At 41.4% G+C, this 144179-nt stretch overlaps 3 protein-coding genes across 7 annotated transcripts in view; 2 read left to right on the top strand and 1 right to left on the bottom strand.

Moving 5' to 3' along the window:
- RAB31 (RAB31, member RAS oncogene family) overlaps positions 1–57618 on the top strand; it is a 67960-nt gene extending 10342 nt beyond the window's left edge. The window contains exons 1-7 of one of the 5 annotated variants that reach the window (XM_069004426.1): positions 2260–2327; positions 16682–16761; positions 18884–18965; positions 29114–29185; positions 31048–31154; positions 34745–34854; positions 39407–39597. In XM_069004426.1, coding sequence (XP_068860527.1) covers positions 18894–18965; positions 29114–29185; positions 31048–31154; positions 34745–34854; positions 39407–39516 — 471 coding nt within the window. In that variant the 5' untranslated portion in view covers positions 2260–2327; positions 16682–16761; positions 18884–18893 and the 3' untranslated portion in view covers positions 39517–39597. Of the gene's footprint in view, positions 1–2259; positions 2328–16681; positions 16762–18883; positions 18966–29113; positions 29186–31047; positions 31155–34744; positions 34855–35350; positions 36851–39406; positions 39602–47420 lie in introns of those variants that run through there. The other 4 variants (XM_069004424.1, XM_069004425.1, XM_069004427.1 and 1 more) reach the window with 4 other exon arrangements.
- A 9373-nt stretch (positions 57619–66991) lies between these two features.
- Positions 66992–93789, top strand: VAPA (VAMP associated protein A). Its single transcript, XM_069004422.1, has 6 exons — positions 66992–67240; positions 83562–83714; positions 87255–87358; positions 89405–89485; positions 91839–92015; positions 92980–93789. The coding sequence occupies exons 1-6, from the start codon at positions 67165–67167 to the stop codon at positions 93136–93138; spliced, it is 750 nt and encodes a 249-aa protein (XP_068860523.1). The 5' UTR covers positions 66992–67164; the 3' UTR covers positions 93139–93789.
- Positions 93790–105788: 11999 nt separating this feature from the next.
- Positions 105789–133715, bottom strand: APCDD1 (APC down-regulated 1). The gene is made up of 5 exons (XM_069004420.1): positions 133612–133715; positions 123940–124123; positions 121818–122349; positions 112087–112408; positions 105789–110047 (listed from the first exon to the last, which is right to left on the bottom strand). The coding sequence occupies exons 1-5, from the start codon at positions 133667–133669 to the stop codon at positions 109599–109601; spliced, it is 1545 nt and encodes a 514-aa protein (XP_068860521.1). The 5' UTR covers positions 133670–133715; the 3' UTR covers positions 105789–109598.
- Positions 133716–144179: the final 10464 nt, after the last annotated feature.

The following is a 144179-nucleotide window of genomic DNA, read 5'->3' as shown; positions in this document are numbered from 1 at the left end:
ATATCTTCCTCAATCCCTGTGCCTGTTGTTCTGCCATGTCTGAGATCTGTGGGAGCTTTGGAGTCAGCTTCATGTAGTCCCAAACACTCAGGCTGTGACACTGGAAATGTGTTTAGTATCCAGACAGTCTGTCCTGAGGGTGGCTCCTCAGTACCTTCTGTGTGGCTCAGTCTTTTCCTACTTTGGAGGAAAAGATGAAATGTACTCTTCTTCTACCCCTTTGTCCTCTGAGAAGGAGGACAATGTACTAAATTGCATGGTTTAGCATTCCATTTGAAATGCTCCTGGAATATTTTCAGTTGAGATTTGCAAAGTCCATACACTTTTGACCATTTCTGGTTTCCGAATTCTGAGTGATGGTGAAAAAAATCGGCCAGGTGAATAAAAGCTTCCTTCTTCAAGTCAGTTGTAAGTTAGATCCTGATTTCCTAGTTATTTTTGTGATGGAGAGAAGCAGGTGCCTTAACAATAAGAGCAACAAAACTTGGTTTTGCTTAAGGGCTTTTCCCTAAAAATTTGAATTTCATGGCACTAGTGCTACTGATACCTTGAGAGGCCTCCTAGAAACAGAGACTAGACAAGAATAAGGGAATAAAAGTGGGTGTTTATTTGAAAGACCTTCAAAGGTACTCCCTGTGGAGCCAGAGGCTTTTGCCAAGATGGACCCCAAGATGGATGATAGGTCATGAGTTCTTCACACTATTATAGGTGTGGCTCATTTGAATATCAGGGTTAATTCTCCAATTAAAGCTTCAGTTTAATGATGTAATTCCCCTCAGCTTGACTCCCTCTCAAAGGTTTTTGGTTTATATTTTTTGGGCCTAGGATGGCCTGGGTGTCCTTGAAGAGCAGGCCTGGAGAGGCTTTGTTATGTCTACCTAACACAAGAGAGCAGAAGTTAACAGGCTACAAGAAACTTCAGAGTTACACACTGAGCAGTACAGGATTTGAAAAATATAAAAGTTAAAACCTAAGGCATCACTACCAGCTTTTAGAAATTGCTGTGTTTCATTCCTGATGAAATCAATGGGAGGTGAACACATTCAAGAAGTCAACTGCTTAAGGGCTACAGCCTTGTGCTGATAATTTCTCCCATTTAGGAGCCTGTTTGGTGCAGATAGCTTTACGTTCAGTAACTTCACAGCAGCACACAGTAAATCCACAGGTAAAAAACTTAGCCCTGGGTTTTGTTATACCATGCTTGCTGTTACCTCTTCTGTCTACTTGCAAGACTGATAAGAGGGGAAAGGACCAGGTGGGTGTTTATATGATGCTGTTTAAAGTAAGTGGTGATGTTTGCTGTCTTGGGGAAAACTTTACATCCAGGCAAGAGTTGAAATGAATATGAAATCACTACTAATGGAGGTTAATTAAACCTAACAGTTGGATGAAACATTTCTTAACACAGATTTAGGTTTAGGCAAACTTCTTATTGTCCATTCCCAGTCCAGCACATAAATTTGGGAAATGGAAACCCCCAGTTTCAAGGATTTTAGACCTCTCCTTCATGTCACCTCTTAATGTCCACATGGATGCATAGTATCTATACGTAATTTGCAGTTAATTTTAAATAAAAAATAATGGCAAATTTCAGAAACTCTCAACTTATTCCCTTCCCCTCATACCCCCTGAAGGAGATGTGTTTCAGTGTGTCTGGAAGGCTGATGGAGGCGGTTTTCCAAAGGCTGGCAAATTCTAAGAGCAGCTTGCATGAAGAGGGTGCCATTAGCAGCTGGGCAGCCTTCAGGCTGCTGATGAAGGAGAGCAACTCACACCTTAGATTGTCACCAGAGGCTGCTGATTTTACAGGTTGTTGTATCAGCTAAAAGGAGCTGATAAGCAGAGGCAGAGTTTCTGGCAATAAATCCACGTATGAACTCTTTAGTTCAGTTGCTGTCCCACGCTTGAGGTGTTTCCTGACCCGCTCAAGGCTGATGGTGTCTGGCTGCCTTTGGCCAGTAGAGACCAGAGGAAGAGTTACTTGCTTCTAGTTGTTGGTAGGTGACATACCCAGCACCAGGGCTCTGCTAATTTGGAGCAAAGATCTGTGGCCATGAGGCTGGTTCCTGTTTGTTAGAGGAAATGTTAGTTTTTATAGCTGCCCCCTGAAACTGCCTTCTTCCTCTCTGTTGCTGCAAGGGACAAGGGATTGGGCTTTCTTGTCTCCACGACTGAAGTTTTCAGCTGGTGTTTCAGGTGGAACTCATAATTTATGTGGCTTTTTTCTTCCTCTCTGGTATGCAGGTGGGATAGTTACAAATTGGGAGGAGTATGTTAGAACATTGAATTGAGTAGGGCTTATTGAGCCTGAATGGACAAATCTGAAGGTAATTGAGCTCTTTTACAATTTTTTCAGGCAATTGCTGGACAGTTTTTATACTAGTGAAATAGTAAGCTGAACACAAGAGCCATTTCATCAAATGCTGTGGTTGATGGGCATATTGTTGCTTCTGTAAGAGCCACTGCTGTCATTTAATAAAAGAAAAAGACTGTTGGTACTTGGTAGGCAATCTGCAATATGAAATTACAGTGTTTGGACTGGATTAGCAGTTTCATTGGCTGGAAGATGTTGAGTATCTTCTGTGTTGGGACAGGAATATAAATTACTTTGTTTTCATGTTTACTAGGTGGCACTAACAAGCCTGTATTTCTAAATTATGGCCCCTAATGATAGGATTTGACAATTAAAGAGGTAGGGTGTTGGAGTATGAACAGAAACTTGTGCCAAATAGCAATTCAAGTCAAAGATTTTCTCCTCATCATACCAGTATTTTGAAATTTTCATCTGCTACAATGTGTGTGGGGAAGGTTCACTTAGGAAAAGAACTTGGTTTGGAAAGAGCTACACAGAATTGTTTATCCCATTTTTTGCTGACAAATTGTACTTGAAAACAACATTTGACAGGATGCTGTTGCCTAATGTGTTTACTTAACTATGAAAACCTCAGGTTATTTATGCATCTAGTCTGAAAACTAAATTTAGTTTCTCTGATCACTGCATTGCACAATAGTGATGAAGGATATTTAACCAAATTGTTACGCTGGTATGTGTGCATATGGCCAACAGAGATAAAATCCCTGCAATCAATACTCGTTATCACTGACAATTCGAGGTACAGTGACTTGTGTGTTACTTCCCTTACCTAATTTTTCAAGTTCAGAGACAATTATGAGGATTTCTAAGTTGATACTGTTCACACATTTTTTACTGTGTCTTTAAATAGGAATTTCTCTGCGGGAGGAGTAGTACATCGAGTGGATTTTTTTGTGACTGCAAGTGTATTTTGAGATAGAGTGGGTAGGAAAGGGATGACATCATGGAGATGTTAAAAAGTCTCCCAAATTTGTCTAGAAAATGAACTCTGACAATTGGAATTGCCAAAATCCAGTCATTACTATTAATAAAATTGCATAGGCATTAAAGCTGGATTTGCAGTTTTAATTTATTTTTACTTCAGCTTTATTTAGCTCCTCCCAGTCGAGGTTTGACTTGCTGGAGAGATCTGGGAAGTTGGCTTTTAGTTCCTACTTCATTGATGGGGAGACTGTGACCCATCTGTGACACCACCAGCAGGAATGTTCCTGTGGTAAACCAGGGCCCATTTTTCATCCTCACCTGAAAAAATGAAGTGGTGAACATTGCAGAGGTCATACTTAAGTGTGTGTGGTGGAGCTCAGATGGGAAATCAGCAAACTGGCAGCAGGGAGATGTCATTAGGGTGAGCTGGGGTGGTAGGAGAGCATGCCATGGAGTGTGGGTGTGCGGTCCCCGAGGGAAGCTGGGAATGCCCCATCCCTGGAAGCGTTCAGGACCAGGTTAGACAGGACTTTGAGAAACTTGATCTAGTGGAAGGTGTCCCTGTCCATGGCAAGGGGGATGGAACTAGATGATCTCTGAGGTTCCTTTCATCCCAAACCATTCTGTGATTCTGTAACACACTTTCTTACCACTTGTAGAGCACCTGTCGGGGTGGGCTTAGTGGATTTATCTGCTGGTCTGTGTTATACCGTGGTCAGGAGGATCCTATGATCCAGTGGTCAGTAAAAGGCAATTAGAGGTACAGTTCTTGTTTGGATGATAGTGACTCCATAAAGTCCCATAGCTATAGGTCTCCTAAAAATTAACCCAAAAATTTCCCCTCTGTGGCATACAACATTTTTGATAGTGTGCAGGTTTGAGTGGGGTTTTTTTTGTGGGTTTTGTGGGCTTTTTCATTTCTTTGTTCATTAATACAATAAATTAATTGTGCGATCGGGGCATTCCTTTGAAGCTGCCTTTGCCATACAGTACCCATTGCCACACTGGGCTCCGCAAGGTGGTACCAGCAGTGGGAGATACCTGGAATTCCAAGGGAAGGTGCTCAGGCACTCTTCTTTCTGTCTCAGTCTGTCTCACCTTTCTAGTTCTTGGAACTTCATTATGCTGTCCTCTTTCCCTCCTTACCCAGGCTTTTGACTCCCAACTCACGTGAGCAATTTACTCAGTGGCCCTTTCTCCTCTGCTCCCATCTTAGCATGGCCAAGTGGACCCGGTTCCCTCCTCCCGTAGTCCCAGGAGTCACCAGGTGGTGCTATTGCCCACTTAAATGCCCTGCCTCGCATTGCAGCACAGCCCGGCCCTTGCAGAAGGGTTTGATGGTGTTTGGTTTTGTGATGGAGCTTTCTTTGGTGGGCAGCTGTGTCAGGTAGTGCGAGGGGTCTTGTTTCTTGCCACGGGGTCAGTGTTGAGTCAGTTTTATTGACGCAGAGTTGTTTTCTGTGACTTAATAAGCCAGTGCCTTGTTTGACAATGAGGTCCCCCAAAGGCTGGGCTGCTTCTACACAGCTTGTGACCACACTGTTGTGCTCAAATGCTGCTTCACTGCAGTGTGAAGCATAAGCAAGTCTCATTAAGGATGCCCTCAGGCTTTGTACTGTTGGGTCGCCTGTTGAATCCCGTGCAATCCAGTGGATTTTTGCTCATTCATTGGCATGTGCTGCTAGTCCAAAGGAGATCTGTGTCTGTGACCCTTCAAAGGTGCTCCTCTTCTTTCTCCTTTCATCCTCTCGTCTTATTAGCCAGCCAGATTGATACCACCTTATTTGCAGCTGGTTTTTATAGAGATCATGCTCCTACTTGAAACTGTAGAGGCAGTTCAAAACACGGAGTCAAGCATCTTAAGTGAATAGCCAGTGCCCCCAAAAGCCACAATTTGAGATGAAGGAATGCAAATAAACTTCAGATTCCTTCTTCCTTTTCACCAGGCTAAGCAATTCTCTCTCTGCAGCCGCCCATACCACATGCTGTCAAGGGCATAAGAAATTGATTGAGATTCTGCTCTTTGATTTCAATTTAAAATCCTCCATTTCTCTTGGCAGTTCAGCTGCTGTTCTGAATTTGATAACTTGTGTGCAAAGAGGAAGGAAGGGCGTAAGAAAAGACACAGAGAGTTAGCTGGAAATTTGATGTGGGGAAGCAGTTTCTAAATAATATTAGCAACAATCAAATGCTGTTATCTTTGCTGTCCATGTTGCTCATGGTGGTGTAGCGCTGTGGTTAGCTTGCACTTTGTATGATAAGATGCAGTGATTAAGCATGAATACTGGAATTAGAATATGGATTTGGGTTTTGGGTTGGCTTTTGGTTGGTTGGTTGTTTTTTTTTTTTTTACCAGAGTAGGTGAGCTCTAAAAATTGCAAAGCAGAGGTAGGTTGGCTGCAGCATTAATTTTATTTCTGAAGAATAGTTCTGTTGTCCCTTTCCCTCCACAGCCCCTTGTCTCATAAATAAAGATCACTTTGTATTCCTGTGCCAGCTTCATAGACGAAGGAGTTGGCAGGTTGTGGAGGAGCAGCATGATTTGTAAGTCCTGGAAGAGTAAACGTGCAGCAGACACATGGAACACTTTGCTGGGGCAATGAATACCACTCCAGGCCAGGGCATGAACAGATCAAGAGCAGCCCTGCTGAGAAGGACCTGAGGATTCTGCTGGATGAGAGGCTGGGCATGAGCTGTCAATGTGCACTTGCAGCCCAGAAAGCCAAACGCATCCTGGGCCGTATCAAAACCAGCGTGGCCAGAAGGGCGAGGGATGGGATTCTGCCCCTCTGCTCTGCTCTGGCGAAGACCCCACCTGCAGTGCTGCACCCAGCTCTAGGGTCCCCAGCACAGGAAGGACACAGATCTGCTGGAGCGAGTCCAGAGGAGGTCACCAAGATGATTAGAGGGATGGAACACCTGTCATACAACAAAAGGCTGAGACAGCTGGAATTGTTCAGCCAAGAGAAGGCTTCAGGGTGACCTAATTGCAGCCTTCCAGTACCTGAAGGGAGCCTACAAGAAAGATGGAGAGGGCATTTTACAAGGGCATGTTGTGGCAGGACAAAGATGAATGGATTCAAACAAAAAGATACTAGGTTTGTATTAGATATCAGGAGGAAATTTTTCACTCTGAGGGTGGTGAGGCACTGGAACAGGTTGCCCAGAGCTGTGGATGCCCCACCCCTGGAAGTGTTCAAGGCCAGGCTGGATGGAGCTCTGAGCAACCTGGTCTGTTGAAAGATGTCCCTGCCCATGGTAGGTGGCTGGGAAGTAGATGATCTTTGTGGTCCCTTTCTATGATTCTGTGATTCTTCAGGCTGCAGCTACAATTCTCCATGCCATCAACCCAGCATAAAGAGTTTGGGATTGGAGCCCTAGTGGTGATAGCAGAATAATGCCAATTATCTTGGAAACACTCTAGGAAAGTCTTTGGTTTTATATAATATAACATGCATTAATTTATCAATGTCTCTGGCAAAGTGAATTTTTTGCTGGCATTAGCTACAATAAAGACATTAGCTGCTCTTCAGTCTCTCTTATCTCTGGCCAGGCACATCGCTTTGGTAGGATGATAAAGTGCTTTTGGCCATCAGTGCTTGCTTTTGTACTTTATAGTTTGGTGTTGCTTGGGATCTTTGGGTATGTCTTTGGCAACAGTAGTTAGTTGAAGAGATTGTAACTAATATTGCAGTCTGGGAGTGAGAGAGGGATGGAAATACTCTTTTTTGTCTATAAGAGAGAAAAGGATGTAGCAAAATATTTTAAAAAGTGTATTTGCAACTTGGGCATTAGGGGTTTTTGTTATCTCTGAAAGATAACTGGGCTGGGATCTGGTGGAGGGACCTGTGACTGTGAAGAAACTTGCTAACTCCAAAGAAGCCTACAAATCACCAGGACCAGTAGGACTGCATTCTCTGGCTCCAGGCATGGCAGATGCTGGAGCAGCTTTGCAGGCCTGAATTTAATTCTACAGGGGAATGTGTGCAGGATGTATGTGGAAGGAAACCACACACTGAATAATCACACTGCTAAGGGCACCAAACCTGGTAAGGCAGCAGGCATTTGGCTTTGGGGACTGGTTGGGAACCAAAGTGGCCAGGGCTGTAGACTCCCTTCAGCTTTGGAGTGAAGCAGGCGGTCGGTCACTGTATATGTTTTGCTAATGGATGTGGACTGAAGGAAAACAAACCAAGAGAAGGGATCAGATGATGTTTTTCATTCAGAGGTGTATTGGGTTTCCATGGCAAGGTTTTGGTGGTAGTGGGGGGCTGCAGGGGTGGCTCCTGTGAGAAGCTGCCAGAAGCTTTCCAGGTGTCCTACGGAGCCAATGCCAGCTGGCTCCAGGATAGACCTAATACTGGCCAAGGCCAAGTCCATCACTGATGGTGGTAGTGCCTCTGGGATAACATGGCTAAGAAACAGAGAAAACTACTGCACAAGAGCAGATTGCAGCCAGAGGGAAGAGTGAGAATGTGCCAGGGAAAGAGTCCTGCAGACTCCAGGATCAGTGGAGAAGGAGAGGGACAGGGTACTCCAGACACCAGTGCAAGGACTCCCCTGCAGCCTGGGTGCAGCCCCTGGAGAAGCAGCTGTGCCCCTGCAGCCCATGGAGGTCCATGTTGGAGCAGAGATCCTCCTGCTGCCTGTGGAGGGGACCATGCTGGAAAAGGTGGATGCCTGAGGGAAACTGTGGCCCCATGGGAAATCCATGCAGGAGCAGGCTCCTGCCAGGACCTGTGGACTCATGAAGAGAGGAGCCCACACTGGAACAGCTTTGCTGGCCTGACTTGTGGCTCCATGGGGGACCCACACTGGAGCTGTCTGTGCCTGAAGAACTGCACGCCATGGGAAGAGACCATGCTGGAACAGTTGTGAAGAACTGCACCCCACAGGAAGGACTCAGGTTGGAGCAGAGGAAGGATGTGAGGAGTCCTTCCCCTGAGGAGGAGTGAGAGGCAGAGACAATGCTCTGGTGGGGAGCAGGTAGAGAAATTTGGAGTAAAGTTAAGCTCAGGAAGAAGGGAGGGGTGGGGGAAGGTGTTTTAAGATTTAATTTTTATTTTTCGTTATCCTACTTTGATTTGATTGGCAATAAATTAAATTAATTTCCCCATTTCAAGTCTATTTTGCCCATGGCAGTAGTTGGTGAGTGATCTCTCCCTGTCCTTATTTCAACCCACAGGTTTTTTGTTATATTTTTTCTCCCCTGCCCAGCTGAGGAGGGGAGTGATAGGATGGCTTTGGTGGGCACCTGGTTTTCCAGGTAGCAGCAGCCCACCACAGGGAGCCAGATACATTAATCCCTGACTGGTAAATGTTTTCCTGTTTTAAAACAGCCAGCAGAAGTATACAGGAGGTATTGAAGACGCATCTAAATACCAAACAAATAAACTCAGCGCTCGACTATCTTAAAGCACTTAAATAGCTCTTTGTTACTGCACTGCCTGAATGCTTTACAATTATCACTGTTTTCCATCCCCATAATGCTGTTACAAGGTAAAATCAAATAACTATTTTCATATAACAGCTAGTGAGCTGAGAACAATCGAGCCAAGAATTCCTGTGCCAAATGCAGTTCTTGCAGCACTAGGAGGAAGGATTGCATTCTGATATAACAGGACTGACCTGATTGTGGGTAGAACAAGTGCTGCACTTTTATGTGTAGAGGGAATTAATATAATTCTAATGTGCTCCAGAGGAAAAAGTCTGATTCTGTAGCTAATTTGTGCTCTGCAACAGCAATGTTGGCCTGAAAGCAATTAGAAATGATGCGTAGGGTTTTTTCCTGTGTGGGAGTTAGCATAGGTCATCCTAACTTAGTGGGAGCAATATACCAACTGACTTAAAAGGTACCTTTGCTACCATGAGTTTAAATAAGGGAATGCAACAAAGGGAAGTGCAAACAGGGATGTTCTTGTAAAGCTCACACAGGGACCAAAAGAGCTGTGGTGGTTCCAACTGAAGTGAGACACTGCAGAATCCAGCCAGGATAAACCCACCAGAGGAGGCCAGTGGTGGCCATCCTCCCTCTCGAAATAGAGTTGCAGTGAGATCTGTGTGTTTGTGCTGGGACACTGTGTCGGCGACTGGGTTCCAATATTCAATACTAGTGGTGTTTATTTGTCAAGTACCCCTCACTCCAGAAAGTGCATGATAGCAAAATTACCCTTCTGGGGACCAACTCTGGTCCTAGTTCTTCCCTTTCAAAAATTTACTTTGCAGATGAGTATCCCCCAGAGCTTTGCAGAAATTCCTTGAAGGTCACTGGTGGTATAACGCCATAAAATTGGAATTTACAGAAATCATTAGTGACCTGAATGAGATGCCTGTATTTCGACTGCAGAAGTGAGGCTTCAGAGCAGCTGTACCTGCATCCCTTCGGTTCAGGCTGAAGCCTTGGGCAGTTTTGTGTTGGTGAAGCAGCTGAGAGCCAGTGTGTGAGTCTAAGAGCTGCTCTTGTATTTTCATCTGTGCAGTTATGCAGTGATAGCTTTGCTCACTTGATACATCTTGCAGATGGAAAAACTGAAGAAAGGCGAGAAGCTTTTTGCACTTCTTCCTAGACGCCGCTCCGCAGTGCATGGCTTCACTTTCCCTGGGACAAGCCTGACACTTGGCAGATGCAGTTCTGTCCCAGGGGTGTCTCTGAACCTTGGTCTCCTGCAAAGTATTTCTCCTTACAGCAGTGTTTTCAGACAACTGAAAGTGATACCCAAACACAGAGAGGGGTGAGGATGTGTTTAAGGTTAGCAAAAAGTTTATTGGGTAGAGTAATTCTTGGATTAAAATACTGCCCTTGGAAAGTGCAGTCAGGAATCTGTTGTGCATAACTCTTCCTTGTATGTTCGTACAGTTGATAAAAATCCAAAGGCAGTTTCAGATGTGTTTCAAGCTGCCTGTCACAGCCTTCCAGAGCAGCTGTAACTGGATTAGTAAGACATGGAAAGTATTGCAATGCTACCTGCATTTGATCATCTGAGTAATGATTAAAATGTTAAAGGCAGGCATAGAGGACTAAAGCAGGCTAGAAATTGCAAAGCTTTAATTTATTTTTCAGCTTGTTGCTTTTTTACCTCCACTGGAATTTAAAAGACAGCCGTAATCGCGTACTCAGCCTCACCATGTCACATGCCTTTGGGTTAAGAACTGGCAACCCTGAAAGCATTCAAGATGCAGGTTGGATATCTCAGTGCTGCATGCCAGACCTTTCCCGAGGAGTGACATTCCTCCTAGACACCAGGCTTGACCAGAGCTGTGCTTACATTACTGCTAAAGCCCAGCTATACTTTACAGTGCAGGCCTTGCAATTTGTTTGATGATAGCTAATGAAATGCAAACCATTTAGCACTTTCGAGATGCGATTACACTGCTGTGAATTTTCAGATTCCATCAAAGTCCTGCTGAGGGTAATGGGAATGGGCCAGGGTGATTCAACCGTAAATCAAAAACAAAAGCGTGGCCAATTCTGACAGTGGAAAGAAGAGCTGTTTAAATGTGCAGAAGGTGATCTGCCAAGTCAAAACCAGCTGCACTTTACAGAGCTACTGGAATGAATGGTCTCTCTGCATTTGTATTTTTTTTGTGACTCATTGATTATTTGTCTTTCTACCTCAGGTTAGCCTGGCCAGTTGCAAAGGTTTTCAGTGCCTTTTTTTTGGTATATAAAATATCAAATGCACTGATAATAAAGGACTGTTTTCTCATTTTTGGTAAGTTCATACCAAGTCAAGTGTTTTAAACTGTACATCTTTTAATTCTTCAACAGTGAAAGCTCTGCTCTGAGCAAGGCAAGGACCTCTCCTTCCTCTCTGTACGAGCACTGGCAGGAATCAAATGAGTAGAACAAAAAGTGGAATTTAACTTGGGAAATCTTGAGCATAAACTAGCTCCTCTGTTATTTCTCAGTTAGGAATGAATCAGCCAAGAGTGTCTGGTGGTGTGAATATGTAACAGGGAGCCAGGAATTGTTACTTCTCTTAACAACGAGGATCAGCCAGCATCCTCTCTGAGCAGATCATCTTCCAGGATAGTAGGACAGCTTTTTGACTGCACCCCAAAGTTCTGTATGTTTCATCAAGGGTGGTTAGTAGGTCAGCTTTTGGGGAGCCTGACACAAATGGGCTCTGAGGAGCAGATGCATTCCTGCTGTGAGATGCAGGGAAGTCCTGCTGAATTTGATGGAAGCCACATGAGCTGTGGAATCAGTTTCTGGCTTATGGGAAAGGATAAAGACTTGTCAGGTCCAAATGTTTCTCATATTATTACTGAAATAACATCTTCTTTGCCTGGGGATTTTTGAGCACTTAGTATTAATACCCTCCAGGTTGCTAGGGCTCATTCTTCTTCCGATCTGTAAGACTAACTCATGTTAAACCCTGTCAGATTTAATGAGACCTGTCTGTAGCTCATGTCTCAGTGACTCTTAGTTATTGTGAGAAATGTTTTGAAGGGACAGACATTTTTAATTTTTAAACATTTTTACAAATTCAGATTGTAAATTTGATTGAATCCTGGCTTTGTCCAAGCTGATGAGAAAGCTTCCTTCCGAAGGAGCTGTGTGTGGGATCCCTATTTATATAGAGGTCAGTTCTCCATTGCTTCTTAATGCAGATTTTGGTGGTGTATCTCAACCTTCCTTTAAAGCTGAAATGGGAAGTTAGTCATGAGATCTGTGGTGGTTACAAGCCAGATGTTATTTCTTTCTTTTTTTTTTTTCCTTACTTTGCAACTGGAAGGGACAGAAGGCAGTTTCTTCAGTATGTTCATTCTTAGGTGCCATTTCCTCATGTGAAGTGCTGCCTAGTGTTCTTGTTTTGTTTGTATTTTCAAAATCCTAGAGTCGTAAAAGGATTTTTATATGGTTTATCTAGTTTTACACATACTTGGGAAGCCCTGTGTGTTAACATAGCACAAAAAGACTCTGCATAGTCAAGACTAAAAAAGCTGTTGCAGCAGTGTGCGTAATTACAGGGCTGCTGTTTAGTCACCAGTCGTGATATGTGTGGATTTTTTTGTGAATTCAACATTTATTCCATTTTAGATGTAAAAAAAAAAAAAAAAGACATTAAGAGATTAATTTACTCAGCACAGTAGGGCTTGACCCTGAATGTATTAAAAGCTATTATAATATCAAGGCTTAAGACTAACAGCCTAATCAGGGATGTGTTTACAGGGTACTATGGATGCCTTCAATTTGGAAAAGTGCTTGGAGGACTAGGCCCTATGTGCAAAGATGTAAATGAGACCTCCAGATTTAAATTAAGGAACTAAATTTTTCTGCATTAGCTTTTTCTGCTGGGATAAATGTGTTTGGAACAATAGACAGAGGACTATACCAAATGCCTATTTGTAATGGGAAAATGGTTTTCTTTTTTAATATATTGCTCATATTGAACTCTTTTTTTCTGCTTTATTTTTTTATCTCCCTGTAAGCTGCTGCAAATCAGCCAGAAGAAATCAGCAGCTCAGTTGTTGTTTGCCTGCAAATGAGTTGCCAGCATCCTGTAATGCTGCTAGCTTGAAATAGAGTCTCATCTCCTTTACGGTAATGAGAGCTGAGGAGAGCCAAGTGGGGTGGTTCCCCGGGAGCAGGAGTGTGGGTGGAAACCCTGTTTTCTGTGGCATTCTGCTCTCCATTCTGGTGCTCTTAAATTCCTCACACCTAAGTCTGCTGGTAAGGGATTTTGAAAGAACAGAGAATGTATTTTCTGGGGTTAAAGGGTAAAAATCTGGAATTAGTCATGCTTGCATTGGTTCCTTCTCTTTATCAGAAACATCTGATACAGTTTCAGATTTTTAAATCCATTTTACTGACTAGGGGAGAGTCTGAAGTTGTAGCTGCTTACTCTGGAGAACTAATTAATAGTGCCTCACTTATTGTGAATTACATTTCTGCCTCTTTCCTTCCTCCCCACACCACCCACTTTGCTTATCTCGCTACAATGTGGTTTGTAACTGATATTTTGTAAGTGTGCTAGGAGGCTTATGAAGTGGAAAAGGAGAAAAGCGAAATATGTAGTTGGTTCCTTAAGTGACTTGTGAAAACCTTGATTCACAATAATTATTTTCTATTTATTCATTTCTTGCCCCTTCTTTCCTGGGTTGGTATGGTCTTTATCGTGATAAGTCAATGAGTATAGTGCTGAAGCCCTTGGGTTTCCTGTGAATGAGGATTTTTCTGAAGAATTGCAGGATCTGTTCCTTGAAGTGGCAACATAACTCCTGAGGGCATGTTCTCAGTTTCTGAAACTTGTTCAATCCACTTTGCCCAGTGCTGCCGTGACCTTTTGTATAAGCCAAGATGTTACACCTTCGTGTATGTTTGATGTTATATGTACACAACATCGCGTAAAACAAAACAGAAAAAGAGACTAGAGGGTGTAATAGCAGAACTTTGAGAACTGGAAAAATAAATTTCTGTATGCCTGAATGTTACCCAGCCATGTGGCTTGAAAAATCTTCTATAATCCTTTAAAAAAAAGAACAAAACAAGGCAGATCATCCCCATCAGATGTTAGAAAAATGGCTTTATGTAGAGCAAGACCATATAGTAAGGTACAAAGCAGATGATTGCAGGAAAGGTTTATACAGCTTTAGCAAGGAAGTTTAATTTCAATGCATTGCTGAGAAGCAAACACTTTTTCTACTTCTTTGAAGCAGCAACTCTGCTTTCCTTGTCTTCTGTGAGAGACTTGAAAGATAGTTCCCTGTTGTCAGTAAAAGTTAAGGTCTCATTAGCTGTTTTTAAGTTGTTGTATAATGTTTATACACTGTGATTTGCTTTGCTTTCAGGCAGGTGAATGTCTTGATTGATGGGTGTCAGTACAATTTTCAGTAACGTGGACTGAACACTGTCTAAGTAGTTTTAAATCCCATGCTGGAATGATAATCACTGCCTTAAGTAGGAAGCCTTTTCTATTTTACTTCCTTCCCCTCTATGCTCTAATTATACTCTGGTAGATGGTGGTTTGCATCCTCCAGGCAACAAAAGGGAAGCTGGGAGTGCTTGTTTCAACTGAACCCCCCTGGTGCAATAAATTGCCTGGCTCCTGGAAAGCACCAGCCACTGGCTGCAGCAGTGCTTGTCCTAAAAGCAGGTTGGCATGTGGTCCAAGCCCATTGGTTTCACTCCAGTTACTCGAGGAGTATATTTAACCCTCTCGGTAGTGCAAGCAACTGCAGGAGCAAAGTGTAAGAAAGCCTTTAAGCGTCTGGAGGGCTGTTGGTGTGCCTGGCATATGCTTAAGTTTAACTGTGCTCATTGTGAGATGTGAAAGGAATAGAAACTTTGAAAGGTCCTTTAATGCTGTCATGAAAGATTAGTAAGAGCCACGAACTGAAAGATGAAGGGGTTCCAGAGCTAGGCCTTAATCCATGCTTGTGGATGTCACGTCCCTGCCAGAGACCAGGCTCCTCTTGTAATTGCAGTTGCCATTCTGAGTGACCCATCAGGGGAGCTGGAGGAAGCAGATGAAACTAAAGCATCGTCAGGTCACCGGAACCAATGTCTAGTTTCGAACACGGCAGCAGAAATGCTGTCCCCACAAGAGGGACATGTAATTCCTTGCAACCAGTGGGTGGTAATTCTAGTTTCTCTACACCATTTAAAATCTGGGAAAATAATTAGATCCTCAATTTCAGGGCAGAGGAGTTTTTTAATTTTTTTTTTTTTTTACTGTGTTCTGCTATCCTGGTGTAGTAATTATAGAGCGATATCAGCTGGAATTGATAATGAAAGCAAAATTTGGGAATAGTAACAGGATGTGTTACTGCTATTGATCAAAGGCTACAGGGCTGTTTATAAACACTGCTCCTCTCTTTGATCTTTTTTTCCTATTGATTGAACAGAGTAGATAAACAACTGTCTGTGTAGCATGAGCATTTATTATGGCTTTTAAGCTGACTAAGGACAGCTTTGAATTAAATATGAGAGTTTAAATGATAGTTTTCTAATAGGTGCTGTCTGTAGACTTTGGCATGACAATGTAGTTTCATGTATGCATGGTGAAAGGAAATGTAAATATAAACATTCTTTTTCTTTCTTATTCAAAAAGAAGACAACGTATCGCAAAATTGATTATAGGAGAGGCAGAAGTGCTATTTTTGATGTGTAGTTATGTGGGGGCAAAAGCTGCTTTTTTTAAAATACATAGTTATGTGTGTTGTGCTGTTAACAAACTGCATTGTATTATCTTGGCATTTTTCAGGAGTGTTGTGTAAATTAGTCATCCTAAAATGTGGATACAAATGGAACTACAATCTGGTAGTTCTGCAATCACTTCAATGAAATTAATAGAAAACTTTCTATTGACTGTTTAATGAGTTAGATTGGACCCTGGGCTGTCATCGTTAATGTCTTGGAAAGGTCAGGATCGATTTCCTGGCATCCTTTTTGTCTCTAAGGAGGCTCTTTGCAATTCTGTGGAAGACTTAGCAATATTGTTATTCCTCTTCTTGATAATACTCTGTATAATTTGAGTTCTACCTACCATCCAAGGCTTTGGGCAAAAACAGACAGACCGAAAAATGCTGCATTTTAGGGAAGTTGTTTGTATCTTAAATGCCTAAAATAGTATTTCTGCGTGATTGCAAGTTTTCTCCTACCCCTTCAGGTTATTTTGAATTTTATTCCAGTGCTGTGCTGCTGTTATTTTTCCCTACTGATTTGGTGTATTAAAAGAAAAAAACCAACAAACTATTCCTGCAAATGGAACCAGCCTGCCATGTTGCAGTGTAGAAAGTAAGCTGTGTTGTGTTTAAAGTAATGCTCTTTCACTGCAGTCCTCTAACATGGTATGCACAGGGAGAGCCGCACATCTCTGGGGATCCAAATCTTTGGATTCCTACCTTTTCAAAACCACCCGAAGCCTCTGCAAAGTTTCCACCAAGTGGGCTTGTTCATCTTGCTATGAAAAGGTTATTTCCACTAAATCAGTGCTGTCAGAGTGCTAAAATGTTGGTGTTATTAGTCTGTTTTGGAAGCTTGCTTGGGCTGGCCTTGCAACAGGCCTGAATGAGGTTGTTTCTCTGGTTCTGTGGATAATGCGCCGTGTGTTGGAAAGCACGGGGTTTGCTTGTACAAGCAAATGGCCATGCTGGGTGGACTGCAGTCCTTGCAACAGGAATATAAAATCCACCCAATACAATAGAAGGCTTGGAGAGAAGGGAGTCCTGCGAAGAGGGCCAGGGATATTCACTCACGATGTTTGAAAAGGACGTGTCCTCACTTTTCTTCTGAAATGTGTGACGTGCCCCGCTTGCCACAAGACAGGAAGAAAGAGTCAAATATTAATTCTTGAAAATAATCAAGTGAAGTATTGACATCTAGGGTCTCCTAGATATGACTTCATGACTCACTGTCATGCTTTCTTTGATTTTCAGGATACTGGGGTTGGGAAATCGAGCATCGTTTGTCGGTTTGTCCAGGACCACTTTGATCATAATATTAGTCCTACTATTGGGTAAGTACCACACATAATATCACTTCAGTTTTCACTGGTCAGTGAGGTTTCAAATCAGATCCTTGAGTGATTTAAGTCCTAAGGTCCTACAGCCAAAACAGTCTAAAGTGGGAAGCTCTTGACAAGACAAAAACCAAAACTGCACAACCCAAGAAGCTGTGATCTGCACAATGATCAGGTCATCCCGAAGCTGAGTAATGGCAGGAAGACCATGGGAAGCCCTTAAAGTATCCTTGTTGAGTGCCCCGGTAGGCTGTGCTGGAATATGGACAGTGTCTGTTTCCACATATGGATGGGCTTTGGTCTAAGTTTAGGATGTGTCACACTGTCCTTTCTTAAAATAGGGACAATGCAATTTAAACTAAGTATGATTAATTTATACTGCTTCTTTAAAAACTACTAAGCTTCCATATATCAGACCATCAGAATCCCAGTAGTCCTGTAGTAGATTTTAATTCAGTTTTTTTTTTTCTTTTAGTATCCTGGGGACAAATCTTCCAAGTCCAGTGCGACCTGGAAAGTTTTTAAAGTTATGGATCTCTTATGGGAAAGGAAGCTACTATGGAATGTACAGAAAGGAGGAATTTGGGGGGAAAGGGCTGATCTGGTGTGTGTGTCGGAGCTGTTTGAAGTTGTCTGTGAAGGATTGGTATTGGTTGCTGTGTTGTTCAGAGGGTTGGATGGTACCTTCTGAAGCTCTGCCTTTCAGTGCATGGAGGAGTCTCAGCTGGAAGCTGCATGTAGAAGTTCCAGGACAGTTTTGGATTCCTGAATGTAATGGGTAGGGAAAAATGGACAAAGAGAAAGGAGGCATGTCATGAGTAAAATTACTGGCTGAAGAACACTTGTTTGCAGTGAAGGAATTGATGGCAACTTGAGTGGTTTTTTTTTTTTTACTTCTAAACTGTTAGCAGCCCTTTTCCCCAAGTAGTTGTTGTTGCTAAGTAAATGCCTTCAGCTCAATTTGGAAAACAATTTTCTTCTGTTATCATAATTATGAAAACCAAAGGGATTTTTTTTTCCATTAAGAGATTAAAATGTGAAGGCTAGCTTCACACAGGTGATATTGTTTGTCTACACAGATAAGGGGTTTTTTTTCTTCCAAATTATTCAACTACTTAAAATATATAATCCTTGCAATCAACAGTAACCACTGTGGATCTATAAAGTTCCCATTTTTGAAGCTGTGAAGTGTTGCTTATTGATTTGAGGAGAGTGGCAACTGAGAGAACACACCCTGAAAACAACCAAAGAAATGCTGCCTTTTTTTTTTTTTTTTCCTCCTTAGTATTTTCATAAGCAATGCAGCATTGTTAAATTCAAGCAATTTGCTGTGGCTGTATATGGGAACTCTGGTATATCATGCTCAGGAAGTGTTTTGTTCAGTCACATGTCATTTGGTGCTTTTGTAACAACAGTGCATTGTATCAAATGCATCTTTATGGGCCAGGAAAAATGTTACCACAACAAAAATGGTTCAGCAGTACCCAGATAGGATGGGAAAAATAGAAATCTGCCAGAGTTTGGCAGTCCTACCAGCTTTCAAATGAACTGTTGTAATATAGGAAAAGCCTGTAAATTTGTAACCTTTCCTAAAAGAAAAAACTTCGAAAACATAGACATCATGGAAAATAAAAGAAACTACAAAGACTTATTCATCCCAGTTGAAAGGGAAAACAACTTTCTTGCATTTGTTTACCATGTGCACTCCAGCAGGTGGCTTTTCTGTTCCCTGGTGATCCAGTCTCATATGTTAAAGTGAGAAGTGGCACATGATGCCTGTTGCCTGTCTGTTGCCTTTTTCTCGGGTTCATATCACAAAGAAGATGGAGCTAACAAGCAGCAGAAGCCACATGTAAATGGCAGGAGCGTTTGTGTTCCTAGATCCATGAACAAGTACCCTCTGAACTTCATAGGCTTTTCCCTTCTTTTAAAAAATACATCTATAGGTAGCATATGCCCTGTCTGAGAAAAGGGAGACTTCTACTTCTGCAGGCATTTTATCAAGGTTTTGGGGTTTTCCCCATATGCAGTCTAATCCAGCAGAACTCACTAAAGTCTACAGGTTACATATTCAGAGTGTCAGTTAAGTTACACATTTCTCTTTCTTCCTCCTTTTCAGAGCATCCTTCATGACTAAAACTGTGCCCTGTGGGAATGAGCTTCATAAATTTCTGATCTGGGACACAGCTGGTCAGGAACGGGTGAGTATCAGTTTGCAGAACACTTTTATTATCCTGGTCTCTCTGATGTACTTTTTCTAAACCTTTCATCTTCAGAAGACTTTGTAAGTATCAACCTCCTGAATCTTTGCCAGGCTCTGCAATGCAGGTGGTCGGCAGGCACCAACTGTGTAGGTTCCCTTTTCATGGATGGGGAGAATGCAGAGACAGGCTGACCATACCACTTACCTAAAAAAAACCTAAACCATGGTGTGAATTGTCTGCCACCTTCCCCAAGGCAGCTTGAGCAGTGCCCCAGCAACGTCCATTTCTCCCCTGGTTTCATCAGGTTTGTGTATGGCAGCTCTTATTGGCATTGGAAAGGCTTTGACTTCCCGCCCATGGGCTGAGGGTGGTCTGAACTTCGGTGGTGACTCTGGGGTTGTCTTGGATTGGGACATTGAATAGGGGCATGGCATTTGTCTCCTGTTATTATTTTGGAAATTACCACTGGCAACCTGAACCTCTTTGGATTTTTGTCTTGATTTTTTTTGAGTGTCTGAAGTGAATTGCTCAGATCAAGCAGCTTTTCCTTTGACTTTAAAAAAAAAAAAAAAAAAAAAAAGCCAGAATGGATTTTTGGGCATTAGTTCATCTTGACTGTATGTAAGTCTGGCTGATCATTTTTTTTCTTTTAACAGCCTCAGTGGCAGTAGTATGCAGTAATAGACTGTAGAGCTGTAGCTTTCTCGTAATATATGCCCATGTTTGCCTTGAAAAATTTGAGAGAAATGGAAAAACTTATGCGCACTCCTGAAACATCTTCAGACTTGTGAAATGGCACAGTGTCTCTTCACAGGGAAATGTAGCTGTGCTCACATTAGGTTGGGATAAAATGAGATGTTTGTACAAACTGGGATGTCAGTCCTGATGCATCCTACTGTATTCTTCATACCCTGTATGTGTACTGTGGGCAAAGAAGATTTTTGCTGTTAAGTGCAGGAAATGCTTGTGCTTTTATTTAGAATGCACAGCATGAGGTAAAGTGACCCTGATGAAATCTGTTGGCTCATAACAATTCAGTATGTTATTTATGATGGGAAAATGGACCTTGAAAAACATTATTTGGAGTATAGCCTAATTCCTTCCCTTGAATCTTGTTTGTTCCATTTCTGCACGGTCTGGAGCTGATAACTGACTAATTATTGCAAGAGGTAGCAAAAGTTCAGTTTTCTTTCCCATGGTTTCAGTTTCTTTGCTTATTCTCTCTGTTTTCCCTCTACTGCCCTGCTCTCTTTGCTTTTTCTTTTCCTTTTAGCACTTTAGACACAAAACTCAGTTAGTTAAATTTTGATAAAAGTATTAATCTCATTTCCTATATAGTCTAAGAACTCTCAAAGCCCTTTAAAAACAGGTGAATAGTAATATTTGCATTTACTGAATGCCTCATTTGAGGCAGGAAATCTGGGACTGAGGTCTGACTCTTGGACACAAAATCCATCCTTCCCGACTAGTCCATAATGTTTCCTCTCAAATTTTTTTTTAGGTCATCTTTTTTCAAACATCTGCTTTCTTTTTTTTTTTAGTGTGTGTGTCAAACAGTAGTGAGCAGTGAACACCACAAACTCTGTTAGATTGCTTAGAATCTATTACAGATAAGACATGTTACAGGTTTTCATTAATTAGTAATCATGAATTAGTCCAGGGACCATCTCTTTATTCTATGTTTGCACAGTGTATTCCCAGTCCTTCACTAGGACTAGCAAAATGGAGTGATACAGTAAACAAAGTTAATTGGTGTTGAGTTCTAGCTACAGAGACAGACAAGTTTCCCAAGGTGAGGTCCATACTGGTCCAGGTCGTTCTCTGTCCTAGAACATTCCCATTTTACAGCTAAACACATGATGCTTCTCAATATCTCACTTTAATCAGGGATTCTTGGTTGCTTTGTTTTGTGTTGCTCCTTCTGATCTGCTCTTCAAGAACAAATGTCTCCCCCCTGTTAAATTCTTTCTCATTATCCGCTGAACGACAATGATGACCCAACATTTCCAGCCTATCCCAACCTCTAGGCCTATTGCTGTTTTCACAGTGTGCTAATAAATGTCTTCTGAGTGTTGTTTCTGCTTTGAGAGTTGTCCTTCCCTTGTTCTTTGCAATTCTTGTTGAGGCTTTGTGTTCCACTGTTGAAGCCTGGCAGTTTTGTCAGTCTGTACTGATGAGAGCAGTGTTTAGGACTTCCTGCTCTTTCAACATTGCCCTCATTTGGCTTCGCTCTCCTAAATGCAAGGCCAGGCATAGGCTTGTGCTTATTCTGGAGTCAGGGTGCTCTGTGCTTCCCCAGCTGTGCCAGCTCTGTCTATGTGCTGATGTGGAGCCTTCACAGCAGGAGAGCCCTGGCTGAGATTTAACTGAAACCTCATTTATGCCATGAAAATGAAGCTCAAACTTTAACCGTGGTAGAGCAGGCAGACAGAAACAAAAGAAGTGGCACTTCCATGATCCTCGTTCATGAGTTTGTCCTTTTTAATGAGTCTTTGCTTCCCTGTTCATGATTTTCTCTGGGAAACTGCTAACTTGGAGTCAATGCTGCAGAGTGACAATAAGACAGCAGAAGGTGGGGATTGAAAGCATTTCTGTCATATCCCTGGTGGGGGTGAATGCTGAGTGTGCTTCTTAAGAGGAGACCCTGGAGAGGGGTATGTGGCTTGTGGTGAAAAATTCACATTGTACTTGATTATAAAAGGAGAGAGAGCTTCTTAATCCTTTTACCTTGTTTTTTTTTTTTTCTTTCCCTTTCTTTTTTGACTAGAAATAAACAAACTGGCAGCACACTTCATGAAATCCTCCTATCTTCTGTGCCTAAGTACTGGTCTCTGTGGACCTGGTTGCTCTGTGTTGGTGTACTATCCAACCAACTCTCTTTATTTTTTTCTTCACAGTCACTTTCCCTCCACACCAGTATTTCTCAAATGTCACTTTTTCCCCTCCTATCTCACGTTTTCCCCATTAGCTTTGAATTATTGCCACAGACTTTGGGACTTACAAGCTCAACAATGATGATATTGTTAGCAAAGATTCCCTCCCCTAACAAGAGTCTCCTTGCAAGTTAGTTAATGATATTTTTATTAGCATATATTTTGGTTCATGGTGCCCTAAGTAGCTTCTAATTACAATGCTTTGTTTGAATACCTTGGGTGGCTGCCAGCTTTCCATTTTGCCAGCTGAGGAATATTGTAGCAAACAGGGGTCTGAGGGCCATGTTTCTAGGGCAGGAAAATTTATCTCTGTCCTTTTAAAATTTACTTTGTTGAACTCTGGGACTTTTAATTTTATTTAATAGAAGAAGCCTCAATTACTTGAGCCCAGTTTAAACCTCGATAGGAATTATCCTGAGCTGTGAGCTTTTTCTTTTTTTGTTTTTAACCTTCTCCATTTCCAGGAAAAGGCTGACTGATGACATGTCCACAGCTCTTTATAGCTCCCTCTTTTCTGAGTGGCAGTATTTGTCCTGGTGATTCAGAGACAGTGTCACAACACCATCTATCAATGACTTAATTATTTCCGCAGGCAAGACGCAGCCTGAATTTTGCTCTGTGGTGTTATAAGGGTGGCTCTGATGGTCTCCCACAGCTCAGTCAGAGTGGGGGTGGTCCACTGTGTGTGGTGTGAGGACCTCCCTGCAGTGAGCTACCTCTTGCGTGCTGCAAATGTTGACAGGTGATTTGGTAGCATGAGAGCACAAGTGGCATTAGAGCTAGCAAGAATATATTATTTTTACTATTTTCAGAGTGAGCATAAAGCACGGTAAATCATTTAAGGGATGCATTTAAATGTGTTTTTTTCTTAAGCTTCAGCAAACTTGCAGCATGTGTAGCTTGACAATGAGTCATGGTTTTGGTGTAGTGTCTTTTGCATCCTTTGTTTAATGACTGTAAACTTCAGAAGGGCTAAGCACAGGTCATTTCTGTGATGTTGCAAAAGTTTGTTTTTTGCTTATTTAAAATATCTTTAAAAGGTTAACCTAAAATGTTGAGATTTTCCCTTCTTCAGTTGAAGAATTCTTAGACATTGGAAAAAAAAGGGTCACTCTTTTATAGGTATCTATATATAGTTAATCTTCAATTTAACTAGCAAAAAATACCTGTAGATCAGAGACAGACAGATCTTTCCTGATTTATTCTGCTTTTAAATCCTGAGAACTGGACTTCCAGCCTTCAATCATGTAAGGAAAACAACTCAAGGTTTTAAAATGCTAAATGGTATCTGGAAGTGGCTTTCATGCATAACATTTTTCCCATTTGCTCTTTGCCAGCTGAGAATGTCAGGAATTTTGTATCCCTCCCTGTTCCAGAAGCTTGTGTTTCAGGATAATCTGTTTAATGCTTTTGGGTTTTGCCTTTGCTTCTGCCTCTGCCCACCACAGTTTTCTGTTTGTTGGCAGCCATTGCCTTGAAAGTGACAGGAGTGGGGCATGTAGCTGCACAGACTTGAGCAAGTGTACTTCAGGTGGGTTTTGGGACAGGACTGAAGGGGTTTTGTGGGGGTGGCCTGGCAGGACGGGCTGAAGGCAGGAGAAACAGGACACCCAAAATCACCTGCAGAGGGGTGGGCATGGCCTGCTGAGTGAGGGGACTGATGTATGTTTAAGGTAAGAGTCCAGAAAGTGTGAGTGCATGTAATGGGAAGGAAGTTGCAGGGCTGGGACACTGCCCGCACATGTCAGCAAGTATCAGAGCCAGAGGCTGTGGCTGTCCTTGCCATTAGTGGCACCCAGATAAAGAAGAAGGAATAGTAAGGATCTCTGACCTTGAGAGGAGCCAAGTGGTTTGGTCTAGGCCACTCAGATGCAATGTATGTTGTCAGAGAGCAGCTTCCTAGGAAAGGGAATGAAATTTAGTCAGATGATCACAGCTGTCAGGAAGCAAATCTTGTGCTGCTGTGCACCTGCAGGTGCTTGAGAAGGCACTGTGTAGGAAAATCATAGCTGAATTCGAAGTGTGTAACACTTGCTGAGCACTGGTGTGATTCTGCTCAGTCTGTGCACCCTTATCCTTTCCAGCTGTGCTTATAGGCAGAATTATAATCCTTTTGCAGTAAGAGCAGGTGATGTTCTTTACAGTTTAGAATAGTAAAAGCAACCAAATACAGGAGTTAGGTGGTTGTTGTAGCTGTTGGTTTTGGTTTTGCTTTTTTCCCTCTTGGCTGTGGAGTTGGAAGGAGGCAGCCCTGCTGCAGCAGTATGCCAGTCCTGGGATGTAGCACCACAGGATGGTGCAAAGAGCTGCTTACATGAATTAATGTTCCCTGGTGTGCCTGGCAGATTGAATGAATCCCAACTGTCTTCGGCAGCATTTGTCAGCCTGCATATAAACAAGCAGGCGTGGTAGTTTTTATTTCTGTATTTATTTGGCTTCTGTTTTGCTTTCTAAGTCAGCATTACATTAGATAGGGTTAAGAGACTTCCACTACCACAGCTCAGGTGTGATTTACACTGTGCTCCCTTGATTTTGGTTGTCTCTTCCAAGTATGACGTGACGGTTTTCCTTCTTCCCCATTCTTTACTGTTAGTAAAGAGGAAATGTGATAAGTGTTAGCTGTGACCAAATACACCCCTCCATTATGAGATGCACAGGAAGCAGAAAGCAAAATACTGCACTGCTTTTAAATAGGTGGTAAATTCCTTAATGGCTGCTTTGTTCCATCTTTCTGTCCTTTGCAAGGGCAAAGCTTCTGTTGACTTCATTGAGATGGCCAGATGAGGGGTTGCAGAATCCCAAAATACTCCTGGAATCAATGAAACTCTGGTTATGCTCAGCTTGCATTTGCACCATGTAAGACTGAATTTGCTCTCTGTATTATGGGGCTCTACAGCTGTAAAGGGTTGGGAAGCTGCTAGTTGGACCCTTAGAGAAAAAGGTTATCTGCTTTCAGCGGAAATTTCATAATGCACATGTGGCCTCACTTCTTCCTTAGTGGCAGAGATGATGAACCACAGGTGCAAAGTGGATGTGTTGTTAGTGGAGCACAAGGCAGAAGGTGCTCTGACCCCAATCAGCATTGCACCAGTATTCAGGTGACTGTAGGTATGGAGCACACTGTGTGTCTCCAAGGAGGAGAGTCCTGAAAGTCTGTGTAAAGTAATTGATTTTGGGTTTTGGCATGTCTTTGGTAAAATAAGTTTTTTATTTATATTTTGAGTTGTCCTTTCAGCCTGGCCCTTGGATTGGAAAAAAAACCTGAGTTGTGTTGTAGGTAGTTGTGTTGTACTGTGTGATTCATCAACCTCAGCCTCACCAGTTGTTACCAACCTCTCCAAAAGCAAAACGGGACTAATGAGTGATGCAGTTGGTCAGTATTTGCAAATAGGAGAACTTTTTTTGGTGGACACTGAATGAGAGGCACAAAGCTCTTCTAAATTACCACAGTAGGTGAGCTGCTAATGGCAGTTTACTCATTATACAGAGATGGGAGGCGTTCCCAGTGCTTAGACGGTGGAAAGCAGTGCAGATGAAGTTTGGTAGTGTAAGTACCAAGGCTCTGTATTTCTTGCTCCCAACAAAAATATATGCTGTAAAGTTGTAGGTGAGTTTTTAATTTTTTTTTTTTTTGGGAAACAGGAGAAAAGCCACCTCTGAGTGCATTCACCAGTTAAAGGGTGATCATATGAGTATGATACAGCCATGAGAAAAGTGTTAGGGGACATGCAGTTAAAGCTGTTCAATGTCTATAATGCTGCATACAAACCTAGTCACCAGCAGTCAGGAAAGATGAACGGAAGCCAGACCACGCACAAGGAAAGGTGGTTAGACCCTGATTTCTCCCTTTTACATTATCCTCAGAGTGGAAGAGCCTGGTATAGCAAACTACAAAGTTAAATCTGCAAGCTTGCTACTCTCTATTAATATTCCAGCTAAAGGCAAGCAGTGATCCCTTAATTTTACTAAGTCAAGGTGCAGGCAAATTACAAGTAATTTAGTAATTAGGAATTGAGAATGTTATTAATTTTCAAAGTAATATGATCCCTGTAGCAGTATAATGAAAAAAAAAAACCTAATTATTTTAGGCAGAACATTGATCAGCTTTTGAAATGGGTTAGGAGTGTGATTATTTGTGATGGTGGGAGCTGATGAACGTCTCTATCTGGTCTGTGTTTTCCTGTTGGCCCAAGGGGATGTGAGCTGCTGCTGGCTGCAGGAAGGGGTGGCATCTGCCAGAGTGCTTCTCTTGGCTGCAGGTTATGGAGCAGCTGGCTCCATGGAAAGTTGGAGCTGTAACCTGAGTGTCCGTGTGGCAGAGCTGGGAGTGGCTGCCCGAGCATTTTTAGGTGGCCCTTCTCAAGCAGAGTCGTTCTTATGCCAAATCTCAAATTGCTCCTGTTTCTCCTAATTTTCTTAGCAATTACTGGATACAGAAATACTGAGCTATAAAATCAAGGTTATAGACATTGTCATTTATAATACAGAAGATAGTTCCGTGAGATTTAATTTTGTGAGCTGTTTTTTTTGTGTGTCACTTGTTTTGGGCATCTGTCCCACATTTGGTCCTTGGCAGGTGAAAAATGTGCAGATTAGTATTTTGTATTCCTTTAATTAATTTGGTGTGACTCTCTTTTTCCAATTAATTAGGCCAGAAGAATGTTCAAGAGGACTTTGCTTTTGGGCACTGATTTAAAAGAAAAATTAAACATATTTATTTGCATGATATTGGAAAATTCGTGTTCATAAGGCACATTTGTTAAGAGTCTATCATTAGATCATGAAACTCGTGCAGTTAAAATTTTTCAATCCCTCTTGATTAATTCAGTGTTTCAAAGAGGCTTTTCCTGTTTTCTTGTAGAAAACAGTGATTTTTTGTGAGTGGGACATAGTGTGTTGTCATGTTTGTTTATTAGCCTGTATAAAAGAATGAAAAAGGGCATTTTTTTGTTTGTTTTGTTTGTTTTAAATTACTTTTATTTTTGCTTTCTGGGCCTAACACTGCAAATATTCTTCACTGAAACAGCTATTAAGGGAAGTATTCTTGTCAGCTGGTCAGAAGAAAGGGAGAGAAATTCCCAAGATGATGTACAGGTTCTCAGTGTGCTTTCAGGTCCAGTCTTGAAGGAATTTGGAGTATGTGAGTTTAACTGCATGGTTCCTGTGAAGTGATTACTGTTATCTGAGAGCTCTTTGTAAATTCATGAATACTGTGTAATCTAGATTAAAATGTAATCTAGATTAAGACCAAATCAGCATGTATCTAGGGTGTGTACGTTTTTTTCCAGGAGTTGACAGACTGGGAGGAGTGACCATGAAGGGTCAGATGTACCCTCCACAGTTAAGGTTCCTGACTTTCAGGCTACTTTAGTACAACACTTATGCTGAGGAGAAGGTCTTGGAAGTTCTTGAAGTTTGTTGGCAATAACTTCTAGGCACTGGCACTCAGTGAGCCAACCAGGCAAGGTGCCCTCCTAGACTTGTTTGCGGTTAGGAAGGACTTGGGGAATGTGATAGTAGGTGGGATGCCTTGGCCACAGTGATCATGAAACAAGTAGCGATCCAATGTTTTCTTTAGGCCTCCTATGCTGTTAACATACTTGAAAAAGCCCTCCTTGTTATCTGAAGTGATGCCCAAAGTTTGTCAGTGTTTAAGAAGCATTTGGACAATTCCCTTAACAAGATGCTTTAACTTTTGGCCTGCCCTGAATTGATCAGGTAATTGGTCTACATGATTGTTGTAGATCCATTCCAACTGAAATGGTCTGCTCTGTTCTAACATACTGAAAATTTCTGTCATGATTTAGGAGCCTAAAAATTCTGGAAAGCATTTATTGCATTAAGCATGCAAGTAATAAAGCTACACACTAAAACCCCAGAAAGCACACATCTACCCAACTCCCTCAGGATCTTGGCTGATCCCATTTCTTCAGACCACGCTTCTCAACTGATTCCTCTTTCTTTCCTCATCCTCTTTCCTGCTGTTTTCTCTTATTAATGAGCTCTCCCACCTGCCTCGCTCCTCAAAACACTTCAGCACTTGACCATCTGTCACTGCTGCTGTGCATCCATACTGTTATAAAAGAAAGCGCCGACCTTGAGCTGGTGTGCATGATCTGTGATAAATAGCTTACAAACGGGCAAGTGAACCAGCATGGCAAATAAATTGCCTGATACGTTGCACGTGAAACAGCAAGAAATGTGGAGGCTGCTAAATGTCTAAATGCTCAGTGAGTAGGTACAGTTCTAGGAAAAAGATGTGTCCAGTAAATGTGCAGAGGTTTGCAGTGTGACACGTGGATCCGTGCATGCTTGCTGGGCAGTGACGTTCAGACCTTGCCCTAATAATGTATTTGATTCAGGAGCTGACCTCAGTTATTTGCTGCAGCTTAATATGCCGCTTTTGCAGATAACTTTTCCCCCCAAAAATTACAAAATGGCTATGTGAGCATCATGACACTGAATGCATTTTCCGAGAAAGATTATTTTTGGTTTGTTTGAGACTAAGCTTAGTTGAATCAGCAGAAACACTTTTTTTACTTCCTTTCTCTAATTGTAATTGTAAACTGAAATTCTAAATCAGCTGCTTAGTCATTGGTAAATTATGAAAATTATGCTGTTCTTTGGTTGTTACAACAAACATACTTATTTCTTGGGGTGTTTTCCCTGAAGAATGTTTTCCTTGAAACAAAAAGCTGAAGAGTAACTGCAAAAATCCATGGTTTTTTAAATATCTGCCATAGTATAGGCTAGGTAAACAAGACAGGTGTTCAGATTTTTCTGACAAGTTAATTTTATCCAAGTCATTTGCAGTGTTTTATAAAATTCAAACACAAGCTGAATCCAGTCTTAGATCTACAAAGCAAGACTGTAGTTTGCCACAGGAAAGGGTCCCTATGCTCCCAAGTGTAGGTGATCTTTCTGTCAAAACTTGTCCTCTGAGTTCATGCCCTGTAGTGGAAATGATGCACTGAACCAGTAAGTGCTGGTTGCGTAAATTCAGTGGGATGAAGAACAGCAGAAGATAAAGGAGCTCTGCTTTCTTTGTGTTTAAGGAAAATTAGAGAATGGGTGACCACTGATAAGGTCTGTTCTCTATGGAATGAAAGAAGGTGGGTGGTCCTGCCGTGGCAAGTCTTTGTAACCTGGCAAAGCCTGTGATAATTCTGATTTATTAATGATATTTTCTCTTGGGGGTTTATGTTTTAACAGTTTCATTCCTTGGCTCCAATGTACTACCGAGGTTCAGCAGCAGCCGTGATAGTGTATGATATCACCAAACAGGTAAGACCTTTGGGGTGCTTTTTGCCTGTGTTAACTTCTCCATTTGGGCCTGAGCTGGAGTTAAAGCCCACAACTGCAGAATTTAATTTGTATGGGGTGTATACACTTCGGTAGTTTGTGTAGATCTGGGTGGAGGTGTCCAACTGCCTTAAAACATTAAATAAAAAGTCCTGCATCTGTGTTGTTTCAACTTCATGTAGACAAAAGGTTGGACAGTGCATTTTGTTAATGTTTCTTTGGGTTTCTTCTAGCTAAGTAGACAGGATTAACATCCTGCAACACCCCCTACCACCACCACCACCACCTATGTTCTCTGGAGTTGAATTTTTCCTACAAAAAGCAGCTCTCAGCTTTATCAGCTGAGCAGAAATTGTTTGCATATTACTGATTTTAAAACTAATTATTTTTATCTAAGCATATTAACTTCTTGTTTGTATTGCAGGCATCATGTCTTACTTTTGAAACTGGTAATGAAATAATGAGTCTCTGACCTTTTGTCTCAACATTATTCATTTGGAACGAAAATTGTATTTTTAGATCCCTAACTTCTCTGGCTCATTTCTCAGGCAGAGGAGGCTAGGAGATTCCAGCTGAATGCCTCTTTCACTACTTTTGGAAGAAACCCCTGCTGATGTAGCTGAGTTAGAGACAGTGCTAATGGATGAATGGCCAGGACAGTTCCTTAGCATTTTATTCCTTTCTTGCCAATTGCATTATTTACTGCTAAGTTGAGAGGGCTGGTTTGGTTCCCCAGTGCATTAGTGTAATGATCTGTTACTGCTGGTGGTGGTCACTGTTGTGCAGCAGTGCTGTTCTCCACTGCTAATGTGCCAGGAAAAGGTGAGGAGGAGTGAATCGTGCTGGATTGATACTTTTGATTTAAATATCTTACAGCTGATCTTGTAATATATTGTAAGAATGAAATTTTGTTTTGCCAGCCTTTCTCCAAGCTTATATGCAACAGCTCTCAGGATAAAGAGGAGGAAATAGGAGAGGAAGGTCAATGTGCATTTCACTTTCTGATGCTTAATATTCAGTGTTAATCATTAAAGCAGAATGGATTTTTTTTCTCCAAAAAATTCAGCTCTACCTTCTGTGATACTGATGCAGTTATTGCTGATTTAGACACAACTCTCACGTGCATTTCTGAAGGGGAAAAAATTATTTATAATATGTTTGGGAGCTCACTTTGTCAGTAATAATTTCAATTGTGCATTATAATTAGAATCTCCAGAAAGAAGTGTGATCTTAATCCTACTACCTCACTAGTGTAAAGATATAGAAAAATTACTATTAAAAGGTAGGTAGCATCAGAGAGAGTTTGATTTTTGTGCTTGGAGGGGAAGAAAGCCAAGTGAATTGTAACCTCTCTCTTCAGTTTCATAATGAGTAAATTGAGGTTTAACAGATCACAGATTTGGAAATGTAGGGAGGTGGGCATCACTGTGGAAACTCTCCTGGATACTACCAGAAATATGACAGTAGTTGAGATGGTAGGCCACTGCACAGAAGTGAATTAGACAAATGAAGCTCACATTAAAAGTGAAGGAAATTAGCTACTGGATGAGCTGGGGTAGTTTCTTCATCACCGGAAGCTTAATATTTGGTGCTGCTTTGGAGTGGGGAGGAGGGGAAGGGGAAAAGAGAAGAGCATCCAAGTTGAAGAATTAATTTGAAGAAGTCTTATGGCCCAGAGCTTGAAAAGTAAATTGCATAGATAGATAAATGATCTTCCAGTCTTGTGATCTGTATAATTATTTTTGCATTAATACTGTCAAAGCTGTGCTCCTCCACTTTAAAAATAGGCAAATACTTTGGCAGAAAGCATGCTGGTAGCTTACTTTGTTATTTCTCTGATGTAGGATTCATTTCATACCTTGAAAAAATGGGTGAAAGAACTAAAAGAACATGGTCCTGAAAACATTGTAATGGCCATCGCTGGAAACAAATGTGATCTTTCTGATATCAGGTAATACTTGCTGTTGTTGTTTTCATTGCAGTAACTATATTGTTTCTTCACTTCAGGTAACAATTTTGCTTCCTTGTTATAATAGTATATAATTTTGGCCACCTATAATAACATCAGTGATTCTAGCAATGCACAACCTTAACAACAACAGCACAACCTAAATTATGTACTTTTTTTAACCTCCTTTTTACTGCCTTTCCTCTGTATTTGTACAATCTCTACATCCTTTATCTGCTGAGTCGTTGGGAGTGGAAAAGGGTTCTCTTTTCTTTTCCTTACTTCCTTCCATTCAGTTAGAAGATGCAGAATGTACTAAGTGATGAGCAAAACCTGTAGTGTAAAGCTGAGAGGGTGGGCAAGAGGTAAAAATATATTAATCACAGAACTCTGAGAACTTGTGATTTGCAAGAACTGAAACTGTTTCATAATACTGGATGTAGAAAGTGTATCTTGGGGATTTTTTGGAGAGTAACCTCAAGTAAAACTTTTGTCACCCGTGTGAAGCAAAGAACCTCCTAGATAAAAGAGGGGAGGGTTGAATCCACACCCCTGCAGAAGAGCTGAGATAATACTATTTGGAATGAGAGTGATGCTAGAATCACTCTTCTGCTTGTTAGCTCTATTTTGGATTTACATTTATCCTTTCAGGAACTGGAAGCACATTCTGCTGTACAGTAGTGATTCTGTGTGTCAGTCCATGACTATTATTTCTTGCTTCATCTGTGAGTACAATCTGAGTGATCATATCTGATGCTTTCCCCTTATGACCTCATAGGCTCTCATGGTTGTTCAGATACATGCCCATGTGTTTTGTTATCATTACTTTGGTCCAGATTCACCAGGGCTCTGGAGCATGTGTGTAACTTCAAGTAAGTGCTGCAATGCTTTATTGAATCAAGGCCTACACGAGGGTTTGACCTGTGTGGGTTTTGTTTTGTTCTCCCCTCTGCCACTGTCAGACATGAGCCAACACAAAGCTGCAGCCCACTGCTTTCTGTAAGTAGTGAACAAGCTCTGATTCTGGAAAACTTCTGGTTTCTGTTGGGCTAAGAATCAGGGACACAGATGTATTGGCATTTCCTACATGGTTTTGTGATGGAGGATAAAAAGAGGAAAGGATGATTATAAAAATAAAACCAAAAGCCAGTTAGCACAAATCAGGCATTTTGGTTGCCCTGAGAGTCACTTTTAAATGTATTGCTTAAGTGTTCCCAGCAATACAGTTGCCAGATTAACTCAAGGGTAATACCTGTGGAGACAGTGACAAATGGCAACAATTGCAGATGAGTCCTTAACCAGCCCTCTTCCTGCTTTTGGAAGTATTTGCCATACAACAAGCTCTTAAATGCTGTTGCACCAGAGGCAGGTTGAAGACCTAAAAACACCCTGCATCCCAGAAATGTTGTGAAAGTACTGGGGTTCCTCACAGAGCAACTGCGATCTGTGGTCTGCCCACCGTGTTATTATCAACCACTATCTGTAGTTTACTGATTGCTGATCATCCAATTCTTGTTCCTGTTCAGCCAGTGTAGTTCTTTGCACAAATTGTTTTGCTGTGTGAATGGTCCTCATTGTACTCCATGGGCTAATGTCTCTTAATCTTTTTGGTTTTTATGGGACAGGACTTTTTTCTCCCCATAATTACAAATAGTTTTGGTAATATTTTTTTTGTGCAGTTGTTCTTTCTGCATCCCCCCAATCTTTTTTCTTTCTGAACTTATCCAGTGATGTCCAGCTAAAGAGATTTTGGTGGAAAAATAGAGAGTAGACTATCTCATATGTTATGTATTTTCACAATTCTTCCAGAAATCTGATTTATGCAGTGCATGCAGCTGTATGCATTCTCTGTCTGCTTTATGCCTTCAGATTTACTTCAGTAAAAATGGTTTTAGGTGAAACTTGTCACCAATTTATCAGATTGTTTCCAATGAGTAGAAAATACACATGCCTTTAGGCACAGAGAATTTAAAAATAAGATGATGTGAGCACACAAGAGCAAGCTGCTGTTTGTATGAATTTTTGGCATCTCCTCATGGTTTTTTAGAGCTTTTGGCAGATGTTTTGCTGGATATCAGAGAGACAGCTGCTTTTAAGACCAATGTGGATAGATGCAAAACAGGTCAAGCTGACCCAGTTCAAGTTGGTTTGATTCTGCCATCTCTGTTAGTGTAAGAGATAATGTAAGTAGGAATGAATGTATCTCTCATAATTATTGACTGTGTTACCCTCCCTGTTTAGCATCTAGAATTTGATTTTGAGCTGCCAAGATGTATTTGGAACACTTAGGGGTCACACTGCTTTTCCTTGATGTTGTTAAAAGGCTATCAGCAATTCTTGGTGCTCTGTTGAAGTAAATTTCTTCTCCACTTCGAAGGAATTTCTACAGATCCTTGCTTAAGAGTATTCAGGAGAATTTTGTGCTCAGATCTTTATGCACCCATAATATTTCTTTATTCCATGATTTATCTGGACTTCTGTAAATCCTTTGACACAACAACATCCCTACAACACCCTTCTCTCTCAGCTGGAAAGAGATGGATTCAATGGATGGACTGTTTGATGGATAAAGAGTTGGTTACACTGTCACATCCAGAGGGTAGCGGTCAACGGCTCAGAGTCCTGATGGACACCAGGGGTGTCCCTCAGGGATCCATATTGGGACCTGTGTTATTTAATACCTTCAATAATGACACAGACAAAGGGATTGAGTGCACCCTCAGCAGTTTGCTGATGACACCAAGCTGAGTGATGTGCTTGACACTGATACTGAGAGGAAATTGTATAAGAAGTCTCTGGCTTGGTACATTGGAGCTGTGGGGTGAAGTAGTTGGTGCAGATTGTGCTGTTGCTCCAAAATCAGGAATAGAGGTGGTTAAAGATAGCAGCGTACACGGGCAGACCCAGCTTTGCCACGTGGCTCAGGGAGATACAAGGCCAGCACGGGGCTTGCTTGTTTAAAGCAGATGTCTTTTGCATGTTGTAAACTGCATTTGCCAGCTTTTGACATATGAACTATTGGTTGCAAAATGAGGGTGTTCTACTGGTGATTTGAAGATGGTGTCACTTTGGTGAAATGGCACAGAATGGTGTCTTTCCCCAGTGAACTGTCACTCACAGATTGCTGTTGCTGATGTGCTCAAACTCGCTGGCTTTCATATTTATTTCAGAATCTCTCGTTCCCTTGCTGCTTGCAAAGACCAAGACATACGATGCTCTTACCATTTTCATCCACAACAGTTGTACCCTATCTTGCTTGAACATTTGGCACGTAGAGAATGCTTTTCTCATCATAGTCAAATATAAAATATGAACAAATGTGGTTTTCTTTAAATTATCTTCCTTTTCTCAAGGCATGGATTCAACAGCAAATCCCAGAAATCTGCAGATTGATCAATTTTGTTGAAATCTTGGTATATTTGAATAAGATGATCTAGATGCCATATGAAGAAAGATAGTACTGCTTTTACAGAGAAGAAGAGCTTATTAATGTTTTTCTGATCAGGCTGTGTTTGGGGTTGTTAGGTGTTTTTTCCTAATTTTTTTTTTAAATTTGGTTTCTTTTATTTATAAATGTTTTAATTTTTTTCAAGGGAGGTTCCTATGAAGGATGCCAAAGAATATGCAGAATCTATAGGTGCAATTGTTGTTGAAACCAGTGCAAAGAATGCTGTTAACATTGAAGAACTTTTTCAAGGCATAAGTAAGTAAATGTTCCCTTTAATGAATTAATTTTGATTGTTTAGAGGTTTTCTCTAAATAGCTGTCTGTTTCAGGTCTATAAACTACTTCCCTAAGGACATCAATAAATCCCACAAAGCCTGTGGTATGGCTGCTATTTATGCAGATGTAAACTAAGAACAACTTTGAATACACCAGAGCAAAACACAGTAGATAGTAGATACAGGGTAAGCCTGTTCCTTCTAAATCTGTATATAAATCCTGACCTGGGTCACATCTGCTGTTTCAGACCAAGCTTGCTGTAGAGGCAGTACTGTTGATCTTATCATCATGTTGCTAAAAACTTAAATGTTGATAAATGCTCCTGGAGGGCATTGGTAAGTAGAAAGTAGTCATTGCTGTGGAATACATCAAAAAAGCCCTGAACAGATAAATTTCTCTCCAGGCATTCTAAACATGATGAGACTGGCACTTGTCATGAGGAGAAGAAAAACTGTCTTGTTCATTTTTCCTTCCAGGGATTCCAGTGCTGGTCACTGTTTGCAAGTGGGAAGGACCTTGCAGGCTGGAAGGGACCTCACGAGACTTTGAGTCCAACTTTCTGCCCAAGCAGACTTGGTAGTGAATTCAGACCAGATTGCTCAGGCCATTGTCTGGCTGGGCCCCAAAGCAGAGGTTCCACAACCTCCTTGGGCAGTTGTTTAAGTAGTCCTCACAGTGACATCCTCACATCAAGCCAGAACCTATTCTCATTCAATTCGTGCCTTGTCCTGGGTGCACCTCACTAAAGAGCCTGGTTCAGTTTCTCAGCAGCCCTTTTCCATGGGTGCTGACAGGCAGCTTTGTGGCCCACCAAAGCCATTTTGTCTCCAGGCTGAGCTGGCCCTGTTTCCTCAGCCTCTCCTCACAGGGCAGGTGCTCCAGCCCTCCCTGACTTGCAGCCCTCCTCTGAGTTTGTGCCAGCTTGTCAACATTTTTCTTGTATTGCAGGCCCAAAGCAAGTGTGACCTAGCTGGTGTTAGACCACATCTAAAAGGGGGTAACCAGTGTGCCTAAGGTTCTGTCTTGGCTCCTGTGGGTTGCTGCTGGCTCTCTATGCTGCCAGAGTGCGCTGCTGGCTCATGCTCAGATTGCTTCCCTCGGGTCCTTTTTGGGCAGAGCTGCTTCACAGGCAGCCAGTCCCCAGCCTCTCTCATAGCCAGGGGCTCTTCCTTCCTACAAGTTGTGCTTGGCATTTGTCCTTTCTGAAGTATGTAAAGGCTCTAGACTCTAAGATCCCAACTTGGACATACCAGGGTGCTGTAGGGGGAAGTATTTGCCAAAGTCAAGGTAAACAACATCCAGTGCTCTCCCAGTCATGCTGTCATACAGGCCAGCCAGGATGGCTGGACATGGTTAACCCTCCATAAGTCCATGCTGACTGGTCCTTCACCTTCTTGTGCTCAGAAGCAGCTTCTCAGAGGATTTCCTCTGTGGTTTTCCCAGGAAGCAGAGTGAGGCTAACCAGCCTGTAGACCCATGGCTTGTTATTGCCCTGTTTGAAGACAGATAAAACATTCACCTTTTTCCACAACCTTTCAAAAACAACAGGGATGATAAAGAATGGCCTTGCTCCCTGTGCATCCTCAGGCTTGTATGGGTTAAGATTTCTTAAGAGCTTCTGATCTTCTTCCTTGAAAGGTCTGATCTTCTTCCACTACTGGTGTTTCTTCCTCTCCCTGAATCCTGTTTTAGGGTCCTAGGAGGCAGCATGTCCAGACACTCAGCCTTGTTCCCCTGAAGTTATTTTATTTTATTTTGTTCTATTTCACGTATTTGTAATCAGCTGATGTTATCTAGCACACTTTACCTGAGATGGGGCCTGTTCAACTGTTTGTTTTGCTTACATGGGATGTGTTTGAAATAGCTAATGAGAACCAGTATTCCTAGAATACACTACCATTCTTTTGCCTCCTTTAAAAAGGAGGTGTGTGCTACATGGCTGTCTGGAGGAACTGGTTCTTCCCTGTGAGTTTACTTGTTTGTCTGCATCTGATGGTTGTGGATGTTCTTGCAGAGGAACTCGTTCTTGCCACGTAATTAGATAATTAGTTTCCATCTTTGATAGGCATTGCTGCAGCTGGCGGTGTGCACCGTCCCTAATAATGAATATAATAGATGAGGAAAATCAGCTAAATTAAATTTAGTATGAACTAGATACCCAGGCAAGTGCACTTAATTCCACAGGCAATTACTTCTATATATAGAAATATTTGGTCTCAGTGGATCTATGTGTGACCTTATCAAAAACTCAGCAGAGAGAAAGGAGAGAGGTGGTAGAGAATGTTGATAGAAATATAGTGGAAACCAAGTGAAAAATGCTTGATTAGCAGTAGAATTAATTAGTGTGGTTGTGACTGTGCAGAGGGTATGGATAAGTAACTTTCTGATGTTTTACACCGCTTCAGTCTTGCTGCAATTTCCAAAAAAGTCTGTCACTGCCCAAGTTGCATAGCAGCATTTCTGCCTTTTCAGAGTATGAAATCCTCCTGTGGCCACATCTCCTACCCTGTTGATTAATTTTGTTTGTGTGGTGCCCCAAAAGTCACGCTGCAGCTTTAGTTTTGCTTTCATGCTGCCTGAGAGCTCCCTTCTCCCTGTGCTGCTCATGAAGGGCACGGTGCAGCTCCCTGGCCTCTGAACAAGGAAGCAGCAATTTCTTTTTACCTCGGACTTTGCAGGTAGACTGTATGTGTTGTCTGTTTTACAGTCTAGATTTGGAAGGATATTCCAACATGTGTGGAGAATTTCTTTATTAAATCCTCCTTGAAATCGATAGCCCTAGCGGAAAGGGTAGACTTGTAGCAGGCTGGGTTTGTAACCGGGCAGAAACACCAATTTAGTGTAGTGGTTTGGTCCAAAATACTCATTACTGTTTATCTTCTGTGAGATAAGAATTAGGAGAAACGCAAAGCAGGCACCAAACTTGAAAGAATATAAAGAAGTTTATTAACAGACCTAAAAGAGGAAAAAAAAAACCCAAACAAAAAAACACCTTCAGAACTCTCCTCCTCCCCCCACCTTACTCCCTTCTCCCGCTGACAATGTGAAAAGACAACCGTTAAAATGTTCAGTCTGTTTACCACTTCCATAATAACCTTGCTCAGTCCATTTAGAAAGAGAAGTCTCTTCTTGCTCATGCTATGAAAACAGTATCACAACGAGACAGCTGCCCGGGTTGGTTCTCTGCTCTCATGCGAGTCCCTTCCCCCATATTTGCAGCTTTTCCCGCAACTGCTTTCGAGGGTCCACTCTTGAAGTTTTTTGGGGTACAATTTTAAGGTTGAGCCATTCAGAAACAAAAACAGAGGCCCTTCTCCTTCCCTGGGAGCAAAGGGTCTTCCTCATCTTCATCGTTAGGACTATCTCTGGGAGCATCTCTAGGAACTGAGGTTTTCTCCTTTCCCATTTGGAGCAAAAGTTGTCATTTGGTTCATCTCTCCCTGTCCAAACTTCTCATGAAATTACAGCTGCGTCAGCATCTGCCTATCTCAGCGCAGGTGCTTTTGCTTACGAGTTGAACACTCCACCCCCCATATCTTCATGAAATTACAACGGGATACTCTGATATATCATAGCTTCACAACAGAATTTCAGCTTTAAGCATCTCCTCTCTCTCTTCCCTCAGGTTTTCAGCTCTTCACAGCAATAAAAGGGTTAATCTCACCTCGGCCTTGCAGCTGTGTCCCTTATCGCTGTTGGTCACCTGACCTCTGCGGAACATCGGTGCTGAAGTCTTGGCCGCAGTGGAGGGGGGGGTGTGTTCCGAGCCGCTCTGGCTGCCCACAGCCCTGCTGGGGGGGTCATCCTGGAGCTGTGGCCCGGCCCGGCCTGGCCCAAGCAGGGCCTGGCCGGGCCCGCTGGCCCCCACACGGCCCTGCAGCCACCTGTCCCAGCGCCGGAAACGAGAGAGAGCTTGGGGGGGAGTTTGTCTGTTCTTAAGTGTGGATCACAGAGGCGGTCACAACTTTAAGTGGCTTAAAGAATTGTCCATATTCAAACTGGCCAGCTGATAGGTTCTGTCAGGTCATAGAGGAAGCTGTAAGCACCCCTTAGCAAGGACATCCCTTCCGGGACTATGCTTGCTAACCTATGACAACTTCATTTTATTTTAGCTAAAAAATTTACCTTCTTCTTGCCTATGCTTTTCATTTCTCAGGGGCATTTTAACATAAATATTTTTCCTTCCTGAGATGTCTAACAACTGTTTCTTTGCAGGGATAATGTTGTGAATGGAGTGGTATGGTATGATATAAAAAATGTACTCATAATGATAGAAAGAAAGTGTAAAGAATAAAAGGGGAACTGGGATGTTTTGTTGATAGCCAGATAAATCTTGGAAAAGTTACAGAGATTATAGAAAGTTTGCTTCATTTATTTCTATGTGCTGTGTAGAGGGCTGCTTAGAGGGATGTCTTCATAGCATAGTCTCAACACAAATTGTCATCCTTAATTTGTCTCAAGAAAATACAAGATGTGAAAGACTAAAATCAGTAAAAGTTTCTGATTTTTTGAAAATGGGTCAAATTTGGCAGGAGAGGTACTCTGCAGTCGCTGTACTTGGGCAAATAAGGCTGAGGAGGCACTGAGCATGGGAGTCAGCAAAGTCAGTGTTCTCTGCACTGGGGAATTTGCGCTGAGCTGAGTAATGGGCTGCATGCAGCTCCTGGGTTCTGTTGTACCCATGGGATTTCAAATGGTAAGCCACTACACTTAGCCTGGGTTTGTTTAGCAGTGCCTGGCTGAAAGCGTTCTGTGATTGTGAAATATCATGTGACTGATTTATGTCTCTGTAAACATGAAACGAGTATTTTTAATACAGTTGTATATTCCCAATTTGAGCTAGATTTTTCCCAATGTCTTTCTTTAAAGGTTTTTGACATAAAAAGGGCTTAACAGTATAGTGCTTTTTCATTTGTTCTAGTAGTTCTTTCTTAATAGCTGTTTCTATAGGAACAAATGTTACTAACTTTTTATTCTCAGCCTTAAAAGAATCATAGGCACAGTGGCTCCTTGTTGCTGGTTTATACCTTGGCAGCAGCAAAAATGCCAGGAATGTATTATATAATAGCAGTTTAAGAAAGTTGTGCCTGTGCAGGGGGTCATACCAGTTCTGTATTGCCCCTTCTTGTTTGTGGGACTTTAGCCCACTGACCTTTGTTTGTGCCTGGCTGGTTTTCAAAGACTAAACAAGCTGCCCCACGTGTACTATCATTAAGTGGCAATCAAACCCTTGCAATTTTAAGACACCTGTTCATTTACCAGCTCAAATAAGCCTTAGCTACCTTATTCAAATCTGGTACACACCCAGCTGTTTCTCTTCAGCCTGTGTGTGTTGCCTGCTACCTCAGCGTGAAGGTGCCCCAGATATGAAAGAGCAGATTACATAAAAGCCACCCTCAGTGCGCAGCAGAGCCGAGGCTGTGGGTCCCAGGTTTTTACCAGGCTGCATCAGGAGCTCCAGAGGGGGGCAGGCAGTGGGACAAGCAAGCCAGTGAAGAATACCTAGCCAAGTGAAACATGATATAAACTTGTGTTTAAACAAAACAAACAAAAATGTTATGGCCATGTGTTATTTTCTTTAAAGTCTGGCAAATCATAGGACCATAGAATGGTTTGGGTTAAAAGGGACCTTAAAGGTCGTCTAGTTCAACTCCCCTACCACGGGCAAGGATGCCACCCAGTACCTCAGGTTGCTCAAGGCTCCATCCAACAAAAGTGGGAGATTGGTGTGCTACCAAAGTGGGCAAGATTGAAGCATTTCAGCATCTTCTGTTGAGGGTGAGAAGAAAGTGGAGAAGAACATTATCAGAACGACGCTATGGAGACTGTGCAAAGAGTAGTTAGCATGCTTGCTCTTACTGAGGCTTGTACTACGAGAAGGAGAGACAGGCTGATGTTTAAAAATCCAGATAAGAACATTCTTCCTAGATGAGGCTTCCTAATGAGAGCAGAATTTCTGTCTTGGGATTCAGCCTTTCATGTGGTAAATGCTCAGTTATAAATGTATGAAGCTATTGATTTTCTGATGCCTTGCCAGCAGCTCGTATATTGAATATTTAATGTAACCCAAATACTTGTTTCCTAGAAATACTGGGAGATTAAAAGAACCAAATCAAACTCAATCTCTAGAGTTTACAGTTTAACCAGTTGTATACTGGACAAACTAAAGAGGAAAGTATGAAATACCTGTGGAATGGGGAAGGGATCCTTTCCAACAGACATTCATTATTTGCACTGACTCAGATAGATGGGTGAAATTGCAGATTAACAGTCTTCAAGCTTTGTGAGTGATGAGTATGGTGGTTTTCATCCTTTTATCTGCTGATCTGCAGATACCCGTGAAGTACTTTGAAGAGGTCTATGAAAGATATTTTAAGGAAAGAAAGTACATTTAGGTTACAAAGAAATTTCACGTATGTCAATTTTTAAGGTAGTCCAAACTCATAACTGAATTTTTGTAGGGGGTGTGAAAGCATGGAATAACATTGTCCAAACTTACATCTGAGGTTATATTCTTTACAGTTTATGTTCCCTGTGTTCCAGGATTAGTTGTCCTCTTGCTTTCAAACTTTAGTGACTAGAGCAAAACTTAATGACCTTTAGACTATTCCTATAGTTAAACATATGGGGTACTGGATTTCTCTCCAACCAAGGAGAGCTCTTCAACTTAAAACAGTAGTAAATAAACTAACACAGCCCAAAGTTAATTACAGCAGGACCTTGATTCAAGGTTGGATCTCTTAGTAATTAAAGTAATTAGGAATACTGTTGTTTACTTTGATACATGCAAGATTTAAATATTTGTTTGGTTTTTTCCCTGGAGATTTTAATTAAATGAGCAAAATGTTGTATTGCTGCTTCCCCTAAGCAAGAACTTGTGTCAGCAATCTATGCTTTTGCTTTAAATAAAACCAAACCAAACCAAAGGCTTTAATTTCTTGCGTTAGTTAGATGCTGTTAGCTGTGCTATTAGGAGTATTAAAATAATTGCAACTTAACTATGTTTAGTTATGCAATAGATTTTATTGTAGAATTTATTGTGTTCCCATGTATGAAAACTTACAACATGAGTAAATAGTCATCTCTGTCAATTGGGGAAATCTTAATCTTACTGTAAGTATGGGGGGAAGAAAGAACTAGAGGCAGACTAGTGAGCCAAGCTTTATAACCTATGTGGGAAACTTCTAAAATACCACAGAAATGGGTTTCAGAGCATGAAAGAATTTGGGGAGATAGGAAGTGGGACTGTCTTAAGTCCTACAGGTGCAGAAAACTGCCAAAACTGTTGGATCAGATGTGCCTGCTTCACTCTACCTTGTCTTCACAGATGGCTGTTCTTTATTAATGAGGTTTGCAGGGGCTCATCTTGCTGTGGCACAGCTGGCAATTTGAGGAGGAGGTTCTGGCCATTGCATAGCTGTTCTACCACTGCTTGAAGAAGTTAACCTTTTCTCAGGTGAGCCATTAGAAAAGCTCACCTGAGCTCTGACAGCTGTCAGGCTGCTGCTCTGGGGCAGAGTGAAATGGACTTCACCTTCCTTCAGCCCCCTAAAAATTATGTTGTACATGATTTTCAGGAAAATGGAAAGAAAGGCACAGAAATCCATTACATGGCACTGTGATTGCTTCTTATCCTTAGCAGAGTTGTTGTTGTGTTAGATAGCAGGACTCTTGAATGGCCTGAAGTTGTGTCTGGGTTTAGGTTGGGTATTAGGAAAAGGTTCTTAACCCAGAGAGTGGTTGGGCACTGGAACAGGCTCCCCAGAGAAGTGGTCATGGCACCAAGCCTGGCAGAATTCAAGACACAGTTGGACGATGCTCTCAGTCGTATGATGTGACTCTTGGGGTGTCCTGTGTAAGGCCAGGAGTTGGATTTCGTAATTCTTTTGGGTCCCTTCCAACTCAGCATATTCTGTGAGTCTTTGGGACTTGACTTCATCATCTGGTTGTGCCAGCTCAGGTTGATCACAACACGTCTGTTTCCACAGTAAATGAGTTATCTGTTCAATGCACTGTTGTGTTTGTCCCTTTGTCAGCATGGTAACTGTTGCGAGTTTTTTACGCAGCCTTAATGCTCAGTTTGAAGGCTGATCCCAACCTTTCCTTTCATGCTTGTGAATGTCACAGCTTCCAACTGGAGCATCACATTCAAAAAGGAATAAAGAGAGCAGCTTTTATTACTGTGATGATGCATTCTGCTTCTAGCTGCAGCAAAGCAATCCCCGTCTGTATTTCTTCAAGTTCTGCTCAATGAGCTGTTACCCAGTCCCTGTTGTCTCTCTTGCTTCTCTACTCCAGTTTTCATTTTTCTTCATCCCCATTTTGTTTATCTCTTATTCCACCCTCCCATTTCCCAATCTCTTTGCCTCTGGCACTCTTAGAACAGCAACGCCCACAGTGCTGATTAATCTCTCAACAAATCTCAGATTCAGTAGCAGGAGTTGGAACTCTACCAGGCTTTGGAGAAGACTCTGACCTTGATCCTGGGCTGCCTCAGCCCGACTCAAACATGCCAGAAAGGAGGAGATGCAATTGCTTTAGTGCTTTTCATCTGTTAATCTGGATGATTCACTTCAGAACTGTGACATTTTCTGTAACCCTACATTTGAGCAGTCTCTTGTGACACTTTTTATTTTACACACCAGTGTTTACTGGAATGAGAGAATGGAGGACACCAAGACCTCTTTGGGAATGTGCAGAGGTGGATGGTTACAAAACAATTTTGTTGCACAAAATCTGTGAAACATGGTCTGAACCTTAGTGAAATGAAACCAAAATATATAATCATATATTTAATAATAGTGCAAAATCAAATTTTAAATTGCAGTCAGCAACTTAGTCTGTAGGAATATCAGCAATAGGAACCATATGGGACTTTTATACTGTCTCAGTAATATTTTATCCTCGAGTTCCTCGTTTCAACAGTTCAGCTGCAGAATTCTTAGATAAATGTACATGCATTCTTTGTGATTAACTACTTCATCTGGAATCCTAAGACACACTCCTGGAGATCTTAGGCAAGCTGGCGAGTTGTGTCCTGCTCTTCAAAACAGGGCGAAGACTGTTTGTGGTCTAGTTTGTCATCTTAAGTCAAGCAAGAGATGAGAAGAGGTTGTCCTGAGAAGGTGTGAATGCCCCATCCCTGGAAGTGTTCAAGACCAGGTTGAATAACACCCTGAGCACACTGATCTAGTGAGTGACATCCCTGTCCATGGCAGGGGGGTTGGAACTAGATAATCTTTAAGGTCCCTTCCTACCCAAACCATTCTATTATTCTACAAGTTCAATCTCTCATGGTCCTTTTAAGCTGACTCTATCTTTACCAAGCAGTCTTCAGTTTGAAGAGGAATTGCCTTAATGTTTTTATTTCTTCAGCATGAGAATTGCAGGGCTGGATGTCAAAGGACTGCTGCTTCTTTCTGACACAACCTGCATGAAAGAAATATCCTACAGCATTATTAATTTATGGTATTCAATACTGGGGTATTTTTTATTGCTCTGGAACAGAGACTATGGATGCCAGTGAGATACAAATTTTAAATGAGTATATACTTTCCAAAATTAATTCAGTTTGTGACCTCTGTTGATCCTGACTCAGTGCCAGCTATATTTGAGTTGGTGTCAGCAATATTGATGCCATATTTATCAGAAGCTGAATGACAAGATGAGATGATCACAGTGCTTTTAGGTGGCAGTAGTGATTGAGCTAGGTTAGAAGCAGGAAGTGTAGGTGCAAGCTCAGCATTTCACTGCTCATCCTTAGTGTTCTGTTGTTGCTTAGGCCTTCCTCTGTTACACTGCCTACTGTCAAGGAGGCCTAGGGAAAGTCAGTTAGATTTCTGACTGATTTTTTTATTCACTTTCCCTGATGCCTAATGAAAAATCACTGTATCATTTGCTGTAGAGCTGGTTCTCAGTTGTTAGACTGAGTTTTATGCTCCAAGGTAGTTACTCCTGTCATGGTAAAAGCTGCTTGGGTAAACTAAAATGATTCAACTTGATGGTTTAATAATTCTGGTAATAAGAAAATAATAAATGAGAGAAGAATCACCTACTGAAAAAATATTCTCAAACTCGAAAAAGTAAAAGTTTAGACTGTTTAAACATTTGTTTTCTTGCATTGAGTTCAAGGAGGGGGTGGTGATACCAAAACAGCAAAAGACATGGCTAGTTCCTGACAAACAGTGCTTAAGTTCAAAGGCTAGAATAACTAACCAGCAAATAGGTCTAGAGATTTTTTTGTCTTTATTATTTATAGTTGTTATCTGTGTGGGTTTTATTGTTTTGAGAAATTACTTAAATCTGTGTGATTCTTAACAACATATATTGTGTCCTGGTCTGAACTGGACAAACTGCTTGCTGACCTTGAAGCCTGCAAGGTTTTTGCTCCAGAGATAAGTTTGCCTGCTTCTTGGCATACACATCAGGAGTACTGTAGAAAAGACTTGAAACTCATAAGAAATATGAAAAGCTGCATGAAAAACAGATAGAGTTAATGTCTTTGTTTAATGCAGAGTTCTAAAATGAAAGGCTAGTTTGCACATTAAAGCTCTCCTCTTCCAAAGTTACTGTTAGAAGAATCAAATGTTTAGAGGGTATTTGCTTAATGGGAGATTATGGAAACATGTAGATTCCAGGGTTTTTAGCTACACTGTGCTCTGTCTGGGTCAGATCAACAGGATTTTATTACCCTGGGAGTGAGTTGAAAGCACTTTGGAAGTGTTAGGTACCTAATGCAGAAGTTCCCTGCAGGTCTCTATGACAACAGCATTGCCTTCTTGGAAAGCCTCTCACAGATACCATGTTCTTCAGATTCTCTAGAGTTTTAAGAATTAGTGGATTCTCTTTGTCTCCAAACGAAGCCAACGGAACTAATGCATGTAACAGCTGGGTCTATAACCACCTATTCTGCTTTTTATTTTACTTTACAAACATGAAGTCCGAACGGAATTTTAAGCAGGATGTGAAGTTGATATTTTAGTGACCTGAACAGAGTTCAGAATTGTAATGTCAGTGCTTATACATGCTTCGGCCCTCAAGATACACATTTTTCACTCTGTTGGATGAAATACAGTATCTTTACCTTAGTAACATGAGGATTTTTCCCTTTCTCATTCAGTTATACAAACACACAAGATTATCTGCTTTAAAAGTCACACTTTATAGCATACCTGTGCAGAACTGAGTAAGAGAAAATTTGAATCTTGGCCAAAGGTAATTTAAGGACAAGTTTTACAGATCAAATTTTTCTGTCTGATTTCATTGGGATTGGATTTTACCTGAATGCTTTTAACTCACCCACCCACAACCACTCCCCCAAATAATTTGTAGGACTCAGGCTTCAACATAGGTACATAATTCACAGAACATTTGGTAAGAGAGAGCTGTGAATAACTGAAGCAAAGGATGGGGAAATCTAAACTGTAAAATCCACCTGGATTATGATGAGCTGTTCATAAGAACTCTGTGTTCTCTGAAAGTGGTATATAAGAGACAAGTTTTAAATATTTTAACTCATGTTATTTAGCATGGGTAATGGTAAACCCAGGAATAATGCATAAAAAATGGAGTCAGCTTCAGAAAAAAAACTTCAGGAAATCCACAAAATGATGAGAAAGTGCATTACCACGACTGTAAGATCTCAAGGTACTGATGGAGAGCTCGCACAAGGGTTTAATGCAAAAGCCAGGTGCACACCAGAGAGAGACACAGGATGGATTGGACCTGGGAGAATCTTTTTTTTCCATTTATAATTCTTCTTATTAAGCACATTGTATGTTGTCCACTAATAGGAAGCCAGTTAGACAAAAGATGCAGCAGTACTAAAAGGGCATACAGGGGAGGGAGTTGGAGCAGTGCCCTTCTGCCCCAGGAGGGATCTCTAGCTCTCCTGTAATGGCTGAAATTCTTTCAAACACTTTAAATATTACTCCATAAGATGATTAAAAAATCAGGAGAGTTTGTGGGGGAGGGGGTGGTGGCAATGTTAAGTAATTGAAGCTGTCAGCTGGAAAGACGTGGGTACCCCTAAAAAGGAGGAAGGGATTCAATGGAAAGAACAGATCTATTTTTCTTTGTCAAGTAAAGGCACCATGTGTTTAGTTACTGTGCTGTGTAAAACTCCAGTGTGCAAGGACTAAATGTCATGCAGATTTGGGACAGGCACAATGCCATTAAACTTGCACCATTCACATTTAAGTGGAATTAGGAGAAGGATGAGAGTTTTCTCTTTCTAAGTTGTAAGGAGCTCAGTAAGATAACTATTTTTTAAAAATACATGGATAATATAATTTCAGTGTACTTCATGCCTCCTCAATAGCCTTATTTAATATGTATTTTTTAATGTGAAAGTCTTTTTTCATAAGCAGGATACAAGGAAAAATATTCAAGGTATGGTTGTTTGTTACTTTTCTTGTAAAGTTTCACTTATGCATTTTAGAATCTGTAAGTCATTCTTATGCAACCTAAATCCTTCTAACTGTTACCTGCACGGGGTGTTGTTCTTTTATCAGGAAAATTGAATTCATGTCTCCTCATGTGTTTCAGGTCGGCAAATCCCACCCTTAGATCCTCATGAAAACAGTAACAATGGAGCAATCAAACTTGGAAGGCAGACTTCACAGACGGGTAGGCGGTGCTGCTGACCCAACTTGATCTTTTTAGGTTTACTTGAAAAACAGCACCATTTGCTTTTTTTTTCACTGAGAAAGGACTTTGTGGTCTCAGTGACGTGGCTCCTTATCTTGAAAGCAGTAATTTCAACACTTCCCATGAGCAATAACGCAAGGACCAGAAGCAGAAGGCTTTACTTCAAAGGGATTTTGCAAAACCCAGTTGGAAAATCCTCTCTAATATCCTGTCAAAATTACAGTGTCAAAGTACTCCGATTCTCTGTTTGAACCAGTGACTGTTGGTTTTGGTGTTTTTTTTAATAAAAAGATCGGTTTATATATAAAATTCAGGTTTGCTGCAAAAACTTACCTTCTTACAATTGCAAAGGGGACTTGACATGTTTTTAGAGTATTCTCTGTAATAATAGGGTGAAAAAAACCCCAAAAAACCTGAATTTTGGCTTATGGTTTCTCTGCCATCTTTTTAGCTGGACTCTGCTTCACTATTTTTTCTAAATCTTCAGCTTCATCTCCTACTTTCAGTAAACATCAGCAAGAAATGGACTGAATTTGCTAACTAGAGAAAAAAAAGCATCCAAAGGATGAGCGAATGCAGTTTTTATGGACTGGAAGTCAAAATCTGTGTGAGGAAGTGCTGAGTATGTGGAAGATGGAGTTGTCATGAAGGAAACTGCTGGACCCCGTACAGTTCCAGTGTGCTTCAGAAAGAAGTGAAAATCCAGCCACTGTGCTGACTGGAATCACTCCCTGTGCAGGGTGTGGGCTTCAATAATTACTGAAAATGTAAAAAGAGCATCAATACAGGCTTAATCTCCACTATTTACCGGGGTTCCTCCAAATCTGTGCCCCAGACCAAATTTGTCTCTGTTCAAAGTTGCCTATTCCTTGGTTTCTAAAAGAGGGTGCCACAGTGCCCCACTCCTCATGGTCTCACTGCTGTGCTCCGAGAGGTCTTTGATTTGAAATAATGATATTTCTGTACAAAACGTGCATAAGAGAGCACAATATAATTTGGGGTTAGAGTCTGGAGTCTAATAAAACAAACCTGAGTGTTTGCTTACAAATATAATTCCCTGAATTTGTGGAGTAGTCTCCTCAATTGTGTGGGGTTGTGGTGTGGAAGACCCACTGTGTGATATCTTTGAAGCGTGATGCACTTGGAAATGCAGTATTGGAAAAAATTCCTACAGAGGGTTATGAACTAGGAATAATGTAAAACTGTATGTGTTTTCCACTAACTTCCATCTGTTATGAATGTGTGTGACTGAGATGATAAAATCCAAATTTATCTTCTTCATCAATTTCATTGGAAATGGGAATTAGAGTAAGAAATGCTGGATTCAAAACCAGAGGCCAGCCTGCATTCCACAACATTAATTTGTTCTCTTATGAGGAAAATTATGGTCACTGCACATTTTCAGGAGGGCTTATGAAAAGCAAACAAAATGGAAAAATAACTTTCCACAATAAATCATGAGTAGGCAGCCTAGAGCATGGTTTCCGTGTTGATACATAAGAAACCAGACCTTATTGGCTGGTTGTGAGATTGCTTAGATAAAATGTCACTAATTGTTAGGGCTTGAAACAGAGCCAGATAAAATCAACAGGAACGTTTTGTCTCCAGATTGCTTAAAGTAGTATAGGTGGGAAATATCCCTCTGGATTTTATCTAAGAATCTACGCTGCATTGTTTTTTCACATATGATCAATTTCTCATATACTTTGGCCTCCTTTGGAAACACTCACACTAGAAAATATGCCCTTGGATATTTTGGGTAAACTTCCAGTTTTCAGCTGTGCTGCTATATGATCCATGTCTCTGACTCATTGCAGCAACTACTTTACTGATAGTCCAGGGTTATTTAAGTGAAAATTCAGTAATCATCATTGTTGATAGCTGGGAAGGGAGACAGGCTCCTTTAGGGAACATTTAATTCCATCCCAGTACAAGCAAGTCTGCCAGGGATGCCTGGCTCTTTCACTTGGCTGGGGAGGGAGAAGCTTAACCTGGCCTTCAGTGCTAAAGAAGTACCAAACTTACCAACATCACAGGTTCATACATTTTATGGGGTCTATGATGAAATGCTGGAAGAGATCTGATTCCTCCTGAGTAAAACACAGAGGCTAGACCAGTTACCCAGAAAACAATGTGAGACTGAACCCATGTTTTCAGAGGTGTCATAAACTTTAGTTCAACATATAGCAGATATCCATAATTGATTTTTAAGCTTTTGTAAATCATTGTCACATATTCATATTTTTTTTAACATGGCATCTCAAAACTTACTAAATCCTAACTGAGATGTCTGAAAGCTTTGTAAGACAATTTTGTGAGTACCTTCTATACTCTAATTTATGTTAGAACTGGCAATTGATGCTGATCTTTATGAGACACTGTCCTGAACAACCAGATCTCACAGCTGGCTTTGAGCAGTATGTGAATAAGAACAGGTTTATGAGTTAAATGGTAAAATAGTTTTAAATTGAAAGTTTTTACAGTGGATCTCTGACAGATTTTAAAAATTGAATGGTGACTAAATAGGTTTTGCTTTCGGTGGGGCAAATCTAAATCACTTTATTCTGCTTTTAGACAAGAAAAATATTTAAATTAATAAGAATTCTGATTGTATAAGTTCTTGAGATTTGGGTTACTGGGAGCTTCAGTGGGGAAGTCTGAAGCCAGAAGAAAAATAACAGGCCAATGTGCTGTGCAGAGCATCTTGCATTTTCTCTGAACACAGGGCTCACCTTGGACAGTGTTGTTGCCTCTCTGCTGTTTGTCAAAGCTAAGGTGCAGCTTTAACATGTCTCTTCAAATGAGGCAATGGCTTGTTATAAAAATAGTGATTTTAAAATATAAAATTCATTATTTCTGCTTCCATTGGTCGCCTGTGTTGTTTGGAAACATAAACAGCCAGAAAAATGACAGAAAAAACCCCAATCTCAGAGTTGAAAGTTTCAGCAGCAACTGGAATTCCTCTTAGTAGTTAATGGCTGGTGAAAAGCTAAATTACTGTACTGGAGCACCTGACTGTGTAACTGATCTTCTCTAATAATAATAATAATATCAATGCTGCAGTTCTTGGTCAGCCAGCTGGTGCTGGATTTCTCCAAGACTGATTTTCTCAAGAGAGCTGGCAGCAGGACTGAGGCGCAGGCTATAGTGCCAAGGATATTTGGTGGAGCTTGTTTGCACCATGACTCAAGACTGTGACTGTCCAGTTGTGGGTGACTTGCTTTTCTGGCTTGTTGTGAACTAGTTTAAAAAACAAAATAATGAAGGAACTAGTTTCCGTGTATGCTCTGCATGTATGTGTGTATATAAGTACACTTTTGTATTGTTCTGCTGACATGTAGTGTTTTTTCACTATGTCTGGTTCTCATATACTACATATTGTATTCTGTAAGTACATTTTTTTATTAATGATCATTTCACCTTTATGAACTTAAAGTTGTGGATCAAAGGTAGCAAAAGATAGAGATACACATAGGTACAATTGTTGACTTGCCATTCTTGTGCATGAAAATGGCATATTCTAGAAAATGTTTGTCCTGCAGACTGAGAAATCTAAAAAAGGTCGTTATTATTCAGGAATTGGGACTCAAAAGTAATAAAGTGACACTCAAAAGAAAAAACTTACTGTTTTTGCTCACAGTACAGCATGTCTATCTAAGGTGCTTAAATGTAACATGAGTCTGTATCAATACCTAAAAAACTTATCTGTCATCCCATGTTTCCACTAATCCTTCATGGCACATTGGGAACAAGTGTGGCTAGATAGGTTACATATGTAAACATTCTGTCATCAGACTGTTTCAGTACAGTGATATATTTTACTAACCTACCCTTAATTATTTAAACCAGAGTCAGTGATAAATTGCCAGTTTAAAATTACCTGCTAGGTACTCTTCTGTTTTGTTTAAATAAGAGCTTTGATTGGGCTGGACCCACTTGCTTCATGTATGGGATGCTGCAATCTGTTAATACTTTACCTTCTGTTTTACATATTAACTGTATCATACCTAATAATATTTTTTTTCCCTAAAATGTAGTTTTTGTGTTTTATTTAACCTACAATGATTAATGCTAATAAATGTTTTAAATGCCTCTGATTTGGGGATATCTCTGGTTTCGGTAAAGCAGAACAAAATAGCTCCCATTTTGCACATAATTTGCTCTTGAAAAAGGGCTGTCTGCAGTCTCTGGATTACTTGCCTGGGATTTAAATGCTGCTTGAAACGTGTGGCTGGCCTTTTAGCAGAAAGTGAATGCATTCCTGGGGGATCCTGCAGTCCAGGTGAACTCCCAAAAACCAGAAAAAGAGGGTCTGAAAATCCTTTTGCTAAGTTACTTGATTTATCCATTAGAAGAGAGTGATCTGAGTGGCTAGTATCTGCTTAGAAATTAAGAATAGTAGCTCTCAGTAGAAAGTGAGCTTCCAGTTACCACTTGCTTTGTATAGCAGCAATAACTAGTATGGCTCATAAGATACTTCCTCTTTTGTTTGTTTTTATTTTGGTGTACATTTATTTTTTCACCCTGCTTTGTGTCCCTCCCTCAGACTCGTGTCTAGGAGTTAAGAATTAACACTCATTTAAGAAGTATGCAGTATTGCATTCCCCTTAGTGTTATCATTTCAAGAGGTGTTTAACCACACCAACAGTTTGTTGCACTGTTTGGCTCATATTTTCAAACTTTTTACCACATCTGTGAAGACTATGAATGAAGAGCTGGGTTTTTTAAGGAAAAACAGGGGCTTTGGACTAAGACTTTTCTGATTACCATGACAAATTCAACACACAGCAGTACACAAGAAATACTGTAACTCAAATAACAGTACAGAACACCACTTTTCTGTGCAATGAGAAACCAGTATTTCAAAGAGGTTTCATATGTTAGGAGTTTGGTTCCTGGTAGAAGATACCCAGGAGGATCTGTTCCCTGCTTCAAAGCAATTACAATGATCTTGAAAAAATTACTTAGCTCCAGCTGTGCATAAACAAGAAGGAACCCAGGTACATAACTGTGAACTAAAAGGTGATGTACTTAATGGAAAACCTAAGTAAGCCCCTTAACTATTATCAGTGTGTTGGAAAATCTGAAGTGAATGCTGTTCTGCCCTTAGGTGCTTAAAGAGAATTTTGCCCCTGAATGAATCAGTCCTAGTGTTGTCAATGGGATGTTTTACATGGCTTGGAAGCATGTGCCTGTGGTGCTTTAGGTCAGCTTGGAGTTGAATTTAGTGATGAGAGGGGAGCTGTACAATTGGCTGGAAAATAAATCTCTGCTGCTTTCCTTTTGAAGATTGAAGGTTGTGTCTCGAGGTACTTAAGGAAAAGTATTTGACATTTTGGCCTTCAAAATCTTCATCACTGCAGCTTCAGTCCCTGCAAAGAGCATCACAGGACACCCTGCTGTGATCTCCTGAGCACTGCACTGAAATCAGGACAGCAAGGCTGATGAAATAGTCTGTGTAGCTACTTCATACCTCCACCCCCTCACCTAATCTGCAAAACTGTTCAGGCCACTACCAGGTTTTGCCTTCCTTCCCTGAAAGGAAAAGAGTAAGCTGCAGGATTACTATTTTTTTATCCCCCCTCGGTGTTGTTTTATACAAGGCTACAGAATAATTTTCTTTAAAAGCATTAAAACACTCATGGGAGGATAGATTACCTGAAGGTGTTGTACAAATACCTTTGTTAATTGGTGCTGGTTACTCCCTAAGGACTTGACATCAATGATAGGATGGATGTCTTCATTGTGTAATGCAGTTCTTGGCCATCAATAAGGTCCTCTTTTGATCTACTATTTTTTGCCAGCTGGACCAGGGATAAAATGATTGCTTGATATAAATGCTCCCTCACTGTCCAAAAGTAAGACTTTTCACTAAAAACTATGAAATCAATAGTTAACCACATTTAGCAGGTTAAAGATCAGAAGGAATAAGTAATAGCATAATGTGGCATAATATAGCTTTTTTCATATTTATTTCGAATGGATTTCCTCTGTTTCAATTAAGAAGAGTCCTTATTGCAAAGTCCTTATTGCCTATATTTCTGATACTACCAGATGGTCTTGATGCAGATTAGTTTGCATTATCACTTACCACTGCTATGTATTTTGTACAAATAGGAAGACAGGCTCCTGATACTCAATCATTGTGTTTTCAAGACATAGGTGTAGAAGTGTTACTGGAATTGTTTTGTAACACAGATGTTGTGAAAACTTGAAGATAGTACACTGACAGAACTTGAAGTGTAAGAGACCTGTACAAACTTGCATTTAGTGTCACAGCAATTAACAAGTTTTTAATAAGATATCATTATTTAGTGTGGCAAAGAGAATTTTGAGGCTCCTGGTTAGGTATTAAACATTTAGCAGCTTGGGAAAGATTTCTTTTTTCTGGCTGTTAGATTACTCATTTTTTATCCCTGAGACTGCCTGAAAGACTTAAAAAAAAAAAGTTTTCTGTGAAAAGTACTGACCTTCTTTTCTCAAAACCTCCCTGAGAACCTGAGCTTTCTCTCTCCCATTATCTGTGAAAAGTTATTTGAGACACACTTTGTTTATGATGAAACACTCAACCTTTCTCTTTGCTACATTGGGAATTTTAGAAAACAAAAACGCCTTTCCCCTAAACTCCATTTAATTCACATTTATTTCACTTAGTCAGTGCCACTCCTGCTCCCTCCACATCAGTAAAATACATGTTTAAAGAAGAAGATAAATACCTAACAACTAAATCCCTATTCCCCTACATCAAGTAGAGTACCCTGGGGAAATGATCTGTTACAGACTAAAACAGAAATTATCCCTACGCTTCCAATTACATATTGACAAGAACCAATCAATAAGGAAGTCAGCTTCCATGTCTGAGAGATGCCCTTGAGGAAAATGAACATCACATTCCTTCCTCTTGGTCAATATAACATGACTTGGGGAGCAAGTGATAGCATTGTTGTTACAGACTAAAAATAAATAAAAAAATTATTAGGAGGATAGTAACAGTTTCTCTTGACTTGTTTAATAGGGTTGAAATATAGGTTAATCACCTTATAAAAGAAACCCCTTTTTCCTGTCATGTTCAAAGACACTGGCAGCTTTGCTGACAAATATATGTTGGGAATTCTCACAGGGGTTTAGCAAGAAAGAGCAATGGATGCAGCCTGGATGACACAGTGCATTTCTATATTCTAGCTCTGCAAAAAACCAAGTTGTCACCAAACCTATAGAATCTCTACCAAATACCCAAGTTCTTGTGTGTGTTCATCACTCATAACGTGGGACAATTTTGCACCATAGATATTTACCAAAAAAAGCATAAAATGTGTAGAAGGAATCTAAGTAAGAGACCTCAGAAAGAAGGACATTCCAAATAAAAATGTAACTTTGATGTGCTATTTCTTGAGACAGAAACTCAAATGTGAATTAAATAGCTTTCCTGACAGCATTCCCTTTAGAGATACTGTTTGTCCTATGAGTTTTGCCACATTCTCTAAGTCATTCCTGATTCTCAAGGAAAATTTGCTTTCAAGGTGGCAACCTGAACTGCCTGCTGGCACCCAACCAGCTCCCCTCCTACACCACAACCTTTGACACCAGAATGGTTCTCCCCATAATCTCAGTAAGAAGGAACAGAAGTCTTGAGATATGCTGGAAATATGAACTCATATTGATGTAGGAAAAGGTTTCAACAGATTAACTTGTTTTCTTGTGACAAAGATACTAGAAAAGGAAACATTTATATATATTCCTCCCCGCCCCCCGGTATTTTTTTTCAATGTTTTAGGTGGTGGAATTTCTGAAGGAGAAATAAGGAGAAATCTTGGAATAAGGATGAAGCCAGAATGTCTTGTCGATTATAAAATTCTAAAGAGGGAAAAGAATGTTTAGAACTGAAAAGAAGGGACAAAAACATGAAGATGTCCTACCCCAAGTGATACTCTTCATAGTGGGTTATAACCCCACTGAGGTGATAAGAAACAAAAGCCATGTCTGAAATACAAATTCTGGATTTGGAGTAAAAAGGATATCATGTTCTAAGTGGTCAGAGTGCATATACACTCATTTCATGGCACAGCCACACCACCTTAACACTTCTGTTACTTGAGAACCCTAGCTAATAAACGAGCATAAACAAACACAAGATTAGAGTACATCAGGTGCCTATGCTCCACCTATAAAAAAATGATACCATATCTTTACCTGTGGGTATGCCTGAATTTACCAAGTGCAAAGTCCACGGAGTAAAAGATGATACCCATTCATGCGTAGTATGCATGACACACCGGTTACCGAGTTGGAACTCTGGACAAAGGGCTTTGGCTAATACATTCCAGTACGTTTATGTAGCCACCTTGCCTGCATGGTTTAGCTCTTCATGAAGGTTGATGTTGTCTGAATGATGTCTTGGAATGATGGGTGGTTTTGCACACATTGTTCCAGAGAAGAATAAAGAAGAAAGGATGAGGTGGTGATAAATGTATCCAAGTAGATTTACATTGACTGATTTAACCACAGCATGTAGTATGTAGTTAAGTAGTCGCTGCTGGCAGTATAAAGGGTTTACAATAACACAGCATCCATCACTGAAGTGTAAAATGGAGGGATTTTTATTTTAATTCTCCCAGGAGGAAATCGATGCCTTAGAAAATCCACAAGGCTTGAGTCATCAAGTCATCACTATCAGCGGGCATGTCTTTCAGACACTTCACCTTATCTCACTGTGACTCACACACCAGGGAAAGATGCACACCACAGCAAAAAATTGCACCCTCCCCTATGTGATAGGCACAGCTGAAAAAATTACAGGGCCTGAAGCAACTAATAGATTAGAAGGAGAGCTGCCATCTGAGTAGCCTGTTTCTCATCACATCTGTGACAGCAAGGTAAGGATGTCTGGGAGCCACAGGTTTCAAAGCTCTAAGAAAGTGGTTACTTAGCTCTTTGGCAAAATGGCTCAGCCCATGTCTCTGGTAGTGCAGGAGAGCCTGTAGTTATTGAGGCTGCTTTCTGACAGGTCTGCTTTCGAAGGCAGCTAGTGTTCCTGGTGAAATGGTGCCAGGCTTCCCATGGGAAGTCCTAATTTCCCAAGAAGTTCAAGGAAAGACATGATCCCCACCATTTTCAACCAGCTTTGCAAATTTTCCTTCCATTTAGTGGGAGCTCCAAGGCATAACAAAATCCTGGATGTTAGATAATTCCAATGTATATTTCAAGCCAGGCAGCCACAGGCAGGAAATCAGACTTCAGGAACTTGTGATTTTCTACTGGTGTCTTCAGATCATTCTGGAAATGTAAGGAGGCTGTGTTTCAAGCTAGGCCATCTGATTTTATACACAACCATGTCATAGAAAGAGTGTGATGAGGTGATGGAAAAGTTCTATCCAATTTTGTAATTGTCACCATTTTAAACATAACCATTGCTCTAATGTCACAGTTATTATTTGCTTGCATCTTTTATACTCAGAGCTGGTCTGTGGAGACTGCATCAGTAACAAAACATTTAACCAACTTAAAATATTGGATGTTCAGTCTTAGGGGTGTCTAAGCCAGTAAGATTACTTGTTAGGCCATTTTCACATTCTGAGTTGGGTTTCCAAGCCTGGAATGCAATCTTCAGCAAATCTTAGGAGGATTGATCTCGATAGCTTTGATGGGCAGCAAAGCAAGGAGCTCTATCATTACATTTTTATAAGTCACACTTTAAATCTGAGACTCTTCTTTAAAAACTGTCATGTATTTGGGAAAGCTAATATATTCTACTGACATCACGTGTGATATTTCTTCACCATTTTTTCCCTTTATATTTACTGAAAAGTGAAATTAGGTTTTCAATCTTACATTGGTCTCTTAGGGAACTGGGTAGAATGTGAAAATGGCCTAACGAGTAATCTTATTAGGGCTTAGCCACCCCTAAGACTGAACATCCAATATTTTAACTTTGTTAAAAATTTTGTTACTGATGCCTAGTCTAAAATCCAGCTCCTTCTGTCACAATTGTATACTCTCTGAATCGCCAACAAGACCAAATGCAATGATTTCTTTTTTGCCTTTGATATGAATTCATGTATGGAGTAGTTTCTGGATAATAAAGCACCGTTTTTACTAAGCTACTTTGAAAAGTTGTATTTTTTTCTGTTATCATAAATGAAGTGATATTTTTGTTTTTCCCCTCTCACTATAGGTATGAGAGAATGTTCATCAGTGAAAACAAAACACATATAAATCTTCAGGATTCAATGCTCCCAAAGAGTATGACAAAAAAATAGTGGAAATACTGTTGGAGCCATTCGTCTTCAGTCTGAAATAATATTCCTGGTGCACAAGGGAGATTTCAGATGACTGGAAAAAAGTGAATGTGGCACACTGTAAAGAAAAAATGCAAGGGGTTTGGATAATTATAAGCATTATATAAACCCTGGGCAAAATACTAATGAAAACAGATTATAAAGACAGAAATAAATAGAAATGAATTCATAGGTAGTATCTTATGTAATGTTAATAAATATCTTTTTTGTGTGAAAATAGATGCAGTCAAGAAACAAGATGAGACTAAAATGCAGCTGCTTAAGATAGATGTATTGACTTAATACACATGGATTACTTTAAGTCATTTGATGTAGCCCTGCATGACAATCCGGTAAAAAAATGCAGTACTATACAAAATCAATTTACCTATATCAAGTGCTCTGGGAACCAATTAGCAGCTACATCAGCATGTTTCTACTCTCTTCTAATGGGTTATTTAACAGCTTCAAAGGAGCTAATACAGCTCAATATCTTTATCAGTGATCTGGAAGAAAACATAAACTCTGCTGAGAACTTTGCAAATTACACCAGAACTGCTGGAGAGGAAAGAATGAAGAGAACAAAATGACATAAAGGTATTGAAGAAGGTGCTTTGGATCTTAAGCATTAAGCCACTATTTAAACATAGGATGAATCTCAATGTGGAAGATACACTAGCTGCTGTCTGCAAATGTGGGATCCCCTGAAGCTTTTGGTGCTGGCCCAGAGAGGGAGGGTGGTTAATGAATAGAGACTAGTCTCTGATCCACTGTAGGTTCCCATTTTCCTCATTTGTGTTATTTGTCTTACTCATGGAAGGAAAAAATGCAAGGAATGGCCTGGTACAGGAAAAAATCACATTCCAGATTTGCAGTGGCTAACTCTGTTTTTCTATTAGATTGCTAATAATTTCTATTAAATTTCTTTTTCTCATACTAAGGAAAAAGGAGGGGAAAACCCACTGGCCTCCTTTGAAGAGGAAAGCAGGGGAAGATTGCTGGCCTGGCTGCTAGCTAGTGGGAACACAGAGACAGGAACAATGTGAATTAGGAGAGAGGGAAAGGGAAAAAAAACAGGCAAAAGAGGACAGAATTAGTTTCAGGGTGATGGACTGGGAGCAGAAGAGTCTCTCTCCCACTGAATGTGTTTCCCTCTGAAGAGCAGAATTGAAGCCAGGAATCTGTGGCATTAAAATAGAGACTGCACAGTTAAAGTCTGTATTAAAGGCATGCTCACAAAATATTTACAAGCATTTAACTTTATGAATTTAACAGTGAAACGTCTATTTATGTTTTTGTCTGCGACAGGTATGTAGGCACAGGGCCAAACTAGCAGGTGAGTGGGTACTGTCTCCTAACCTTCCCTGTTAGTTCTTGGTGTTGGAGGAGGAAAATGGTAGATATTCACAGTTGTAGGTGGAAAGCCCTGCACATGGTTGCAGTGTCCACGGCATAGGTAGGACTCTGCTGAAGGACAGAAGGGACTGCGTTTCCCACAGGGAAGAGGAGCATCAGAAAAACATGACAGATCTCTGGGTGGTGAGTGCACATGGGTGGGGAGTGGAAAGGTCCCACATGGGCTCATCCAGGTCAGAGCATCTTTTGATACATGGGGCTTTCTGCAGCTTCAAAAATGCTATCGGGTATTCCTGCTTTGCCTCTGCAAAGTGTTTGTACCTCTTTTAATGTGACCCACCAAAGCACCAGAACAAAGTCTGAAAGACACAGCCCTGTTTTTGTGCAGTATACCAACTGCATACTGAAATCCAACAGGTCCTCATGGCTATCATTTGTACAATTAAGCAATAAATAATTCAGTATTTGGCAGTCAAAGACTCTATCCATAATAATATGGAGATTTTTTTTCTTTTTTTTCTTCCCAGAATGCAAAGTAAATATTTCATAAATGATCTCTCAGGTAGAGTGTTCAAGCTTCTGTGCAGACACAGAACACATCTTGCAACAAACAAACCAGAGTGGGGAGATGATTCTAGAAACTTTGTGTTTTTACTCCTAGACATAATAAATTAGTCAAAAGCAAAGAGTTTTGATGTGTGTATTAGCCCCACAATAGTAAGGGCTTCCTGTACCAGCTAAAGATGCATTAGGAGCACTTGCCTGTTTCCTGCCACAAGACAAGGGTAACACTGAAAGAATTTCCAGGAGAGGCCCACAGTCCACAAAAGCAGAGTGGCTGTGGATGCCCGCAGCAGCTGTGATCTTGCAAATATGCAAGCTCTTAACTTTATGTAGAACTTCATGTATCCAGTATTCCTCACAATTGCATAAAAGTGCAATTGCAGAGGCAGACCTTTAGCTGGCATAAGTGCTTGTGATTTAATTGATCATTCAGAGTGGAGAAAAATCCTTATGTTATTTGGTAGGAGACTATGGGAAAATGGATATTTCCTCATCAGTCACGACACAAATGATTGAATCCACTGACAGTTTTAATGTCTCCCCTTCTTTTGCTCTGCTCATTTTCAGGCTCTAATTTGATCTTTTGGCAGAGACAAAGATTTCATTCTCATGTTCATTATACCTATTTATTTTTAAAGTGTTGTTAACATTGTTTCAGCTGTCTCCTTCTGTCTGGCCCTGCCTAATTGATGTAAAAAATAGCTGTCTAAAATGTTCTTCCTTGAGAAAAGTTGCTAATTTCCCTGCGGAGATCTCCTTGTGTCTGCCTTCAGTCAATTCCACTCAATTTTGTAAGAAAAATCTAGCACTGCACCTTCAGAATGTGTTTACTTTCTCTTGTAAAACCATTGCAAACTAATGTGCCCTGGGAAAAGGAGTTGGATTCTTCCCATTTGCAAATACCATTAACAAAATTGTGGACCAAATTCCACATGCAGCTCCAAATTACACACTCAATTAGGGACTGATCCAATGCTTATTAAAGTCATTGGAAAAATTCCCCCTGATTTTAATGGGCTGTAGCCCAGACCTTGGGAAGTGGACATTTCCCCTGCAGATGATCAGTTTAGTCTTTGAGCATGCAGGAATTCATGCAATGATAGACTCATAGGGCTGGAAAGGACTTCAGAGGTCACATCTCAAGGCAAGATCAGCTAAATTTACATCTCCCAACAGATGTCTAACCTGTTCTTGAAGGTCAGTGACTGGGACACCATGGATTGCGCTTCCAGGCAATCTTTTTTGTTAACTATCCTTACTCTTAAAAAGTTTTTCACATCTGCTGTAAATCAATTCTTGCTCTGATCTACACTGATTACTTCCTGTTTTATTCAAAGTAAATGAGAGAAGACTACTTTTTTTCTCTTTGCAATAGCTTTGAATGTATTTGAAGACTGTTACTGAACACGAGACCATCTTGTCTTCCTTAGGGTAAACAACCTTGGTATTTCAATGTGTTCTTACGTTTCAATCTGTCTGTCTTCTCGATCTTAGTCAATACAGAACCTTTCTTCTGGACTCCACTTATCCCACATCTTTTCTGACAGATAGTGCCCAAAGCCAGACAAATCCCTTCAGCACAGGTATTATCAGCAGTAGAGGGAAACTTCATGTGTCAGGCACAGTCTCAGCACAGTGCTTGTCTTTCACACGTTGATATAACACTATTTGCTCAATTTACATTGTGACCCATTAGAACTGAAAGTGGGCATAATTCAAAAATATAACTTGAGGGCTTCCTGGGACCACTGGGGAGATGCTGAGGGCAGAACTAGCAATGCAGAGCTGCTATAGAGCAAATGAGAGGGGGAATTTGATTCCCAGTTGTCAGATGAGTTCTTCAAACTGAGATGGAGAAAGACCATGACATGGTTTGCAAGACTATCAGTTTGAGAAAGAGATGTATGTGATGACCATAGGGGACTATCATGCTGGTTCTGCAGAATTACTTCTCAGGTTAAGACTTATTTGAGTTTTTAAAGAGTATTTAAAGAGGCTTTAAGACCTCTTCTGGAAGCAAGTTTCAGCTATGTACTTATGTTTGTATACTTAGCTACAATTTTGATTTTTGGCTAATTATTAGGAAAGTCTTTGTTGAGTTTTAGATATGCATCATCAAGAAACAACAGTCAACACACACACACAGAGTCTGTATTTTGTATATTGAATTGTCTCCTTACATCCCTCATGAATGAGTATGAATGTAAGAATCAATTCTTGAAACAGTATTCAAAACTCCACTTCCTTAATAACTTTATCAAAGGACTAATGGCTATTAGCACATTTGAAATTGTCTCAGGACTCATTCAGTTCTTTAAATTGTACTTTAAACCACAAAGACAAGGTGACACTTTTGCCTTGCTCTTGCAGAAATTAATGGTCTGGGGAAATTTGTGTTGAGCAGAACAGAATTGGGTCCAAAATATGAAAAGCACATTAAATTTTGTGCTATAGCTATTTATGAGAATGCCATTATGTGTTATTGGCTTCTTTCTTCATGAATATTCAACATGTATTGTGTGTTTTTATAATACTTTACTAGAGTAAAAAAAATACACTGTAGTTGAACCAAGCTGAAGATTTTCAACTAAGATCTACTTTTCGATTCTGTGGCAACATTTGAATAGTGCCATAGATCTTCAATAATGGTATGGACTGTGACTTAACCTCTGATTTACAATATAACAAGCGGGCCTAAAATTATATATGTACCTTTAGCATTCAAGTAAATGATGACTAGAGCCTGCTGCATGAACAGTTTTGTATTTCAGAAGAAAAACAGCAGCACCAAAAAGCCAGGTATTTCCTTAAAGAGAAATTGGAACATATACTTAGCTTTATACCGTTGCATTTTACAATATTCACTGACTTAGCAGTGCAGGATGCATGAGATACTTCACTGAGTGAGATCTAGAATTTTCTCATTAACACAACAAGTAATGCAGCACTTGGTTACTCTTTCTGACAGTCTCAATAACACCAAGAACTGGCAAAGAAGGTTGTGATATTGTTTTATTGCAAGACATTTTCAAGATCAGAATTGATGGGACTGAGCAAACAACCTGCACAATAAACAGTGGAAAAAACTATTAAAAAACTGAATCTAGTCTATTAGTTCTCAGGTACAGAGAGTGCTTATTTAATATTTAATAGCCAACAGTTTTGAAAGATGTCAAACTATCTCCAAACTGAGATATTATAACAACAATACTGAATTTGCAGAGTGAAAAACATCAAGATCCACAAATACACAGGACAAATGTTGACCTCAGATTAAGCAAATGTTATCCTTTTGCAAGCAGTGATGAATTCACTAGAGGCACTTCTGGAATGACATTATTATCTCACTGAAATCAGTGACAGGAGTTCTATTGACTGCAATAGATCCAAGGTTTCATTCCTGAGCTGTGCTGAGGTGATGAAATTAAATGAATCAGATGCTGGAGAAGGTTGCCAGATATTGATGATCAACAGCACAGGTGTTGTTTTAATATAAAAAATTACATCAGTCTGGATGCAGACTGGAAATAGAAGCATTAGATCAGAAATTATACTAAATGAAATAAAACAGATCAATGCATTATTAAGGTTCAAAATGTGTTCAAACAACAACACAGACCATATTAAAAAAACAGTTTCGAGTTGGAAATTGAACTGTGGCCTTAGTGGGGTCCTCTGCAGCCTTGGTGATGATGTGACATCCCCCCACAGCTTGGGGCTGTGCCCTGTCCTCCATTCACTGCCTCTCAATATGCTGCTGATAAGTATCAACCCAGTCTTCCCCCAACCCCTGCACACCTGCTGATGTCAGTCCCATCTACTGCACAGCCATGTCTAACAAGGGGTTTGCATGGGAAAACCTGTAAGTCCTGTTATCATATTGAGGAGAGATCCAAACTTCTGATTTTTCTTAAACAAGAGGTATGTAGAATAATTAGACAACAGAGATACTTCTGTCTTCTAAATCTGCACGGCAGAATGTTCTTTTGCATTTGTACTCTTTACTGTTATTTTTTAACCCCATGAAAAGGAGAAAAGACAGAAACTTTTGTGGCATTCAGCATTTTGCAGCCATTTCCCATGTCTTGATTTTTTGCAAGCTGAGACCCAGTTGTCCTGGTACATAAGCAGCAGGCAATTCTGGAGCTGAATTACTGTTTCTGAGAAGTGTGCACTATGGCTTAATCTTTGCTTGATTCATGAACAGAAACAGAGAAAGAGTGGAGATAACAGAGTTAACATTCTTCTGTGTTAACACAGAAGAAGAAAAACCTCTGTTTTCCAGTTTATCTTCCAAATCCCAGGGGTAAAAATGCATAAACAGAGTGGAACATTGGTTTTGTTAATAAAGCCCAGCAGACCACCAGATAACAACTTTAAATATTGTACTGTAAATAAAAGATGTAATTTAAGATGCTGTTTTATGTGCATCATAAAGTAAGTCCGAATAAACCTGCAGCCAGAGTAGTTGCACAGCTCCAGTGACATTTTCACACATAGACCATGTAACTCCACCTATTGAAGCCAATTCCAGTCAGGTAAAACTGCTCCAAGGTGCTTTTCTAGAGCACCTCTTCTTCAGTCAGTGATGGTACTAAAAGCCACATGGGTATAGGTGTTGACAAGAGTGGCGTGGAGAAAAGCCCTAAGTAGACAGGAATGATGGTGGCAGGCCAGGAAAAGGGCCAGGCAGCTGAAATGGAGGGTGGAGGCTCTGCCAAAGCCAAGGCAGAACCTGAACCTAAATTACTCAGAGGGTCTCCCCAGGCCAATGGCACCACGGCCCTTCTTTCATGGCTCAGGTGAACTAGAGGTATTACCAAAGAAATTATGTGATCCATAAGTATTACTATGAAGAGCTGATTTTGAATGCAAACCATTAAAGTCCTCTCAATGTATTTATTATCAGGACATATTTTTCAAATGGTTTGTTATGTCCCTACACATGTCCTTAGCATAGCTACACCAGATTTTGCAAGAGAGAAAAAATGAGTTAATCTTTCTGACTTAATTTCCATCACCTGTACTCCAACCTTGCATGAATACAAACTTACATATTCCTCAGAAGCAGATTTAGGACACAGAAATCATCAAGGTTTGGATGGATTTGGCTGTCTTACTGTTTTTCCTTGTTTGTTTGTTACTGGTGTATTCTAATACCCCAGGATACACCATCTGCTTGAAAGTATGGTACTAATGAAAAGGCCCACTGTGACAACACTGTATCTGACAAAAAGTGTTAGCAAGGAGAATGGCAAACAACTCAACGTTCCTGCCTACTAATAAATAATGGCTCTTATTTTTCATTCAGGTTTTGCAAGAGCTCAGTCTCTCTCAACTTTTCACAGAATTACAGAATTGTTAGAGTCAGAAGGGACCTCTGGAGGTCATCTGGTCCCCCCTCCCAATGCAGGGTCACCTAGAGCAGGTGACACAGGAACACATCCAGGTGGGTTTTGAATGTCTCCAGAGAGAGAGAGACTCCATAACCCCCCTCAGCAGCCTGTTCCAGTGCTCTCCAACCCTTAACATAAAGTTCTTCTTCATGTTGAGATGGAACTTTTTGTGTTTCAGTTTATGGCCACTGCTCCTTGTCTTGTCACTGGGCACCACTGTAAAAAGTCTGGCATCAACCTCTTGACACCCACCTTTGAAATACTTAGATCCCATCTCAGTCTTCTCTAGACTAAACAGGCCCATTTACTCTCTATTAATATTCCTAAGGCTTCATGTAATGACAATTTTCCTACTTCAGTGGTTTTGGCTGTTTTCAAAGCTAGAGGGTCCAGTCCATCCACATCAGTGCCCGGGTCCCTTTGGACTGGACCACAGCCGTCCCAACGAGGGTACGTGGGAGCAGCTGATTCCTGTCAGAGCCACCAGCGTCCCCGGGACCCACCACCCAGGCTCTTTTTCCCTTCGCCAGTTTCGAGGGAAAGCCCAGTCAACCCACTGCCCCTGAGGCCCAAGAGAAGGGCGCCCACATGTGTCCTCCCCAAGACTACAAGTCCCAGCAGGCTCCGCGCCCGCCGCGGGGCATGATGGGAACTGTAGTTCCCCCGGCGCGGCGCGACTGCCCAAAGCGAGGAGCCAGCGGCGCCCTTCCCACTCCCGCCCGAACCGTGTGTGCGCTTGGGAAGGCGGGCAGCGGGGGTGCTGCTTCTCCCCGCTCCGCTCCAGCCACCGGTGCTTGTGGGGGCCGGACCGGGCCGAGCCGCAGCGCGGGGGAAGACAGGCTGGATCGGTCAGCCGAGACCAGTGGTAGCAGGTTCAACAATACAAGTGCCGGGTCCTGCAATTGGATCACACCAGCCCCTGCAGCGCTACAGGCTGGGGGAAGACGGGCTGGAAAGGTGCTCAGCAGAAAAGGGTCTGAGGGTGTTGGTCAACAGCAGCTGAACATGAGCCAGCGTGTGTCCGCGTGGCCAAGACGGTCAATGGCATCCTGGCCTTTATCAGGCGTAATGTGGCCAGCAGGACCAGGGCAGTGATTTTCCCTCTATATACTGGTGAGACTGCACTTGAGTACTATAATTCTGGACCCCTCAATTCAGGAAAGACACTCAGGTGCTGTAGCGTGCCAGAGAAACACAATGATGCTGATGAAGGGTCTGGAGCACACGTCCTGTGAGGACGTGCGGCTGAGGGAGCTGAGGGTGTTTAGCCTGGAGAAGAGGCGGCTCAGGGGTGACCTTACCGCTCTCTGCAACTGCCTGAAAGGAGGCTGTGCCCAGCTGGGGGTCGGTCTCTTCTCTCATTAGCAATAGGATGAGAGTACAATATCTAAACTACCGCCAGGAGAGGTTTAGGTTGGACATTAGGACTAATTTCTTCACAGAACGTGTGATTAGGTATTGGAATGTGATGCCTAGGGCGGTGGTAGAGTCACGGTCCCTGGAGGTGTTTAAAGAAAGACTGGACCTGGCATTGAGTGCCGTGCTCTACCTTACAGGGTGGTGTCCGGTCATAGGTTGGACTCGATGATCTCGGAGCTCTTTTCCAACCCAACTGACGCTGGGATTCTGACTCGCTGTAGCCGCCAGCGCGGCACGGAAGGGTATCCATGGGTTTCTGTGTCCGCGGCTGTCTGTGTGTCTCTGTGTTTGTGGGACGAGCCCGCGGCGCGCGGGCGCATGCGCACAAGCAAGGCGGGGGGGGGGGGGAGCGCGCGCCGCCGCCGTCGTGCCCGCGCGCGCAGGGGGCGGTGCTGCCGGGGCGGGGAGGGCGCGGGGCCGCGCTCGGGGGCGCGCAGTAGCAGCGGTAGCGCCCGCCCTCGGCCCGTGCCCCGCCGGCAGCGCCCGCAGAGCCGCGCTGAGACACCGCCCGCCCGCCGTGAGGGAGCGGCGGCACCGCCGGCCCCCTCCGCCCCTCCTCCTTCTCCTCCGCCTTCTCCTCCGCCTCCTCCGCCCTCCCCTCTGCCCCTCCTCCCGCCGGAGCGAGCGAGCGAGATGGCGGCCGCCGGGGCTCTGGCGAAGCACGAGCAGATCCTGGTGCTCGATCCGCCCACCGACCTCAAATTCAAAGGTGAGGAGGGGGGAACCCGGCGCGGCCGAGGGGAGCGGGGCGGCAGCGGCGGGGTGTCCCGTTCCTCCTGGGCGCCGGGCCGCCTCCAGGCGCCGCGTTCCCCGCTGCCTCCCGCGGGCGGGCCGCGGTGCCGGGCGCTGCCCGCCCGCCGGGGGATGGGGGGCGCCGCCGAGCCGGCGAGCGGGATCGGCCGCCGCCATCTTGGGATCCCGCGGGGATCCGCGGTGCCGGGTGGGATCGGCCGCCCCCTCCCTGCCCCCGCCCGCCCCGCCGTGTCACCGCTGCGCTCGTAGGCCCGGCCCCGGAGCAGCGGCGCCCGGGGACACGGGTGTCGCTCTCCGGTCGCTGGCGGTGCGGGCTCCCTCTGGCAGCAGCGGGCAGGAGAGGCCCTGGAGCGGGCGGTGGAAGCCTTGCGGGGTTCCAGGCTTCACGAGGCTGCCCTCACGTCTGGCCTTGTCCCAATTTTCCTTTCGGGCGTGTTGAGGCCCCGGTGTCCCCGCGGGGCTGGTGCGGCTCTGCACCATCTCTGCCAGGCACCCGCGCCCTCGTCCCGGTGCGTCCCAGCCCGGCAAAGGGCTCCCCGCCCTTTTCCCAAAGCTGTCATGTCTCAGGCAGGCTATCGGAACGTAAACAGGGAGCTCGCGTCTTCCCTGGGAATGAGGGAAAAGGAATGTGTGCGTTTGGGAAGTTTTATGTGTCCTGTGTGTTGCGTGCCGACCGCATGGCTGTGACCGCTGACGTGCTGCTGTCAAAATAGGTCCCAGCTAGTGCTGGTATCGTGTGTGTCTGTGGTTTTCTCTCCTCATCAATGAGATAGTTGTGAAAGGGAAGGCTCTGTCAAAAATGAGTGATCGTTGAAAGGCAAGGGCATAAAGAAAAGCGTGACAGAACATGTAGGTTTTGGTAGTACCCCGTGATGGTATCTTATAGCTGTAAAGGGGCATTGAGAAAAATCTCAGAACCTTTTGGATTTGGAATGATCCGTATTAGATTTTTTTTTTTTTAAAAAAACAGTTAATATTATGTGAAGTTACATTTTTGCTGACGGGTGTCAGCACATGTACGTGCCTAATCCTGTGCATGCTTCTGTTTTCCACTTTTAGTAGGCTCATTTTTCATTGTTTTAGAGGACAGAGTGGAATTTATGATGTTGTAAAAATCTTCAAATGGACAACTAGAAGAAATGAATGTTTGTATTAGAAAAGAACACTGTATTCCCCCAAAATATCTTTGGTCTGGCCTAGCATTTAGATAAATTAGCAAACTATACTTGTTTTATTGGTCTGTCAAATTAATTAAACCCCAAAATCTGTCTAACCTTGCATATTAATTTCTTGATCGCTTCAATTTTAAGGTTTTTTTAAAATTGCACTTTCATACACAGAGTCAAAACCATAGCAGGAACTTGTCATTTTCACTTGGGTTTTGTGTTGTTAAAATGCTGCCACTCATATTTCAGTATGCTGTATTCTTACTGCAAGAACAGGTTGGAGGAAAATGCATGATTTAAATTTTTTTTAAATTAAAAAATTACTGTGCCTAATTCAAATCCTGCAAATGTTGAGCTGTCTTTGAGCTGGAACTAAGCCGTATTGGTGTGCTGTGAAACAGTGTGTTGATAGAATAAATACTATAATAGAAATTCTGTCTGTGTGAAGCTGTTGTCAGTCAGTGATCTTTATTGTGCTGTGTGTTTATGCACTGAGAGCATGAAATGTGTATTCTTTAGGCATAAACTTTGGTTTCAGGCTAATGCATATATTAGGAAAATGTCTGTAGAGCAGACTAAGCAAAAAACAAAATATGAAGCATAATGAGACTGCAGCACTCTCTATTACTGTACTATTGCAGTAATATACTATAGAAAGTGCTATCAATTGAGAGAGCATCGAGTGCACTCTCAATAAATATTTTCTAACTGCTTATTATTTAGAGGTGTTTAAAAAGGTTTGTGGGCCACAAACTAACCCAGTTCTAAAGTACTGTGTTGAAGAATATAATATTGGCAGTAGGGAATTCTGAGTGTCACCTTTTAAAAAGTAATTGGTCAGTAAGAAAGCAAATATATGACTCAGAATAAATGTAGCATAGTGTAGGAAAAGCATAAAGCTTTGTTAAAAGAATAAAAGTATATATTTTTTCAGTGCAGCAGGTTATTCAAAGTTATTTTATTGGTACAATTATCCATTATTATTATTGACTTAATACTGTTGGTGCATATGTAACAGAGATCCAGTTTAAGTCTAAAGATTTGAATAGAACAAATAATTTTGTTGGTTTTCTTGCCTCAGGAAGTTGGTTGTAATGGATTTGCTGACCTTTAGGGTTACAGTGAAATGTGATAGTGTGCCCCTATACAAGCAACTATTTCAATTAAAAGACATGTAGTACCTGTCTTAAGGAGTTGTTAACAAGACTTTAAATTCATCACTGCCTGATGAAACTGCTTTTTAAAATTAATATAACCTAATTTACTCTGTCAGCAAAAAAAGGTCTGTAATACATTTATCCTTGAATTTTATTCAGCACGATTCAAGGGGAGTTCTAAAGAACATGCCCTGTGGTGGCTAACACATTACATACTTCCCTTGGTGTCCAAGATTGAAATTTCTAGGACTATAAAGCACTATAAAAACAGGATTGCAATCATTAATAGTGTTTGGGTTGTGGTTAATTCCCTCTGTCCCCCTGTGGTAGTTAGGTTTCTTTGGATTCTGAAACTATCAGGAATATCTAAGAAAAAACACAATATAAATAAGTATTTTTCATAGTGTTGTGCAAATGTGACAAAGGGGAAAAACTGTACTTAAACGTGATGAAACCAAGAGGCAGTTGATAAACTACGTAATATCACTTTCAGACGCACAGTATGGAGCACTGAGAATCTGCCTCATGGTTCTTGTACCCAGCTTCTTCAGCCATTTTGCTCCTGTAGGTTGGCTTTCTTTTGTATTCTAATGTATTTTGTTTAACTTCTCAAATCTGAAGTTGTTGGAGTTTATTTAGGACTGGATAGGAAGAATCGAAACACAAGACAGTTAAAAGCAACCCATCTGGAAGGTGGAACATCAGCTTCTTACTGGTGTCTTCTTCATGTGACTCATACATGTAATTGTTATCAGTAGCTCTAGTTTAGTGAAGATTATGGGAATTTGGAGTTGGTTCCCTGTGAGTAAATACACTTTTTAATACTTTTTTTTGTAAGCAGTCATGTAGTTTAATAGCAACATTTGAAGTTTTAAGTTTGAAAATTTGCAGCACTTTTATGGAAACTCCTTCTTCCTTAAACCAAAGAAGCCAGTTCTGCAATTTTATGTAACATGTATTTAAGTTGGTCTTTGATGATGGTCCTTTGTTTAAAAAAAACAGGTTTAGAAACCTTCGCCAAATGTTTAAATCAGTCATAAGACATGCTTCTGTAACACCTAATTGAAAATCAACACTAGTGGATTTGATGAGCTTTGGAAGATTAGTAGACAGTGTTCAGAATTTGAATTTCATGCGATTCAGATGTGTCTGACTGGCAATACAAAATTACAAAAATGTCTGAATAGTCTAAATTTATACCCTTTATTGAAGTTCTTGCTTACAAGTGGGTGAGGTCCAGTCATGTTACCTTTGTAAACATCTCAAAATAATGAGCCAGTCTTTTCCTTTAGCGGACTAAAATAAAATTTGGGATGTGTCTGTGTGGAGTACGTTTTCTATGATGGGTTGAGTTACTAGAAGGGATCAGTATAACAGAGGATGTTTAATTTCTGATTGTTGATCTGAATCATAGTCTAGAATTGCCAGTGTATAAAATCAACTATCAGCTGGTATATGTTCAAATGACTTTTCATGGGAGGTAGAGAGCACTTCACTCAAGTCTTACGACTTATTCTGAAATGCAGATTTCGACAACCTTTTAAATAATACAAAATATTGCTTTAGATTGTTTTGTAATCATTCCACTGCTATTGGTAACATTGAAAGCCACAGGCTATGTGTTGCTGCAAATCGAGAAGGTGGAATTTAAAGGCAAAAATAGCTCAATGTTAAATGCATCTCCTGCCCTCAAGGTCTGTTGCCAGAATTGGCCTAGGATGCCTTTTGGTGTAGGCAGTTTGAAGTCCTCAAATGTGATCTTACTGCCCTACTTGTGTGTATCTTGATTATGTCAAATTTTATGCCTGTTTTCATTTTCTTCAAAGTATGAGTAAATTTGTGATATCCCAATTTTCTAAGATAAGTTAGAGAAAAAAAAGGTGATTGGGATGTCAATTTTCTGGTATCTTCATTCAGGAACATTTTTGAAACTAAACAGTGGGAGTGTAGGGGGGAAAAACTGATTGTAAGTGATTACTAATATAGTTGTGACTTTCTGATACTTTGAAACGGTTCCATTTAAGTTAATATTTTTGCTGGCTGAGAATTGCGTAATGGCAATAAAATGACTCAGTATTCAACATGTAGTCTGACTTTTTCTTTTAAATACAAGAGCGATTCTTGTCATTGTTTGCACTTCCTATACATATGTTTCTATCCATTGTTTCATGGCTCAAATGTAGTATTTGTTAGTATTTTGTTTTCTTTAAATTATAAGTATTAATGAGAATTGAAGCACAAGATGATTTGTGGGAATATGTTGAGGAAGAAAAAGGAAGATAATGTTTTTTACCTGGTGTTGCTTATGAGGTGGTATTGTGTTATACAATCATATCTAGCACTGTGCTAGACTGCATTTAAAACTGCCTTGTAAAAAGGGAGTTATATTGATCTGTGAAGTCAGGTGTATTATAGTGTTTGATTGTATTTTGGCAAAACTAGTTTGTCATTTGTTTTAAGATGTAGTAGTGGAATATTTTCCTGTGGTTACAAAGGTATACAGCAGTGAAGATTTAGAAGTTTTGTCCTTTACCTGAAATTTATAGGGCTTGGTTTTACTTAATACTGCTGTTGCTTCACTAAACAGTGAAACACTATCCAAACCTCACATCTTGTTCTTCTAGTGTGTAACAATGATTATTGGTATAAAAGCTTCACCTTTGCATTGTAATTACTATAAAGTGCCTACTCATGCTGCTTGTTGATAGCGTAAGCAAGTGTTCTAGATCACCACAAGACATTTTTATTAATGGTATAAAAACATTCTTTATTATTCAGGAACAGTGTACTGTTGTTCAAGGCCAGGTTGAAAAGTAGAAAGTTAGAGGGGTTTGAGAGGAGTTGTTTTATTGCATCAGTAAATAGGTCTGAATAGTTAGTGCACCAGTTTTCCATTGTGGAAATATAAATTGTTCCTGTTTTGACTTGACTGTGGTTTGTGAATGTTTCACTTTCTGACTGACTTCATCTTTGGGAGATGTTTGTTAACCAGGTCTTTGTGACCATCATTAAAGGGTTTTACATGCTCCCCTTAAGAGCCATGAATTCAAGTAGAAAAGATTTCTGAAGAGAACTTGCTGTATTAAAAGTGGAAAACCAACCCAGACTAATTAGATAAGTATTACATTTTCCAGTTTGGAAGTTGTCAGTTTACAAGGCTTATGGTGTCAGATGAACCTGATAAGTGAGTGTAAGCTAATTTCTTAAAAAAAAAAAAAATCAGCAAAACGACTCTACTATGATAATTTCTGATGTAGTATTGTTGAAAATAAAAATGCATAAACACAAGTTAGAATTTTACTAACTTTGTTTTTCTTAAGGTTGGTAAAACTTTACTTGGGGCATGGTTATCTTGGCCCTTAGCTTCTCTTGCCTTTTAGTGTTGTTTTGTATTGTATAAGGTTATTTCCTGGCAGTTAAAATTATTTAGCAATGTAGATGTCATATTTCATTTTAGTATTTGAAAGTATTTAGAAATAAATGGTTATGTAAATTAAAATAGATATTTTCACTTCATTCCTATATGAGTAAGGTCTTGTGAATTAAGGTAGTTAACTTGGTGTAGGACTTCATGTGTTTAATGATATGGAAGAGGAAAAAAATAAAAAGAAAAATAAGTGTCTGCCTGAAATTAAAAAAAATAGTCAAATCAGAATTTTTCTCTCCTTTGTTTCTCAAAATGTGATCTTACTAGGAGTAAAATCTTAATCTGACGCTTCAATGCTGAAATTGGTCTGGCCTCAATAAGAAGCAAAGCCTTAGTGGAAAGAATAATTAAAGACATGGAGGTAGATGGAGCATGGAATAAAATGCAGTGTCCTAGGTACAGTGTGGCAGTCTGATCTGAGACCTTCTCTGTCTGTTATATTGGGGGTTGCCCTGACCCGTGTGCAGGACCTTACACTTGGCTTTGTTGAACCTCAGGAGATTTCCATGGGCCCACCCATCGCTCCTGTCAAGGTCCCTGTGGATGGCATCCCTTGCCTCCAGTGAGTTCACTGCGTTGCTCACTTGGTGTCCTGTGCAAACTTGCTGAGGGTGATGTCACTTCCACTGTCAGTGTCATTGATGAAGACATTGAATAGTACTGGTCCCAGGATGCATCCCTGAGGGATACCGCTTGTGGCTGATTTTCACTTGAACATTCAGGCATTGACTGGAACTCTTTGGATGCAACCACCCTCCTTGTCCATCTGCCGTGCATCAAACCCATATCTTGCAAATTTAGGGGTAAGAATGTTGGGGGGACCATATTAAAGGCTGTACAGGTGTCCAGGTAGGTGACATTTGTAGCTCCTCCCTTGTCCATTGATGTCCCCCATAGAAGACCACTAGATTAGTCAGGCATGATTTGCCCATGCTAAAGCCATGTTGGCTGTCACTTAACTAACTCCTTGTCTTCAATACATTTTTATACATCTTCCAGGAGGGTCTGTTCCATTTTTCATTAATGACCTTGGTGTGGGTGGGAGTGTGCTGGTACAGCTCACTGGTAATAATGCAAGGTTGGGAGATGTGATAAATGCAAAAAAAAAAAAAAAGATGTGTGCTAATAATACAATGTTTTCTTAGAAGTGATGAAAAAGAAGTAAAACTAATGACTAGTACTTAATCATGGGTTTATTGTGAACGTGACAAATCATGAAATGGGGCGAATACAGGACTGTAATTTTGTAGTGAGGGAAGTATTAATGTCAAGGTTTTTAGCTTTGATGAAGCTTCATCTGAATGCATCCCTGGCAACACGTAGTCAGATAAAATGAACCCAAATGGGAATGGTGCAAAGACAACTTTATTAACACAAGTGAAGTAGAATAGCTTTAGCTTGTTAATCTTAGCAAAATGAAGACTGAAAGGAGATCTGATTGCTATCTATAAATATATCAGCAAGGTAAGCACTGGGGAAAAGAAAATCTATTTAGACTAAAGGATAGGATTGGTGGAAAAATGAATTTGCTTCAAGTGGCTATGAATGTATTTAGATCATTAGAAACTAGCTGAATCTGAATCATGTCAGTCTGAACGAACCTTCTAAAAATTATGTAGGCAAAAATAGTTTTAAATTCATCAGATACCATCTTACAAAATTTTATTAGTTTTGTGTGGACTTTAGAAAGCTTCTCCTAGGTCATGAGTTTATAATGTTTTTGAAAGTTTGGTAGGACATTAATGGTACACAGTTATGTACTTAAGCTAGAGCAGGTATGTTGTGTTACGTTCCAAGACATTAGAATAGCTTGACTGAGATATATTTAATTTTTTTTTTTTTTGCAAGAAGGGATATCCATGAATTTAAAAATCATATACTTAGGAGTAACTGCTCCATATGTGAAGTAAATCTAGTAATTCTAGTTCATAGGGATATGATGTTAATTTAACATTATAATTTAACACTATGATGCTAATAAGGCCACTAAACATAGTAGACCCACTACTGCGGTAAAAAATAAAAAGTAAAAATTGTTTTATTTTTTAATTTGAATGTCCACTAGCCACCTACTAGACACGATCTATGTTAGAGTGCAAGTTGGTACTCCAGCTGCTTCTGTGGAAGTGAGCTGAGTGCTCCTGAGAAGTGTGGCTGCGTTAGCTCAGCTCAGGACTGGGATGTGAAGTTGATGAGGAGGTGGAGTTTGTGGTCCTGTCTGATCAACAAGACTGACTAAATGCAACTTCTTTGAAGCAGATGTTTGTTTACCTGAGTGACCGTAGGAAGTGATTGCACTTCGCTTTCAGTGGCTTGGGAAATGGAGACTGTAGCCTATGCTTCCAGAGACGGAAAAGTCACCCTGAAACTGCAGTGAGCTGTTGGTGTGTTTGGGAGGCAGTAAAGTGTCAGCTAGACCTGTCTGTAGGACAGTGCTAATGTCTGATATAAAAGTCTGTTTTGACCAGGCTCTGTGTTAGGAACTGAGGTTGGACACCGTGTAGCAGTCCAACAGCTAAAACGGTTTGTTGTTGTTGGTTTTTTTTGGTTTTTTTTTTTAAGAACTGTGTGAGCTTTTGTCCCTGCTGGGAGACTTGTGAATTTGATTTATTTTTAAAGTTACTTTGTTACACTGTTGGGATACTGCTTGCAAGGAAACCAGTGAAAACCACAAACGCTTTGGTGGTCTGTTCAATGTTGGTGTCTGGCCTCTGATGCCCAGTTCTTGGAGCGCATTGGGAAAAGTGCAAGGCAACAGTTTTTGATCAGGTCTTCTGTGGAAAGACTGATTTTCTATGTGTCACTACAGCTGTCATCTGAGATGATTACAAGTGTTCTGATTACTGCTATAGAGTTTGAAGAGTATATTGTGTGTTGCAATGCAGATCAGTTAGGTGTATCCAGTGGAAGATTTCTTATATGAGGATGCATATGGATTTTAAGATGCTGAATATTTGAATATATTAAACAGCAGATCTGGGCCTTTCAGCATCACTGAAACCATTTGTAAGCTCTAGCAAGTTAAATAAAAAGAAAGTTTAAAAGGAAAAAGGAAAGGGAAAAGTTACTTGTTTAGTTCTGTTGATCAAATATGCTAGTATTCTGGAAATCTAAGAATGTCTGTAAATGTCAAATTCATTAGTTATCCTACCTTATGCAAGCAAAGAAAATAGTTGCTCCACAGGAAAGGTTTATAACAGAGCCCTTACTGAACTAAGTCTGTACTGAAAGATTGCATGTATATATATTAGTTGCTTCAGGACTTTGGGGGGATAATTTGATGGTTTAAATGTTCAAGTTTAGCACCATTGAAATACTTCTACTGTTCTTATTATTTCAGCAGTGCTTTGGTATGAATAATACTTTGTGATTAGATCCTGAAAACTTTTTCCTGCTACAATTAAGAGCTACTAATTCTAGTATGCTCTTAATGTGTCTTTGGCAAGAATAACAATGTAATCAAGTAAAGCTAAATTGCAAATAAGAAATTCACAATATTATGGAGTTTAAGGTTAAGTTACAAGCATCCCTTTGATGTTAGTAACCAGACAGTTCTTTAGTAATGGCACTTTTCAATGGGAAAAATATCAAGAATAGACATATATGACTGGATTGGGCCTAGACTGCTCGATTGTAAAGTTTAAGCTAAGTATCAGTAATAATATCTTTGGATGAAGTTATTCTGTGTTATACCGTCTTATTACTAGTGGTGTTTTGTTGTTGTAAGGCTAAAGAAACCAGTGCCCATATTTAACATCAAATGCAGGATAATCTCCATTTAGTCTGTATTTTGTCTAATATATAAAGAAGATAATGTTCTTTTTACCAGAATTCCTGGTAATGATCTGTGGCTGTACTTTACCCTTGAGATAGATGCTTACTGCATTTTTACTGTGGTTTCTTGGCTACTAACAACATATCAGTCACAAGCTGAGGTGAGTAAGAAGTTTTGATCCAGAAAAAATATGTAAGGAAATGTTTTGTCTGCTTTGAAATGTCACTATGTTGTATTTTTGTCTTTTCTCTGTCAGAATGGCAGGCAAAAGGTTTCAGCTCCTATTTCCCTTACACCAGCCCCCAGCAAAGCATGCATGCCAGCGTCTGCACAAGCATCTCTAATAAGCTATGTAGCCATATGCAGGCTCTGCCCCTTTGACAGAGGAAGATGAGCTATTTTAGGATTAAAAAATGGGCATTGTCTCAGCGTTTTTTAGAAAGAAAAATCTATGATAGACACATCAGGAGCATGAATGCTGACAGCATCCCATCGTGGGGAGATAAGATAAAATCTGATGTTACCCCTGGTAAACAGTGGTAGCCTAGAGTCAGCCCTCAGGAATTGTGGACATTGAGGTGTGTCAGCTTTCTAATAAAGCCTGTTTTGCATTCTATTTTTATGTGGAGGTTGATGATAAAACAAAACTATTTCTCAAGTGCCAGGGTAGAATAAGAAGTGAAAGATTCTGTAATGCTGTTCTAATATATTAATATCTTCCTGAAAGCCATGGTTATTTGTAGGTATTATTAATCTCTCACCTTCATCCCCTGATTATTCCTGATCATTCATATCCATGTTTAAGTATTAATCCATGAAACTGAAGCTATTATGCTTCATAGACCGTGAATAATTTTAATGTAGGTGATTTGTTAGAGTTGGGATTTTTCTTCCAGTTGGAGAAGGTATTTGAATGGTCACGGTTCTGGTATTTCAAGAGGAAGGAGTTACTTATGTTCATTGGCAATGCATGTTATATATTCTCTTCAGATCTTTTTCACAGAGGTCTGAATATTAATGTCTTAAAATTAATTTATGGAAATAAACAACATTCTACTCACTTTCTTTTGTGTCAGCTGTGTCACCTATGCATTTTTCAGAAAGTACTATAAAATTTGATTTTGAGTAATTCAGTGCTTTCTATATATATCATAGCTGATAGTCAAGGTAGTTTTGACTCGCCACAGAACACCAGTATTTCTCATTTTTAGATGTCTTTCCTTCAGTACCACTGGTGGAAGATGATCAGGTTAAGAAATACTTAAATAAACTGGACTTTATAAATCCTTGGGCCCTGGTGGAATGCATACACAAAGTGCTGAGGGAGCTGGTAGGTGGACAAACAGACTGACAGGAACCTTGTGAAGTTCAACAAAAAGTGCAGAGTCCTGCAGCTGGGGAAGAACAGCCATCCGAGCAGCAGTGCAGGGATCTGACCAGCTGGGAAAGTGGCCTTGCAGAAATGGCCCTGTGAGACCTCAGCTGGAGTGCTGGTTCCAGTTCTGGGCTCCCCAGTACAAGAGAGACACTGACATAATGGAGAGAGTCCAGGGAAGGGCCACAAAGATGATGGACTGGAGCATCTCTCTCCTGTGAGGAAAGGCTGAGAGAGCTAGGGATACTCAGTCTGGAAAAGTGAAGGCTTGGGAGAATCTTGATGTATAAAAATACCTGAGGGGAGGGTGCAAAGAGGACGTAGCTGGGCTCTTTTCACTAGTGCCCAGTGACAGGACCAGAGGCAATGGGCACACCTTGAAACACAGGACGTTCCCTCTAACATCAGAAAACACTTTTCTACTTTGAGGATGACCAAGCAGTGGTGCAGGTAGTCCAGGGAGACTGTGGAGTCTCTGTCCTTGGAGATATTCAGAAGCTTCCTGGCCATGGTGCTTGAACTGGGAGTTTGGTCCAGATGACCTCCAGAGGTCCCTTCCAGCCACAACCATTCTGTGATTGCTATGTCAAATGATGGGAAAGAAAAACAATTAAATTTTGGCCTAATTTAAAAATTCTGTACCATGTCATACGAATATAGATTACATGGAGCTGTGTTAATTATTCTTTCTTTGTTCATTGCTACTTTTTATTCTGGCAGAATGAGTTGATGGAGATCTTACTCTGTTCCTCTCAGGTCTATCCTAAATGTCAGTTAACTTTTCACAAAATTTGTCTTGCTTGATTTACAATATCACCGTTAGTTTTTGTTCTGCTGACTTGAACTCATTTCTCATTCATTAGCGCTCAAGCTGTCAAATGCAGTAAATGAGTTTTCTTTGTCTGCCCAACCCGACTTTATGTGCACTGAAAGAAAACGGCCCTAAGTTTGTTTTAGTAAAGGTGCCTTGAAGTGTTCTGTATGTTTCAAGTGCTCTTGGAATTTCAAAGGTGATGCAGCAGCTGTGAAAATACAACATTCCGCTTAAAGCATATAATTCACGTAGTTTTGAAGTTAATACTGTAAGACATTTTAAGGAGTGTGGATTACTTTTGCCAATCTGTGTACTTCTTTTATGTGTCTTACATTGTTTTTAGGTGTAGCTGAATGTATCGCTTTTCTGTGCCAATTTACAGCTTAAATAAACTTTGATTCAATGCATGAACTAGAGTGTTTTCTGGCAGAGTTGGCTTAGATATTGGGTTTTGCAACAGCTACAATTCATTGTCTTAAATTGAAGAGGGCAATATGCTTAACACTTAAACTGTTCCATAAAATGTTGTTGATTTTGTTTAATAATGCATGCTCATTTTTGTACAACTGTACAAGTGATCTGCCTTATAATTATAAAAGATTCAGTGTAATTTAATAAAATTATAATTTCTTCTTATCCAATTTTAGGTAGAGGTGATGTTTTATGACAGGCTTTGTGTGTACATTATGACAGCCTTACTAATTTTGAATGGAGCTTCTTGCTGACCAAACCTGCCCCCTTCTCAGAAGTGCTTTGTTTGCTCTGTACTGCCAACAACTAGACATACTGACATGGGTCTCTCACCTTTCCCAGGGGTACCACAGCCTTTGGAGGTTTGTCTAAGCTCTTCCTTCCCATATTAGGAAGGCATATTCACATCATCATTTTTTCTCTGATGTTTGACCATCTCAGGTGGTAGAGGAATGGGTTTCAGCAGTGGAAACTGGCTCTGCAGAATCTGTGGCATTTCTTCTGTCCACTAGTTGTTGTAGTCCAAGCTCATGGTTGCCAGAGGCAACCCTGCCATTAATGTTGTGGTGACTGTGCTGCAAGATAGCTGAAATAGAAATTAATATTTCACACACATTAAGTGTTTGGATATGTCTGGTATTTCTGAGTGTGATTAGGCAGGTGTCTGTCCTTCTTTTCTAAGGCCCTCGTAAGTCAAAGTGACCGGAAAACTTGCAGCATGAGTTGTCACTGCTTCATTCAAAACTGCTGGAACAAACTGACACTCTCACAACCTTCATTCCAGGAAGATGCTGCAATTGATGTCTTGAATTTACACAGCTAAGAGAGTTGTTGAACTCTCTGTCCCATCTAAAGTAACTCTTGATTTCCAGAGGTTATTAGATTGAAATTACAGGTTTATAAAGCAACGATCTCTTGTCATTCGACATCATGTTACGTTGATATATAGCCTGAGTTATTAATTGAATTACCACAGCTTCTGTCTGTACAGTTAGACATAAGCCTGTCTAAGTGCTTAAATAAAAACCTCCTTGGACCTGAGTGTCATGCAAGCAGCAGGTGAGATGCTATTTTTGAGATTATAATGCTGCCCTGGTGTAGTTGAATGTTTACTGAGATGAGGTGGGTGTGCATTTGTCCATTTCGATGCATGTGCATAATGTTTGTATCCATCTTTGCCAGTTCTTTTCCTTGTTTACATGCAGTCTGTGTAATACGATCCAAAACATTTCTTCTTCCTGGTTCTTCTGCCTCTGCCCCACCTTTTTCCGTGACAAAGGTCATAGTTTAGGCTTTTGCACTTAGGCTGTTACTGCCAGCTTGTACTTCATTCCCCCACTCCTCCAAAGGTAGGGGTGCTTATGTTTGTGTAATAGTGAACTCCAGAATCTTCTTCAGGTGTTGCAGTTTCTTTTTTGAAGGGTATGTCATGCTTAGATCATGTGATTTTTTTCTGATTTACTGTCCTTCTATCTGTTCCTGCCTGTCCCTGCTCAGATCCATGCTGTTGGTATGCCACTAAACTATGAAAACAGCTGGGTTCTGCAGGAACAATGAAATTCAGTCATCTTTTCCTTTTGTGCACCAATTTGCTACCACCTATTTATTAAATCTGATAGTTGCAAGTCCTGAGAGGCTTTATACAGCTATTTTCTTTAAAGCTTTTAGAAAGCAGGTGAAAGGTAAAGCTGTCATAAGCATCCTGTAGACCTTGAAAAATATTTCAGTCACTGCTGAAAGAAATGTCTGATTCTAAAAAATGTCCCCAAGGTAAAAGCTTTTTTTTGTGAAGTATCCAGGAAATGCAAAGGAGGTCACTGCATTCATGTACCTGGGAAAGAAAAGCAGATTTCTTATAATTATCTGAAGTGTTGAAACTGACAGTGAATATCAGAGTAATTTGAAGAATATTTTGAATCCTTTCTCATTATTGCACACTTTAAAAAGGCAGGCTTGAGGAGACCTTTCATGTCTCAAAAGAAACAGAACATCTTCTGTTTTAGTTTAAAAAACAGTTAATCATCAGTTTATAAATTCACTGCTACTTTGTCTTGAAACAAACTGGTTTTGAATAGTATAGCTCCTTTTCTTGATGACTGTGCTTTTCAAAATGAGCCTCTGAACTGTTTCTTTTTTTCCCTTTCTGCAGAATGTCCTTAGTAAAAGTAGTTGACAAGATTGAGAAGCAGAGCTCCTCAGGTGGCCTGGAGTTGCAATTAAAAAAAAAGGCAACCCACAAGTTTGAAAGCCAGATTCAAGGTGCTATTTGCCTCTGGGCACTGCAAAAGCAGTGGTTATTAGATGACTAATAGCTTAGGTGGTTGTTAGTAAAACTCCCAGAGTAACTTCCTCAAAAATGTGTGTGTAGCTTGAAAAAATACGTGTTCGGTGTGTTATGAGTGTATCACCAGTCTTAGAGTGAGAAGAGTATTCAACTGCCTGATTTTAGTTCAGTTTGTGGTATGGGTGATGGGAGTTATTTTTGGATCTCTCTCTATAAGTAAAGACAACTGGAGTCTGCAAGAGCCATCAGGAGATGAGTGGCAGGAAACTTTCAAGTAGTTTTGTAAATCTTGGAGGCTGTGTCAAATTTGCCTCAATTGAGAGGATGACTTATTTCATCCACCATATAAAGTCAGATTAGAAGTGAAGTTTCAGACAAATAATACCAGTTCCTGTTTTGTCAAAAGAACCTCACTGAGTCTAAATCTAGCTCACATGCATTTTCATCTACATCTCAGTATTCTGGTTGTCAGTAATTTTCTTTTTAGTCTTTATGTATTTGTATCTTGGCATTTTGTATTAAGACTGTTTAACGCTCTCTCAATCAAGTATTTGGAATGAGTTATAGAAACAAAGGCATCAGTCAAATAGTGAGCCCTCTAATAACATGTTTGATGGTGGGCAGAACTATTTCCTTCAGAAAAGTACAGACACCTCTCTGCAATAAGGTGTTGAGAAGAGAGTTGACTTCCTATGTCTCATGCAATTAGTAGTTTTGTTGTACCTTACCACTTGTTCATGTCACTTATATTTTTCATTCAATTTAATCTGAAGTTCGCTTTCTTTGTAGTTTTTTAATGGAAAAGTTGTTGTTTTGTTTTCAATACTGATAAAAATTATTTTGAAGTAATTTAATGTGTAACTTTAAAGAACAATAAAGAAGGTTCTTCAAAGTTGATGTACACATGAAATATTCTTGAATAAATTTCATGTTTATCTGAAGTACCATTTTTCTAGAGCCCTTGCACTCTTGCTTTCAGGTGACAAATGCGTAAGGGAGATTAACACGGCTCACAATGCTGTGGACCTTATTTTTTGTGCTGTTACAATGCTGTGTGGCATTGCATGAAGGTGATCTCTGTTGGAAGATATGCTTTTGCAGTTTGATATTGAAATTATGCCTCTTGTCCAAATCTTGTCCAGTCTTGGAAGGAATTCCTATCCTGAAGGTTTGACATAAATACAGTTAAGAGAGTACATTGCATTGAGTACATAAATATAGCAACTACAACCTGCTTTTCTGGGGATCAGTTAGAGTACACGCATAAACAGAGTATCATTTCTCTTGCTTATTTTGAGTTTAAAAGAGGAGATTGATGCCTTGTTCAGTCAAGTCTGTAGGAGCTCAGAAGACAACAGAAGTTAAAATATAGTGAAATATAGCAGTGACTATATTTTAGTTTGTTTTCTTTCTTTAAACAATTGAAAGAGAGAATGTGTTGGTTCTATTCCTAAAGAAAAATTCAGCAAAATTTATGTCTGCATATGACCAGTACCTTCTTGGTATTTCAAATGTTAAGAATGATTTAGTAAAATTAATATCTGCATGTATGAACTACTTGTGGCAGCAGCTTGAGTCTGTTGTACTCTTTAAGAGTTCTTGATTGCTGTGATGTATATTGTTATAACTAGGGTGATAGAGCACTCTTTACATGTAACACAGTGTATGTGCCTAACAGGTGTATGATTTAACCTGCTTTTAGAAGTCTGTTGGCAACAAGATATATTTTAAGAGTTACTTGTACTGTATAAACAGATTTCTTCTCCAGAGATACATGTATATTTAAAAAAGACCAACCTCTTTTTCAGGTCCCTTTACAGATGTAGTAACTACAAATCTTAAACTACGAAATCCGTCAGATAGGAAAGTATGCTTCAAAGTGAAGACCACAGCACCTCGTCGATACTGTGTAAGGCCAAACAGTGGAATTATTGACCCAGGATCATCTGTAATTGTTTCAGGTAAAAAACAAAAACACGCAGTTGTAGGTTAAGTGTTTTTAAAGCCTTTAATGAAGTTCCCTAATGCTTGATCTTAAAGACTGTTTGAAGTATGTCAGTTTTTTAAAACTTTTTTTTTTTTTAAATAAAAGTGATTCCCTTCATAAGTGTGATGGCAACTTGATGCAGAGCTGCAATGATATATGAAAAAATCCCCTGTATAGAAATACTTGCCTTTGTCACATTTATCTGTGGCTCTCTGAAAGGAGGAAAAGCAAATTGAAAAAGGGAAGTGACATTAACAGTACCTTTGCTTCAGACTACTATATTCATGTTTGTATCCTGAAGTAGAGCATTACTTGGCTGCTCTGATGTGCTTAAAGTGTAACATTTCATAGTTCATTGCGTTTAAGAAAAAAATAGTTTACAATTGTAGCTAGTTGTTTTTCTCAAGAAAATGGGAAGACTAGATACTAGTCTTTAAGATTTGGTAAATGATTTTTGTAGGTCATTCTCCAGACCATTTTGAGGTAGAATCACTAGAAGAAGGGGGATTCAGGTTGTAGAGATCACAGGCAATGCAGGTGTGAACTCCTAGATGTCCTAGGTCTAGAAAACTGATTATTTTAGAATCCTTGGAGACCTCTGTAGCAAAGCAAAAGGGAAATAATGGAGCAATCCTCAGAGCTTTTCAGATTCACATTCTTACACCCTTTGGGAAGTTTAAAAGAAGCTGGAGAACTGTCTTCATGTGATATGTTCAAAAGATGCAAAGAAGAACCCAAGAAAATGTTGGTTGATTAAAACCTTAGAGTAACTTTCCTTGTAGGAGTTTTCTGTTCTAATGTGATCTGCAGAACGGGGCCTTTTAAAACTTCATTATTGCTTACCATGGGCAGTCCAGCATCTGGACTCATGTGGTACTTGTTCACTGACTCAGAAAGATCATTTTACTGAGAATTGGTTTAAGATTCACGTAGTCAAAAATTTCTTTATTTTCATCTACAATGACAACTTATAGCCATTTTGCCTTAGCTGTGTGTTTGATCTGGTATCTGGGATCTTTCCAGTGGGTAGTTTGATATCACAATCAAGATCTTGCTGGACTTTCTCTTTAGGGAATTTAATAGATTGAGGGATTACATCCTATGTGTTTTCACAGTTGCAAATCATCCTTTTAAAGCTTTAATATTTTGGTTTTTTAAATGAGTCAGTACTGGAGCTGTAAACCATATTGTGGCTTCAGAATCACCAATAAAGGGAAACAGTGTCACACTGCTTGACTCTTCAGTTGGCATAGCAGGAAGTCTTCGGTGTGCCTATTTCTGTATTACTGGATTCTCATGCAGTTATTCAGCTACAGTGACCTCAAGATGTTTTCAAGTGCAGTTGTTGAGTTAGAGTGACTCCACAGTGCTTTTCAGAACTAAGTTCTCTTCCCCAAAGTGTCAGCTTCATCTTTTTGTTTTTAGGCATGTAATTTCTTTTGGGTAATTTGCTAAAATAAGTGCACAGATTATTTTTCTAGTGACCCACTTTATCTCATCAGTCCCTCAACTGAGTGTTTTCAGTGCTGAGTCATCTTTCATATAATTAAAAATAGATTTCTCTCACATTGTTGTGCAGAGAGAAATAACTGTAGGATACTGTGGGCTGAAGCTCTTACGTTCAAAACTGAATGTTGAGGTAGTGTTAGCTGTCTTCAGCATGTTTAATGCATCGTGCTGATTCAGAGCCAAGCCAGTGTTTAAATTCATTGTTGGAGATGTGATTTGACAGTCATTTTGAGGAAGTCCACAGACATTTTTAAATCATTTATCACTTTTCAGTTGTGAATCACTAAGAAACCTTCTTCAGCCATGCTTATTAATTTTTTTCCAAAAATACAAATTCTGTAAGAGCTGTTTTTCTTTACCTTGATGCCCTAAATTTACTATTTATTATCCTGTCATGTATTGTTTGTTGTTAACTTGCTAACAGCAATTGCTTGTTGTTGGGTTTTTTTTCATGATATAGCATGTTACTTTTCTTCCTTCACAGCTTGTTACTGTTACTTGTTACTGTTTTTTCCTTCTGCTGTTGCATTTTTCTAGCTCTATCAGTATCTCTTCTATAGCTTTTTCATTGCTGTAAGATAGGTACATATACAGATACCTGTGTCTCGGTTTGAAAGACAGGTGTCTGCTAAGGAAGGCAGAAGCCCCCCTTGAAGTGGCAGATAGGGGGCAGAGTTGTACCCCTTTCCTCCTGAGTTATTATGATTTTGAAATCAAGGGTCTTTAGGCAAAGATGTGGGAAATAGGAATAACAGTTCTTTACTATATATATATTTATAGATAGATAGATAGATATATAACCAGTCGAACAAAACAACAACAACTATGACAATAACAGCAAACACAAACCCAGTCCCAGCCTTCTCGGCTGTCGGGCCCTTTCCCCTCGGGTGCAGTTCCGCTCGCAGCCGGCAGGGGCGCTGGCGGCTCCCGGTGAGCAGGGCAGGTGCGATGGTTCCCCCGCGGCTGCAGGGGGCGCTCCGGAGCGAGCTCGGGGAGCACGCGGCACTGGCAGCCTGGGATCCCGGGGAAGGATGGAACAAAGGCTTCACAAACCCTGGGCGGCCGGTCCTGGACTCCCAGAACAGCAGGCTGGAAATGGCACGGCCGGAGCGGCAGGCACAAACACAAATCCCGGGTGGCAGACGAGATGTATCCAAAAGGGGAACCCCCCGGGGCTCCAGGCAGGCAGGGTGAGCGCGGCTACAGCGTAGCGAAGGCTCGAAACAGCAGCGGTGCAGGGCGGCCCCAGCCCAGCCTCCAGCAGGGCAGGGAAAGCAGCCTTGGGATCCCGGTGTTGTTTCCAGCAGAGAGGAAAGACACCGAAAAAACGGGAACCAGCAGCTCTTCTCTCCGAGGCTTCTCTCTCCAGACTCTGAGAGCGAACTCCCAACACGCCCAGGTGAAAGAAAGAGTAGCCAGGCCGACCCCACCCCCAAAAACGGGGTGCTTTTGTCTTTCTTAAGTATGGTCATTTGTCCCCTAGCAACATGCATATGGGAGAAAATTCCTCTAACAGAAAAAAACTAGGACAAAACTAAAACCCCAACAACCTGTTATAGGACTCCCTGTAATTTTTCTTATATTTTTCTGAACCTGCTTCTGCTTCTCTTAATTTTATATAAAGATATACTGAACTGGCATTCCCATTCTGTGGAAGACAGGTGTATGTACACTGCCAAAAAATTAATCTCTGCAGTTCACTGAGTCCTCATCCTCTGGTAGATCAAGTTGCATACCTAGATGTAATTTGTTTTTTGTCTCTCTTACAGGATCTATTTGTACATATTTGTATATGAAATGTCTTTTCCTATAGTAATTAGAGAAATAATCATGTCAGCTACACCAGACTCTGACCTCTGAGTCCCTGTTTCTACAGTGTATGCACTACCTTTGCATTTTAACTTTCGGTGTCTGTTCAATGGGGAATAAATCTGAAGTGGATAGCATGCTTGCTGTAGTGATTAGCTGAAGAGTCACAGTTTTATTTTTTTCTTTGAAACAGTAATGCTGCAACCTTTTGACTACGACCCAAATGAGAAGAGTAAACACAAGTTTATGGTACAAACAACCTATGCACCACCAAATATTACAGATATGGAGGCAGTGGTAAGTAAAAACAGAGTAAAAGGACTGTTGTATTTTTTTTTTCTTAAAAAATTTGGCTTAGCTATAAATGATTCACATTTTTGCAGTTTCTGTTTGAAGAAGAATTGGATTTTCTCTGAACAAGTGTGACTTCAAATGTGATTCAGGGTTTTTAATATGAAATACAAGGTCAGTTCTTAGAACTTGCCTCTAGTGATTAACCTCGAGGTTATTGAATGGATATAGTAGTGAGTCTAAGGCAAGGTCAGTTCAGTGTTAAAATATGGGCATGTTATACCTTTACACACAGCTAATTTGAAGGGGATAAACAGATTGAATTTGAAGGAATCCAGAGTGTATTCAGACAACAAGCCTGAAGCTGTATGAAATGGGTTCATTTGGTCTGAAAAGTGTTTAAGTGAAATGTTGAATGGGATTATAATGAATTAGAACATTTTCAAGACTAAGATGTGTCTCCCTACAAGATACCAAGTGGCTAAACACAGGACAAATGATAGATTTATTTTCTGTTTTAATAGAACCTGTTGTAGCTTTAGTTCTTAGGCTGGGTTGGTCTGATGCAAGATCCAGAAAGAAGATATGTAGGTTTGTGCTTGTTAGTTCACAAGTAAGGTGCCTGTTTCTGATTTTACTGGCTGGCAGCAATGGGAATTAAGCCCTCAGTTGTCAGAATGTGCTTTTTAGGGTGTATTTGGACTCACATAAGTATGTCCTAAGGTGGAGGTCAACATTGCACATGCTTCTAACTCTAGAAACTATTTTAGGGAATGCCTGTGTTTACACAGGTACATCTGATGTTCACTCAAGGCAGAGAAGGAGAGGGGAAACAAAGGATAAAGATGAGATTTTATAAATTGCTGAAATCCACGAGGAGACCTTTTCAGGTTTAGGCTCTGTCCCCTTATAAGAAGGCAAAGACTACTGTGGCATCACTCTTCACTGGAAGCAGTGGAAAACCTTCTAGATTTTGTGAAGCTTTTGAGATGTGAAAGTTAACATCTGTCTGCCTTTTTGAACTGGTTTGTTTTTCTTCATATGCTCTAGTAGCTCTTGGGTATGTGTGGTAAATGAAGCATGGCTATTTGGTGAGGATATAAAAACCAGCTTCAGAAATACCTTTCAAATAACTGCTTTCTTAGTATGTTCAGGTATGCAATACTGAGACATGGAGCTTTCAGGAAATCGATAGTTGTTGTTATAAGTTACTGTATAAATAATGCCACTGGAAAAAAAAATAATAGGAAGGATGTTATGAAAAACCTGAATATTTGAGTCTGTAACACCTGCAATTCCAAGGTAACAGTAGAGGACCTATTAGAAAAATTGCTGCCGACTTCAGAGGAGTCTCCGAGCCTAAGAATTTAAGGCAACTACATGAAGTGCATGCTTTGAAAGTTAATTGTCAGTTGAGGAGAGAGATTCCAGCATATTTTAGTTATTTAAATATACTGATAACCATTAGAATTTAAATTGGTTTTTATAAACAGCTTTGAAAAATTCTGTAGGCCCAAATTGTCACATGATATGCAGTAAAAGGAGAATGTGGTTAAGAGTCTAAAATTTAAAGAACTGAAGAAATTTACTCTAGAACAAACACAGAGTCACTAAAGTCACTAAAAGGTGTCTTTCAATCTTTTGTTTAAAATCAGCGCTTCCAAGATGGGATACAGGAAGTACATTTACTGAGGCTTAATAGGGCTGGAATTTTCTTCTCAAACTGACTCCAATGCTACTTGTGTCTCATTGTGTGTTAAGAAACCACTATATTGTCCCCTTCCTATTTCATACAAACCTCTGATGGATCCATCCTTGCATTCAGTTTACTCTTTTTCATGTCCAGACTTGAATAACCATTTCTAGCTTTTTTTATTTCACAGAAGTGAGTGTGAACAAAAAGCGTTGTTCATAAGCAAGTCTGAAAATTGCAGGGAGGGTAAACACGGTATTCAGCTGTGTAGAAGGCCAGAGCTAAAAGCAAGCTTATGAACTGTTGAGATGTTTGCATGAGTCCAGCATGTTAAATAACTGCATTAATTGTTGTCTTAGTGGAAAGAAGCAAAACCTGATGAGTTAATGGACTCCAAATTGAGATGTGTGTTTGAAATGCCCAACGAAAATGATAAACTGGTAAGTAAGGAGTAAGAAACTGTAAGATCTGTACCACTGACTGGTAGGTTCTCACAGAAATTTCAGGTTTTTTTCAACCTATTTGATTTAATGATTAAATGAATTGAAGGAATTTGTACTAAATTAGTCAGGAGGGGTGTTCAGTATATAACTTTTTAAAGATTCATAGAATCACAGAACAGCCCAGGTTTAAAGGGACCTTGAAGTACTATCTGGTCCAAGATCTTGTCCAAAAGGGAACACTGTCCACCCACATCTTAGAAAACTCCAGCATTGGAGACCAGTGCCAAAAAACTATCTTTTTGTTATTTTTATACTTCATAATTTTTGTATGCAATCTCAGTATAATCTTGGAGGGAAGGGGGTATAGCAGTTGCTTTGTGGTCTGGGGTTTTTTGTTGTTTTATTGTTTTTAGGGGTTTTTTTTGGTCAAGAATAATTTATGAGATGAAGGTGTAAGCTTCCGAAGTGTGTCTTAAACAGTAAAAACGTAAAGGTTCAGCATTTAATATCAAGGCACTTAGTTATCTACTTTCTGGCTTTAATTTCATGAAGTGTATAATGGACTGAGAGAAATGTAATGGGTATACAAAACTACCTCCTTTTGTACTTTTTCCTAAGAAACTGTCCCTAGGGACAGAGGAGCTGACTCTTTAATTAAAAAATCAGCTCTTTACAGGCACTCTTAGGGAGCTTTATGCTCTTTTAGGGCCAACTCTTTAAGGCCATTTTTCTTAGAGTGCAAGTGCTTTCCATCCTGATGTGTAAGAAATCAAGGGAGGCAGGCCAGAAAATGGCATAGCTGAGGAAGGATCTGCTCCTCGCATTGAGGAGAGTAAGAGGGCAATGCACAGCCAGTGGAAGCTGGGACATGTGACTTGGGAAATACAGGGCTATGGTTTAGGGGTGTTTAGGGGTGGGATCAGGAGAACCAAGGCACAGATGGACTGGGACTTGGCAGGGGATGTGAAGAGTAATGAGAAAGGACTCCGTAAGTACGTATGTCAGAAAAGAAATTACAAGGAGAGTGAACCCCCCCCCCGACAGACAAGAAGGGAGAACTGGTGACAACAGTTATAGAGAAGGCTGAGGTACTCACTGAGTTCCTTGGCTCAGTCTTCACTGTCAGGCTTGCCATGTCGTGGGGGTTCTCGTGCTTGAAAAGCTGGACATGAATCTGCAGTGCGTGCCCACAGCCCAGAAAGCATCTTGGGCTGTATCACAAGAAGTGTGGCCAGCAGGTCAAGGGAGGTGATTCTCCCTCCCTCTACTTTGCCCTTGTGTGACCCCCATCTGAAGTCCTGAGTCCAGCTCTGCGTTCCCCAGCATAGGAAGGATGTGGACCTGTTGGAGCAAGTCCAGAGGAGGGCCCTGAAGATGCTCAGAGGGCTGGAGCACTGCTCGTATAAAGACAGGCTGAGAGAACTGGGGTTGTTCAGCCTGGAGAAGAGAAGGCTGCATGGACACCCCACTGCAGCAACTTTTAACAGAGGCAGATGGTGATAACAAAAGGGGGGATGGTTTTAAACTAAAAGATGAAAGATTTGGTTTAGATGTTTGGAGGAAATTCTTTACTGAGGAGGTAGTGAGGCACTGGAACAGGTTGCCTATAGAAGTTGTGGAGGCCCCATCCCTCAAGGTGTTCAAGGCTGTTTTGGATCGGGCTTTGAGCTATCTGATCTAGTGAAAATTGTCCCTGCCCATAGTGGGGGGATTGGAACTAGATATTCTTTGAGGTTCCTTCCAACCCAAACTGTTCTATGATTCTGTGATTTTGAGCAGAGCTGTGGGAATTAGATTTTTAATTTTAATACTGTTTTTTTCACAGATTTTTGTGACTTTTCAGAATTAGTAATATGTATTTCAGATGCTGTGAGACTTAAATTTCATGTTTGTGCAGCACTTTATTTTCCTTCACTAAAAGGTGTTACAAGTGCAAAACATTTGTATCATACACACTTTATAGGAGTTTGTGACATGATCTGCTTTGGTTTTACTTCATTTTGTTTTTTACTATTGCAGGATTACTTTCTTCCTTTTATTTTTTCCCCCCAAGTTCAGATGATCTTTGGTGTATTTTATGCCCTCTTTTGGATGCCTCCTGGGTCAGTGTTAAGCAGCTAAAGTATTAATTTGTGTCTCAGTAGAGTGTAGTACCAGGTAAACAGTGCAATCTTCTCTTGCTTTTTTAACACTTGAGCTAATCAGAACTGAACTGTCAGTGTGTCTGTTCAGCTTACTGTAAATATATACTTTGTTGAACTATATTGGTAGCTTCATTGTTTCACTTTTAAGCTGTGGATGGTTTTTCTCTGGGTAAGTAAAATTCTCAAATCATTCTTGATATTTGTAGAATGATATAGATGCAAGCAAATCCGCCCCAGTACTGAACGCATCTAAGCAGGATGGACCGATGCCAAAACCACATAGTGTTTCACTTAATGATACTGAAACAAGGAAGCTCGTGGAGGAGTGCAAAAGACTTCAGGCAGAGATTATGAAGCTGACAGATGAAAATCGGCACCTGAGAGTAAGTTCTGTGTCCACATTTATATTGAAGTGGCTTCACTCTGCTTGATTCAAAGGTCTGGTTTGTAATTAGGGCAAAACATGTGTATTCCAGCAAGTAGATAAAACTGTTAGAATGTCAAGATTGATTCGCTATATGGTTTTACTGTCTTGTATGTTATGTATATCTTGAACTTGTCAGTGATTGAGACTTTGTGATTGTCATGGATGAGATATTAAAGCTGCATAATGTTCTTAAATGAAATGGTCCTCTTTAAGGTGATCTTATTACTTTAGGTCTGAGTCAAAGCTGCTGAATTAAATTAGAGTTTTAAAAGTGCTTTATTTTTCTTTAATTATGAGTAAATGAGATCCAGAGCAGTAACATTTTGTATTACAAACAGAGAATAAGAACAATTGTTTGGCCAGAGGAGGTAAGCAAACACTACTTTCTAGTACCTCTATGTAAAGGTGTCATTTCAGTGACCCGTCAGTAGTCAATACATGACTTTATGTGTCTTTTCTATATATTTGCTTTTGGAACAGTTCGGACAATTTCACTGGCTGTGGTAGTCTTTTAAAGAACTATGAAATAATATATAATGTAATAACTATGATATGTCCAGACCTGTGATCCTGATGACATTGAGACTAAACAAAGCAGATGTTTCTCCTTAACAATAAGGAATTACTTCTATGTAATTTTGGCACATACTAAGTAAGAGCAGGATGCTTCATTGGGCCTACCAAGATTTTTGGAATAATTTTTAAGCAGAGAGACTAGTGAATTATGGTCCTTATTTAAGATATGGTTTTCTATGTCCATGTTTCGGATTTTGGTGTGGTGTCATGTTGTATGCGTTGAGGTTTTTTTAGAAACTTTATTTAAATATTCACCAGTAAATATGGCCTTTTGAGTTCAGTTTTTACTATTGTAATGATGTATTTATATTTTTTTTTCCATCTGTGTTTTTTCCTCCCCTCAGGATGAAGGCTTGAGGCTCAGAAAGGTAGCGCACTCGGATAAATCTGGATCGCCCACAGCTTTGGCCCTCAGAGATAATGGCTCTAATTCTCTTCCTTCACTTCTTGTTGTAATTGCAGCCATTTTCATTGGATTCTTTCTAGGGAAGTTCATCTTGTAGAAAGAATGAGTGAGAGAAGCATGCATAACTGCAGCTTCCTTTTTTTTTGTTTTTGTTTTGTTTTGTTTTTTTTTGTTTTGTTTTCTCTTGGCCAGAAAAAGGTTTGTTTACCTACCACATCATGGGTAGTACGGCCCGAGTGGCTGTTCTTATGTACAGCATCATAACAGGCTTTGCCTTTAATGATCTCGCACGGTTAGAAAACACAATCTGAAAAGACAAACTGTTCAGCTGCTGGACAAAATTGTACATTCAGTCATCAATAGCAGGTATCAGTTGCACAGTCAGTCCTTTATGGAAATTCATAAATAAAGAATTGTTCTTTCTTTCTGTGGTTTTAATAAGAATTCGAAAATTGTTCAGAGTCTTGTAAATGTTATTTTAATAATCCTTTAAAATTTTATCTGTTGCTGTTACCTCTTGACAAATGATTTATTAGATTGCTAATCCCACTCATTCAGGAATATGACAGGAGGTATTCTGGGGGAAATGGTGCCTCTTACTGTGTAAATTTTCTCCTTACCTTACTTTGCTAATATCATGGCAGAATTTCTTTCTTATTCCTTGTGAGGCATTGTTGAGAGTTTTTCATCCTTAACAGTCCTGTCCCATAATATTTAACATGACAAAAGAAATAAAATTGTTAACAGATTTTTCTGCGGGTAGCCTGTTTGTGTGTGTCGTGCTTTTAGAGGGGATTCTTAACAAGTTCATTGTTCATGGTAATTTGCTACTTGTAACAAATGGCTATTTTGAAGTTTATTTGCTTAAGTCTCTGGCTTTGACTGTTGTAATTGAAGCTTGGGAAAGAAAAAAAAAAAAAGGTTTCCATTCCATTTGTTTAAAAAAAATGAACTGTTTTCTGGCTGCTTTCAGCTACAAAGAGGATGGTTATCAAACTTGGTTTGAGACAGAATAATTTGGATATCCAGCAGGTACAAATACCAGACATGAATGTTTTCAATATATTAACAATTTGCTTGGATTGTGCAGGAGTGTAATAATCAACCTTCTGTTCCATCTTTGGATCTTCTGGGTGTCTTCCAGGAGTCAACATTATTCTTTGATTTCTTAAGGGTACTTAATTCACATATACTAACTTACTCAGTTTATAATTCTGTCTTAGCAGATATTAAAAAATGCAAGTTGAATCATTCAGACACACATAGTGAATTCCACGATGCAGAAGAGTTGATATTTGCTGAGTTGCTCACCTTTTGCTCAGTTGCTCACCTTTGGGAAATAATAATCATTTTATGCAACTCTTGGCAGATCTACCTGTTTTAACCATGTATAGCTAAGTTTTAAAAAATGCATTTTTGGGGTCTGAAATGCTTCCCTGCACTTAATCTTATGTCTTGCCTCATCTCTGAATATGTCATAAAAACAAACAGTAGTATTGAAACAAAATATTATCTCTACTTCTGAGTAAGCATAATCCAATACAGGGAATTACTTGTAAACTTGAAAAATTGTGGAAGAAGTATACTCCTGTAAGCAAAATTGTGTATGCTCTTGGACAGCTTGACTTGATGTGGTGCAGCTAAGTGTGTTAGACCTTGGTATATGCACACCTTATGTAGCTGAGAAAAATGTTCTGGGAAAGATGTACATTATCTTGGTTGCCTTTGATTTCTAGTGCTTTTTTTAAAAAAAAATTACATCATGTTCTGTCATAGCTCTCTGTGGTAAAGTTTTTTATGAAATCTTGCACATGTACAAGGAAGATGATGGAGAAAATGCAAATATTGCTTATCTTTTCACTTAAGCATGCAAGCACTGTTTCCAATTACTTGTTCCAGTGTCTGCATTCAAGTCTCCTTCCATCCCAGTGACTGGAAAAAACTATGTTAAGGTTTTGATTACTTTGGTTCCGCTGGTTCAGAATGGTGTATTTCTCCTGATTTTTTTTTTCTCTAACAGAACATTGCCACATCAAACTTTCATAGCCTGTTCCAAACTGATTACGTGGAAAATAATGAAAGCAATATTGTGCAGGATGTAGTTTGCTTCAGACAGAGCAGTCATTCCTGCGTTGAAGGGAGAAAAACCAAACAAAACCCTCTGGAAGATCTTAAAATGTTTACAGCATGGTGTACGGAGGTTTTCAAAGGTGCTAGCACTTAGAGGACTTTAAAGCAGAAAAACAAGTCATTGCTCAATGCAGCTGACTCAGGTTTTGATATCTGGCAGCAGAAATATGGTAAAAATGATAAAATCGGAATGAAATAACTTTTTCATAAATAAGAAAACAGTTGGTGGTAAAACTTTGGTCATGGTTTAAGTAATGTTTTCAAGGTGAAAGTACAGTGCTCTCGTAACCAGAGTTCTCAGTAATGGTCTAAGGAGACTGTCTTGGTTTCCCGTAATCCCTTCATAGCTGTATATAAAATGTAATGCTAAAACTATTTTGCTCTCAGGAGTCTCTTTGGATGAGATCAGCTGTATTCAGTGAATTATGTACTATGGATTAAATTGTTTGTCTTTGTTCCTGAAATGGGTAAAACTTCTTGCTTTGTCTGCCTGCTTACTCGTGTATGTAAGCACAGGGAAATACAGTCTCTCCACCTGCTCCTGGTGATATGAGCAGACGGTGATGCCCATAAAGTCATGTGAGGGGAAGTGCGTAGCTTGAGTTAAATACACCTTGCAGGTTGCTCTTCTGGTTTCTCAAAAGGGCAAGATAATACAAGTATACAGTATCAAAGTAGTTATTTTAAAATTTTTATCAATATAGCACTTTAAAAAAGAGTAGTGGGGTTCAGGGGGAAAAAGAAAATAAACCTAGTTAACTAGAAGATACAGCTTCTGTAGTAATGTTGGGCACCAAATTTAACCCACTTAGAATATATATATATATATATATATATAAAGTTCATTTAAGAGAAAGTTATTTGTATCAATGCACAACTTATTTGTGCATTTCTACTCATTCTCCAAAATCTGTTGACAAATGCTATTGCCCAGGCTTGCATGTTTCTGCTGCTATGTTTGAAGCCAACTTACTTAAAAGAAGCAACCAAACAGTAGCTTGGAACTTCATTATCCTCCTGGGAGGAGGGAGGGTGGAGGGAGGAGTTGAAAAGTGACATTTTGCCAAAGGGGAAAAGACAAAGCCAATAAGCAAAACTTATCTTTCAGGCCTTCTTCAAAGTTATGAAAGGTTGAAGTGTTAATAAACTATTAAAAATGTAGCGGTGTCCTTTTTATTTTGGAACTTCTTCCTGACTGCATTCTGTGGACTGCTGCTAGTGAAGAGGTGTATCTTGTCCCCATGGGTGGTGTCACTGCTCTGCTCTAGGTTCTGCTGGTAAATGGCAAGAGGCTGCCTTGGATGAAGAGTCAGTGTTGGAGTGAAGAACAGGGGCCTTGATCCAGGCAACACTGAGGATGCTGATGGATCTTTCAGATTTGTAAGAATCATCTTGACAAATCATTTTCCTGTTGGGAGTCCCCAGGTATTTATGTCTGAATTGACTTGCTGGAGCAAACGCTTGTTTCAATCTGTAGCAAAAGTTGGAATGAGAGCTAAGCAGTTACAGAGCAACCCTAATAAATATTTACTACAATACTGAAATGCCCTGCTCTCCGAGTTTGCAGGCAGGATTGAAATTCTGTACCTTGTCTTTTTAGCCACATTGCTGTGAAGGTAATAGTTCACTGCCTCGCCTGCTACTCTGGTGCCTGTGGAGTGGCTTTGTGGGGAATGTCCTGGAAGGCTCATCTGTGTGTAGCACTTGCCACTGCTGCCAGTGAGCTTCTGTCTTTGCTGATGCTGAGCTTCTGTGGTTGCTTTAAAGTGGTAGCACATTGGAGTATTGGACAAGAGGGGGAGCTAAATGCAGGAGTCAGTTTTCACTAGGGTTTGAGCTCCTTCCTGTGGGAAGGACTGAAACTGATGATAAAATAAAGTAGGTTATTTCCTGTCCGATTGTGTTTCGCAGGGGTACTCAAATAGTGTACCAAGTGTCTGATTGAAGTTGGTCTGTTGTGTTTTTCTGTTTCAATGCATGTTGGGTACATTGAAGAATTGATGATTCTGACAGGGGTGCATAAGCAGAGGTAGTGCTGATGTTGTCACCTCTTATTTATTTGTCCTGTATGTGACAAATGATCATGTAGAAAGGAGGTCTTGTTCAAAGGCAAAACAGTTGATTCTTACCTTTTACCTGGTTTTGTCATTGTTGCCAGGTGGTGGTAAGATCAGTGTCTGTGCCTTGTTTGCTGGGACAAGGGTTTATATGTTTGTGTGGTGAACTAGATCTAGCAACTGCTTTGGATGAAATTATTGTTTAATTCCCTACAAATTATTTTTTTACTGAATCCTGGTATAAGCATCTGCAACACTGCAGTGCCATTTTATTTAAAACTTGGTGCCAGTTTATGTAATGTTGGTAGCACTGCCAGCAGGGTATTGAATCTCTGTTTGTACTGCAACTGCTCTGTTGCTGGCAGTGGTGGAAGGCTGATCTCCCTCTTCTTTTCTGAAGACTTAAAAAGGTGTTTGTAGTAACCAGGCACAGAGGTGTGAGACAGCCATAATTACAGCTAAGTAGTCTGAGCTGAAACACTAGAAATAAATGAAACAGTAATTGAATGGTGGCTGAAATACTTACCATTACCTTTTGAATTGGTTGATAAGAAAAGAACCACTGTGAGTTGTTTTGTTTAGGTGTGGTGATTTGTTCTTTTTTTTTTTTTTTTTTTTGGAAGTTAAGAGTTCTGATCATCCAAGTTCTGCAAGGGAAAAAAGCCCCAACAATCAACCAACTCACAAATTGCTGTAGTCTTGGAATAATTATTTCAGGATATTATGGAAAGTTTTTACTAATGTTGGTGCAGGCTCACATGCATAGGTGAATTTAGAGAGACTACTCCTGGGGATCAGTATCTAGGCTTTTCTCACAGTGGGTAGTAATTAAATAGCAGTCCTTTTGAGTGTCTCAATCTGCCTTGTCATGGATGGGTTATCCTGGCTTTTGAGATGGGGAAACTGAGGCACGAGTGTTGAGGCAAATGACTGGATAGTTTAAGCACAGCCCCTGTTCTCTAGCACACACTCTGTCCTGTTTCTCATCAAGTATTCCTTGAGCCATGTCCAAGTCTTTATTTTTTGTTTGTTTTTTGAATTTCAAAAATTCTGCTTTGTGTTGCTTAGACATCTGTAATAGTATTTTAAAGCAGCTTCCTAAAGACTTAGCTGTTGCTTTGTTCCTGAAGCCAAGTGTTGAACAGACAGAAAATGTAACTGTTAGGTGTTTAAAAGTGGAATGTGCTCACTGGGATTATAATGCCTGACCTCAGCCAAAGATAGGCAAGGGGGGAAAAAAGGAAAAAATATGCTAAACATTTGGGTGTGTTGTGTTTGTAGTCCTGAAACATAAAAGTCAGTCTGTGTTGCAAAAAACTTCTGTGGAGCCAGTGCTGTTTGCGCTTTACAAGTAAAAGAAAGCAAACAGTCCTAAATGTGCACAGCTGTCCTGTTAGTGGGGGTATATATTGCTGCATTGGGTTTCCATGGCAAGGTTTTGGTAGTGGGGGGCTGCAGGGGTGGCTCCTGTAAGAAGCTGCCAGAAGCTTCCCAGGTGTCCTATGGAGCCAATGCCAGCTGGCTCCAGGATAGACCTAATACTGGCCAAGGCCAAGTCCATCACTGATGGTGGTAGTGTCTCTGGGATAACGTGGCTAAGAAGGGGACAAAGGTACTGCACAAGAGCATATTGCAGCCAGAGCAAGAATATGTGAGAGAAAGAGCCCTGCAGACAGCAGGGTCAGTGAAGAAGGAGGGGGAAGAGGTGCTCCAGACACCAGTGCAGAGACTCCCCTGCAGTCCATGGTGCAGCCCATGGTGAGGCAGTTGTGCCTCTGCACCCACGCTGGAGCAGGTGGATGCTTGAAGAGGCAGTGGAGCAGGCTCCTGCCAGGACCTGTGGGCCCAGGGAGAGAGGAGCCAATGCTGAAGGTTTTCTGGCAACACTTGTGACCATGCTGCAGTCTGCTGGAGGACTGTACCCTGTGGAAGGGACCCATGTTGGAGCAGTTTGTGAAGAACTGCAGCCTGTGGGAAGGACTCGTATTAGAGAAGTTTGTGAAGGACTGTCTCTCATGGGAGGGACCCCATGCTGGAGCAGGGAAAGAGTGTGCGAGTCCTTCCTTGAGGAAGGAGTGTCAGAGACAACGTGTGATGAACTGATCACAACCTCCATCCTCCATCCCTCTGCACTGTTTGGAGGAAGAGGAAATTGGAAATAAAATTAAGCCTGAGAAGAAGAGGTGGGTGGATGGAAGGTGTTTTAAAATTTGGGTTTCTTTTTCATTATCCTACACTGATTTGATTGGCAAGAAAGTAATTTGCCCAGATAGTCTGTTTTGCCCATGATGGTAACTGGTGTGATCTCTACCTGTCTTTATCTTAACCCATGAGCCTTTAGTTGTATTTTCTCTCTGAGGGGAGCTTTGGCAGGCATCTGACGTCCAGCCAGGGTCAGCCCACCACGATTGCTCTGCCCAAGGAAGTGGAGAAGTATTTTTCCCTTGCTGCTTTGATAGCCCAGACACAGATGATACAGACAGCTACTCTGACTACTTCAGAAGAGCCAAGCACTTCTTTTTCTAAAGCCTAAACATGTTTGACTCCTGCAAGCAAATATGCTCCAGAAACCATCTGACTCAGAGGTTAAGTCTGCTGATGCTTTTTCACTCAAAATTAGTAAATGTTGCTACTACTGCTTTTCAGACTGCAGTAGACTGTTGCAGTGGTGTGAAGGTTGGTCTGAGGAATATTAGTAATGAGACTAGATTGATTACCTGAATTATAAAGATGGTGCTCTGTTTCTTAATGGTTGAGAGGCATTACTTTAAGTCTTTATGTAGCGTATAGAACCATGTTTTTGAAAGTCTGCAGAAAGCAAAACCTGAACCTTGGATCAAATAGGCGGCCCTCTGGAACTGCAATCAGAGGTGCTAAGAGTACAGCTTTGATAATGAAGTGAGTGGTTCTTAGAAGATGGGAGCTTATGTAGTGGCTATTTTTCACTGCTTGCCTTAATCATATCTGGTTAGTTTAAAATGTTGAAGTGATAAATGTGAGACGTGTCCCACACCTCAGGAGTGGTTGGTGTCAATGTAGAAAATAGGAGTATGGTAGGAAGAGATGGCCATGACAAAAGTGAGGTGGACTGCTTCAGAAGTGTCTTTGTGATGGCTTTATAATCTCAGGACACCTGGACTGTTAGAAAGGTCTGTATGTGCTGCCTTCTCTCCAGACATATGCTGGAAACTACCATGCCTTCTCTAGGAATGGGAATTTCTCTCCAATTTTAGGGTGTAAAGCATCAAACATGGTGGTTGCCCTTGTAAACAGGAGAATGCCAGGAAATGATTTTAATTTTATTCATGCCCAGGATTGTCTAACCTCAGATTTCCAGTGCAGCCTTCAGCTTCATTGCCGTGCTTTCAGACTGCACTGAATACCTTGAAATACTTTAGCCCTTGGGCCTCTCATTTCACATCCCAGCTTCAAGAAAATGAGAACAGATTGCCTTCCTGATTAGGTGAAATAATCTCTTCATCCTGCCTCCACAGGAACCAGGTTACAATGGCAAAGGAAGGTCAGCATACTTGTGGAAAAACCTGACTTAGACAAAAAGACAGAATTTATGTGATTTATGTGTAGGCATTTTTATGCTGCCTTTCCCTGTGTGAATTTGAAATCTAGTTCAAGCCACATTTGATAAGATACTACCTCCAATTAAAGGAAAATTAGAGCTCAGATGAAAGACATTTAAATTGAGTCTCCCAGCCTGGACAAGCCTGCGTGGCAAGCTGGAAAAGTACCTGTTCTTCTTGCTGCTGTTGGACCAGTTAGTGCTGGCATCCTTGCCAAGCTGTGAGCGTGGGCATAGATCAACCACCCTGGCAGCTGCCGGTGGTGGCCTCGCTCTTGTCAGCAATGGGATGAGAGATGAGCGGGCTACAAGGGAGCAGGTTGGCAGGCACAGTGCGGGCAAGAGCTGTCACCAGAGTAAGCTCATGGAGGGGGTGTGGAGGTGAGACTGATCTACCAGGGAGTGGGGATGGGTGATGCAAGAAACCTGCTAAGAAATGGGGTGAAAAATGCTAATAATTGGAAGAAAGTATAATCCTGCATGTTGTGCATCCTCACTTCTCCGATCTGCTCTGCTCAGGCATTTCAGAAACACTAATGGTTCAATTATTGCAAACAGATGGGAGGAGTCTGCTGTTCAGAGTAGCCAAAATCGTGCTCAAAGCTTCTTGTAAGACCAGTGGTTTTTTATAAATCGTGGGTTTCTAAGTCCATTTTGTGAGGTGTGTAGAGGTTGCATTTGTGGCAGTAGAGGCTTAGGAATGAAGCAGCTAATCAAAAGTAAACCAGTAGTGTATGGAAGGGGCCTCCTGATTTCCTTGGCTACTGCTCAGGGGGAGCAGCAGGGAACAGCAGTGTGTGACCAGAGTCCTCTGGTGCTCTGCCCACCCAGTGGGGCACATTAGGTGAGCCACACCAGCATTAGCTGCCCTGTGGGCAAGCATGACAAGGGGGCTATGCAAAACCATTCTGTGTCTGTGTATGTTCATATTTACATCTGAGTCGTGAACACCAATCTTTCTGGGATGCCTGTATGTGGGCGGTGGTTACAGCAGACTGGCTTTTGAGAGGACTTGGCATTGTATCATACATTTGTAATTGCTTCAGTTGCCTCTAAACCATTTTCTTCCTTCAGCTGCTCCTAATTTTTGAGTTACTTTAAAATTGCTGATTTTGAGGGTAGCTGCGTGCAAAACACTTCCTTTCTTCTTGCCAAATTGGAGCCATCTCATCCCAAACCCCTCTGAAATGCACTCTGAGCCTCTGAAACTGTTGAGACCTTCAAAGAGAAACATGGGGCTTAAGCAGGAGAAAGCTCACACAAGGCAAATTTCCAACATCCAGGAGCTGTTGCTACTGCTTTTGTGAAGTGCACAGGTCTCTGCTATAAATGCAAAAGCAATTTTATATTTAAGAAATTTAAATATAGATTTTTTACTTTTACAGGAGATCCTTCCCAGTCTTATGCCTGATAGCCCCTAAGTCCTGTATGTTCCCTTCTGTGTCACTCTACATGGATAGTTATCTCCTAATCCTAGTTAGAGTAATGGAAACTAAAGCACTTGCTTTTATAACAGGGTGAGACAATAATAATGTAAAATTTGAAATTATAGTGTATCTGTCAAAATTCAGTAATTCCCCCCCCATATTTAGTATATCTGAGAGTTTATGTAGCTCTTAGTTTTAGTTGAGTATGCGATACTCCTCATTAAAAATTTTGGTAATTCCCTGGATGAAGTACTTTCATATTAGCTATATATATATATATATAAAATTACAATTTTCAGTTGCTACCTATATATACGTTTCTGGACAGATTTGGAACATGGACAGATGGTCATATGTTGAGGCAATGCAAGGCTGGCAGTTTAGTAACTGTTTTCCTTCTGTGGAAAATGCATAAATGCAGAACTGGTTGGTACATCTTAGATCATGTAATCATTTCCTCTGTATTCCTTGCAGAGTGTGGAGAAGTGAATTGTTGAGTGCATAGGTTCAGCAACTTTTGCCCTGATCATATGGCTCTGGGCACACAGGAGGAGCTTCAATGAAGGCTGCAGGAGCAAAGGTGCATTTTGGCATTTCCAAGCTTTTGAAAGCGTAACTCCACATTTGTCTGAGTGTAATTCCTGATCTTTTATCGGCACTGCTCTCATGGATGGTGCGCCGCTCTGGTAAGGAGAGAGCATCATGTGGAATGAAATTGTAGTGTTAGTTTGACCCTCGGGAAAGACTTGTGAAGTGTCTTTTAAAAGATGGATGTTTTGTTTTCTGTACGCTAAAACCATGGTCTCCGTAGAGAAGCTGGCTTCGTTACTCATTCAAGTTTTTTGTTTTTGTTTTTGTTTTTGTTTTTGTTTTTGTTTTTTGCTGCTTGTGTTCAATAAAGGGGAGAGAGCCTCAAGGCTTGGCAGGGTTTGGGTCCCCTCCTCCCCTCTCCCCTCGCTGTGTTCCCGCTGGATTTTGGCGGGGAGACGCTGAGGGGAGCCGGCGTTCCGCAGGCTCCCGCCGCCAGATGGCGCTGTGCCCCCGGCCCGCGCCGCTCCCGGGCGGATCCCGGGCCCGCTCCCGCCTCCCGGACAGCCCGGGCCGGGCCTCCTCCGTGTCCCGCTCCCGCCTCCCGGACAGCCCGGGCCGGGCCTCCTCCGTGTCCCGCTCCCGCCTCCCGGACAGCCCGGGCCGGGCCTCCTCCGTGTCCCGCTGCCGCCTCCCGGAAAGCGGTGGAGTGTCTGGGGGCTTGGGTGTCTCTTGTTTGTAGTGTTGAAACTATTGTTTGTAGTGTTTGCTGGAAGATGCGGTTGTTTCCAGCAATCCCTTAGAGAATCTTAGAATGGCTTGGTTTGGAAGGGACCTTAAAGATCATCTGCTTCCAGGTTGCTCAAAGCCCCATCCAACCCGGCCTTGAACACCTGCAGGAATGGAGCATCCACAGCTTCTCTGCGTAACCTATTCCACTGCCTCACCACCTTCACAGTAAAGAATTTCTTCCTAATATCCAGTCTAAATCGACCGTCCTTCAGTTTAAAGCCATTGCTCCTTGTTCTATTGCAGCAGGTCTTGCTAAACAGTGTGTCCCCATCTTTCTTATAGACCTCTTTTAAGTATTGAAAGGCAGTAATAAAGTGTCCCTGGAGTCTCCTCTGAAGTCAACAGTGCCAAATCTCTCAGCCTTTCCTCATAGGACAAGTGCTCCAGCCCTCTAATCATCTTCATGGCTCTCATCTGGACCTGCTCTAACAAGTCCATGTCTTTCTTGTGCTGAGGACTCCAGTGCTGGATGCAGCACTCCAGATGCAGGTGGGGTCTCATATCGGGCACTTAATAAATCTGATGCCCATAAATAGTTTAGATTTTTTTTTTTTTTTTTTGGTCTTTGCTTGGTGCTAAGAGCAAAGTGGTCCAGTAGCTGGAAAGTTATTTAAAGAAATTCATAATGCATGTGTTTGTCCAGCAAGCATCTGTCCTTTGGATGAAAGTATATACGTCTGATCCTGTTGTTTTTTTGTTTGTTTTTTTTTTTTTTTTTTTTTGCTATGTGTTAATCTAGGAGATCTAATGCCCAATATCCCCAAGTGTAAACTTTTTTTCTCCCAGCTTTTTTCATTTATTTATTTGAAGACAGCACTACTCTGTGCAGCTTGCTTTCTCATTTTCCAACAGACTGTCTTGAAAATCGCAGCAGACAAGGAGCACTGCAGTTCCCATGGGAAAGGATGTCTGCCTGCTTTGAGGTGGTGATCATGGGCAGTTCCCATTACTGGATGACACGCAGGAATTAATTTCTATCCTCAGGGCTTGGTACTACCTTAGCTAGAATCCATCCCACAGACTGGTCCTATACCCTGGAACAGACTTGTGAAGAAGGTGGATGATCAGAGGGTGTCTGATAAATAATTGCTCAGGCCAATAGCACTTCTGCCTTGGCTATTAAGGGCACCCATGGTATGATTCCTCAAAGCTGTGTTCGTCTCTGCCTGATTCAAAAGTGGAGCTCCTTATTATTATTTATTGCTGGTAGCAAATGGCAGTGAAAAAAATCCAAAGTGATTGCACTAGAGGAGAAGACTGAAAGGACAAAAATACCTATAGAAAGTGGAAAAAGGTACAGAAAATTAATGAACTGAGTGAACCAGAATGAGTGGTGCCGGTTTTTATTACCTGTCCTTCCCTGTTGGGTCAGGACTGAGTAAATTATGCCAAGTAGAATCTTGCAGAATTTTGCAATAAATTGCCTGAACTCATCCATTCTCACCACTTTGTGAGGAAGGGAGGCTGCTTCACAGGCTGTGGCTACTGCTCTTGGAGTACCTTGTAATTTAGGGCATACTTCCTGAAAACAGAACTCATCCATCAGGGATCTCCTGAGTCACTAGGAAAATTCAGGAACTGGTCAACTCCACAGCTTCTGATGGTGGCGATGGAAGGCTTAATGACTGCATTTCACCTCTTTCTGTGAGTGAAGCAGGAGTGAATTGGCAGAGCACTGAGCAAAGATACTTTTGTTATCCTGTGTCTTGCTTTCTCTTCACAGTTTGTTTCAGGTTTTTCTTTCTTTTTAGGAAGTGTCCTTTCTAATCCCTCCCTGCTCCTTGCCCCAGGCTGTAGCCCTTAAAGCAACTGGGATGCAATAGCTGAGCAGCAATACTGGTTTGTTTGCCTACATCTCACTTATGAAAAATACTTGGTTTCTGTTGAACTATACCCTTTGTCCTGACACAGCTGCTCTGACCACACTCTCCTTTGCAAGCCAACACCGTCATTACTCATTGGGCATCTCCAGCCATGATTTTATTCAGAAAACCTGAAGATGTGCTGTGAACCCCAAATCCCGTATCTGTATCCCTCAGAGCTGTTCATAGTGACAAACGTGGTCTGAAACAAAAGATGTTTTCTTGTGTATGTAGTAAAAAATGAGCTTTGCTGTATGTAAGTTACTCAACAGTCAGGTTTATGGCTGTTTCTTTCCAAGACACCTAACATTTTTTTTTTACACTTAGTTTTCTGTTCTGTTGACTTTCTAACATGAAGGCAAAGAAATCCTTAATTTTTCAGTTAGGCTTTTTTTATTTCAATCAATAGTTTAACAAGTGCTTAAACTTCCCCAGCAGTTTAATCTGGAACATAGTTGAGAAGAAAAATATCTTCTATAACTTTACAAAAATAAAAAGATTTTTTTCTTTTAAAATCCTGCACTTTAGGCAAGCACGCTCCGACTCAAGCAAGACTGACATTATATCCTAAAATACAGACTTCTGTTCATAGAAATGACATTCTACCCCAGGGCACTGGGCACAATATGTAAATGGTATACAAACAGAGCAAGAACACTTGTTTTGACTTTTCTGATCCCTTTTGTCCTATTTCTTGAATAAGGCCTGCTAAAACAATTAGCCTAAGAATTTCTTTAGGTTGCTATTTCTTCTGTCAGGTGGATCCTTGAGTAGGATATTACTGAGGGAAAAGCTTTCACCTGTCTTGGAAACACTGGCAGCTACTGAAGATAACAACATTAATGGATTCATTTTTTTTTAAACCTTCTGCATTTCAGCAAGGAACAAATCACCTAGTTTGCAGGTCTTCCACTGCTAAACCACTTGCAGCTTAACTTCTTTAGCAGCCAGGGCTGCCAGCACATGACGTCAGGCTGGAGAAATAAAATGAATGGAATATATTGTGTCACATATGTATGTGGGGCTGTGCAGCAGTTAATTTAGTGCATGATGAAACCAAAAGAGGGGGTAAGCTTAGCTCCTCGTTCTGTGCCTGCAAGCAAGGAGAAGCCTTGCAGAAAATATGGACTAGCACATAAACTATGCACTCTGAAGTCTTACAGCTTTGTCCAACTTGACTTGTATTGGCTAAAAGAAAAATAAAAAATATATAGGCATGTGGAGGGAAACTGGTGCAGCATATGCTAAGAACCCAGATCATAAAATGATACTTCTGGTCAACACTACAAATAAACTACAGAAGTCCCTAATCAGATTTCATATAATGCACTGTGAAGACTAAAAAAAAGATTTCCTTTTAAAGTGTTTTTAAATGACAGGGAAAAAAAGAGCATTTATTGTACAATATGTACAGTGACCCACATTTTCATGTAGTCTAACCATAAGCTTTGGAAAACCTAGACCTTTGCAAGTCTGTGATTCAAAACATCTGAGACATGAATGTACTTTTAGAGGTTATAACTAGACATCTTTCTCTTGAAACTTTTACAACATTTTTGACACTAGGCACTTTACAGAGGAGCCACAAAGCACTAATAAACTGTAGATGATTGCCCCAGTGAATATAGAAAATCGTGCTGTGGAACAGTTCCTTTGGTCTTTGCTTCCATCCTGCATCACAAGCATGTGCAGATTTCAGCTGGGATCGAGCTGTGTGTGGCACTTGCACAGGCAAGGGACATGGTCTGACAACTCCTAACCGTGGATATTTTTTCAGAGATAGGACCACATGGGAATGGTTGATGGTGGTGAAAGCAGCTTGTCTTGTGTGATCTAAGGAATGTCACACAATACCCATCCTCATAAATAAAAACTAGTCTGAATTCACTCATGCCGCTAGATCTCAAATAGAAGTCAGAAATGAAGCAGGTATTTAAGGGATATGTTTGACTGCAACAGCTCAGTAACCCAGTTAAGAGATACGCTGTTGTCACTCTGCTGACTACAAAACTCAATCTAGAGAAAACCAAACTCCATGCTGGTTCGTAACTACTCTGTCAGAGGCATCCTGTCTCCTTCTTGACCCTCTAGTTAAAACTGTGCCCCTTACCAGCAACTGATACAGAACTGACTCTTCAAGTAAGTTTGACTGTGCGGAACAGAAAACCATCAAGAAGTGCTGACCAGAACAGCTGTTGTTCATAGGGCTCAATTCACCACGGTGAGTTGGCTTTCAGATCCTTCCAACAGGCTGAAAGAGAATCTGACATCAGATGGATGGATAAACACTTTCTCTGGTGACTATTGAGCCAACCTGAGCTCCATTCCTGACTCTTAAGTGAGAGTTTTCTGTGACTTTTCATTTACCTGAGGAAAAAATATGAAAGATGTGGTCTGGCTCAGCAGCGAGTCTATGATACTGCTCCTTCCCTCTGTCTTCCTGCTGTCTCAAAACTAGGTGAACTGATTCTGTTCCAACTCTGAGGAAATTCACATCCATGTTTTCAAGGAATGCTTTTGCTATAGTAGTCAGTATGAAGACTCACCATGTAAAGTTGAAAGACCTTCATTCAAAACATACTTTCCTAGGATACTGAAAATAATACATTAAAGGTTCTTTTTCTGACATAGTAGTGGGCTGGGCAGCTAACAGCTGCTTATACTGTGAAGAAATGCTACAACTTTACTTCTTATGTTTCTTACAGATGTTCCTGCTTTTCCTGTGAGCCAAAACATCTGTACATAAGTAGAAGTCACAGCCCAAACACTGCAAAGTTAAGCTATGCCCTCAGTTCACTCCCCATTAAAGCAGGGGAGCACGGTTCATCTATGAACTTCTAGCTCCTTGCTGGCCTTAAACATCTCCCCTACTGCTTCCAGAGTGCTCTGATTTGCATCAGTGCACAAAAGGCTGTATTCACCACTGAGGGAAACCTGAGAGTTTCCAGGGCAGGCTCTAGCTGACAAATGTCCTCTGAGCGTTGTATCTATCCACCTTCCCAGCAGTGTGTCCCCAAACCAATGCTGATTTAAGCTCTATGAAACTGTGGCATGTGCTGGGACAATTCAGCAAGGAGAAAAGGATGGATGTGGTCGCATTAGTACGTCTCTTGCTCCTCTCTCTGTAAGACTGGGCCAGTGGCTCTCTGTCTGTGGGTCTGTTTCCAGCTACTTTCTTGCTCTACCAGGTACCATGGTGTGCTTGCTCCTGTAACCCTTTTCTGTTCTTAAATGAGGTCACATGACTAAAAAGATGCTGCTAAATAGGGCTGCAGAACACTTGCTTTACTCTGACAAAGTACTGCACGTGGAGAATGTAAGGTCTCCGGAATACGGAAAGAGAAGTCTTTCCTGCAGCCTTGTACTGGCAGCTTACCTGCACTCTATGCATCTGACAGGAAAATTGCTGCTGCTGGCTGGCTTTGAGGGGGCTTGGCTGTAACTACCTGCTAGATACAAAGGGAGGCCTCGAAGCAATTACATAGCTAAGTTAATTGAATGAGAAAATACTAAACCACTGGTTATTTTTAGAACTTAATGATTGTAAAAATAGCTTAAATTACTTTGAGTATTTTTTTTAATTAGGGGTACCAACCATTTTGCACTTTTTGAACAGAGGACTGTTGATTTTCTGGTTCTTTTTGTATTATGAGCTGTGAGATAATGGCAAGATAAATCTTTGTGGGTTTCCTCCTTATATACATATCTACATCAGAGCTGTGAAGTCAGAGGGGGAAGCTGCTATCACAGTACTGGCACAATACCGAGCCCTTCCCCAGAGCTAAATTCTGATGAGAAACTGGGCTTTGGGGATAAGAGTACCACAACAGTAAGATGGCAGAGATGACTGAAGCAGGATCATAAAGTTCATCCCAGCAGTTAAAAAAAAAAATAAAATAAAAGGAGACTCCTCCCTCCCCCCAGAAGTCTGCAGTCCTAAAGTGCAATTACTTTTGTGCAGTCGTGTCAGGCCAGGGATCAGACTGGATGAAGTTCAAAGCACAAACATCAAACGAGTGCCGTTTGCGATTCAAGGAGGAAGAGGGAAGTAAGGAAAAGAACAACAGTTCTCAGGCATTCAAGTGCATCAAGAAAATAAATGTCCCTTTCTCTCTGAAGAAAAACAACCCCCAGTCTGGTGGAATCCTGGCTTTGTAGTCATGAAAAATAAGTTTTCCTCGCTTCTAGCTGAGAATGTCCCAATATGACACAGTACAAATAAACAACAAAGCAAGAGCTGGGGCGCTGAGATATTTTTCCGCTGCCCTGCTGCTATACAGCCTGATTTTATTCTCCTCTGGTGACTCTTCAGATCTGGGTACTGATGAGGCACACTGAATTAAAGGCATCTGGTAGGAAGTGGCTCTTTTCTCGGGTCGGTCGGGGCTGGAGCCATCGCTCGGTCTCTGACCATTGTACAGCAGGTACCTGCCCCGGGCATCCTGCTCCATCTTGAAGATTTCGTACTCAGTGTGAGGTAGGCGGATGCCGAGTGCGATGCAGCCGTTTGTGTGGGTGACGTCCTGCTGAACCCCAACCTGCCAGGATCCCTGTGCTCCGCACTCATTCCCATTAAAGACGTTGAGCAGCGAGGCTGTGGATATGTCCATGGGAGTGACCTTCATGTGATTCACTGTGAGAGAGGAAGAGGAGAACTATGAGCAGAGGAAAAAAACAAAAGCAAAGCCAACATGAAGATTGGGGCACACCTGTTAATTGTCTCCCCTTGTTCCTTCTTAAATTGATTTTTCACATTACAGGTGTGGTCAGCAAGTCTATGAGCATCATTTTACGTCTTTGACTTTGTTTGTGCAAAAACTGCTTTTTGCACAGAACAACCCCCCTCCAACTCAGTTGAAGAAAACCTGATGGCCACGTATCTCAGCCAGAGATTAAGCAGAGCTTTTCATAAATTCCAGACAATCCTTTACAGATAAAGCCTGGTTGGTTATACTAGGACATAGGGAAAAGAGGAAACAATAAAACTTTACTCATGTTTTATTACCACCTGTATTGATCCGTAAGTGAGCATTTATCACATATTTTTCATCATTTCTTAACGTTTGCTACTCTGTAAACCTAATAAAATACTTAGTTTCGACTGGGAAATTTGGGAAACACCACAGCTGCACTATCATCCTATATTACCTGTCCTTTTTTGCATGAATTGTAATATATAGCTGACCTAAAAAGTGATATTTTTCCTCATCTCTAAACATTGGCTGCAGCTTGCAGTTTCAAATGTAGAATTGCTGCTGCTTCTTCAGTTCTAATCTGCCAGTACTTCAAAGGAGTTTAAGGCACATAAAGTTTCATTTTCCAGCCAAGTTAAAAAAGTTGGGAAAAGCCAAAATGAATGAGCTTGTAGAAGCTGAATAGAGATTTTTCCTGGTGTGTGTTTGACACTGTATATCAAGAAAAGGGTATCTGAATGGATTGGTACTGACCAAAACAGAAGCAAATAACCAGCCCTTATGCCTCCCTACCTTCCTCACCCAACATACCAAAATCCCAAATTTTCTTGCAGATCACTTTATAGTAAGATTTGTTGGGAGCTTTTCCCGAGCTTTTATAAACAGCCATTGACTCAATGGCTCTACCTACCGTTCTCATTATTTACTCTAGCTGGTGTAAAAGGTAATTTATAGAAATTGCATCTGAAAGTTTTACCTAAACCAAATTAGTCACCTTGATCTATAAGGTAAGTTGGCACAGCATAAACCAGAAATGCAAGCAAAAACTGGATTTCACCTCAGGAGCTAGCTGGGACATGCTGCACATGCAGCTCTATAGAGCCAAAATTCTGACAGGCAAGGGTATCTCCCACCCCCTACAAAAATCTCAGATTAGTAAATAATTTCTTCTAGTCAGATGCTTTTCTAAATCAGACCCATGCAAGATGCTTTATTGGTTACTCATGTGGTAATGGAAATAAGGAGGAGAAGAGCCTAGAGAGGGCTTGAGGCTACCACAGGCTCCACTGGGGCTGGTGCCATGGTGGGATGTTGTATTTTGGAGATGTTTGTTTGTGTGAGAGGTTCAGGCCTCTGAGCTCTTTTTAAGCAGGGTGCCATGGGGCTGTTTGCACAGGAAGGCTTCTCAGCTGCAGGGACCCGGGTGGTGTCACCACCGAGAGCTGCTTTCCAAAGTATCTGACGGGTTTGGGTTGGATACATCTTGTCTTTGCTCTGGCAGCTTTAATCAGAGTTGTCTTTAGGGACACTCTTATTTGCTTGAGGGCCCCTTGAGAGAATATGAAAAAATGCATGCTGCTGCATCTGTCTTCCACAGAAAATTATTTATACTGCTTCAGATCTGAAATGCCTTCCGAAGATGCTTTTTTCTCTCTACTGACAGAGCCCTAGGATACAGATCTAACCACTTCTCTTAGAGGTTTGAAGTCTGGCCACTGGACTCCACTTACTAATGTGAAGTCTTATTTTCTTGTGTGTACTTAAAGACCTCTGCCTCAAATGAGTATGGCTTCAGTGGTGTGACATGCCATGCAGCTGTATAGTTTGGCTGGGCATTCACACAGTGCCTGCAAACTTCCCAATAAATGACAAACTCCTGAAAATCACAGAATGAAATCATCATCAACCAAGCTGTTAGGAGCAAACTCTGCTCTGGTCCATAACTACCTCCCCCCCACATTGTATCAAGCCACTCTACCTTTGAACACAAACTCTGTGCCACCCATGACTTTGGACGAGTGGACTCCCCGGCTGTAGCGTCCCTTGGCATAGATGGTGAAGGTGGGGTGCTTGCAGATGGGGTCAGAGTAGTGGTAGTAGTGGCCCTCCCAGGTGTTGTTGTTGTCGTGGAAGATGAAGTGGCGAGTCAGGAAGAGCACCTCTGGGCGCACCTCACAGCGCTGGCTCACCCACTCTCCGTGCAGCCCGATGGTCAGGTCTGCCTTGGGGGGCAGGATGGGTGGATGGTGCTCGTCCGAGCGGTAGATGATTCTGCACGCGATACACGTGCGGTCGTGGTTCTGAAACAAAGCAGAGAGAAACCCTTGGTAGGCATTACCTGGGATACAGGGCAATGCATCAGGCCAGCCACTTCATGCTGAAGTGACACCAGCTCCACATTTTAAGGAATGCATTGTCATTTCTGATCTTGTTAGTGGTACCCTTTGGTTCTGTATGTGTAAGACTGCACAGCAGAGGAGCACATAAGAGATTAATTTTCTTGTCTGCATTTATCTGAAATTAACATTTCAGTTCAGGATCTAGAAAAGGCTGATTTAATCCTTCAAATCATAGAAGAAGCTGGCAGATGGTGATTTACTATGATAGGGATTTTGCAACGCTTGTGTCAGAAATCAATACATTTGCTGAACTTTTACTTCTCTTTCATTTAGTTGTTAACTTTAAGTACTGTAGATAAACATGGGTGTCATAAGGATTTTCTTCTTTTTGGATGGCACCTTGGGAGAACAGTAACCAGTGCTTTTTGAACTCTTTCAGCTTTTCTGAGCCCTAACACAAGTTTGTGCAGTGTGTGATATGGCTGGTTGCTGCTGGACATGGTGAAAGCTTTATGGCCCTCTCCAGGAATAGGGTCTGGTACGTGCCGAGCTCCAGGGTGGCTCACCACTGTGGGCCATGCAGCAGCCTCAAGCAGCCAAGTACCCCCAGCCCCAAATGTGAGTACCTGGGGTGTCTTAAGAGGGGTGTGCAGGCTCCAAGTCTGTGGCAGGAGTGAAGGGAATTTGAGGCTGAGGTTCCAACCTCCCGAATGACATCATTTATAGTTACTTTGCACATAGACCATTATTTTACATCCCAGGGACATAGAACAGTGACCATTTCATTGATTTCCCTATTGCTGAAAAGACTTTGGATGACTATCTGGTCTGGGATGGGGAAAATAAAACCCCGGTTTAGTATCTGTGAAAGAAATGGGTGTTGTATGTTGATTCTCTGAAGCTACTTACGGTCATTTTATTGAAGAAATTCAGGGCACTAAAGAAGACTGTGTGAATGTCACCCCTAAAGTGAGCCTGACCTGAAGGCAGTGAGTGGAGAAATGCTGACTTCATAGCAGCTCACATGGACTTTAAAGTAAGAGCAGTGACTATGAGCATTTATATTACAGAGGGCACTCAGAGAGACCTCAGAAACGAGGGCCGGAAAGGTGTACAAAGAGAAAGTATTTCTATAAATCTCCCAGATGGGTGCATGTTGAGCTTTAGCACTTAACTCGATGCACCTCAGGAAAACGTCACAGCTTGAACATGGCGGATGTGAGTAACCCCCCAGTGCATCCTCCTCTTTCCAGGAAGGATTGAGGAGTGTCCTTGACAGATGAAGGCACAAATCTGTGCTGTTTGATCTGAACCAGTGCTGGCCAACGGCACTGCTCTGAGGAGAAAAGAAGTTGGACTTGGTGACCTCCCGAGGATCTTTCCATCCCAAAACACCCCAAATGGTCTTCTGGGGACCACATGTCAGCATGCTCTTAAAGTGGATGTAGTCCTTTCCCACTGTGGAGCTTGTTAACTAATTTTATGATATTTTTTTTCAGCTAAATTCTACAAGCAGGTGCAAGGTCCATTAGTACCTTAGTGAAATACAAAGAACATTAAATTGAGTAATTTAACTGGAACTGGTGAAGTTAGTGCAGATATATATACAAAAAGTATCTTTCAATTGTAAGAGAAATTACACTTTTTTTCCCTTGATATCAACATTGAAAGGATGCCTCCACTGCCTTGCATGGACATCCACAGGGATCCAGGCCAAGGGGTTGCTCTGTGGAAGATGCCAGTGCCTTTTAAATCCACATTTCTGTCCTGCCGTGGGGCAGACTGGCTGTGTTGTTCCCTGACACGTTAAGGGCACTGATGACAGCAACTTTATGGCTGTGATTGCCCCACTCACATAAAGTGAAGCCAGAAAGCGAGAAAAAGACAAGTGCTATAAAACAAAACACAGCTTATATAAGCTGAATCCGTCAATAGTAGAGAATTTCTGCTACAGTCTCTTCTCTATTGAAGTGAATTTGAAAGCTTCTATCATCTCCCAGAGGAGACCCTGGCAGAGCAGTAAATTGATTTTGTTTATATTCACATTTTCCTCCCAGGAGTCCGTCCTCCAAAAACAGTTTGTGAGCCAAGGTAATTTAACCTGGGAACCAGTGATTTCTGTTGCACTTGTTCAAAATCTGAAGAAAACCAAACAGCAACTTGGCCTGTTTTCTTTTCTGGTTACCACTGGCCACCATTACACTCTGAGCAGAGGTGACTGCTTTGGCAAACTCTAGGAAGGTCCTTGATAACTCTCTGTTACTTGTCTGTAGCTCTCCTGGCTCTTTGACCTCTGTGGTCCTGAACTGCTGTAACTATGAGCAGCCCTTCTCATTCTGAAGGCTTTGTGCCAGCTGTGAAGGTCTGGCCAGCTGGGCTGCTAAGGAATGTCCAACCTGACAGTCTTCTAGTCATTGATGGTGTGCTCGGAGCTGAGGTAACCAGGCACTTTTTGCATTGACCTGCGAGTGGGGCAGGGAGAGGTTGGGGTGGAGAGGGAGGAAGTATCCCTTCCACAGCAGTGAAACACCAGCTGGCTCTGGCCCCTCACATGGACATACTCAACGCATTGCTTTCCTGAGACCAGCACTTGAATCTAAGCCCACATAAACCTTTTTTGCTGTGATACTATCTTTCACAGCATTATAAACTGCTTAGTGGAAGAATATGCCATGTATAAACTCCCTCAGTGTGATTTTTGCCCAAGTAATGGGCAAGGGAAAGAGCTAGTTCTGTTATGAGGCAATTCGACTTAATTATGGAGTAATTTATGTTTAACAATTGACTGTATATTTCACTCTTGCTTTTTTAGGTCAGCTGCTCTTGGCTCTTAATTACACTATCTGAGGCTTTGCAAATCACTCCCTTCCCACGTGTTTCAGGGAAAGATTATTTTCTAAAAACAGACATTCAAAGAAAATAGGGAACAGAGATCGAGGACTCACATGATTAAGAACTCTCTAATAAAAAGTTCATTTGGGCATGATATAAACTAAAAAGCAATAAAATGAGCAGAGGACAGGATGAACATCTGTTCTACGTTTTGATTATCTTAGGTGCACAATGCAATATTTTTAATAGCGGGGCCTTGCTAGAAGGACTGGGCCCTGAAATGGCTGGAAGATCCCTTCCCATGATGGAGGGCTCCTTGCAGCTCTGCAGTGCCACCCTTCCTCACCCTTCCAGGTGCTTTTTAAAGCCAATTTCTGAACTAATCCACAAAGCCATGCGTGCCAAAATAAGCCTGAATCTCTGGCTGAAAACTCAGTTCTTGTAGTTGGGGAGAAAATAGCTTATGATCTAAAAATTCCCACCAACATTATTTCTTATCCCTCTCTCCTGCTGTCTCAGCTGAAGTGGTAATTGAGCCAGAGAGCTCTGGAAGCCAAGCACAGGGGACTCTTATTAAAAAAAGCAAACAAGGATGAGGTTCTCTCATCTTTTTCCCAATTGCTGTGGATAGTCAGAAACATAAAGCCTCCCAGCACAGTTTAATTTTCTCTTAAGTTCTGTGGAATTCTATGGCTGCCTAGGATTAATTGTCTGACATTGGCTATGCCACATGGCACGTGACTGGGTCTGTCATGTACCCAGCATATCCTTGTTGCAGGGAGATGTGAGATGAGGGACCAGGTGCTGGATTTCCTCAAGCACGGGCTCAGGTTTGAACTGTGTGTGCAGTACAGGTCTAACCGGTATCCAGGAATGTTGTAGGGGCCAACAGCCACAAAAGCTGGGGTAGGAAACCCCTACCATGTGAATGCTTGTATTACTGTGAGGGGAAGTGCTGAAGAAGAGGGGAGAGAAAAGCCACACTCAGCTATGGTCTTGCACACCTCCTGAGTACCACGTGTCACAGGCAGGACTGGGTGGGACTGGAACGAGTCATGCCTGGTCAGGATGCTTTAAACCTCACCACCTGAAGAAACACAGTACCAGGTGTTAGTAACTAGCGCTCCCAGGATGAGTGTAAATGGAAATTCTTGGGAGAACATCAATTCAAGAAAATGCTTCCAGCTCAACAAAAAAAGTTGGATGGCTTTGCTTCACACTGCCAAGGAGCCAAGTCCACAGGAAGGGCACATTTATGAATTGCTCAGGATAGTATCACGCTTGCTCCTCCACCACTGTAGATAACTGCAGACCAAGAAAACGCTTTAAAAAACAACCACAAATTCTCTCCAGTACAAAAGTGATAATTTGCAGGCTTTGCATGACCTCGTATGAAGCTGAGTTGACTAATGTGCATTAGGCTGGCTCTGGGGAGTTGACAAGCACGGCTGACACAGTTATAACTCAGCCTGCCAAATGGAATGAAGGATAACAAAGATTTAAAACTTTAATTAAAAATCTTGAAGCAAGTAAAATGCCGGAGAGAGTGGTAACTCCTTTGCAGAGTTGTCAGATGAGTATTTCTTTTGGTGGGGAACAGAGGTGCTGCAAGCAGGAAGGAAGGTGGAGATATGCTCAGATTTATCTGCAAATGCATACCATATATTTTAAGATATTGAGGAATGGTTTTTATTAACTGCTCTTATGAAGGGAAAGATAGCGAAGGAATCTCAAGGCACTACCATTACACAACTGTCTGATCTATGATGTTGATTCTGTTGCACAACCCTGCATAAAACTGAAATAAAACCAACATGAAATTCGAAAGTTTTCTTGTTGTTCTTTTCTGGTATAAATGACTTTAGCCTGGGCAAAAGACACGAACAAAGAGAAAACCAGACTTCTCAGATGAATGTGCTTGCATGTCATCTATCCCATTAAAAAGATACTAAATATGGTGACACAAATGTCTTATAAAGTATTAACAAAAAATAATTCCTGGAAAACCCGAAGGGACAGCTTGAATGTCCATTTTCAAGAATAAAGTATTCCCAAATAAAGCTGCCTTATTATTATACCTTTAAAAAGCATCCTATATAGCCCTCTAAACCATGCAATATTACCAGTGAGTCTTCCCTGCCCTTTTACAAAAGATGAGGCCCCTGTGCTTAGATGCCAACCATAAGGAAGGTGTCAGTAGTTTGGATATGCTGAGTTGACCTGAAGGCCTGGGGTTTATTGTACTAGGCTGAATAGTTAACTTTGATCCTCAGTGCTGCATTTGAACTGGGACAAGCTGCAGCTGCAGAGCAGACAGTGGTAAGTGCAGACATGGCACCTTCAAAGGCGCAGGGCCACAGCTGAAAGTGCTGCTGAGCCTGGCAAGGGCCAACCTCAGCTAAAAGCTGTTCACTTCTCTCATCTGTGTAGGGCACCACACACACTGTTATTGTTCATAAACCTGGAGTTAACCCACTTGAGCATTCTTCTGAATATTCCGACTTTGCTTCCTCTCATAATTTCCCTAACCAAAAACCTTTTTCAAGTAATAATGGACAAAAGGCACCCTTCAAGTGTTGGCTTAATCTAGAAGTCTAGTGGCACTACTCAGGCAAACAAAGGAGTTTTGTCTGCCAAAATTATACTTTTTGGTTGAGATAATGTTTTGCATATTTCTCTGAGGCGCTTCACATGTTTAACATCTATTTATTAACTTATGATTACATTTCCCTGTGAGTTTCATAAGTACATAGCATTCCCCTAGAGATGAAGTCACTGTGTTTCAAAGAGATGAAAGCTCAAATTTTTGAAAAGCACAGAAAACTTTGCACACTTTGTTCTTTCTTGGCTAAAGGAAAGCCCAAGCACCAGTCTCCATACATTGAATCTGTATTAGCTGCAAACACCAGGTGCTGTTGGAAGTCAGGTACCAGAGGTGAATAAAGTTGTAATAGAGAATTGATTAATTTGAGTTACATTTTCAAGGGAAAACATCTTAATGAAAGAGTGTGTCCAGAAACTGATTGAGCATGACAAAGAGTGAAGGTTATCCTAGCACTTTTTTGGTTTCTTGTGATGTTCCAGACCATGTCAGCTGTATTCCTAAGTAATGATCTAACTAGAATGACCGGTCAGCACAGTCCTGCCCCGTCCTTCCCGTTACTCTGTCACATGATAAAATAGCACAAGGAATTCTTTGTTTACAAAGCAATATTGCTGAGGCAATTACATGTGAAATAAGTCTCCCAGTACTGCTCTTGTACACATTTTCTGTAGTTTAGAGCAGACATTTGTGAAAACATCCTCTGTCCTGCACAGAGAATGAACACGGCATTCAAGCCTTCCTTCATGCTACAAGTCCCTTGTAGTATGTTTGTGATATTACAACCAAACAGGCAGCCTCCTTGGTGTTATCCTAACAGGGAACATTTTGTGTAATATATGTGATGATGGCCAAGCAGTTCCCCCATCCTGCCTTCCCACCCATGTGCTCTCCCATGCTGGCTGAAGAAGCTTCATGTATGATAGCTTGAATCACTTGATAAACTTGCAACGTCAAGAGACATCAAAGATGTTCATCTCCATTCATCAGCCAGTCCTAACTGATATCACAAGCCAGGTTAGAAAACAGCCAAGATAAATCTATATAGTGACTTATTCATCATCTGCACTCAAGAACTTCCATGTATTTTACAGGAGGAATTTTTTTAAGGTATGTTCTTATCTAAGAGAATTCGTAAAGCCTTAAGAGATGACATATTATATGTTTTTTAAAGCTCCCTGATTTTATATGAACACTTAAGATATGGTAATCTGTGAATTTATTCAGATTTGTAGCTCAGCATAAAGCTGTCTGGTTTTTGGACAGCCCTTTTGATTTACCATCCCGTGGTGAAATTGCTGCAGGAATTTGGATAAGGTCCAATTCTATTTGTTTAAAGTCCTGATCATGTGGCTTTGGCATTCCTAACATATCCAGCAATCATTTGCTTTTAATTACCGTTCATTTCAACCACATAAGTAATGAATGAGGCTACCACATCCAACTTACAGGCTGTGTAAACTCTTGGGCTGGGTGGAACTTTCTTCTATATAGAGGCTTCACTATAAATTAAACTCAAAATGTGAATCCTCTTAACTTATTTTAGGCAGGCCTTTATGAGTCTAAAATATAAATAAATAAAAAGGAAATGAAAAAAGCCTTAAATGAAAGATTCCACACAATACACCTGATTCACTTCAGAAGCAATTTCCTGGCCTCCCCAACCTCTTGGTATGACTGTAGAAACCTTAAAAAAACAAGTTGATTTAACGTTTCTATTTATTCATGGTGTCCAGTTTCCAGAGGAGTCTGTGACTTGTAGTTTTAAACTCAATTTAGCATTTAAACTCATTTTCAGCTGGGTCCCAGTGGAGCAACAATTAGAAAAGGAAAAGAGTTCAAAAAGAAAGGGTTATAACCTTTCAACGGTATGTTTGCCTGGACTTCAAAAAAAAAAAAAAAAAAAGCACTTCTGTTACTATTCTTCCTACATTTGGCAAACAGTAGGTCAGAGGGCCTGCTGAGAACCTGTTGGTATAGAGATCTTCATGCTTAGGTACAAACCAACAAACCCACATCCTGGAATCTTTCACAGCAGCTGAGGCAAAGGTTCATTTTTTAGGGGTATTACTATTTATATCATGCTGAAAGCCTAGTATCAGCAGGCCCAGCTTCTCTTAGCTAACCTGTCTCAAGAAACACACCTCTCTTATGCAAAATTTGGTCCCTTAAGTTTGAACACTGTATTTTAGAGCCGCTATATTTTAGAGGGGAAAAAAGGATGCTACAGTAGCAGAACAGATAGGCAGGAAAATCATTACCTGCGTGTCCTAAAATTGTGGCAGGCCGGGACAACAATCTTAATTTCATAAAGCTGGCTGAGCATACATCTGACTGCCCTGACTGTAATGAAATTACTACAAGGTGGAAGTGTAGGCATTTACTATATTATATATCAGCCCAGAATAAAACGCCCAGAATAAGACACCTAGATTAGACCAGAAAAAATACTCAGCTACAGTGATTTAAATCAAGATTTTGTCTCTGTTTCAAGTGGTTGGAAAAAGATCTACAATCTTTTCTAGAACAGACACAATATAGCTGGTGTCTGATAATTTCTATCTACAGATACCTGCAAGAAAGGGATCTAGTAAAGAACCCTCACTCCCAAATCAGTAAAGTGAAAGTTGATTTGGTTGGTTGAATCAATTAAAGAAAAGCAAAATTTTGAAGAGGATTGTGCCATGGTACATCTGCTGCTGCTGCTGCAACTCTCTGTTTTGGGAAGGTAAGTTTAAAAAGAAAACTCAAATTTGTCCTTGGTCACTTGAAGACAGCATAAGAATGACAGAAATTACAGCAGTTTTCATACAGCAAAACAGTCGACTGTGGATTAAAATGATCCCTAGGCCAGGCTACAAAGCCGTTAAAGGCAGATCACATAAAGACCTAACCTACTAAAATTTTTTGTTCACAGGGGACAGAAACAACCCAGGTCAGACAGTTTTGAATGGAAGGGAAAGCCAAGGGTTTTTCATCAAAACTCTCCCTTCTCCTGTTGTGTTTCCTGCCATTGCTGACAAGCTGTAGCTGGTTTTTGAACCATTTGAGATGAGATGATGAAAAATGGTGGTAACCCATTAGCTGGAAGTGATGCTGTGGCAATGCCCAGCTGGAGCACACCAATGGCAGCAGCACCTTGCAATGTGGTTCCAATTGCTGCCTGCCTTTGAAATGTCACCAGGAAGGATCTACAGACAGCCTTCCTGCTACAGGCCATCAGTGTCTGCTCTTCCTGTTTGAGTTTTACTTAGCTTACTATGGGTTGATCAGTTCCCGATGAAGCTGAGGGCACTTTGAGGCCCCTTTGAAAACTGCATTATCAAATGGAATTACAGCCCCATTCAAAATTCACCTGTTTCTCATTTCATTAATGTGTGTGCCTACGTTGGGATCCATGACCTGCACAGTCCATCAGTTTTTTTCCCTTCCTGCTGACCCTTCCATGTGTTTACCTTCCAATTCCTCGTCTCCTCCTCAGGTTATGGATCACCCAACTTTCATATGCTGATATTCATATTTCATTTCCTCTCTCCCTGGCCCCCCATGCAGCTATACAAGCATCCACTGATGCCTGCTCCTCTTCTGCTATCTCAGTTCTAAATGAAACCTTCCTCTCAGCTGCTAGCCTACAGCCATGGTCCCAGACAACCACTCCTACTTCTGCCCACAAGTCTCTGATTTCATCTTCAGAGTGGCCTATTGACTTTAGCTCACCAGATTACTTTTTTTGCATTTTTGATGCAGTCACATAAACCACAGTAAAGCTACTGTTCTCACAAAGTAAGTTCTGTGATCATCTGTTAATTAAGGCTGTAATCGACCCCCTGATTAGAAGCACACTGGTTACACCAGTGCACTTAGAAGAACGGAATGATCTGGGCTTTGTCATCAGAACCTTTAAAAGAGGTCAGATGCTAACCCACACACACCTACCTTGGCATTTTGAAGAGGAGGTTGGTAACTAGAGGGCCGATAGTACCTCCTCTGAGTAGCATCAGTGTGAATGTCTCCGAGGAATAGCTCCTCCACAAGGTGGTCTAAATTGTGGTGCAGGTACTGCTTCTCCACACGGATCAGCTGGAGTTCATGCATGGCAAAATTCAGAGCTTTGGTGCATTCACAGCCATTCTCTTCTCTCAGCAAATCATAGCTCACATCCTGCTCCCAGGGACTATCTTCTGGGATAAATCCAGGGCATGTCTGGTTCACCAGCTCACTTAATTTTTTGGCTACTGCTTCATTGTGGCATATGATCTGTATGTTGCGGAGCTGGTAGTCGGCCTCGGTGCCCCCCCGGATGATCCAGGACGCCTGTCGGAGACGTATTTTGCCACGTATGACTAAGGTGTAGATGGGGTTTGTGCAGCGATTGCCACCGTAATAGAACTGATAGGCCTTGAACGTATTGTTGTGGTAGAACCTGTAAGATCTTGTGATGAACTCTGGGCCTGCTCTGACTTCGCAGCTGTGGGAAGAAAGCAAGCGTGGAAACAGAATTTTAGCAAGGTGGCACATCATGTACACTACAAGCAACAAGCCCCACACAGGTCCACAGAGACACCTGGGTGCTACTGTCCCTCCAGCAGGAATGGGAGTAAATAGGAACTAGGCATCTGTGGCCTGCCAATAATCCAACAATTCCCTCTGCTGCTATTAATATACTGCTTCATGGTGATCATATCTAAAGGCTTTATCTCGTAGGCTTAAATACTTTGAATTGTGTTTTCCTTTTGCCTTTTGTCTAGGGACCACCATGTGACTCAATTCTTTGTTGAAAAGAGTAGCAGCTTATTAAACATCTATTGCTCTCTTTTGCATGGTAAATTTAGCAGAATGACTGATAACATCAGAAAGTGAAATGCAATACGTCCAGGGAACAGCACAAAGAACTGTCTTATAAGCTGCTCTAGAAGCTTCTCAGTGTAACTCCATGAGCTCTGGTCTGCTGAGGATATGCAGGATCATGTGCTCAGCTTTTTCACTCAAACATTCAACAGGGGTCGCAATTAATGCAAACTTCTGACCATTAATGCAAAACTTCTACTTGGCTTGAATTTGGACCATGCAATATTCAGGTTTTGTTGGTGTTTTCCTCTTTTTTTGACCCCCTTTTTTTTTTTCCTAAGAGTGGCAGTTAAATTCCATTTCCTGTAGAAAGCCCTTCTTTGCCTTCAAACTTGTTCCCCTTGTCACCTCTACACTGCTTAATATAAACAGAATTGTTAAGGTTGGAAAAGACCTCTAAGACCACTGAGTCCAGCCCTTAACCCAGCATCACAATGTTCACTACCAAACCACATCCCAAGTGCCACATCCACACGCCTTTTGAACACTTCCAGAGATGCTAACTCCACCACTTCCCTGGGCAGCCTGTTCCAGTGCCTGACCACACTTACAGTGAAGAATTTTTTCCTAATATCTAATCTAAACCTCCCCTGGTGTAACTTGAGACCATTTCCTCTCATCCTGAAATACACTCCTTTCTGTTAAAAAATCCCCCAGCCTTTCCTACTACAAGTCACTTCCAACGAGCATGTGAATATGGCCTGCTGAGACACAGAAAGCAAAACAATCTCTGAAATACAAGTCATCAGGTATAAAGAGCAAAAGAACTAGTGAAATACAGCTAATAATTTCTTTTGCTAATAAAACCTGTGCTAGACACATGCTCTGAAAACAAGGACCCATTCAATGGATCTAAAGCATGGAGACAGATACAGTACAAGGTTGTGTTTGAATGAGCATCCATTTTGGCAGCCTGGTAGGCTCCTTCCTATTCAGAGAGATTTAAAGATATTTCACAGCATGCTGTTTAAAATCCAGACAATAAACTGATTCAACAAGACAGCTTTATGGCATGCTATTTTAATGTACATAACGCTGCTCCTTCTCCTTTTATGCATAAACATACAGAGAGCATCTGGCATTTAGAGCATCACCATATTAAAGAAAATATTTCCCCTGCTGTTGAAAGTGGGAATATTCATCCTTCCCTCTCTGGTTCTTTATCCCCTTCTCTTCCCCATCCCAAGCATCTTGTTTTATCTTTCCTTACCCAGTAGAAACCCAGTGGCCCTCAATATTGGGAGGCATTTGTACAGTGATCCGGGCTCCATTGTGAAGGTGTTTCAGCATATGATGGCACTGTGACTCCTTGAAAGCCCTCCAGGCACTCTTCTCCAAGGACCGAGGGTGGGACCTGCTGTCCGGGTGAAGAAGAGCAGAACCTTCTCCCAGCCCTGTGATAGAAAGTGTAAATTATACCATGAGACCCTGCTGAGAAGGGCTACAATGTGATAAAGGATATTGTGACCATCTTGCATTGAATGACACTTGTTCATATTGTTATGTGTCTGGGCAAATACTGTTTACACTTATTTTCTCATCTGAAGAAAAAATGGAATTATGGAAGCTCTTCCTTTCTGTCACACCGCTAACAATCCATTACATAAATTTACTTTATGAAATAAACTGGGGAAACGAGCTTGAACTGAAGTATTGAGTTTCCACACCCAGGAGATGTGGCTCTGAAACTGAATTTTATAGACACCTCTGTAATCTCTGGTCAGGACAATCAAAAACCTGGACTTTCAAACCTTTGGAAAGTTGCATCCAGATCCGGACACAAAGTTTGCGGTTTCAGCCCACCTCTAATTTGAACGCTTCTATAATAAACTTGCAAATAAAGCCTACTCTTTAAAGTCAAGGGAAAACAGATATTAAAAGCAAAGCCTCTGCACACAGGAAGCCTCTGTGATGACTGAAGTGGTCAATTAAAGGCAGATTCTTCTATTTTTATTTTAAAGGGGAAAAGGAATTTCAAAAGCTGACTTTATCTCCAGCACACAGTAATTTTGGTTTCTAGTAATGTATACATACAAAATCCACCAGCACGCTCTCTACACAATATTAATTGAACAAAATGAATACATAGCTTCAAAAGGAATGTGCCTTTACTCTTTTAGGCACAGCCTGCTCTTAGATGTGTTGGAAAACATGGATCAAAAGAAAACCCCACATCTGGGGGTTAAAAGGTGACAAACATGAACCTTACATAATGTGTTGGAAACTGTATTACATTGCCAGAAGGAGTACGAGCACCAGAGAGCTAGAAAATGGATATGGGGAGGGGTGAAGGGGCTGCTTGAGTGCCTGGGAAGTTGGGGCATCCATCTCCAGAAAGGGATGTGTCACTGTAACATGCTCTCAAGGGGCAGGGTGTGGGATTCATCCCCTGTTTTCTGGTGCCTTCTCAGCTCACCTGGATAAGAAACTGGGCTATTTGGGATCAATCACCAGTGAGAGCCACCCAGCACAGGATCCTATGGTTTATGCCCCAGGCCCCATCTAACACTTGGGCACATGCTTGGGCAGTGTTACAGCACAGCTACAGCAATCACAAAAAAAATCAATCACAAAAGTATTATTTGGTGTTAGGTAGACACTTTCTTAAGCCTTTCCCATTTCCTATTGAAAAAAAAATAAATGGTGTCAGTGATTCATTATGTTGGCTAGGTCTTAGATGTTCTGGAAGAAACTTGGGTAACACCTGGGGAAACGGCACTGCCAAAATTATAAATACATGTCAACCATTAAAAACCAGCAATTCCTAAGCTAAACAGAAGCAAGGACTTATCCAGGAGACAGGGTAAAAAATGATCAGAAAGAATACAATAAATACCTTAACCTAAACAGTGCCCACCATTGAACAACACCAGGATTTAATGAGATTAATGAATACAATCTCACAAAATCTTTTCTGGAAAATCTGTTTGCTTTGTTATGTTGCAGCTTACAAACAATTCTTCAATGTGAATGAGAATTTATGGCCTTACTTTCTATAGGGTAATAAATACGAGGGATACTTTGATATTTGAGCATACTGCCTGAGATGCCCTTACAGAAGCCTGATTTTCAGGGGCTCAGTATTTCTCCCTTTCTGGAAGTCAAGTCTTCTCAGGTATTTCTACATTGCTGAGCAGAGTTACTCCTGTTAGCACGGAACAACTCCCATTCTGCAGCCAGAAATGGGATGGCCATGACAGGGTGATGCTCTGCTTGAGCTGACTACATCTTTGGAGAGGCAGGATTTACTAGGTTGGGTCTGTGCTTCATGTCCATGTACAGCCTGCAAGGTACATGGCAGAGCTTGTAGTCACCAGTGCTAACTTTCAACATGGTGCCTCCTGCAGACAAATTATCTCACACTGAAAAAAGACTTTGAAAATTCACATTTCCTTTTGAAGTTGTTAAACATTTGAAATCTGCCCTCATGAGGAGGTTTTGAAATCATTCAACTTGCTATTTCCAAGGCATATTTATTGTACCAGTTGCTTTTAAGCAGTCGTATTTTGCCCTGTTCATGTGATATAATTCATGAATACAGATGCATTTAGAAATGATTTATTCATTTAGACATACTTGGGGATTTAATTTCTTAAAGCAAAAATCCTTCTGTGGGAGGACACCATCTTGTATGTGCACATATCAAAGAAGAAAATGCACTAACCACATCAGACATTCCCAATTATTCCCTGAAGGAAATAATGAAAAGAAGGAGTTTTTGAAAAGAAGTCAAACTTTATGTGGTATTATACAGTGTCTTTTCCTTGATACAGCTCAAAAGCAATTGTGTCTCAGCCCTCCATGTCACATTAACGTAGTTCTGTCTGTAACTTGCAAATGACAAACTGCAACCAGGGAAAGCAAGGGAGATTTGCATCGACAGCCCTAGAAGAAAGAGGTATTTGTTTGGGACTCTGTCCCTCCAACTGTGACAAAAAAAGGCAAGAACAAATTCAGGCAGTTAAGAGAGGCATGAGAACATAATGAAGGCTGCAGAGACACAGGGAGAAATGTAGAAAACACACGTACAGAATGGTTTGGGTTGGAAGAAACCTTATAAATGATCCAGTTCCACTTTCCCCTGAGCATGGGCAGAGACACCTTCCACAGGACCAGCTTCGTCAAGGCCCCATCCAACCTGGCCTTGAACACTTTCAGGGATGAGGCATCCACAACTTTCCTAGGCAACTTGTTCCACTGTCTCATCACTCTCACAGCAAAGATTTTCTTCCTAACATTGAATCTAAACCTGCCTTCTTTCAGTTTAAAGCTGTTCCCCTTGTCTTATCACTACATGCCTTTGTAAAAAGTTTCTCTCCAGGTCTCTTGTAGGACCTCTTTAGGTACTGGAAGGTGCTCTAGGGTCTCCCCAGAGTCTTCTCCTCTCTGGGCTGAACAACCCCAGCTCTATCAGCCTATTGCCATAGGACAGGTGCTCCAGCCCTCTGAGCATCTTCGTGGCCTCTTCTGGACTTGCTCCAGCAGGTCCACGTGCTTCTTACACTGGGGACCCTAGAGCTGGACACAGCACTTGAAGTGAGATCTGACCAGAGCAGAGCAGAGGGGCAGAATCCCCTGCCTTGGCCTGCTGGCCACACTGCTTTGGATGCAGCCCAGGATGTTTGGCTTTCTGGGCTCTGAGCGCACATTGCTGGGTCATGTTGAGCTTCTCATCAACCCACACCTCCAAGTCTTTCTCCTTGGGGCTGCTCTCAATAATGCTAAACAACATCACAGGACCAGAATATCAGAATATGAAATACAGAAGAGAATTAAGAGACAGTGATGGGACCTTTACCTATGTTTGCCTTGCTGGAGCAAGGAAATAATTAATTTAGTGCAAACTTCTTCCTTACAAAGTCGTCATTTCAACACTTTTGTAGTTACATGCACCTGTAGATATAACTACCATACAAAGGAGATGTAACTTCCTCTTGTACCATCTGCAGGTCAAACACCAAGACCGGTGATATGCTTCCTAAACAGAGCAGTAAATCAAACACCATCTTCCGTGTTTTCCCTCGCAGCAGTGCTCAGAGGCAGTGCAGGTACCCCCTGCTTCACCCTTGGCAGTGCACACGAGGTGTTCTGCAAAACTGAGGTCCTGCAGGGATGATGTCACTTATTTTAAAAGATCCATTTGGCCATGTTAAATGAGACATTGCTGGAAAGGCTCAGGGTTAAAACATGCATTCACAAAACTGGGAAAAGAATTTCATGACTCTTTAGAAGCCCACTTTGGAGAGTAGATGCAGTTGCAACATAGTTGGAGCCATTACTTTCATTCAGAGAGATCCAAGTCTGCTATTCTCACAGCACTGACAGATGTTAGGTTTCAGTATCTCCATGACTGAATATCTCAGACTCAACTGAGAATATCTCAGACCCTCTCTTGGACTGACTTTGAATTTTTGTGTGTTATGAAGGAATATTACCCACTTGTTGAAAAATACAAAACCAAAATCCGCCCACTATGTTACTACTCAAAAGTGTGACAGACTTCAAACAAACAAACAAAAGATCTTTGCATGAGACGAATGACAATAATTTTGTGAAGCCTCTGGTTGGCTCTCCCTTTAGCTGCACCACAACCAGAGATCGTATGATTGTATCCCCTACCCCACAGCGTATGTTTTCACAAAGGAGCAAGTCCAAAAGGAAAAGGAAAATTCCAGAATCCACCTGAAATACCAGGTAGCAAAACAAAAGCATTTTATGATGAGCTGATATCCAGCTTCCCTTTCAAAACCAAGCCCTAGCAGTGACACAGCTTTAGCATGAAACTAACTGAATATAGCATAAGAGGTGCTACAGCTCACCGGGGATCCCTGCCCAGACCCTCAGATCTTTGAGGGCCTGTGATCCCAGATCACACTTTACTGGGGCAGGATTCAACATCCATCTGAGTGGGAAAGTGGAGGCCTGTACAGCTGCCATACCAGTAAGACGTGGATAAGAGCACGCACCACACCAGACAGAGGGCTGCAGGCTCTCATGTTCACCTATAAACCTGTATCTGATGTGGTAACAACCATTCAAGATAAAAATAATTGTTAAGGGAAGATAGGTTACTTTCAAGTTCTTCAAAGATTTCTGCACATAGCTGCGAGTAAAACACAAATCTTAAAAGGGCAATCTGTTGGCAGCCCGTTACCCAAACGTGTTTCAAAAATGGTTATGACAAAGCTCTCCACCAACATTTCTGCAGAAAACTGCAAGCTGCTAGAATGAATGTTTTGGTTTTCTGAAAAATAGTATGCAAATACTGTACAATTGCAACAAAGATAATCAGTAGAGTTGTGCTTGAACACAGATAGTTTTAATTTAATTTGTGCCTAAACACCCTGAAATACTGTTCACAGCTGTGCCAGACTGCTGAAGTATAAGGCAAATAATCTTAAACCGTTTAGATTTTATCAGTTTAATGAATGTCTCTACCAGAATCTAAACCACGGCTTCAAACATGTCCAAGGGTAGCACTTCAAACCAGTCTCAAAGCTACCAGGTGTTCAGCAGGTTCATCCTTTGCTAGATGGGAGAAGAGATGTTACCTCAAAGTAGGATTCAAACCTGGATTTAGACTGGGATTGCTCAGCAGGAACTGCTTAACATTTTTTTCCCTTTTTAAAATTCTCTAGTGATATAAATACAGAAGAACAAAATTTTATTATGAAGTAAAACAACCTTGAGTGATAGCGTAAGTTCAAAACAAGCAATGGCTTCATCTCTGATAGAAACATTTTAACATTCATGCTTTACTCCTGCAGCAACCTCTTTTCAAGTTAGAACTTGTTTGAAACTGGAAAAACCTTACAACAGATAAAGAATAATTGGCTGGATTAACTTTATAGCTCTCCTTATCTGGGCAGTTGCCCTGCACAATTAAATAAATAGACATTTGGATTATGCTCTTTCTTGATGTGGGATAGTGTCAGATAACACCTATGACAGGCTTTTAGTTCCAGTGCAAGCTTACATAATTGCCATGGAGAATATAATGTCCTGTTACCAAGCCACGAGCTGTGTTTACCAGTGTTTTCCCTGCACTTGAAACTTCAAAGAGTCCTCGCAAGACTGGGGCCTAAATTAGCTACTACAAACAAAAGGGTTGGGAAATGAAAGCTGGGTTTTATGGCCAGGGAAGCAGACAGGACAATGACTTCCTTTCACATGTATCTGTTGCCTCTCTTGTGCACACAGAGTTTCCAAGTGCAGCTTTCGAAGAGAGGCAAAATGAATGCTTTAGAGCACAGAAGATCCTGAGGAGGGATCCAAAGATGTTTAGATGGGACAGCTAAACAGTAACTCCCTCAAAGCTGACAGGCCCAGCACAGAGGTCCCCTGCTACCCTACAGCTTGGTCCTTATTCAGTGTCCTATCTTGGAAGAGGTCAGAGAACCAGGTGCCAAGCAGTTACACAGCCCATAACCTCTGCTTAGCTGAAGTTCTTAATTGGGATGGCTGCTGCTACCTGTGCAAGGTGAAATGGCACTGCCCAGAGCGCGGGCTTCTTTATGAAACCCTGAAGGGTTAAAGCCCATCTTCTTTCAGGGCAGTGGGAAGGAGGACACTGACAGGAGTGGGTGCAGCGTTGGATGTCAGTGCAGTTCAATATCAATGGTAGTTTGGTCTTGCCCTCTTTGAAAGAAACATCTGCTCTCTGTCAGAGACATCTGCTTCATCCTGCCTGCACCCACACCTTGGCACTGGGGTTTATTCACGCAGAACTGCCCCCAACTCCCACGGGACTTCTGTCCGGGTGAAGACAGTGCTAAACAAACTCACTACATATAATCCTACCCTCAATCAGCCCTAAATATTCACCTCACTAATGAAGTATTACCCTTGCTTTGAACAGCTAAAGGTATTTGCCTCCAGTGTGGTTGAGGCTACTTTTGGGCCCCATGGTGTGCCAGACTACTTTCTCAGACACCATACAAAGCACAGAAAAACTGTCCTTTCTGTTGATGACATCGACATCTTACCACTGTGCTAGCCCACAGCCGAGCTACAAAGATGAGTGAAATGGAATCTACACTAACAAAATTGTACATGAAATTTAGTCCATCTTCTAACTCTCCAAGTCTTACACTAAGCAGTGTGTCTTCCCATCTTTTTATTGTCTTCCAGATTTTTAAATGCATTATTTAACTGAGGAAACAGATCACATGTGTTTCTAGCACAGAGCACAATATATGCTCATTTTATGGCTATGGGTATTTATATCTCCTGATGCATTCACTTATTATTTTCCTGAAAAAGTTTTGAAATAAAACACTACTATGTAACTAATTTAAGCAACATTGCCAGAGAACTTTTAAAAGCATAAACAGTTTTGCCAGAGGACTTTTAAAAGCATGAACAGTTTTGCTCTGAAAAGCCTATCAGTCTTGTTTTCATCATCTTTATTAGTACCATTTCCATGATGTTATCAACTAATTGTTTTAAAGTTTCTAGCTCATCACTCTAACAGTAGCATAATCAGAAATACACTAAAGTGTTTTTTTAGCATCTGTATTTATTACAAAAAAAAAAAGGTTATGTTTACAAAAGAAATTAGCCAAATTTGTTTTGAATCCACTTGAATGTAGTTCGCATGATTCAGGTTTTTTGGAGTTGAATGATCTTAGTGTTTGACATCTGAAACTTCTGTGGCTTTTTGTCTGAGCAAAGAAAACAGTGATAATGGACAACTTCCAGCTGCAAACCTTTTTTCTCTTTTTTTTTTTTTTTTGTGACACTGTACATGTACAGGTTTTATTTTGATTAATGAAGACCAGTTTTTCCAAATTTCAACTCAGTGACGTTAAAGTAGGCACTTCTTAATGTAATGAAAGCAGAAGCTTTAGCCTTAACAGGACATTTTAACTTGTGTCACAAAGCTTTAAGCCCTAAAAATCCTCAACCACCCACCCACACTCACTCACTTTTAACCCTTAAATTGCCATATGCAATAGAAATGCAAAAAGAAAACATCGCATGCTGCAAAGAGGCTTAGCACTGCAATCCCCTGGGATTGCTGGTTATTCTTACACATTAGCAATTCAGGATAGCTGCTGATCAAAGGATGCTTCTATGGGCTTTATGGCATGGAACGAAAAGCTCTAGACCAAGTTAAAGCCAACAGGGTAAATACATTTCCATGAGCTACATTTCAGTGCGTTATATGCCACTGATATAATTTTCAAGTTTGTAAAAGGGCAGTAGTTTCCAAACTTGAAACTCTGATCCAAACTGCGCACTGCTGCATTACCAAAATGTTTGTCTTCATATACAAGGCAGTGAGTTGTATCTTTCTGCAAGAACTTAGGTTTATGTTATTTAGTGAAATATAACTGCAGATGGAAGAAATGGATGACTTTCCTTCATCATCCTCTTTTGGCAGCTGCTGTTTTGATCTGATCACTGGCCCTGATTTGTTTCCTGCTCCAGCCAGCATTCAGCTCTGCTCTGTAATTCCAAGCAGATGAGCCAGGGAGTCCAACCCTGCAATTACACCTCCTCTCTTTACCCTCTAACTTCAAGTCTCCCATTTCAACTTTTACATCTCAGATCACAGAGTTTAAAGAACACCTCTGGCGTCCTGTCAGGTCTGGCTCAGCTAAGCATGTTTCTACACTCTCCGGATCTCGTAGCTGAGCTCTGAGAAGAGTATAAAACCCCCTCCTGGGGATCAGTCTCCTACTCTTTCTTTCTCAAAACAAAACATACCATCAGAAGCCCATCCTCTTTATTATTTATTAAATACCATAGTGTGTGCTTAGCACTTGTACAAACACAGAGAGAGACAATCCCTGCTTCACAAAATCAACCCCAGAAATAGCTTTGAAATCCTTAACCCCAGCTCACAGATCTCCCACTGAATGCATGTAGGTCACTTGCATTTTAAGAGTTAAAAAAAGTCCTCTTTTTACCACTAAGCTTGGGGTCCTAAGAAATTTAACTGAAGGACGCTGGATGCTACAAAGGAGTTCAGAATTAGGAACAGTCTTCAAAATGATGCTGTAACCGAGTAGCTTGAGTCACACTTTCAGGAGGATATCATACCCAGATTTTTCAAATCTGGCTGCCAAATGTTAGACATACCTAAGCAGCTCATTAAATTGTCTCCTTTTCAGAAGTTTCTCTTCAAGAACACTGGCTTTCTGGAAAGATGGGTTATCTATTTAAGGGCCTAAAAATGGATTTACAAGCCGAACTTTTAAGTTTAAATACGCTTTTCTTACTAAAATTTTGCCTACTGTGAAGTTTCAGAGAGATGTCAGTCCAGGGTTGAAGTGAGAGACTGTCAAAGCAGGACTGTGTGTAGTAACACCCAGAATCTCTGTGCTCTGCAGCAAAACAATTTTAGCTGGGCACAAGACCTGGTGCTGCTACCGAAGGCTTCCCAGATAACACATCCACGGCAAAACACTTTTCTTGAGAAGACGTGGAACGCGGGCCCCGCAGGGTGTCTCGGCGAAACGCGCCGGAGTTCGGCAGCGCCAGCTCTTGCCCGGAGGTGCGGAAAGAAACTTTGCGTGAGGTGCCCGGACCAACTGCTCCATCCAAGCAGTCCCAGGCTGCAACGCAATCCGCCGAGACACACTTGGGAGCGCGGCGCTTTCGCCGTGGTTTTACCCACGCCGCCGGCGGCGGCCGCTCCCACGCGTGCTGCGCAGGGGTGTCACTAACACGGGGGTCTGCCCGCTTCCCATCCCCTGCCAGACCTCTGTCCCGGGCAGGCGGGACCCAGTGCCCGCGGCCACGACGGGAGAGCGCATCCCCCCCGCGCCCCTCTGCCCCCGCCAGAGAGGTTCTGGGGCCCCCTCGCACCCCAGCCGCCTTTCGGGACGCGCCGCGGGCCGAGCCCCGCCGGCAGCCGCGCCGGCCCCGCACTCACCGTGCAGCAGCAGGGCTGGGAACAGGTACCGCATGAGGCTGCCGTACGGGGCGGACATCTCCCCGCCTCGCAGCGCTCCTTGCCCGCTCCTGCGCTCCGGCCGCCGCCGCTCCCGCCGCGCCGCCCGCGCCTCAGCGCCGCCGCGGGCAGCCCACGGCCCGGCGCTGGGGGGCAGGCGGCTGGCGGGGCCGGGGGCCCGCGGGCACCTCCGGGGTCGGCGCCGCCGCCGCCGCCGCTCCTCAGGGCTCCCGCCCCGCGCAGCGCCGACCCGGCAGGGCTCCGGCTCGGCCGCCGCCGCTCGGTGCCCGAGGATGCCCGCGCCTCCGCCGCGTCCCCGCTCGTCTCCGCGCAGCGCGGGGACGGCTCCGCTTCATATTTCCCCTTCCAGCAGGAGGAGGAGGAGTGGTCGGGAGGTGGGAACTTCTCCCGGGGCGGGGAGGGGGCGGCTCCGCCGCTGGGCTGGCGGCAGCGCCGGGCAGCGCTCCCACGGCTGGGGAAGGGGCGCTCGGGACCTGCCGGGCGGATCTGCGGGGCGGGAGCGGGGCAGAGCGGACACCGCGCTGTGTGGGCACCGGGCATCCCGGGGGTTTGCCGTCGGGCGGCGGGTGGGATGTGCACGTGGCGGGCTGGAGATCGCGTGGGAGAGCGTGCGGGGGTGGTCCGTCCTTCCGCGGCTGCGGGCAGGGAGGTGCCGGCTGGGCTGCGGCCCCCGGGGCCGGGATCCCGCTTCCCTGGGGGTGCGAAGTGGGACTTTGCCGTCGCGACCGTAAGCTGAAGAGGAAGAAAGTTGGTGTGCGTCCTCTCCTCGAAAAGAAACGTTTGTGTGGTTACCGCTTTCCGTGTAAATCCGGCATTTTACAAGCTAAAAATGCGTGTCAAGGATGCCTTTGGTGCTGCACTCTCCTGCACGCGTTCCCCCATGTCTGTTGATTAGTTTTGCTTTTTTCTCTAGTCGTCGGCCCTGGCCTTGCAAACACGCACAGACTTAATGTACCTGTGAGTGACTTGTGCCTGAGTTTAATCATGGGACTTTTAATTTGTGATGTCCTCTGGATAGGGACATCATATTTTCCAGTTCGTGTTTGGTCTTTGTGGGCTCAGCTGTAGGGCCTCATGGCAAAGAATGTGTAACAAATTGGAGGAAATGTTGAGAAAATCAACATAACTGTGTTTTGAACAGCTTAACTGAGCTAAAGTGTTTACACGCTGCATGCTTAAAAAGAAATACAAACAATGTTGATTCCTTCCAAGTCCCTTGAGAGGGAAGAATAAGCTTAATCTTCCTCACTTATATAGGGAGGAAACTGAGACAGAAGCACGTAAGTGGTGAGTCAGAGTTAGTGCTCCAGTGCCTTGGATTCCCAGGGTTATGCTTGCGCCTTCACACAAATGTCCTTCCAGCCAGAAATGATGGTTTCCAGAGCACTTGGTGGCGGTCTGTACAAGCCTGTAGTGATCAAAAATCCTTTCAATGACCTGGATAGACATGGACAGAGAAAAGCAACATCCTTCAAGAAACAGGCGTCTATGAACATGATCAAGTAATGCTGGCTAAGGCTGTAAAAATGCCTTTACCCCACATTGGTTGCTCATTGTCTTCTGTAGTTGCCACAGAGGTGTTTGTCAGGCGAGCGTGTGAAGGGAGGTGATTCATGCTGTAGACGCAGTGCATTTGGAAAAAGCATTTTGTATCCAGATCAAAATTCAAATTGCCAGATCAAAATCCAGATCAAATTGCCACTTGTAACAATCCTACAATGGCAGAGACACCCAAGTAGTTTTTCTTTATCTGCAGGTTCAGTAAGTGAGTCAGATGCAGTGAGCAAGGAAAACAACAATATCCACTCAAAATACAGTACAAACATCTGCATTTCTGAATCTTGAGGACCTGTGGTGTACTTCAGATCTGTGTGTGCTGATTGCCTCCCCTAAGAGAAGTCCCTGTTGGGATTATCAGTAACATAACGCTGGGTGTGCAAATGGGCGTTACAAGGAGAAGGGAAAGGCAGTGTGGGGGGGAAAGCAGATTACCCTGTTGTTGGCTGTGAGCACCAGGTTATTACTAAGGAGTCCTGCCTGGTGGAAGAAGCCAACCTGGAGGGTCTCACGTGTTTGACATGCACATGGATAATATGGCATGTAGGAACTCTCCTGCTATTTACCTGAATATAAAAGGCAGGCCAGTGTCACTGTGAAGGATTAGGAGTTTGGAAGTGTAATTGTGTAAAAGCAGCAACATCCAAAAGGAGAGGCTTCTTATAGGCAAAACCTGTTTTACCATTGCCAGATCAAGCAGCATAATAATCTGCGAAAAGATGAGGCTGAGAATTGCCTGCAAAAAATTATTTCTTCCAAAAGGCAGTTATCCCAGAAGGTCATGGTTTCTCCCCTGGGAAGTGACAGCCCCCCATGGCAGCATCACAAGCAGTTTTCATAAGAGGAAAGGGCAATGCCTTTACTGCTCCATTGGACAACTCTGTAAATTAGGCTCTGCTTGTGATTTACTATCAGTGCAGCTTCAGATGTGGTAATGAAATAAAATGAAATCAATACCCAGTGGGTTCAGATATGGGAGAACATGCAAAAACCAGCACAAACTGTACTTTGTTTTTCTTGTATTTTTTTCTTATTTTTTGTCATTTTAAGGCTATGTATTTTATCAGCCTGATGCATGTTATTTTTAAAAAATATACCCAGTCCTACTTGTTTCATTACTGTGTCCCACTTCCAAATGTGCTGTAATGGGAAACAGTGACAAATAACAGCTCCTTGCACTTTGATCTAGGCAGCATGTCACATCAGTACTCATTAAAAATGGCATTAACCAATCCAACTATGACTTTCTGAACTGGGGTTCCTGGGGTGTATATCTAATTTAAGTATAATGTAATATCATTCACAAAGGCATCTCTCATGCATATTCTCAAAAATACCATAGAGGTCAAAGCATTTCAAAAAGAAAGTCGTCAGCAGAAGTTTGCACAGAAGGGAGCTGTTTAGAAACAAAAAAAACCAAACCCCAAACCTGATGGGAAATATACTTTGTGGCTGAGGCCCTCTGCAAAAAGTATTAAAATAGGAGGAAAACTAACTTGTTGGACTTGTTGTGTGACACTTCAAAGATCTAGGCATATCAGCATAGCACTTGTCTAGGTAAAGTGCCGACTGGTTGGCTGGCTGCCAATGCCAATCTGGTGGTGAAAGATGCTTAAAAGAGGGAGAGGATGGGAAAGAATGGAGGCAGTGAGTGTGTGGGACACTTTATGCTATGGAGAAGAATAGGATGGGGCAGCACAGCTATGATTTGCTAATGGCTATATTATGTTTTTAAAAAGAAGGGACGTAAAGATTTATTGGAAAGGAGTGGAGTGACTAATTCGCAAAGAATCAAGCGTCTGTCAGATTTCTGTTTGTGAATTGCCCATGGCAAATTAATCAAAGTAAGTAGAGAGAAGTTTTTTTACACATCTAGCTTGAGTTAGAATCCACAAGATGAGCCTGGAGCCTCTTTGATACAGAGAAATATTCACTATGTGGCTTCTTATTTTGGCTTCATCTGCTTGAAGGAGAAGTTAATCTGTTTGACAATGTAAAAGAAATGGCAATTGGTTTGTTTCTCCTTTCAGTCTGGACGAAAACTCCACAATTTATGGGATACAGCAATAATGGGGTTTATCCATTACTTCCTCTATCAGTTTTATATATCTAGAATAAGGTGTTTAACCCACTGATTTTTTTTTCATATTCTCTATTTAAAGAGTAATTGAGAGAACCTCTGGCAATATTTTCTAAAAGTTTGGCTCCCAAATTGTGCAGACTAATTCACCTTCCCCTAACAGAGATTTGCTCTTCAGTGCAGCTACTGAAGCCAGTGGAATTTTATGATTGTTTTAAAGGGTGCTGGATCTGTGTTTGGTTTTGTCAAACATGTACCTGTGGTAATGCTGTCCTGAAAACGAAGGCTCTGAGATGGTGCAGATTACCACAGAGGTCTATCCTTTATTGCTTTTCCATGTTTAGGTAGGTAACTAGTCTGAGATGTATGTTTTGGAAATGAATTTATTTTAGTCATCAAAGACACAATGCACATGTTGAAGTCCTGCTACCTGGTAACAAACATAGAAAATATAGACCAAGCATAGTAAAATGAAGTTTTTGTGGCCACTGTTGGTAGACTCTTTTCTTTCTTTTTTTCAGATGCCCAAAGATATGTGCATGCACATAAAAACACAGAGCCCATCTGCTAGAATAGACTTGCTGGTTTCACAAAAATGAAGTTGGTTATCTGAATAAGGTTTCTTTTAGTTTTCCTAGAATGGTTTAAGAAGTAGGTGGAAATAAAGGTATAAAACAATGTAAGAGTAGACTCTGCAGAGCTTGGGCCCTCCCAGACTAAAAAAATAAAAGAGATGTAAAGACCTCAAACATAGCAAATGGCTTTTCATAAAATAAGCTTTCTCCTTGTTTCCCCACTCACTTCTGGCATTTAAAATGTGCTTGTGATTTGATTGTTCAGAGGCAAAGAGGAACTTCTCTGTGTAGAATTACTTTACTACAACCACAAATTTCATGGTGCTGTTGCTGCAGCCAGAGCTTGAGGGCCAGGTCCAGCTCTCAGGGAGCTTGGCTGGGGTCTTGCCATTGACCAGAGTGAGGGGTGGATCAGGCTTTGGGTGAGGCTGTTGGAAACACCAGCTGGAACAGCTAGTGATCATGTGTTGATGCCATTCATCTGGAAGCACAGCAAGCAGGGGTCAAAGGTATTTCTTCATGCAGCATACGGGCAGCCATCCAGACCCTCTGCAGCACTGCCATCCATTCATGGCACTCAAATACCCTGAAAATGGGTGTGGCAAAAATGTCTTCATAAATGTTGTTTAAACCTTCTGTTTGCACAGTGGCTTTGTGATATTGTGACTTAAGAAAGAGAAAACCACCTCAAACAGCTAAACCAGCAGATTGAAAATCTGTTGCAATCTGGGCAAAAAATGCCCTTCTTATATCTTCTTGCTGTGAAGCACCATGCAACTGGTCAGAGAAATAATGATTTCGATTGCTGAAGACAAAAGAAAACTTCTGGAAAAATTTAAATGCATGTAGAGTGTTGTTCATTACTGCATATATTTTGTCAGACTGAAACTGAACTTTGATTTTGATTAATTTCTCAGAGAAAATGGAAGTTCTGGCAATTACTTATAAACTATCTAGAGAAGCAGATTTCATTTCCAAACTGAAAAATGGAGTAATGTGATCCGCCAAGCTTGTGTTTAAAAGTCTCAAGTAGCATCTAATGCACCTGGGAGCTACTTTCTTGGTTTTTATTCTTCTTGTAGCCCTTTTGGGGCCAATGCTTCTCCAGGTTAATAACATCCTTCGGGAAATGGCATTTTCATCCCTTACAGAGCACTGCCCGTGGTCTTCATTTCACTTGGCAAACTTTTGCAGCAGGGGATGGACAAAGAGTAGGAAACTGAACCTGTTCCAGACAGCCCTGTTAAAAATGGGTCTGTTCCCTAGCGAGGGGAGGAGGAAGCCTTCCTGCCCTTCTGACCACATCTGAGCTGAGTGGCCAGCTGGGCTGGGTGGAACTTGAGTGTTGCCTTGAGGAAGCAGGTGGGAAATTTTCTTTCATGGTTTTGTTCAGTGTTTGTATTTGGTGATGGGTCTCTTGCAATGTGCCTTAGATACACAAATGGCCAAACATAAATTGCAAGTATGACCCTGTTTTACAGTGCCCCTGGGTTTTTGTAGCAGTCCTTTGCTCAGCTTGTATCCAGTCTCATTCTTGTGCTAAGTTTGGTTATTTCTCAGTGTGGTATTAGAGCAGCCACTTTCAATCTTGATCTTGAATTGCAGGTGTGACAGTCCTGGTGTTCTGCAGATATCTCAAAAATACCCACACTACAGGCAATTTTTCTTTGTTCATTACAAAGCTGACTTTTGTTCAAAGCATTCACTAAATTTTAGACTCAGGTTCTCAAAAGCACTCGTATATTCAAGCACAAGTGTGTTTTATCAAAGCTCCTCCCCAAAGGGGGCTAACCAACACTTTCAGCAATGACATACTGAAGGTGTCAGCATGGCCACCAAGGGCACAGTTGGCTCCAAAAAAATGTAGAAGCATTTGTTTTCCCAAGTAGTTTGCAAATAAGGAGGAGGAAAAAAAGTAAGCAGCAAGAAGTCTTGGAGAGTTATGACTTCTAGCCTTGGCAGCTGGTGTGGAACAGAGGCTTGGGGCAAGCCTCTTCTCTGGTTTGATGTGCAAAGCCAGTGCAAGCCACTTGGTTTCTCAGGCCCTCAGTTTCCCTAACAGTGAGAAAAAAGTATTAACCTGTGGATAATGTAATGAACTAAAAGACATGTTTATACAGTAAGAATTGTAAGTTAGATTGGGAGTTCACACGCTGATAGAATGGCATTAATACAGCTTTCAATAACAAATATCACAGAATGGTTGAGGTTGGTCTCAGTTCATCTGGTCCAGCTTCTCTTCTCAAGCAGGGACACTCAGACCCAGTTGCCCAAGACCGTGTCCAGATGACTTTCAAATATCTCCAAGGTGGGAGACTCCGTAACATATACAGGACAGCCTGTATATACATTTTCTCAGGGTATTCCCAATCAACTGCAGTAAGTTTTGAATTCCTTCCATCATTCCATCTATTTACCAATGTAAAATGTGTGTTATATACATATATTTGTATGGGTGGTGTATGTACATATACAGCATGTATATATGTATAAAATATGTCTGTTTTCTATATGCATAAAGTCTTTGAAACATCTGGGTAGTGCATTATCCATGCATATGTGCTTCCAGTCCATATGCAGCCAGCCAGCTTGCTGACTGCTTGAATTAAACTGCAGCCTTCCCAGACAATTCTGTCTGCAGCTGTAAGGTGTTCTGTAGGTTACCTAAAAGCTGCCAGGTTTTGTAGGAAAACTCTTTATATGCTAAGAAAATATTACCACCATCTTCTTGGAGAGAAGCTCCAAGTTTCTTAGAGCAGTGGCTGAATTACAGTTTGGGGTAATAAAAGGAGAAGAGAAGAAGGAAAGGAAAGACACCGACGAGATGAATTCTGGCTGATTTCTTTCCTCTCCTGTGTCTGTGCTTGGTACAAGAAGTAGGAATATAACAGCCAGGGGTTTGTAGGACAGGCCTATGTTTTCTGTGGCTAATGCTATTTAGGGTCTAGAAAATAGCTAGTGAGTAACTGCTCAGAATAGCAGAGGGCTGCTCTGTTCCCTTTTGTGTCTTTGCCTGTCACAGACAACTGTGCCAAGCAGTTGCGTGATCTCTGTTTCCTGAGGATCACAGAATCACAGAATCAGTTAGGTTGGAAAAGACCTCTGAGATCATCGAGTCCAACCTGTGACCCATCGCTACCTTGTCAACTGGACCATGGCACCAAATGCCACATCCAGTGGTTCACTGAATACTTCCAGGGACAGTGACTCCACCATCCCCTCCAGAAAGTCCGTTCCAATGCTTAACAACCTTCTCCAGGAGGAAGTTCTTCCTGATGTCCAACCTGAAGCTTCCCTGGGGCATGATGAGGCTGCATATGTCCTCTCTCCTGTCGCTGGTTGCCTGGGAGAAGAGGCTGACTCCCATGTGGCTACATCCTCCTTTCAGGTGATTGTAGAGAGAGATGTGGTCTTCCCTGAGCCTTCTCTCCTCCTGGCTCAAAAACCCCAGCTCTCTCAGCTGCTACGTGTGGGACTTGCTCTCCAGACCCTTCACTGTCTTCTCTGGATGTGCACCAGCACCTCAATGTCTTTCTTGTATTGAAGGGCCTAGAACTGGACACAGGTCTCGAGGTGTGGCATCACCAGTGCCGAGTACAGGGGGACAATCACTGCCCTGGTCATGCCTCCTGCCTCCTCTCCTGACTTTTATGTTTGGACAAAGTTGCAATTACCTTGTGGCAAACAGGACACAGGTACTTTTTCTTCTGGAATGGAGGGAATAACAGCAGGGCAGAAGCCTTGTATCTGTATCCCATCTAATATTTACAATCCTGGGAGCTTCGGCACCCCTTTCCCAGCCCTCCTTTCATCCCCTTCCCTTTGCACTGCTTCCTGGCCTTGCGCCAGTGGGGATCGCAGACCTGTGGAGAGTTGTAAAACACACCTGGCAAAAGGGACATGCTCACACCTGCGTAGCCTTGTGTTGTATAGGGCTGTGTGTGTGGGGTGATCCAGGACGGAAACAGAGAGCAAAGATGTGGACCATGGAGTAGGTTGCCAAGGTGTGCTGACCCTTGCACTGCTGTTTCTCTGTTGGACACATGTGTACACACATAAACACCCCATGTGATCTATGGAACTGTTTTTCCCATTGGGATAATCACAGCTACTCCAATTATAACCACACGTGTGTGCGACTTACTCCTGGCAGATAATTCAGTGATTGTAAAGCTATCAAGTTACTAAAAAATATCCCCTTCGGCCTCCTCTTTAATTACTGAACTGTTTCCCATCACATTACAGGAAGAAAAAGTACATTTGGTAGTAATTGTCTGACGTGAAGGCATCTACACACAGAGTTCTCTGCTCATCATACAAGTGTGGTAAACTCCCTGAGATATTTTTAAAGGAGACTTTTACAGAGGTTGCCTCCATTGTGAATCAAGGGGCAGACAGCTGCTGCTGCTTTCACTTTGGTCTCTCCCAGATCTGGAGGAATCTGATGTGGTCAAAGTAAGCAGCCAGTTGGTGAGTCTGCATTGATGCATGTCCTGGGAGGAGAATTTTCTTCTGAGCATTGCTGTGTGTGAAATGGGAGCAAGCTGTCTGTGATGAATGGAACTGTTTGGATGGAAGAGGAAGGGGTGAAGTTCATATCCATATACGTCTTGTGGATTTTCATTCTTCCATAGGGGGCACAGAGAGACACAAGCAGTGAATGGGACCTAACATTTCACTTACAGAGTATAAAACAAAATGTCTTGCTCTAACTACTGTCTATTTTTATAATAGTGTATTATGAATATAGGCAGTAACATGGCTACTGTTTTCTGGCAATGCCACAGGGTCCACATTCCTATGGCCTAACACCTCCAAGGAGTATGGGAGGAAGGGAAGAGGAGTACAGATGGTTGGATGTAAAGGGCCCTCTGCAACGTGCTCCACTACTCTCAGGCTCTCTCTCACTTGAACATTTTCACTGGGAAACCAAGAGCTCAAAAGAAGTGAATTTGATTGCTCACATGCTTTCTTTCATGGTCGACCATTACCAAACTGTTGTTACTCATCTTGTTACTGTCTGACATGAGTCTGTAGCTATTTATGAACTTCCCAAGCCTTATTTGACGTGCTTATGCTTGGTTTTGGGCATGTTAACAGCATAGAAGCTTGCTCTGAAGAGCTACGCATTCCTTATTCACTGGCGAAATGCCCTAGATATAAGCACTGGGAATGCTTCCTAGTGTGATAAGCAGGATAGCTCATATCCCGGGAGCAAAGAGATGCATGGCAGTCCTTACATAAAGGATGGCAATTAGCCTACATTTTGTCAACACAGATGACCCACTGTACTCCTTTCCAACCCTACCCATTCTGTGATTCCATGATTCTTTGATGATAAAAATATTTATCCTTTTACTTGTTATTTTTTCAATTTCCCAGCAAACCTCTATCACCTAGTACCAGGTTGTTCCAGGTTTTGTCCAAGTTTATACAGTTCAGAAGTTTTCTACTGCAGTCAATGGGAGTTTCACTTCTGATTTCAAGAGAATTGGGGTAGGTTATAGGGCTAGTGACAAACCCCTTATAGTTCAGTCTGAAAGCAAGTGCAAACAACCAAAAGAAATCTCTTAATAATTTGCATGTTGAAACTTACATTGCATAAATGTGCCATTAATATCATTAATTATCTTCCTGGAGATAAGATGCAATGAACTTCTTTGAAGAAGAATTGCTCAACTCATCCTTGGCATGACTTCAGTGGAATCTCACCCACTTCTGACAGTGATTGATTTCGTCTGGAGCACTTTCCTCTGGGAGTCCAAGATGTCTATCTTTTCAAATCCACGCAACCTAACATCAGAGAACTCAGAAGCAGGACTCTCAAGTTCCAGTACTAGCTCAGCCATGAACTAGCATTATGCTGGTTATCTCATTTAATTTCTGTGGGCCTTGCCTTAATCATAAATCTCACAGGCATACATATTTCTTGCAAAACTTATCAGAATCTCACTTTGAAAGGTCTACTCATGAAAAATTTAAATATTCACAAATTAAATGCTTCTAAAATAATTTTCAAGCAGAGAAGGAGATTCATTCCCACAAAAAGGGAAGGAGGGGATGTTCCCTGCAGCTGTTGTATAAATTTTTGGTTGTGTCTAATATGGTAGAATAGCAAAGAAATATTCTTGGTGTGTTTGTTTGCAACAGAAAGGAGGCCCCGTCCTCAGCTTTCTCTGTTGTTGTATTGGTGTTTATCTGTGTCTATGAAAGTTAAAAGCATTACTTCTGTAGCAGGAAAAGTGGCAACAGTCCAGGCTTGAGCATGAGTTGTGATGGGCTGCATTTAAAATTTGTCACATTTGATGTGGAACGAA

This window comes from Aphelocoma coerulescens, chromosome 2, assembly GCF_041296385.1.
Source record: "Aphelocoma coerulescens isolate FSJ_1873_10779 chromosome 2, UR_Acoe_1.0, whole genome shotgun sequence".
Classification (NCBI taxonomy): domain Eukaryota; kingdom Metazoa; phylum Chordata; class Aves; order Passeriformes; family Corvidae; genus Aphelocoma; species Aphelocoma coerulescens.
Note: the sequence above shows the minus strand (reverse complement) of the source record. Positions and strands in the feature narration are given on the sequence as shown.

Coding starts and splice junctions, on each gene's coding strand:
- VAPA (XM_069004422.1), top strand. CDS start 67,165: ATGGCGGCCGCCGGGGCTCTGGCGAAGCACGAGCAGATCCTGGTGCTC. Junction 67,241..83,561: donor CACCGACCTCAAATTCAAAG/GTGAGGAGGGGG, acceptor CCTCTTTTTCAG/GTCCCTTTACAGATGTAGTA. Junction 83,715..87,254: donor ATCATCTGTAATTGTTTCAG/GTAAAAAACAAA, acceptor TCTTTGAAACAG/TAATGCTGCAACCTTTTGAC.
- APCDD1 (XM_069004420.1), bottom strand. CDS start 133,669: ATGTCCGCCCCGTACGGCAGCCTCATGCGGTACCTGTTCCCAGCCCTG. Junction 112,409..121,817: donor CTCCTCTTCAAAATGCCAAG/GTAGGTGTGTGT, acceptor GCTTTGTTTCAG/AACCACGACCGCACGTGTAT. Junction 110,048..112,086: donor CACAGAGTTTGTGTTCAAAG/GTAGAGTGGCTT, acceptor CCTCTCTCACAG/TGAATCACATGAAGGTCACT.